The sequence below is a fragment of the Sinohyriopsis cumingii genome, chromosome 9 (genome assembly GCF_028554795.1).
Source record: "Sinohyriopsis cumingii isolate HCF-2022 chromosome 9, ASM2855479v2, whole genome shotgun sequence".
Classification (NCBI taxonomy): domain Eukaryota; kingdom Metazoa; phylum Mollusca; class Bivalvia; order Unionida; family Unionidae; genus Sinohyriopsis; species Sinohyriopsis cumingii.
In genome coordinates, this window is record NC_142969.1 from 103,152,542 (window position 1) to 103,296,720 (window position 144,179).

General features: G+C 35.6%; 1 protein-coding gene across 6 annotated transcripts; it reads left to right on the forward strand.

The window, feature by feature from the left end:
- The first annotated feature begins 42,316 nt into the window (after positions 1 to 42,316).
- Positions 42,317 to 95,968, forward strand: LOC149792370 (uncharacterized). 6 transcript variants are annotated; one of them, XM_089970939.1, is made up of 16 exons: positions 42,317 to 42,636; positions 48,320 to 48,681; positions 49,573 to 49,799; positions 56,559 to 56,768; positions 58,078 to 58,221; positions 63,604 to 63,792; positions 66,912 to 67,049; positions 68,267 to 68,395; positions 72,169 to 72,366; positions 75,561 to 75,705; positions 77,725 to 77,811; positions 78,157 to 78,419; positions 79,364 to 79,438; positions 82,645 to 83,248; positions 89,891 to 89,984; positions 92,123 to 95,968. In XM_089970939.1, the coding sequence occupies exons 1-16, from the start codon at positions 42,626 to 42,628 to the stop codon at positions 92,334 to 92,336; spliced, it is 3,090 nt and encodes a 1,029-aa protein (XP_089827065.1). In that variant the 5' UTR covers positions 42,317 to 42,625; the 3' UTR covers positions 92,337 to 95,968. The 6 variants fall into 6 exon arrangements, with proteins under 6 accessions (XP_089827065.1, XP_089827066.1, XP_089827069.1 ...); XM_089970940.1 differs by having other exon boundaries at positions 89,894 to 89,984; XM_089970943.1 differs by having other exon boundaries at positions 82,645 to 82,723.
- Positions 95,969 to 144,179: the final 48,211 nt, after the last annotated feature.

Genomic DNA, 144,179 nt, shown 5'->3' on the forward strand with positions numbered 1-144,179 from the left:
GCAAACTGATGTTTCCCTTGTGCCGTACATGTGCCGAAACGTGCAACCAAGATTAACCTTGTCAGCACACCCAGAAAGAACGCGCCTTGAAGGGAACGTGGGTCAGCGTAGAATTGTTTAAAGCTCTGGACATGGGATACCAACTGTTAGAAGTGTACGAAATTTACCACTTTCCCAAGACAGAACAATACCACAAGGGTGACCCCACTCAGAAATGAATTTTCGCAGACTACGTGGATGGCTTTTTGAAACTGAAGCAAGAAGCCAGCGGTTATCCTTCCTGGTGTCACATTCCCGAAGACCAAAAGACCTTCAAACAGAAATACTGGGAACAAAAAGGCATCATTTTGGACCACATCGAGAAAAACGAAGGCAGGCGATCGTTTGCCAAAGTGATGTTAAATTGTTTGTGGGGCAAAATGGCACAACGACCGTGTTTACCCAAGGCGGAATATTTGACAAAACCTTCCCGCTACTTCCAGATGATTCACGACAAAAGCAAATTCATGAAACACGTGGACATCGTTCGTGAGGATTTGATCTTAGTCAATTACGAAGAAGATCTGGACTTCGTACAAGCCGATGCATTTGGAAATGTCATCATTGCCGCTTACGTGACAGCCCATGCTCGCTTAAAATTGTACGAAGCTTTAGAACTGTTAGGGGATCGCGTCCTGTACTTTGACACGGACAGTTGCATCTACATCGATCGACCGGGTCAGCAGCACCCTAACATCGAAGGGGACCGTTTAGGAGTCTGGACAGACGAACATCCTGACGACAAGATTCTAAGTTTCGCTAGTGGCGGTCATAAAAATTACGGCTACGAATACCGAGACCCACAAGGAGAAGCACACAGGGAGTGTAAAGTGAAAGGACTGACTCTAAATTATCGTACCAGTCGAGTGGTGAACTTTGGGGTATTGAAAGAAGCCTTGCAGTCTGGAGAAGAGGAAACTTTAAAGTGACCACTCATCAACCCATGAAGATTGTACGTTTACCCACTCACCACATCGTTAGTCGACCCTTGGAAAAGCTGTATCAAATCGTGTACCAGAAGCGAGTGCGACTTCCCAAACACTTTACTTTGCCGTACGGTCACATTGACATTGATCAATATATAAAAAGGGACCATATGCAAGATCGATAGTGTATTGGGACTACCAAGACAAAGCGAACAAAAATGAATAGTTTCAAAGAAACGCAAAAAAAGTTCAGACAGGTACAATTCAAGTTAGGGGATTCTCAAGTGGAGTGCGATGCTGAGCCCTGCGATGTGAGCGATGCTGTACATTGTGACATCAGTGATGCAGTAAAGCATCATGGGAACTTCAGTATCACTACCCCTATCATGGAAAGTGATGCTGTGCGTGTCAAACCTGATGAATGCGAAAGCGATGCCACTCGTTATCGTGGACACTTTACTGGGTTTCCTTGTCAATGTGGATGTCAAACTTCACGTCTAAAACCCCACGGATGTCATCCAGCCCTGAGCAAACTCCTTTCCATGTCACCCTACCCTCAACGAGATCCTGTGAAAGACGAATATTCGTTCCCTGTGCATTTGCCTGAATACCGCAATTTTGAAAATCGTCTTCAATCGTTCAAAGGAAAATGGCCTAAGTATCTGAAAGGACCGACCCCCGAAGAATTAGCCAGAGCCGGATTTTTCTACTTGGGCGAAGGGGATAAAGTCAAGTGCTTCAGTTGCGGTGTGTCACTTCACCAATGGGAACCACAAGATTCGGCAAACCTGGAACATGTTCGATGGTCTCCCAATTGTCACTATTTACCTTTAGTGGGACGATATCAATAATCCCTGAATGGATACTTTACAAGAGAACATTCGTGGTTTCCATGTGGATCCAACATTTCAACGTCCAAGGAAAAAAGTCACTTTTCAGCCTGTGTTAGTGACAGTGCCAGAAGAACCTGTCACCGAGAACATGACTGTCGTGGACATTCCTGAAAGACCCTTTCGGGAGGATACTTGTGTGACATTACCCCTTGTAGAACTTGTCAGAACATTACCCATAACATGTTGTACAGAAACTTGTTTTTATTCCACGTTGATCGTTTTCATGTGTCTTTTATCGTTGTACATAACTATTTGGCTTTGATGCATTTTTGTCTTTCGTGTTCATTTTTAAACTTCAATAAACGTGTCCTGAAAAAGTATATAAACTCTTGTCTTGTCTGTTTTCGTGTCACAAGTGACATTCCTAACACTATGGCTACCTCTGCTGTCTCTGCTCCCTCTTCCTCCACTTTCAAAGTCATCGACGAACACTTAGATCGTGCCATTTGGGAAGCTTTGTATCTTCGCCATCCCTTTAACATGCTCATTGCTGGACCTAACGGTTCAGGCAAAACCGAATTCGTCAAACGTTTGATCGAACATAAACATCATTTGATCGATCATCCACCTCAACGAATCGTGTGGTGTTACAAAGAGTGGCAATCGGTGTACAGCCTCTTGCGAGAAAGTCAAGGTGATTCCATCATGTTTTTGGAAGGCATTCCTAAAGAAGACGACGGAATCGAGTCTGACCGTCGTCAAACCCATTTGGTCATTTTCGACGACATGTTAGGAGAAGACGAAGAAGAAATTGAACTGTTGTTTACACGCAAAGGGCATCATCGTAATGCCAGTGTCGTTTACATCACCCAAAATTTGTTTCAACAAAGTAAAGCCCATCGTACCATCAGTCTCAATGCGCATTACGCGGTCTTGTTTAAAATCCCTCGAGATAAATCGCAAGTGCAAGTCTTAGCCAAATAGTTAGGAACGCCTTGGCTCACTCAGGCGTACGACGATGCCACTCAAACTCCACGTGCCTATTTACTCGTCGATTTGAAACCCACTAACCCCGATGATTTGCGATTGCGTACCCATTTGTTTCACCACTGGTATCAAGATGGAAAGCCTGTTCTCTACACGTCCCGTCCTCGACTTAACCCAAAAAAATTCTATAAAAACCTCGGACACTTTTTGTCAGTCTCACACAGCGTCAACATGACGTCCCTTCAGTCTCATCTTCCCGTCAAATTGATTCGTGCCTTGTATGGCATCAGTCGCGAGAAAAATCCACAAAAACGTGCTCGTGTCTTAGAAGCCAGTCTCAGAGAAGTTTTACGATGGTTTACGGTGACAGCATGTCAATTACTGCAAGGCATCATTCAGATTCCTCATCAAACCAAATGCTTTTTTGATAGAAACAAAGTCGCTTTGACCCAACTGGCCGATCCCCGCATCGACACTCAAACCAAAAATCAAATCATTTTGAAACCTGGAGGGAGCGGTACTCTAGGAAGGGTCATCATTCGCTCCCTCTTAAGATGGGATCCTAATGCTCCCAAAGTTCTCCCCAAGAAAAAAGCCAAACGAAGCCCCAAGAAGAAAAAGAATAACGGTGTCAAGACCAGGTCACCACCCCTGAAAAAGAGAAGCCCACGGAAAACACGCAAGAGAGGCACTTCAGCTAGGACGCAACCATACATTCGCAAACCACGACCTGCAAAGACAGTGACCGCGTCTCCGGTAGCATCAGGTTCATCCACATCTCCGTTGATGACACCACGGAAGCCCGTGTCTCCAAGAACTTCTCCTCCAGGGGTGACACCCTCCTCCTCTTTCTTAGTGCCAGTGGCCGCTGCTCACAAAGTACCTGCTCCCAAAATCAAAGTCCAAGAGAGATCGGGCATGTTACAGAGTTTACTGGATTTGTCCAAGCCAGAACTGACTCGATTTAGTCCGTTGCGAACCCCTCCACGACGTGTGATGCCTGTCCTCAAGTTGATACGAAGTAAAGACAATCAGTGGCGACGCGTTCCAGTATAAAAATGATCTGAGACAAAGCCTGGGTATCAGTGTTTTTGTGCTCCTGAACTCCCAAAAGATGTAACCTCAAAGCAGTGCACACTGTCACCATCGTCATTCTCCTGTCCAAAAAAGAAAGAGACAAAGACAGTCTCCTCATCCGACAAAGTGCTTAGCCAGGCATCGTCGTTACCACAAGAAAAGACACCGTACTCCAAAGAAAACAAGGAGTCATCAAAGGGGGGGATTCTTTGGCAATTTTGGAAAACACATTGTCACTTCTTTGACGAAGCGATAGTCCAAAAAAAAGATAAAAGGACGCTTGCTTAGTCATCGACGTCAGTGTATTTTTGGTGTGTGTCCCGGAACCCACAAGCAAAGATGTCACCCTCCAGAAAATATACCTCTTCTAAATCCCAAGGAAAGATAAGGAAAGGACTACCTCCTCGTTTAGTCAAACATGGGGACATGTTGTCTGTCCTGTCCAAAGCTTCTCCACCCCTGCGAAAAAAAAAAAACATTCAATCAGCCTCCAAAGATGTCATCGATACCGTGTGCGAATGTTGTTTGAACGTCTTGAAAGGCACGATCCCTTTGTCCAAACACCAGAAACAATGCTTAGGCAAACATCGTCACGTTCTTCGCCAAATGGTTCAAAAGAAAATCCCCATTCGTCAAAAGAAGAAGATGTTGGTGCAACGTGGAGGAATTTTGCCACTCTTGTGAGGCCCATTACTGACAGGAGTCTTGGGAACCATGTTGGGAGGACTGGTGGGAGCAAGATAAAAAGGCCCTCTGGGGTCCTACGATCTCAGAATTGACCCTTAACATCGAATGGAAGGACGAAAACTAGCTTTAGTGCCTTACAAACAATGGATGGAATACCATCGTTGGCAAGAACAACGAACCCCGCATTTGCCTCCCAATCCCAATTTGAACGAGATGTCCCAGTTACAACACGAATTGCAGTCATTGATGGATCGCCACGATTTGTCCGAAACAGAAAAATCGCAAAAATACGGTCAACTCTTGCAACGACTTGCAACTCTTTCACCAGAAAGCTTTAGACGAAACAGCTCTACCCACTCTGAAAGATTTTAAGACCTTGATGAAAAGTCCATCCCCCACGCCACTACCACCAATACCACCACCATCCCCAGGAATCGTGAGAGACGCTACAGCACGAAAGCCTCAGGAAGAAGAGATACGAGAAGTTTTTCAAACACCATCAGCAGCTCCCATTTCTAGTAAGATTGCAGCGTCCTTGTTGACCCCATCCCCCACACTCCAACGATAAGACATGAAAGCCTGGGTTAAAAAGATGATGCCCACTCCTCCTTCGACAGAAGTTAAAAACAAAGAATGGAAACCAGAAGTAAAAAAAGAAAAGGAGGCCAAAGCCATTCCATTACCACCTCCACCACTACCTTCGAATTCTCGGACACGTAACTCCGTTTCCAAACCACCCTTTCGTCCCGTCCAAAGTAGCATCACCGAAGAGTGGCTGACTTATTAACACACAAACAAAAATATGGAGAAGGTGTTAGCCAGCATTTACTACGATCCATCCCATCCTGCAGGTTACGGAGGAGTTCAGAAATTGTATCGTGCCGCCAAAACTCGACTGAAAAGTCTCCGTTTACCTGAAGTGCAACGAAGGTTACAAGAACAAGCTACCTACACTTTACACAAACTCATTCGACGCAAGTTTTCCCGAAATCGCACCCGAGTGGAAGGCATCGATCATCAATGGCAAGCCGATTTAGCCGATGTCTCTCATTTGGTCACCTACAATCGTGGCTACAAATATTTGTTTTGTGTCATCGATGTCTTTTCCAAATTTGCCTGGGTCGTGCCATTGACTTCCAAATCGAACAGCGAGTTAGTGCAAGCCCTGCAACGGGTGTTGAAACAAAGCGTTCTCACCTTCTTCGATGGCAAACGGACAAAGGCACCGAATTTCTGAACCAAGCATTCAAAAAAGAATTAAAGAAACGTGACATTCTTTTTTTTTGCCACCGAGAATCCCGAAACCAAGGCCAGCATCGTGGAACGTTTTCAACGCACTTTGAAAGAATTCAAGTAGAAATATTTTACGCATCACCACACTCTCAAGTACATCGACATCTTACCGCACTTGGTGCAAGAGTACAACCAATCTTACCATCGAAGCATTGGACGTTCCCCACAACAGGTGACTCCCGACAACGAAGTGCTGGTTTCTGAGCGCCTGTCTGGTACGTCCCCGACAGTGGCTGTCCCTAAGAAAGGTGAAGTGTTGACCGTAGGAGATTGGGTGCACATTGGCAAAACAAACGCACTTTCGACACAGGTTACTTACCAAACTGGACCACTGAATTGTTTCGTGTCACTGGACGAGTGCATGGCCGTCATCCTACCGTCTATAAATTGGAAGACATGAACGGAGAAGTGCTCAAAGGAACCTTTTACTTGCCCGAGTTACAACGTGTCACCAGATAAGAAAAGGACGTGTACGACATCGAAAGCAATCTCGAACGCAGAACCCGTAAAGTGGGCCAACGACGTGTCAAAGAAGTCAAAGTACGTTGGAAAGGATATCTACCCAGTTTTGATTCTTGGATCGAAGCTTCGCAAGTCATCGACTATAAAAAGAAGTGCCCATCATGCCCTTTCACACAGACTCAGCTACCGCTACCATTGCAACGACCAGTCCTTCACCCAGTTCTTCTCTGTCAGATTTACAAAAGCAACCCTTGTGGGTTTGGTGTGGAGAACGTGTGCCTAAAACGCAACTCGTCTTTTTCTGTCAAATCTTTGTAGTGTATTGTGTCATCGGTGCAGCCATTGCCAATTTGGGTTTGCAACAGGGAGACAAACAATTGTGGACCATTTTATTGAGCAGTTGCATCGGTTACCTGATGCCCAATCCCTCCCAGAAATTCTCTTCCAACGGCAACAACGGGAATCTTGTGTCCATTGCCAGTGCCAGTCACCACTCCAACAACAATAACAATCCCATTTTGGGCGGAGACACGCCTCTGACTTCCAGTAACCCCTCGGACAGCCACATAACTCTGGAATTATGAACAATAACAACCAATTTTACTTAACCTTACCCAGTGACATTCCATGGAGGTGTTTCCCAATAACACTTTGTGCTGTTACACGGCCAAATTACCTCAGGCCATCCAATTAAATCACGAAGCCCGTTGGGAAGTGGCTTTAGTGGAAATCATTTATCCGACCCAAGTCCTAAATGTCCTTCCCAATGAAAATTATTTTATGGTCGAAGTTCATGACGAGCAAATGCAAAAGTACTAGAATACTTTAAAATATGACAATAAAACCTATCATGAACAAACTCAAAAGTGGACATACCACTTGTTTATTGCCCCAGGCTATTATTTTAGTGGTCAACATTTGGTCAGAACCATGGCATCAAGGTTTAATGTCCTGTTTCTTAAAGCTTTGGACAGTGTCAGAAAAAGTGTCACCCTGGAGTACCACAAAGTAGCTCGTCGCTTCCTGGTGAAATTTGAGGGAGGTAAAACGATGTCTATTTTATTTTGTCCTGAATTGTTTGTCATGTTGGGCGGGGACATGGAGATGAGAAAGAAAGTTGAGCAAAAAGGTGAATTAGCAGTCATTTCCGACAACGATTCTTTTAGCAAGTTATTTCGTTCCCCGGTAGAAATGAACCAAGGTCTGAATTTGATCTTTGTGTACTCCGATGTGGTGGAGTACAATGTGGTGGGACACACCTCCGTACCGTTACTGTGTGTCATTCCTTTCAAAGTGGATTCTGCCACGAACGCTGACGAGAAAGGTGAAAACACCTATCACATTCACCGCGAATTTGTACATCCTCATTATTTGCCGGTCAGTAAGTCGTATTTGGACACTGTCAACATTGCTATAACAGGAGATAGGGACAAAATATTCCATTCACCAAAGGAAAAGTCACGGTGAAACTTCATTTTCGAAAACGGTTCTCTAACGAGTTGTAAGTCATGTATCCAGTGTACCGAGGGGTTGCTCGACAACGAGGACACGGTTTAGGAGATATGTTAAAATCAGCCTTTCGTTCGGTGGCTCCCGTCTTGAAACCGATGGTGACACGAGGATTGCACGCCTTGAAAGATGCCGCACTGACGCAAGGCAAAGAATTTCTCCAAAATGTCATCATCGACAAACAAAACCCAAAAGAAGCATTCTTGAGGGCAGGCAAAAATGTCTTGCTGCAAACGGGTAAAGACATTTTGGGTCGACGAGAAACACCTATAAATGCCCTGAACGCTACCGAGTCAGGCATTCCCGCTTCCCTGACTCAACAGCAAGGACACGGCAGAAAAAGGCAACGAAGAAAACACCCTGTCACCAGTCTTCACACTTCTAAAGCTAGAAAGACAAATCGGAACTAGATCTGTTTGCCATGCCACCCACCATGATGACGATGCAAGAATCCCAGTGGGTTGAATTTCATCCCGTCTACTCTTTGACAGAATCAGCTCCCATCGAGTTTGATATCAAAGGTCAGCCCGAAGATTACATCGATCTGAATAGCAGTTACCTATACTTGAAAGTCAAAGTGATAAAAACGGACAACACCAATCCAGGTGCCGATGCTAGAGTAGCTTCTGTCAACAATTTCATGCATTCCTTGTTCAGCGAAGTGGACTTGTACTTGAATAACAAACTGGTCAGCAGCAGCATGGATACTTACCCTTATCGAGCCTACCTGGAAAATCTCTTGACGTACGGAAAAGAAGTCAAGAATACTGATCTGGATGCTTGTGTGGTATTGAAACCTTACACAGCGAGTGAGAACACGTTTATCGACACAGTCCTGACAGCAGGTGACGATCCTTACAATGTGGGGTTTAATGACCGCCGTAAGAAAATTCTGCAAGGTAGTAGTTTAGAACTGTTGGATGGTTTGCATTTGGACATGTGGTTACAAGAAAAGTATTTGCTGAACTGCGTGGATGTCCGCCTGAGACTGAATCATAGCAGTACCGCTTTCCATTTGATGGCTCATGCCAACGAATACAAAACTATCATCCAAGAAGCCAGGCTCTACGTGCGTCATGTGGAAGTGATACCTGAAGTGGGAAACGACATCAGATACACTTTGAGCAGAACCACCGCCAAGAATCCAATACGAAGAGTGGAAGTGAAAACGTTCACTATTCCTACTGGACAACGATCCATGATCGAAGATCATCTCTTCCAAGGACAGTTACCCAAGCGTTTAATCGTTGGTATCGTAAGCAATGCAGCCTTCAACGGGCCCACAACGAAAATCCTTTCCAGTTTCAACATTACAACGTAGCCACAATCAAAGTCAGTCGCGATGGCAAGACCCTGTATACCAGACCCGTGAGCCTAAGTTTGGTGACAGAAATTATTTGAGATCGTACTTGTTCCTGTACGAAGCCACCGGACAGTTAGGGACCAACACCAGTCACGGTATTTCGTACGACAATTATGCAGGAGGCTATGCTTTGTGGGCTTTTGATTTTACTCCTGACCAAGGCAGCGACGAGGGACATTTTCACCCTATAAAATCCGGCCAGATTCGTGTGGAACTTCAGTTTGCTAATGCTCTACCTGCGACAGTGAACGTCATCCTGTATGCAGAATTCGATAATGCCCTAGAAATAAACAGTTTGAGAGAAGTCATTCTAGACTATTAGAAGCCATGGAAGACTGTTCTCCCGCTTTAACTAGTGGAGAAACTTTGGAGATGGAATGTGAGGAGACCATGAAAGAAGAATCCCAAGACAAAGACGAAAAGGACATCGTGTTCAAGTCGAGATGGCCAGAACAAGAACAGCAATTGGTCTCCTACTGTGCTACATACCTGGCAGACAAGTTACAGTATGGATGAAGCATGATTACTATGGATGGCAAAACATCAGTCAAGAAGAAAAATTCAACGAATATCTGGACGAAGCTTGGAGTCTGTTTGAAAAAGACGTTTTTACGTTGGTGGTATGAAGACTTGCGTGAACATTCCCGTCCTCAATTAACGACTCAAGAGGTTCATTACATCGAAACCCTCTTGAATAAGAGGGGGAAGACAAAGCGAAGAAACGGTTACTTGGACAAATTTGACAAATTCAAAGAGAAAGTCCGGATCGAATTGATCACTTATTATGACCAAAAGAACATTTAGTGACTTATTTTGATCGTCATTCGTCTGGAAACGATGACAAAGTAGATCGATGGTTTTGTGACCATTATACTTACCTTTTGTCTTTTAGCTAGGAAACGTAGGTCCATTCAGGACTCAATGACTTGCAACAGTGGAAATCTCAGTTTCATTCACCATGTTGTTAATCTTGTCTAAAAAAGAGTGAGTTGAAAAAAATGTTTGTTATTGAATTGAATTTTTATGGTTGAAAAATTTGTGAATTGTTAGTGTTAAGTGATTTTGACTAAAAATGATGGGTTTTGAAAAAAAATGCCTTTGTCGTTTGTTTTGCTATGGGTATCATGATTCATGCTCTTTGACTTCTCTCTCTATGCCTCCCATGTTACTAATTTAGCTTTCCGACTCGATATGTTGCTGCAAAAGGAAATATCTAGAGCAAACTACTTACGTTTGTTCAGTTTTTTTATTTCAAGCCCTACAAGAGGATACAAGTTTGTCTTGAAAGAGGATTGAAACTCGAAGTTACACGGACGTGAAGGAAAACACCCCCTTGTTCCTACAGTTAGCTGCCGATGTGTTCATTCTAATCATGCTTGCCGTATATCTTTGTGTTTTAGAGGTCATATTTCTTCTTAAGTAAATACACTCATCAATAGACCGACAGCTTTGGTCATCATCCTTGAGGTTCACTGTACTTTAGTTTATTTACTTCATAAAACCCCCAGAGCCACAATTTAAAAACAAAAAAAAACAAAAAACAAAAAACCACGCCACTCAGTACTGTAACACTTCTGACTACCTATGTGAGTGTGTATGTCAAAATGTTTAAGTGAGGTAAAAAGAAATTGACAGTTTCAGAACGTGAACCAGTACTGTGACCTTTCAGTAGTTGATACGGTTAGAAGAAATGGTACAATACACAACAGTCTGTCTGCACTGCAATGGTAACAATGCAAGAGCGTAGGCATTATTTTGCCTCACTAACTTCGAACAAAACAATGCATCGCTCATCATAAACGATTTCATTGGCTAGACTTATTTTCTGACCGCGTTCACTACGAATTGACTTCAGTAGCTCTTCACACCGTGTTGAGATAAGTCGTGTCTCACTGCTAGGCGATTTATAAAATAATTTTAAAAAAGTAAAACTAGCACAAGAACAATCGTACCCTGGGCGATCCCACAGAAATTATATCAGTTTTATAGTCAAATACATCACAGCATATTATGGATGAACTATTCTGTGAGAACTTTATATCCACGTTATCAAAAAAGGAGGGAAGTTTAGTTGCCTAAATCTGCAGTTCACTCTGGTGATATTTAATAATGGTGAAATTTTTCTATGGCTGTGATTATCTGAGTGGAATGAGTGTTTCTTTGAATCTTTCTTCAGGAAAATCTACTGTAGAAACAAACGTAAGTGTCTTGATATGTTCTACAGTAGGAATAACCCTCTCTCTCTCTCTCTCTCTCTCTCCGTCATAGTAGTGTTGATTGAAATCTTAAGAGGATCTCTTCCCGTGTGAAGATACCTCTCCAAAATTGTGATCAGTAGTCACCCTATTTTACCGCTCTGGTGGCCTAATGGTTAGATCGTCCGCCTTGGATGCGGGAGGTCGTGGATTCGATCCCCGACCGAGTCATACCAGAGACTTACAAAAATGGTACTAACAGCTGCCTCGCTTGGCGTTCAGCATTAAGAGGTTAGTGTTAGGACTGGTTGGCCTGGTGTCAGGATAATGTGACTGGGTGGGACATCATGCTACATGTTTGCAGCATGATGCCCCAGTGCTAGACATCACTATAAACTGGCACATTGCAGACATCGTAGCGATATGACTGAAAAATTGTTAAAGCTACGTTAAAAATCAAAATCAAATCACATCCATGTTAAATTCCCGATGTTCAATTCCCATTGTCCCTAGACAACCCCACCATGTTCAAATCCCATTGTCCCTAGACAACCCCACCATGTTCAAGTCCCATTGTCCCCAGAACGACTTGATGGAGTAACCAGTGAGTGTTAGCACAGGAGTCTGACGTTTTATCAATAAAGTACGGCGAAATCTCTGACAATATGAAATCCCCTTATCGGTAATATAAATAAACACAAGGAATGCAAGCGTGACCACAACCCTTCGCTCGATTCGACTTTTTTTTTTACAGTCACCCAGTTTGATACAAATTGGATTGTTACATCATTTATTTCTTGTTTCCAACATTTCAACTAGCTAACACTTTTTATATGAACCACTTTTGACATGTCAAAACCTATTAATCTTTGAATTTCAATAAATGTCAAAACTCATTAATGTTATTAATTTAAATGTTGAAACTATCCAAGTTATATTTATTCCAAATGTCAGACATAATGTAGTTTTAAGTTCAGCTATGGCAATTATAAAATTAAAATTATAAAAACAGATCACAGGTTGAAGTTTTCATGCTCACATTTGTGATTCTAACAAATGAAAGGATGATGCCAATTAATACAGCAATATACTGATTAAAAACTATCAACACTGAATTATCATGTAAAAACTTGCAATTGAAACTAGTTTCTCACTGGAAAAATATTTTAATATAAATTCAGGAACAATCCCTCACTTTTTATTTGCGTTTTCAAAACAGGTGAATTGGAAGATCAAAAATGCACCTTTTCCTACTTGGATATACAAAAGATAAATTCATAGTGCAGCATGCATTTCAGTTATGTGTTTTTATATAAGTATTTTCTCTCTTGCTGGGAGTATACTATGCAAAAATAAGAGCAACTCCTGAGTAACGTCTAGTTTTCATGCACAAAATTCATTGTCATATTCCAGAAAATAACAACAACAACAGCAATCTCTCAACTATAACAACAAATACTACTTTTACTACAATATAAATAACAAAAGTCCCTAGAATGGATTGATGCTTTTCCGAGTGAGAAGAATTTCCAGGAATTTAATACAATACCATTTTTTCGGTTACGACTAAGTAGACTGTTATGTATACTATATTAAATTTTTTAATGATTATACATTGTTATGGGTCATTTTGTAAAGAACATATTAAGTAGTAATTTTGATTTTGTCCTTTATTGTGGGCCTGTACTTTAAGATAATGTAATTTTTTTGGGTAAACATGTTAACTTGGATGTAAATTCAGGACATTGGTATTCCCCTCAGAAAAACATGATCTACCTGCCCTTTTATTAACAGCTTGCTAATATTTATGTAAACAGACCTGAACTTTTTTTATTTTTTTAATACAAATTTGATGTAAATTCTACTAAGATGACAGACTATTTCCAGAAAATGGTTTATTGCAACATAGGTCAAGAAGGAAGGCATATACGTCATACATGTAATATTTAAATCAGAATTACTATTCCTATCTTAACATCTGTAGTGGAATAGGTCTTTTAGAAGTGTTCAATTATTATCTGATGAGATTTATTTATTTTAATTGCCAGTATTCATTGGAATTACAAAGTTTTCATTGACTTTAGGATAAAATCACTCTGTGTGAATTTATTCAAGGACATTTTCTAGATTACATCAATTTGAAACAGCAAGACCATTTGCAAATTCAAGACCATTTACACATCAGAACATGCAAGATTGGAATTTATTTGGAACACCACTGGAATTCTTTTGGAATATTACACTTTTGGAAATGTGATAGAATTTTTAGGACTATTTGGGATTTAATTCACAATACATGTACTGTTAAGCTCCTTTCATTCAAAGGGAATAAATTATCTGTTGAACTGTACAAAACTTGATGATTTTTTTATCTTTTCTTTTACTTAGTTGAAGACTATAGAGTTGTAACAAGACAACATTAAAAGTCTTTTAGTGAAATCCCAATGACAATATAACTTTCCATGCTGGGGGGGGGGGTAGTGGCAGCAAAATTTTCAAGACAGACAATGTAACATCAATATTGGATTGAATCTACCAATGGCAACATTTGCACTTAAAAACAGCTAGGTATCATAAGAAGTCTGTTGGTGAAAACCCTATATTGATATAGCCATCCGTTTAGGAGGAGCAGAGATAACAACACTTTCAACATGGCCAGCATGGTGGTTATAATGTAGGTCAGTTTGCATTGTTTTCATTCAGGACTAACTAGACATCAGAAGAACTCTTCTGACGAATACCCATCTCAAAATAACTTTCCATTGAAGAGTAGAGCAAGAATTTTCAAATGACCATTTGGATGGTCAGTTTAGCATCATTGTCATTTTTTATGACCAACTAGACATCACAACAAGTCTTTCAGTTAAAACATCATGCTGATATGACCATTAAAATGGTCACTGTGGTGGCCTGAGTGGCACCATTATAATTAGACACCTTAAGTTTTTAGTAAAATCCCCATGTTAATAAGAAATCTGTTTAGCACGAGAAGTGATGACAAAATTCTCAAAATTGCCACTATGATAGCCATATTGGATTTGTGAACAGCACCATTGTCACAAAACTATCTGCTATGGAGGAGTAATGATAAAAAGCTTTTAAGATCGATCAAGGCTGTGACAGCTATAATGGAACTCAGATCAGTGACAGCTATAATGGAACTCATATCAGCATCCTTTTCATTTAAGACCAACTAGACATGAGAAGTCTTTTAGTTGAAACATTATAATACCATCCATTGAGAAGAAATGACAAGAGTTTCAAGTGGACCTGTGTGTTAAGACTTCTGGTGAAAACTCTGCTTCATATTGGATGTCTGAGTAGCAGCGTCTTCATTTAGGACCAACGAGACCATGAGATGAATGCGTGTATAAGAAAAGGTTCACTGCCATCCTCAATGCAGTTTAGGAGATTTGATAACAAATTAGCAGTAACAGACAAATGGATGGATAACAAATGATGCATGATAGACAATCATATAACCTCTTCTGTTCTATGACAAGTAGAGCTAATAACAAGTTTTATTAGTGCCTAAAGTAGTGTAAACCATGCCAAACCCACCCCCATCACCAATTTGTAACTAAGCAGCTCTAAACAAAAAATTTGCAGTATAGAAAATTTACCATGTGATCCACTGATTTTCACAGAAGTAAATGAAATCTCCCATTCACTAATGAAAACTGTCTTTTCTTTCTTATGATCTTTCTTCAGGTAATTTCCACTATCTGATTGGGAATCACCAATGTTTGATCATCAATGACAGATCTAGATGGGGCTAGCTGGGTAATTTTATGCTTGTTCTGAAGGTGCAGTGTTTATTTTTCAGAATGATCATTTATCATTTGTTTAATTTGAAAATATGTGTCACATGTTATGAGTTCATAATGGAAATCACTGAAATATATAACACACGATACGAGTGGACTCCATTATGGCAGGCTAATCATGTGACTATGTCTGTGCAAATCCAAACACAAAGGTCATGCACCAGAATCCTGGTCAAGGCAGGTACAAAAATACATGTAGTGGCCGAGTGAGCCAGTAATTATCCTGGATTATATTAATAATCACACATATATAAAAAAAAAAGAACAGGTGTTATTTGAATGATGGGGTTTTAGCATTTGGTGATAGGGTGTTTAATTAACTGAGTACATTTTAATGGATGTCAGGAAACATTAAAGTATAATACAGTGGGTTCTAAAAGTGTCACATGGATAAAATGATAGTGCGGTGGGAAAGCTACCATAAATTTGGGCCCAATGAGAATACACACCACTTTCAACTGTTAAATGTATCAAGCAAATAAATTTACTGCACTTTTCCAATGATAAGTCCGGCTGTGATGGACATTTTGGTCATCAGATTAGCACAGCTTTCATTTAAGACCAAATGTACATCATATAAAGGCATATGGTGAAAACCCCAATTCATTATTACTTTCCATTTAAGTAGAGATGTGATAACAAAAGTTTTAAGATGGCTGCCATGATGGCTATATTGGATGTCAGATCGGAACCATTTTTATTTAGGATCAGCTAGACATCTTAAGTAGTCTTTTGGTGAATACCCCATGTTGACACAACCATCCATAATGGATGAGTAGAAATAACAATATTTTAAAAATTGCCACTGTAGTGGCCATACTGAACTTATTATCATTGCCAGTCATTTAAGCCCAACAGGTTTTTTAGTTAAAGTTCCATGCTGATATGACCATCCATTCAGAAGTAGCGATGACAAGACTTTCAAGATGTCTAATGTAGTGGCCATATTGGATATCAAATCAGCACCATTTTAATTAGGACCAACTAGGCATTATACAAAGTCTCTTAGGTGGCGCTCACCAGATAATAAGTACTTTTGAGAGAGTGACGTATGTAAGGTGAAGTAGTTCGCATTTAAAACATGCACAGTGGAGAGAATGTTTGCATACCTCTATGCTACATTAATGTAATGTGGATGATATTTCTTTTGGATATTGTACTTTTGGAAATTTTACATGATTTAAGCACACTGCTAACTAAAATGACTGCTCCCTTGTGTTAAAAAATCAGTCTGAATTAGTCTAAAGTACACTATACATAGCAGCTATTAAAATAGGGAAAATGAATTTTGCCAGACTAGACAATACCAGCTTCTGAAAGTGCAATGAATGAATTACCAAATATATAAAATGTAAAAAAAGTTATCGGCTCTTTTTTATACAAATGACCTCTGAAGTTCAGGAAGTGAAAATGACCAAGTAGAGCTAGCACTTTTTTGAAAGGTGCACATTTGAAGTAAGGCCAAGCTGTATACTCTATAACCCATAGTACACCCATCAATCATACACCAAAATAAAGGGAATTAAAGGTTCTTTGCATTATACCTAAGATATACAAGGTCTTTTTTAAATAGCCAGTATAACCAGTGAGGAAAGCCGGGGACATTCTTTTTCTTTAAATTCCTAACCCTATGCAAAATGCGAAACTGTATAGCGCCACCTTAGTGAAAACCCCGTGTTGATATGGACATCCAGTCAGAAGAAGTAGCAATGACAAGATTTCCATGATGGCTGTCATTTGGGCCATACCGGAAGTCAGACTGGCACCATTTTACCAAGAACCAACTTGCCAGCAGCAGAATTCTTTTAGTGAAAACCAAATGTTGATATGACCATTCATTCAGGAGAAGTAACAGTAACAAGAATTTCAAGATGGTCAGTGGCAGCCATATTGGTGGTACCATTTTCATTAGGGACCAGCTAGACGTCATGTGAAAACAGAATGGTGATATGACCATCCATTTAGGAATAGTGATAACAATATTTTTAAGATGGCCACTGTGGTTGCCATATTGGATGTCAGAGCAGCACCATTTTTTAGACCCTGGGGTGAATGTGATTGTAAAGTTTTAGGTAAATCCTATAAGTAGTTTAGGAGAAGCAGCAACAACAAACTTGTATTGACCCTTTATCTCATACAAGCGCCTTTGGACACCTCTACTCCATTCGCATGGAAGCTCCTTTTGACGTCTACTCCATTCGCATGGGAGCGCCTTTTGACGTCTGCTGTAAACATCAGCCATTTTAAGCCGGGTTTTCGTAGCGCCACCTTCGGGGAAAACAACCTATTAAATACTACATTCATTTCTGCGAATGACCATTACGTCAGATCACATGGTCACTGTTTATGCTCTGGTCGATATCTGCTATTTAAAGCAACTGGTTCATAATCTCCACTCTCCAAAATGGAGGTCGCGGATTTCATTCAGTACTTACGAAGTTTTCACAATTAGAATCACAACTTTGAAAGCTTCAATAACTTAGGTAAAGGTTCTGATAATGATGTAGGCAGCAATTAGTTTTTATAAATTATCAAATTCAGATGACTTAGACACGGACAAAAAACTTGTAAATTTCGAGTATGAGAAATGGCAGCTACGGTTGGTCACGCGGTCTCACTGACTAAACGGTGAACGAGTTCTCTCAAGATTTTAAAGCACATAAAAAATTCTTCCATGAAAAATAATTACACAGTTATAACAATCGGACTTTACTCTTAAATTTTTCCACACATAATAGATGTGTACCAAAAATGTAAAATGGTTAAATTGCTGTTAAACGTAACATACACGGCATTGCTTAACACATTAACCCCTAACGACGACTTAACGGGGCAGGAGGTAGTAGCCTACTGCCGAGCTCTGTAGCGTCATGGTCATGCATGATACACTAAAGTAGGTGGTATTATAGAAAGGTAGACAGATGTAGCTCTACAATGATACCAAATAATCTGGAATATCTAGTTGCACTACAAAATACAGATAAAAAAATCCTCATTGTTTGGACCCGACTTTTTTAACCCAAAATTTGCGCGTGGTCGGAATCCGATTTTGTGTCGGATTTTAGACTTTTTGATCTCAGATCTAAGGCAAACCGGTACGAACTGCAAACAGACAGATAAGTAGGATAAGATGGACATTTGGAATAAAGAGTGGTCTCCATACAAAAATAATGGCTCCGTTTAGCAAAAAAAAAAAAAAAAAAGAAAAGAAAAAAGAACTCCAACTTTTACCCTTCTGTTCATGCGCGAGTCAAATAGCCAATGAAAAACGATGTTTCTAAAAAAACTCCAGGAGTTAATGTGTTAACAGTTAACAGGCAGGCCTATGCGTATGGAGTCGAATAGGTAACGGGTGTTCTATTTATAGGGCGCTGCACTGGGTAATTATGCTTTATGAAGTAAAGGGTTAACACACACAAACAATAGACTACTGAAGACAGTCAACAGACCATCCAAAATCACTTCTGGTATATGACCAGTAGAGCTATAAAAAAAACAAAAAACAACAGCATAATACATGTATGTGTTAGTTTAAAAACAAATTTAGTTATTTTAAAAACAAATTTATCCTGAGTTAAAAGAAAACAAAAATCCTATTGAAAGCGCCCTCCCCCCACTACTGGCTGGTTCCTTGCTGGACTTTAAGTTCAAAGATGGTCCCAAATATTCAACAGCCAAGCCATACCATCTTTTATGTAACAAACTGAAATTGTGCATCAACATTTTTATAACATATGCGATCATTACTTTGTAAAGAAAAAGTTCAATTAAAAACAGTAATAATCAAAGGTTAAAAGCCTGAAGATATGCATGTAAACAACATAGAAAAAAAGGGGGGGGGGGCAGTCAGTATGTGCATATAGTGGGAATTTTTTTTAATTTTAAATTTTTGTAATTGCAGGTACTTATAATTCCTCCTGAACATCCATCATATATGATATCATCAATTTTGCATTTCATCTGAAATGTCTACTATTATGCAAGCTTAGTTGTGAAATGGGTATCTCAGGTAGATACGATTGTATTTTTGTTATTGACAGAATAAACAAGCAACATTCACATTCAGTCAAACTGAATGATCAACCAACATCTTCCATCCTTTGGAATATGCTTCCAACTGGCTACACTGCTAGATCCCTGTTACGTCTATAAATCCCTGCATTACATTTGCAATAATTACAATGCGTTTTCTGTACGGCAACTGCAAACTCGGGATTATTTTTGAAAATATCGAGACAGCTTTTCCGGAAGCTGACTAGGCCACTATATAAGCATGTGCATCATGCTCGAAGGTATTACTTTGGAGGTTAAACCTAGAGGTGGGCAAAATATCTAGCTAATATGTGGGGCTATGGTATTTCATTATCTATCAATCAGGGAACATGCTACTCAACACTGCTTATTTTGTAAGAAAGACCCATACAACATCATTATCAGGGTGCACACCTTACATTGTATTATTGGGAACAAGTGTAAAAAAATTCCCACTACTTACAACTAAAATTTTACTGCCATGTTTCTGACATGTGAGAAACCTTATCATTTCTGGCACCATAGACACATATTCGTTGCTTACAAGATACCGATAAATTATATTTAATAACCCATATGTTATTGGGTGTAGGATAAAATCCCCACAAAGAAATGAAGGATAGGACATAATCCCATCTGCCAGAGCAAGTTTTAACATTTTAAACAGTAAGAAATATACTAGCCTATTTTAAGATGGGATGGGGGGAAAAAAAGAAATCAGAAATAATAATATTTAATTTAATTATGGATATTCATGTTTATACAATAATATTATGGCTTAGGTTTTAAGTAATTCACAAAATAATAGTCAAATACAGTACACTCGATTTTTAGTCTATCTCTATGCTAGGAATGCTCTATTTCCAATGGATATGGTATTCTTTAACAATGCAAGTGTTAAAGAACAGCTGAAGGATTTAATGCAATGGATTAAAAATGTGTGTGATGATGCTTATAAAAGTGAGGTGAAAAACGTGTGTGCAATAAGTCATTATATCAACAGGCATCTTAATCTCCTTATCTGTTACAGTTATGATCTAATATCTAATAGGCACAATTTCATTTATCTACTCAAAGGAGGCCCACACTAAGCTTCAGAATCAAATGGTCCATGGTGACACAAAAAGATGTATATTCGTGTTGGTTAAAAAAAAAGTTTAAAAGGGGATAAACTTATACTGGGGGAGGGAATTATGTCCTGTCTTTTATCTTTAAGGGGTGGGAGGTGGGTGTTGTCCTGAGGTATTTTATCTGTACCCGATATTATTTATAGGTAATCGTTGTACATGTCCTGACGGGCGAAAACGACGTAAATCCAAATAGTCAGTCATTTATAGGTAACCTACCCTAAGCAACGATACTAGACACACCCCACCCCTATAATGGTGTGTCATTTTATAGTATCTCCAGCACCTAAATTGCATGCAGATTAATCAAAAGCCAATCTTTAATCTACAGTATGCACTATATCTAAGAATGATGCAAGTAACTGTGAGCTATTTTGGCCCAGTTTGCAACAGGATTTATTGACGGAATAAACAAGCAACAGTCACATTCAGTCAAATTGCATGATCAACCAACCTCTTCCATACTTTGGAATATTCTTCCTACTGGCTAACTGCTAGATCCCTGTTACGTCTACAAATCCCTGCATTACATTTGCAGTAATTACAAAAATATATTTTGGGTGGGGGCACCAGACAGATGTCCCCCCACCTGTCCAAAAAAAGAAAGGGTGTTTTATGTGTTTTTGTATCCCCCAAAGGTGTGTTGTTTGTTTAATTTTATAAAAAGAATTTTGAATGAAGGGTTTATTTTAGAAATATATTGGTTGGGGCATTTCTAAAGTTCCTTAGTGTTTCTATCGGATTGTTCATCCGAGATAGGTTTTAATAACCTTTCTCGGAATTCCTTCCCTAGTTATGTAGTTGACCTTTGCTAGAGGTCGCCTATGTCCCATGTATGATATATGTGTATGCTATAGTGTGTGTATGCTAAATCGTTATCATGTGGGGACAGCATCAATTAATCAAATTCAAAATCCCAGTTGTCCTATTATATGATTATTGGATGTAGTCTCCAATGATTTACTTTAAACGTAATTTCAATTTTGAATTTTGGCGAGTAAACGGTGTAAATATTTGAATAAAAAAGGGCCTAGTGTCTAATGTGTGTGACCATTCGTGTCGTTTCTCGCATAAATTAGAATAAGACCGACTGTGCTCGAGCTAGGGTCCATATTTAATTTATTTGTATATATTTCTCCTCGCTCGAGCAGGCCGAGTCTACTTTATTTAGGAAACAAAATGTCCGAAATTGCTTTTATTGGAGTCAAACCCGCAAGGGGCGTTCGAGACAATACAGTGGGAGCTGCATAGCCTAGAAAGCATAGTATAGTGAAAGTAAGTAATAGTCCTATTAACCTATATTTATAACACCCCTTTATTTCGGTGTGTATGCATAGTTTCCTATATGGGGTGTATTTCCAAGCTCTTCCATGGGCCTGTACACTTCGCGTAGCGCCTTGTGACTTAGCCCCATGGCGTCCTCGACTCGTACTTCCCCCTATAGGTCCCCTGTCCCTTCCCTCTATTTATATATATATTTTTCATTTATTTTTGTTAATAGTTATCATTCTTAATAGAATTTACTTAACGCATTTTATGAGATTGGATTCTTATTTCCGAGTACTAAGGTCTAAGCCGGTGGGTGAGTTGGGGTGCCAAGGTCCGTTTCCGGTATCCACCCTTAAGGGGTGGTATACCACGGCCGCCCTCCCCTCCCCCAGCACTCAGTCTCTTCCAATCACAATGATTTGTCCGCATTCTTTCATTGTCTCAATTATGTAATCTGTAATCAAATAGAGTGTTTTCTTGGCAAATTTGCCGTCTAAATACAAGATGTTCTGTATTTTATATGTATCTTTTTTTACTTATTTCAGCTAGTATTCTTAGTCTTTGTAATTTCCTTGTTTCACATTGGATTATTGTATGGTGTTTACTAAGTGGCTTTTTTGCACAGCGGACATTGGGGCGGTACTCTGACCATACGCCGTCTCACTGCAACCATGCATTATGCATGTATTTGAAGCAGAGGCTTTGGATTTTTAGGGAGCCTAGTTTGACCCAGTGCTCCATCCTCTGTCCCAGTTTACATGAATATTCTCTAGCTCTATCTTGCATTTAATTTTACTGGTTATTACCTCTCTTATCCATTTATAGGTTAGTTTTTCATTTGTGTCCCATAATCCGTTGTTGACCCTATATTTCTGTAAACGTTCTTTGATACTACTGAATTTCCTAGGTACCTCTAATCTTTTTGTTAATCTATTGTTCTGATAAATTTCCTTCTTATTCCTCATGAAAATCCCGAACCAATAAATGTATAGCCCTTCTCTTGGTATTTTCGGCTCTGCGTGCAATCTTTTAAATCTGTTTAGTATGTTTTCACATTTAATTAGTATGGGGCTCGGTATTGCTAGTCCCCCTCTCTCCCTAGCTCTATATGTAGTTTCTTTATTAACATAATGGGTTTTAAAGTCCCATATGTAGTTGATGATTTCGCTATCAGTTTTGTGAAGTATTTCATTTTTTATATCAATTGATTTTAAAATGTAGTTAATGTTTGCGTACATGTATGTTTTGGCCACTTGGGCCCGTTCCATGAGGCATAATAGCGTAAGCGCCCAGATTTTCACATTCTCATTTATTTTTATTTTCATTTGTTTGCAGTTTTCCTTTTCTTCATCCTTCCCAAAGTATATACCTAATGCTTTAACTCTGTCTTTGATTTGCTGTGGTGGTAACTCAGGATAATTCCCCCACCAGTTTCTATCTTTAAAATTTCCGTTTTGTCATGGTTTATTTTGGATCCTGAAGCTTTCCCAAAATTTTTGAAATTCCTTCTCAAGATGTTTAAAGGAATTAGGATCTTTAATAAAGTTTGTGCAATCGTCTGCATGTTGTAGCATTTTTTCCTCATCTTTAATATTTGGAACTTTAATGCCTTCTGTCTTTTTATTTAGTCGTATTTTTATACTTAGAATTTCTATTGCTATTACATATTATAGCATAGATAGTGGGCAGCCTTGCCTCACTGATCTTTTAATGTCAAATTGTCCTGTGCTTGCTCCATTTACCTATACTCTTGAGGTTATTTTATTATACAGGATTTTAGTCCACTTTTGGAAATTGTTTCCAAACCCACATTTCTCTAGAACTTTCTGTATATAGTTGTGTTCTAATCTATCAAAGGCTTTTTCCTGGTCAAAAAGTACCATAGCACCTTTAGAATATTGTTCTGTATATCCCTCCCTTTTGACCCACATGTTTGATTTATATTGATAATTTTGTCCATTCGATGCCTAATTCTTTCTGCTAAAATCTTCCTTAGAATTTTGTAATCTATGTTTAGGAGGGAGATGGGCCTCCAGTCTTTTAAATCATCCCTGTCTCCCTTCCCTTTATATATTAGTGTAATTAAACCTTCCCTCATACTGTTGGACATTGTACTATTCCTTAGTAATATATTGTTATATAACCATTCAAGTATTGGCGTCAACTCACCGCAGAACTTTTTATACAATTCCGCGGTGAGTCCATCTCTACCTGTAATTACAACGCGCTTTCTGTAAGGCAACTGCAAACCCAAGATTATTTTAGAAAATATCGAGACGGCTTTTCCGGAAGCTGACTAGGCCAATATATAAGCATGCGCATCACGCTCGAAGATATCACTTCGGAGGTTAAACCTAGAAGTGGGCAAAATATTCAGCTAATATGTGGGGCTATGGTATTTCATTATATATGCTAACCGTGCGATACGAAAAAACGATGATGATCAAAAATAAACTTAAAATCTATTTTAGTGATATAAACAAACACGTTACCAACAAAGATATACATAATATACATGATGTCGCAGAAAAGTTGCACCGTGAATATATATATAAAAAAATAAAATTTAAACATCTATGCATCCTTTTTAAAAAGAGTTGACTTAAAAATAAGTTTTAACCTTATTACTATCTCATTTATATATATCAAGTGACTAATACAGTTTTATTTTCACAGAAACAGTAGCAAATATTGTCTGACTTTTGGGCGACACTAGATATATCCTTTAGGCGACCGCGTTCGGCTAAAGCTTACTCGTATGTCGACCAAAGGTCGCATTTGGGCTAATATACATATATTTGCCTTATTTATAATATGGATAAGTTATTATCGGAGATTAAAATTAAACTTTCTGAATATAAATTCCATCTTGATTAAAGAACCTTTGACAAACGAAGATGAGCTCTGGTTCATCCGACGAAAACTCTGATAAAAAGTATACGTAATGCTAAAAAGAATTTCGTATAGACGGCGCAACTCATGTGTGGTCAACGCTACAACGAACGACCAACGAGCAGCGACGATTATTCATAATCTCAAAATTCAAAGTTCATTAAGAAAGTATATGGTATTTGGATTATCAGTGACAAACGTGACTCTGTCCTACGTAATGAAAAATTCGCCGTATTAAATAAAAATTCCAAACCAGGAATGTTGACTGGTATTGACAAACCGTATTATGAAAGAGCGTATCCTTTGACCGCGGTCATTTCCGGAATGTATCCGATATGATAAACCCAGCGTTCATGATCTAAAACCAATGAATAACGGAACATTGTACAAACGCGATACGTGGAAATGGTATAACAGATAAAAGACATAAAATAATAAACGAGTGGAGAGAAATAGTTAAAGACACCGGAGCGTCTGTCAAAGACATCGCTGAGTTAGGAAAGAAATTAAAATGGCCAATAAAGTAAAAACGATAACCGGGGAGATTTTATACGAATCAAAGTATAACTCTAAAGGAGCTTCGATTGAAATTATTGATCATAATGCACATGTGTGGAATAAAGCAGTAACAATATTTCAACGAAATCGAAGTCTTAAATTTTATCAAGCAGATATTTTTGATTTTATTAACAAAATAAGTATGAATGATCCTGTATCGCAATGGTCATTTCATCGTTCCGATGATGGAAACTATGATTAGTTTGTACGGCCTAATGGAGATATTTATCGCACAGAATCTCTCCATGACGAAATGAAAATTCTTGCCATGAAATATATCCATGACGATGCTGAACAATTAGTGAGCAACTGTTTTACCATTCCGTCAGTTGCTGCTCATTTTTCTAGAGAGAAAAAGTCAAGGAAATCAACAAGATTGGATTTATTTTGAAGAAATACAACGCAGTTGTGTCGAATACGGACACGGTGGATTATGGAATACGAAATACGATTATAGAGATGGTATTTTGGTTGATATGGTTGCATGTTATCCGGGAAGTTTTCTTGGAATGGGAGAGTGTTCTAAGTATTTTGAGCGATTTGGACATCTAATACACGAGATGACCATAGTATCGGCTAAATGGACCATTACCCGATTTTGACCTGACTGGATTCGCTTGTATTGAGTTATTTAAGTTTGCTGAAGATCTTTATTCTATTTATTAGGTCTGGTTTGGCAAACATTTTTCAAAAAAAAATGTGGGTGCCAACAGTATTATTACGGTATATGCTCGATGTAAAATTACTAATATTGTTAGCAGTAAGTGAAGCAATTATATCGTATCTTCCGCAGAAAGAAGTTTGTTTACCACAACAAAAGAAATATTCTGATGATAAAAATCCTGATATAACTGATTTTGATAATAAAATCGCAAAAGACTTTGGCATAAAAATAATCGGTAAATTCACCCAAGGAGGATTATCTGATCATAAGCGACATTGTACAAGATTAATTATATATGATGCTGAACTCGATTTTATAATTGCTGATACAACGAATAGAATCACTTATATAAGTCGAAGTAATATTAATTTATCAGACGGAACTAAATTAGATACAATTGTGAGTTATAATGGTGGTGAGTCACCGCAGTTTACTCATTTAAGATCTTCAATGCTCGCATACGTTTTGATACATCCATTATCGATGATCAATAGAGTTTCTGAGTTTGCTGTCAGAATCACTACGGATTCATTCTATATCAATACAAAATACAGGATTGCTAGAGTAACTACATATCGGCACTTATGCATTATGGGGTGAATGGAGAATAAAACAATAAAATATACTTAATTATTCTGAATCAGCCGACGTTGAAATTAAGGACATTTATTACGAAACAAATCAAATATCAAAATTGTCATCAGCACCATCGGTATATGATTCTGTAGCTAGACATAAAACAGTTTATCTCAATTGTCCTGGAGGTTTTAGTAAAACAACTCGTGTGATCGAGTTATTCTTGAACAGTTGTTCAGAAATAGTTATATTAACACCTACACACAGCATACTCGCAAGAGAAATGAGAGATAGAACTATTATATCATGCACTAATCATAAATTCTTTCCATGGAAGAGAGGTAAATGGCCTCCTGAACGATTGGAAGAGAAATATATTCCAAGGATTATTGTTTGGGATGAAATATGCACCATTTCATTAGAAATGTTAAAAATTATTTCTTGATTGGTTATTGACAAAAATTACTGCTGTAATAATATGCGGCGATCATTGTCAACCACCGCCTTTTGTTTGATTGTCTCCACATAAAAGGCTGACGAATTTTGTGGATTATTATGAAGAAATAACTGATGATCAAAGAGCGCTTGGTCCAGAATTAAGAGAGTTTAAGAATTTAAGAATTTAATCAGACTACAACCGAATAACATTGAATGTGAAATAATGCGTGAAATAATTTCAGAAAGTCCTACTGACAATTTTGGGAATTTATGTAGACCAAATGATTTTATAGTTTTAAGGAGAAAGATAGTTCGTGATACACTTCAACAACAATTATTTATGTTACATAAAGAAAAGATTTTAAATCTACCCGTACCATTATGTTATCGACCAGCAGATATGCGACGACAGAATATCGACGTTGATATACCAGGATCGTCAGAAAAACAAAATCTTGTATTAAATGATATTGTTTTAGTTCCTGTCAATGTTGTTGAGAGCGCGTAAACTATGGATAAAACTCCATGGACGATAGGATACGCAATGACGATTCATTCATCACAAGGATTAACCATCTCTGATACAAATGTTTGGATCGTCGATGATCGTATCGAATGGTCAAATGAAGTTTATCTTGCAGTGTCTTGATTCAAAAGAAAATCTCAGCTACGGAAAATTATCATAGACTTCACAGGAAAGAATGATCAAATTCGGCAAAACCATTGCTGGCAATGGTGATGATATAGTAAGAAAAAAATTACTTAATTATAAACAGTGTGACAATAAAATAAAAAATAAGCGCGACTTTGATCTCAATGTTGAATTTATCATGACATTAAAACAACAACAGAATAAGCATTGTGCGAGCTGTAACACAGTAATGTTGTGGCAATATTCAAAAAATAATCCAAGATAATTTACCGTAGATAGAAGTAATAGTAGTCTTGGTCATACACGCGAAAATATAATGCTGACCTGTCTTGATTTTAATCGACGTCGATGTGCTAGTTTAGAAAAGTGAATGATGTGGCAATTGTGTGTCTTCAGGAATTATTTGTAATTGTTCGCGTCCTAATCCACGTTGAGGAGCAGTTGAATCTAACCTGTAGATTGCAGGTCTACCGTGGATCTTACCACGCTAGAAATTGTATGTGTCGTAATGCTCCAAATAGGATCAGTCGCTCTTTCTTTACTACCTTCAAGTTCACCAGGTTCATATAAATACCTGACAGTCACATTACCTAATACTGGTTGTTTTGAACATTCAAGTCGCTGTATTGGTATGTGTTTTGTTGTAATTGCGTTAATAGGTTTCATGGCAGTTGTTCGAGTAATTTCATTAATTAACGCAGCTATCACACTTGGTAATCTTGCAACCCATTAGCGAGATCTCATATCTTTCTGAATTATTTCCTTTGCATATTTATATAGAAATAACCGCTCAGAAAGTGTTATATTAAATCGTTCAACAATTGCCTGATCACGATGAATTGCAGTATGTCCTCGTCTGATTTTGATGTTATGTTTCTTCATCAGAGATGACATTGCACCTAGAAATTCCTTGCCAGAATCAACCTGTAGTAAATGTGGGCATCGCAAGGTCCTCGTTGATAAATTTATTCAAAAGCAGAAGAAACTTCAGTTGCTGCTTTAGTTGATAACGGTTCTGCTTCCTTATATCTACTTGCAACATCAACGACAGCTAACCAGTATGCGTATGTACGTGACTCACGTCTACCAATTTTAATAGTATCGTGTGGTAAAAATAAAATATCTTCTTGGTGAACTTCATTAGGATTGCTGACATCAAAATGTGCGTGCTGAATTTATTTAGATGGTGGTAGGTAAATTTGCCATATTGCCTGTCGTGCTAACCAATTTGCAGCAACAGAACGTGTAACATTTGCTGCATCAACGAGTCTACTAATCAACGCTCTACCCCTCCCATATCCTCTTGGGCTATAATAAATAGATTCCATTATTTTAATAATCGGTTGATTAATTACCGGCTCTTAATACTAGTTTACCTTTCATCGCAGATCTTATCAACCAATTAGCAAATGATTCTCTAAAAGATTTATTTTTTATGAAATTTAACGAGTGAATCAACTTCATATCTGCAATATGTCGTTGCTAAGCTACATCATGAGCATGACATGCTTGATCAATAGCATTTATTGGATACTCTCCAGGTCTTGGTTGATCTCGCTCGTTAAGTCGGATATAAAGTCGGGTTCCGGGACCACAATAATTATATCATGCAAGATGTTTTTCTCCTGGATATTTAGCCCATGGAGTTACTGGTAATTTTCCTAATGAAGTAGCGATATCACCACCAATTTTATTATTAGAAATAAATTTATATTTATTTGTAACACATTTAACATATTTATCTGTAAGTGCACGCTTTTTATTTATTTTTTATTATTATTGTTGTTAATCCACTTGTCGGGGTGGATGCCCTGCATCGAACACAATATAAATCCATATTATTTACTATATTTGTACAACATAGATGTCACTGATTTCTCAGTGACACGAAACAAGAACCAGTGAAACTTATTTCAGCATTACCAAATTCCATCAGAATGATAATAATAGGTCCATCCGGATCGGGTAAAACACAATTGCTGCTTAATTTGATAATGAGATGGCTCAAGAGGGATAAGTTATATTTAGTAGCTCCGTCAGTTGATGATCACAGATGGTACGGTTAACTTAAAGATTTTAATGAAAATGCAAAATTGTTGGATGAAGATGGTAATGATATTATCAATTTTACCATCGATAATAATGATGCCCCATCTGTAGATGACCTCGATGGATTTATTAATAATTTAGTAGTATACGATGATGTAATGCTGGACAAACAATTAAATCCAGCTAGAATATTTTCCGAGGCAGACATTAAAATACTGATGTGATTTATGTTACTCAGCGATATACACAAATCAGAGATAACTGCAATAGTTTAGTTGTGTTTAATGGAGTCGATACACATACTCTGCGAAATAGTCATCAGACTTGGTGTAGAGGGGATATGGATATGATTAGGTTCAAAAACTTCTTTTCAAAAGAACAATCTGCTCCACACGGATTTATAATAATAAATTTACATGATCCTAGATCACTATATCGTATAGGTCTTGATAAAATATTTGGTTGAGAGATTGATTTAATTACTCATACATTTATAGCAGCAGTGGAGGTGTGAACTCAGTGAAACGTCCGACGGGTAAACAAACGCATTTACAAATTTAGAAAAAAACACGAAAGAGAACGATAAAGTAACAAAAAAAAAAAACTAACCCAATTAGAGAAACTCTCGGTAAATTAGAGGCTTTGGTTTGACGTTATTGACCTTATATTTTTTATATTTGTCGTATGAAGTTTTATTTTTCATAAATGAGGTTTCAGCAAAAGGTATGTTTACCTCCTCTGTTGCTACCCGTAAAACGTAATAGCTAACCAGTACATGTCCCCCCGCGAAAATAATTCTGCGGGCGCCCCAGAGCACTGGGTCGGACGACATTACAAGGTAACACGAGGCAGAATCACAACATACCGATAAGATCATAATGCGCATGAGATGCGCATTATGCGCATTTCAACAAAAACAATGAAGGCAGGACCCAGTTAATGTGTGCGAGTACGGTGGACGAAGATTTAGATGATCCATTGGTCAAAGCAGCCTGAAGGCAGCTATATATTTTGGCATATTATTTTAGGAACTTGACTAGTCTCTGTTGTTGGCGGTGGGAGTTGGTTCCAAACTAGACATTAGTTACAAGCCTATAATATTGTTTTGTGAATCGAGGCCGATACACATATATGGTATTTCCAAGGTGTTTCTTCTAATCATTGCTTTTTTTGCATCAGTGACTGAAAAGCATGATGGGGTTTCTATTGATTTCAAGGTCGCGTGCAACATGCCGGCATAGACCCATTATGTAAAACTAGGATTAGGACTGAAATGCGGATTTGGGTGCACAACTCAGCATCAGTGGTGTTATTGTTGTTGTTGTTGTTATTGGTGGTGGTGTGAGTTTAATGCCATTTTTAGTGTTTTCATCTACAACATCCAGCATCAGAGTTCATACATCTCAATGAAGTTAAATTGCAATTTCTATATACAATAATAAGCATAGCCCCACCCCCACCCTGCTCACAAATATCAGCTTTCAACTAAAGTTGTCATACCCAACAGCATAATTGTACCTGTTTTCTGTTCATATCAGTTCAGTTTTAATAAATTTCTCAAAAACGTAAAAGCTTTCCTCAGAAGAGATTTTGCATTTTCTTACTGATTACATATGTGTGCCCCTTTATTTGTGAAAAATGAGCTGACGAAATTCGCAATAATTTGTTTAAAAAATTTAAAAATATTTTTTATATTTTTTGTTTCTCGGAGAAGAAATCAGACTAATTTCAGGAAATGAAAGATGTTATGATTATATTTCCAAAATAAGCAACCACAAGTTGAGAAGAAATTTTTGGATGTTTATTGAAATCGCAACCAGTATACACACTCAAACCGTTACAAAAGTAATCGTCATCTTTCCCTGCATTTAACATTTTCCTGTGACAGAATATGGTGTTTTATAGTATAGGCCTATGGCTCAGTTTAACCCAAAACTACGTAATACTGTGTATATACGCTTTCCGGAACTGTTGCATATTACTTGAATAAAGCATGAACCACCAGAATCGTTGCTGACATACACAACATGTTTTGGGTTACACCGCCAAGAAAGAAAAAATTCTGAATTTCAAATATCTGCACATATGCCAATAACTTGTGCCTAAACCATAGTACGAGAACACAAAACTAAGACTGAACGTTTGCATGTCAGATGTTTGCACCCATGTCGAATGTTTGTCCATTAATTTAGTATTTCGGAAACCCATAATACGAGAACACAAAACCAAGACTGCGCATTATTGGATCACTACAACAAAAAGCATTTTGGTTAATCTTCACACAATTATGTCATGTGCCAAAGGGATCATTCCATGGATTCTTTACTCCTCTTATTTACATTTCGAAATGTATCAGGGGATAAAGCATAATTAGGGATTTTGTTTTTTTTAGTAATAATTCAGAATACAAATATACATTTCAAATAATTTGCGAATAATGGTGTTGAAGATATAAAATGCCGTAAAATAATGCACAATACATGTAGTAACACGTCAATGACAAATGATACGGATTCTTTGCCACGACGATAGTTTCAACTGTCAAACTCTTTTTTTTAACAAACATTTCAAACTTGCTTTCAAATATTTTTAAAAAAATTCAAATGTTTTGAAACATTTAGAAGTAGTTCTCTGCAAATAAATGTAGAAATTTAGACAAGTGTGAGAATGTTGTTGTTGATTTTTTTTTTGTTGTTCTTTTTTTGTTAACAAGAATCGTGTAATTTTGAGAGAAAATTCAAGACGAGAAAGAAAATCATAGTTGTTTGCAAACAAATAACTGTGTAATGAAATTCTGATTTTAATTAGGAAATTGCACATAGTTTATGCTAGTCTCCATTTGTACATTGTAACATAAACAAGTCTGATAAAATGCTTTCTCGGTTACTGTATCTTTGTCCACCGGAATTATAATAGTGTGTCTCGAGTGCAATGATTCAATGGTTGTACAAACGTATCTAACAGCATCCAGTTAGTTCATACAATTAACATTTTCCTTGTTATATTTTTGCTTTATATTTTTTTCTTCGGTTATAAATTACATACTGCTAATTTTTATACCGTTTTCTGTTAAAATGCATGCATATTGTAAGTAAAAATTACTTTTTATATTTGTATTGTATTTGTCGCAAGTGGAAGAACTCTTAACTGCAATATGTGTTTGGCTGTATTCAATATCACGTGCTACTTGCCCTGCTTTCCCTTAGAGATGAAATGTTTTTGAGATTATTTTCTAAACGTGCTGAATTTGAAGACCCTAAAGCCTTTATTGGTAACCTGAACCACCGATCAAAATACAGTAGTATTTACAAAGACAAAATACATTAATTGAAGCACACATATACACGTTGTTCAAATACTAAATGTTGTATTATTTACTATTTTACACAGCAGATCTGTGAATAACAAAAGGGTTTTGTGTTAATATGAAGCCATTAAATTTTACCAGAGACAGATGAGTATGCCAGGGGGTTTGTCTAAATACTTTCCTGCATTATCTTGATAATGTGTATACATTTGAATCTTGAGAGCCGTAAGGACGTAAAATGGCAATCCTATGGAAAGATACTTCACAATATTCGGTAGTGTTTTATAAATTTGATAGTACCTACATTTTGAAGACTACATAATATCATTTTTATCCGTTTGATAATTTAAGACCACTATCGTGCATCTGTGATAGTGTGTACGTCTCAAATCAAAAACCTGAAAACTGAATGTTAGGTTACTAGACTTGTTGACAATTACGTCACTAATGTATGTTTTTTTTTATGTTGTTATTTTGTTTTACTGTTCATTGAATAATTTTTAAGTGGGTTCCTCAAACTGTAACTTCGTTTAGAAACCATGTTTGGCAGACCTTCTATGATCACCCAAATTTTTTCTACTGCGGAGCTGTATATTTTTCAGGTCAACTTTCTCTGCTCATTTTACACAGTGTCAAACACATGTTTAACTCATTCTGGGATCATTATGTCTGATGTCAGTTAAATTGCATTGGTTGAAAAGTCGATGATTCTCTCCATAGTTATACAGAAGTAGATGCAATCGATTCAGTTTATGTATTTATTATTGCGCACATCAGATGTAAATCTACCGTACTATAAATAGATGTTTTCCAGTTCATAGTTTTACTTTTTATCAGTTGAGCTACATTTGCAAGTGTAACGTTAAAAGTTGCACAATGATCTGTTAATTTCTCAAGTTATATTCAAAGCATTTTCCCATAAACTATAAAGTGTATAGCTTTTGGACCTTCATTATGCACATTACCAACCCCTAATCTCAACTTTCTCAATCTTTTCTACGTTAATGTCTTGTTAAATCTTTTTTGTTCCCATAGAAACAGGAAACCACAAATCTGTATATGCCATAAAATTATTGTGGTCATTTAGACTGAAGAAATCACCTGCTTTCCGTCTGTTATGGTGATTGGATTTGCAAGCGTTTTACCAAAATTGTTTGCCACTGTATTGTTAGAAGGCCATTTCCCTTTCATATCCAAACAAGCGTTTTACCAAAATTGTTTGCCACTGTATTGTTAGAAGGCCATTTCCCTTTCATATCCAAACAAGTTACAAGGAGCAATTCCTATTTTAAGAATAAGCTTTGATATTGCTACTTGCAAAGTTTGTTTTGGTTGAATGCTGTTCCGGGTACACGTGACACAATATTGTATTTAATAGTCGTCGTTGCTCCGCGGTAAGGGTTGTATCATACGGATCATGCCGTAGTCATGCTTCGCTATTTATTCTGAATGTACCTTTCATTAGTACTCTGTTCGGTGGCTTGTAATTTATTAACGTTCTCTCATATTCGTGATATGTTTTAAATTCTTGTCGTCATGAGTCTCTCGTAATTGTGATTTTAATTGTTTTGCATAATTTTTATATTAGCCACGTCATTTCGTTATACTAGATCGAATGGATTGATAATGTACGTATTGCTGATGTGTACCTCACTCTGGGTTCTTTTACCCATTGTCGTATTCGTTTTATCTGTATTTGTGTTAATGCAAAACTGAAGCTAAAGTTTACAGAAACTCCAAAAAGAGAACCAGTTTTGCCTCCTAGAGATATTCCTGTATTTAATCTGTACATGATGTACACTTTTAACTTTACATAGAAATATACGTTACAAACATATCGTGAAACTCTACAGTTACAGACGTATCGTGAGGCGCTACAGTTACAGATATATCGTGAGGCTTTACAGTTACAGACATGTCACGAAGCTCTACAGTTACAGACATATCGTGAAGCACTACAGTCACAAACTTATCGTGAAGCACTACAGTTATAAACTTATCGTGAGGCTCTACAGTTACAGACATATCGTGAAGCTCTACAGTTACAGGCATATCACGAAGCTAAAATAGTTACAGACATATCGTGAAGCACTACAGTCACAAACTTATCGTGAAGCACTACAGTTACAGATATATCGTGCAGCTCTATAGCTACACATATATCATGCAACTCTACAGCTACAGACATATCGTGAAACTATACAGTTAAAGACATATCGTGAAGCACTACAGTTACAAATATATCGTGAAGCACTACAGTTACAGATATATCGTGAAACACTACAGTTACAGATATATCGTGAAGCTCTGTAGTTACAGATACATCGTGAAACTCTACAATTTCCCATCTTCACTTCACCTCTGATGCTGATATGAATCTTTAATTCTTTGTAACGACCATCAACACTGCATGTTGTTGTTGTTGTTGTTGTAGGGTTTAACGCCATTTTTCAACACACGATAGGCTATACATGGCGGCCAGTATTAATGGTGGAGGAAGAACCCGAGAAAACCCCGGAAAGAACCACCGACCCACGAGAAGCTACTGGCAAGCTTTCTCACATACCCACATTAGCCGAATCCGAGACTCGAACCCACGCATACAGGGGTGAGATGGCAGTGATCCGTAACGGAAAGCGCTTTAGACCAATAGGGGTCCCCAACACTTCCTGTAACAATGTATATGTAAAACAAGTGTTGACTTTAGTAAGCAAGACAAATAACCAATAAGAGTAAGTTTGGTTACCATTGATTTGGTAGAGGAAAATATATAGCTTGTTTGGTTTTCAAAACCCCGCAAATTGTTTCAGAGCCAGCAGATACCTTTATGGTTCTCTGGCTATTGAATCCTAACAATTTGGTTTGTAGATGATTGTGTATATTGTGGTATTGGAGCTTTAGAGTTGTGTCAAACAATCGACATCAATACATTCTTCATTGTCACCTTTTTGTAGCGACTTTATTCATACACATTTCAGGTTTATAACAACCATCAGGAATAAAAACAGCCCTTGTCATGAATTAAGTTTTACAAATTGTTTTTGAGTTCACTGGAACTATTGTAGTAACCACCACCACATTCTATAATCATCGTGCCAGTTCTCTTATAAATTATATTGTTAAAATACATTTCGTTTCAGGGACACCACTGATGTTAACAGAGCTCTCAAAGGCTTGCCGTTTGTTTATTTTGCGAGAAGGATTACCTGGAGACAATTACAATCTGTGTACGTTCACTTGTAAGAAACATGGTAATAGTAAAACTTGGTGAAGACTCTAACCGTTATAGTTTGTTCCTTTCTCGATTGCTACATTGTAAGTGTCTCCAAAATTATTGTCTCTTGGTTATGCATCTATTTGAATTTTTGATTGTTTATATATATATATATATATATATATATATATATATATATATATATATATATATATATATATATATATATCTTTGTATATGTTATACTCTTCAGTAATGTTAATAAACTCTTAATGGTTGCTCTCGGCTGTACTTATAACTTTGTTTATCATGTCATCAGTATTCTGTTTAATTTCCTGATGACAGATGTAGCTATTTCATTATATCTGGAAACACGGATAATTATCTTTGTCAGTAAAATTCTATAAAAGATTCATATATGTCAGGTGTATAAAACTCAAACAACCATGACGGCCGCATGGGGGCGTTTTCCATGGCCTAAGGGCCACACCACTTTTGTTATCTCTCATGATACCTTGTGACGCCAGTCGTTCTGATGGCTACAGGATATGGCTTCTGATGGCTACAGGATATGGCTTGGCGGACCGCATGCGGTCCGCGGGCCGCGTGATTGAGACCTTTGCATATGTTGTACGTAATTCGATGAATTTTATTGGAACAAATATACCACCACATATTACCGATAAACTGAATTCAGATGAAGATAACGGCTACACCCGTTTCCATTGTTTCCATACCTGCCTCAAGCTAATTAAAAACTTTGCCTGTTATTACGTATTTTTTTCTCGCGCCGTTATATTATTATATCTCCTTGGTCAAATAAGGTTCAGTGTCTTTAACGTTTGCAGGCATTGTTCTTTTGTTGTTCTGGATGGACAGTCCGTCGTTATTCTATGTCCCATCCCTTAAAATAACGAAAATGACGGTGAATTTGATGACTTTAAACTAATGTATCTAACAAAACAAGCTGCGCAATTTATTCAATAACAGTTTTGTTAGGTAAACGTCCATTTTCTTTCATGTAATCGATCAAGAACTTACTTAAAGAAAATGGGATCATCAACTTTACACCTCCAATATCTATTGTTGGTGGACTAATTGTAAACCTCGATAGACTTTCAAGAGCATGATGTCAGCAACAACAACGAAAGAACTTAATGTCGCATGGTAAATTGCGTAGATACTGTTTTTGTCTTGTGCTATGCATCCTGCTACTTTTCTAGTAAGAAAGGTTTGACACCTTGTGTTTTGTCCTGCAACTCAAATGTATGTAAAGTTCTACTTGTTGTTGTTGAGTTTAATTATAGTAGCGTTCGCACAATTGTGCATGTGCCACTTTTTTCTGACTGCACCGCAGCCTGCTAGTTGTTCCTGGGGAAGGGATGGTGCCACCTCCCCCAGGCTTTTATGGATTCAAGGAACCCTGATAGTTTGGCCTCAATCTGTGGGTCCATAAAGGTCCCTACAGTTGAATGGTTGGCTGTCATTAGTGGGAAGGAGAGCTCGGGAACGGTCCTGCTTGCTTTACATCGCTGGTTTCTTGTTGCATTTGCCTTTTTTTTTTTTTCGAGATTTTTTTTTTTTTTCTCTTCAAAATGTTCTAAAAGGAGGGGGGATGTTCTATGCTGTTTATAGAGGTTCTTAGTAGATATCATGTATGAAGAGAGATTTTCAAGATTATTATGGTATTACTAGTCGAGGTGTTTAGGGTGTGTTTCCTACGTTATGTTATTTATAAGTTTTTAGATATTACCTCTTTAAGTTATTTATTAATTGATGTTTTTAGAGATTGAATGTTATTTATACTTTATTTAGCAAGAGACCGGAGTCCTAGCCGATTACACGGTTCGTTAAGGACATCTAGGACAGGAATCCTAGCTGATTACTCGGTTCGTTAAGGACATCTAGGGCATCCGATTTTGCGGTTTCCTTACTTTTTTATAGGTGCTTCGTAAGTGAATTATTTATTAATACTTTTATAAAATTGAATGATATGTTACGGTTTTTTATGTGGTGGCTTCTACATTTATTTAGCTAGTTACTGGGTCTTTTGGTTTTGTGGGGATAGTAATTATATTTTGTTCCTAAGTCCTGCTGAGTCTATGAATTGATTTATATTTTTATATGCTGATTGTTTATTTTTATTAGAGTCCATAAGTAACTCTGGGTATGTGTGTGGTAATCCAATCTCTTTTTGGTTTTTGATAAATATTTTCCGAGCGAGTTGATATTTTGGGCATATATTGAATACGTGGTGTAGATCTTCGGTGGTGTGGCAGTTAAAGCAGTTAATGGTTGCTGGTTTGGGTCCTATAAACCTTCTACTAAAGCGTTTCTGGTATAAGGTTTGTAAAACACTATTATAGTTGGATTTTGTTGCTTTGGTTCATTTTACTGATAATTGTTCATTTCAAATTATTTTACAAAAGTACGTTGAAGACCCTGTTCTTCAACTAACTTTCCTTTCTGACCAAATAAGTAAGATGCCTAAGACAGGTACACCACTACCTATTAAATAACAGATCGTGTTCTTTGCAGTTATTTCATTCCTTTCATGCAGTGTGGTTACAGCATCTTGTAGAAAACATTATTTACATAGTGGTAAACATTTTGAATCCACTTATTTTTTTCTTTAAACGTTCGGTTTTGTTTTCTTCGTTTGTAACGTAATGTGCACATTTTTCCTCGTTGTCTTCCAAGGTCATCTATACGTGAATCATTTGACTTTAATGATGTTACTATTTCAGGTTTTTATTTTTGTTAACCTTGTTTTCATCTTGCTTTTTGTCTTCTTCACCTTCCATATATTTGGCAAGGAAATGTGGAAAGTTGAACTAATAAACCGAGAAGCAACAAAGACGAGTTGCAAAACGACTTATCTGTTAATCGAAGTAATCGAGCTAGGTTTGACAAGATATGGTAATATGTAGTTATTTCATGCTGGTGTTATGTAACAAGGCCGGTGTTATTTAACAAGGCTGCATCATCAATAATACCAAACCTAAACTGTGCAGCATATATGAAATATATTATCCATTATTTTTAACAGTGTTTGATACAGTCAAAACTGACTGTTTAAAAGATGTTCTGCGTACTTATGTAACTCAACACAAAAATGTGAGCTAATGCGTTGATTCAGCATTGAATTACCTTTCTCTTTCAGGACATCACTATCTTCCAGAAGGTAATATGTCCAATCTGATGGCATGTTGTTGGCGGTGCCAGCAAGGTGTAACGTTGGTGTATCATTTTTGACTTCATTTCAGATGACGGTGTGATCCATTATTCAACGGTGTCTGCACGGGTGTTATATTTACGATTGTAGATTTTAAAGGAACATGTTTAAGCTTCACAACGATTTGGACATAAATAATATTGAAATGTCAATAGATATTGGGCACCTGAAAAATCGTTTAACTTACGATCGAATGATTTACGCTGTGAAGATAGAAGGTAAGGGTAATTATATAGTGGATTTTAAAAAACATGAGACAACAAATCAACAACGATAACAAAGTATACAAACAATAGATAACGAGACAAAACTACTCCCACATAACGTATCATCCTAATGACGCTGAAGGGCGGCGTGAGCAGGTAAATGTATCTGCTAATTAGACAATTATTGACAATTCTGGTACACTCGTACAATATTTATTTGAAGGTGTTTATAAGCGGAATTTTATAACGTGATTTGAGGGTGCCGTGGAGTTGAATAAATGTGTCAGTTCCGGTTATATATTGAAAGTGTGAGCGCACTTGTAAATATTTTCTGGCTATGCATGTGACAGTCCTCGTCCACTTGTAATTATTTACATATTACGGTCCTTTCGGAGTTGGTAAAAAATATAATATTTTCAATTGATAATTTAGAATTCAAGCCCTGTCAAAAGCAAATCAAAGTGTTGTATCTGGTGCTATGCTTGTTCAAGCCCACTTGTAAATTTAAACTCGGCTTATCACCTCATCGTATCAGGGATACGAAATGATTCATGGCCTCCTCGCAAATTTAAATTTTGTGTATTAACATTTTGTGTAGGGGATACGAGACGTAGTATGGTCTATTTGTAAATCTAAGCTGTATATATCGTCATCCCGTGTGAAGATATAGAGAAGATTTATGACACACCTGTAAATTGAAAAGCACTATGATCTCGAACAATGTTTAATAAATGAATATACCGAAACAGGTTAACCTGCTCTAAAATCTAGTGAGTTAAAACATTGAACTGCACAGACAGAGCAAAGTGTTCTGTGGCATTCGGACATAGAGTGTGAGGCACAACAACAAAAAAGGCGACATTTTGAAGTACAACATAAATAATGGTAATGAAGAGCTCAATATATTAGTGTGGTGGTTATGCTTTTATGAGTAACTTCCCTTGCTGTTAGTGTATGAATGTTACTTATCATTGCACCTCACAATATGTAGAAAGAGTCGAGTATTTAGCAAAATTTTATGACAAACGCTAAATATTTTTTGCTCCAACCTGTTTAAAAATATCGATCATCAAGGCTTCGCGGAACCGCGGTAGTCCAGCTGGTGGAGCTGAACCGGTGTCTCGTAATCCGTTGGTAGAGCTGATCCGGCAACTAGTAATGGTCGCCTTTTCAACACCTGCACGGGCCAGCACGAGTCTACGATGGCCCATTTCCTCGGCTAAAGAGCAAACTAAAGTGCTGACAGTGCTTTCAAAAACCAATCAATCAACGTCGATACTCAATGCGCCAAAGGTAAGAAGAGCTTACGCGTCTTATTATAGATTTTAGCCCCCTTACAATTACTACGACTCTATGGTCTTAAACTAATTAAAAGAAAAGAGTGAAAACCAACGAGTTTTGTAAAATCCAACAGATACTTTATTTATTTTGAATACAAAGTGAAAATTTAAAAAGGACATACGGTATTACGAGCTAAATCACACATATTCAACAAACATAAAAAAGGTTATATCACCAATCCCAACGAATAAAGTTCTAATTATGTTGTAGTGGTGTTCGAAATTAGATCCAACGCTGAAGGTGTTAATGTGCATGTAGTCTTGACTGTACTAATGTACCAGTGGCCTGAAGTGTAATAATGCTCTAACAGTCTTTTGATGAATCGCATTAATATAATCCAAGATGTCCTTGTTTTAATTAACTATAATTTCAAGTTATAGTCTCTGTCCAAGAATATTGCTGAAGATCTCTTTGCATTTTCAGTGAATAATAATTTTGATAAATAAATAAATCCAAATCAAAACTGAACACAGCAATACAATTATGCATCAAGATCTTACATCAAGAATTAGTAATTTCTCAAATAAACAACATTAAACAAAAATAATAAGACACATAATTGGAACTATGATGAGGGTAAAAAATTCATTTCTAGAAAATTCTAAGTGGTCAACAGGATAAAATATGTTACTAAAAGTAAATAAAGAACATGGTAAGCATAATATCCGTGACTCAGACAAAGATAATGATTCTAATATTTGACCCACACTCCTTATGAAATGTTAATCATGTATTTGTTTGCAAAATAAAAACAGTATCAGTATCTCTAGTGAGAAACAACACGAACTTGATTTTGGACAAGGTAAAGTCCAAAATACAGGAAAACATAACTTTTAATAATGGAAAAATAGCTAACAAACAGTATGAAGTAAATATACATAACAACAAGATTACCTTCAACAAAATCACCGCCTAAGTGGTTAGAGCGTCCGTCTCGGATGCGGGAGGTCGCGTGTTCGAACCCCGGCCGAGCCATCACAAAGACTCATAAAAACGGTACTAGCAGCTGTCTCGCTTGGCGATCAGCATTAAGAGGCTAATGTTAGGATTGGTCTTCATGGTGTCAGGATAATGTTACTGGTTGGGACATCATGCTACATGCTTGCGGCATGATGCCTCAGTGCCACGTGGGTCAGACTACAAGAGTTGGTATTCCTGTATATTCGTATATTTGTATTGGATGTGTGGCACGTACTTTCATAAACGTTAAGCAGATGTTGCACAAAGATAGAAGATGCTTCAGTTTAAATTATGAATACATCAAACGATTTAAATTGCAATATTTACTGCTGGGGGGGGGGGTAGGATCCAGTAACAGTTGTTGTAGATTTTTAGATCCATTTGCACTGATTAAAGTTGGATTTCTCTAAAACAGTTGGGAAGAGGATAAAGAATAATTTATTCAATGTGCGGATGTAAAACTTTAGAAACCTTTCTCTTATTATTTATTTATTTATTTATTTATTTATTTTCTTTCTTCCGGTATATTAAGCCAGGTTCGGGTTCGGTTTTTAGCTTGGGATTACACACACGACATCCTCCAGATACGTCATGGGTAATAATAATAAAACAGGAAGTTCACGATTGTCGTCGCAATATCTTACGAAGCCCATATTTTGTCAAGAAAATCCTTTTGCGTCAGATACAAGAATAGGGATCGCATACATATGATAAAATTGCCATAACTTGACTTGTTAGTCATCACTATTTGGACCTAGAAGGATTGCTAATTGAGATTTACAGTGTGAAAAGATCACTCAGTTTTGCTTTGTTTACATTTTTGCACAGCTGTTTATTGATTTGCTTGCGTGTCCCACGTGATAGGACCATTGGGACTGATGTCATAGTAATATTTGGAATCTCCGTAATGAAAGTGAGGTAACACTTTATATTATATTAACGTTCTTAGATAGATTCCGAGGATATTAGAAGTTAAAAGCAGGATTATTTTTTTCATATTAGTATCATTTGGAGGCCATAGTGAGGAATAGGACAAATCATGGTAAATTTAGCGATATTGATATCTCCATTTGTAATGGTTTTTGTAAAGGGGTAGTCCTACAGTGTAAGACACATGTTGTTTTTGTTTTAGTGCTATGTCTTACTATCCAAATAACGGCCTTGTATAGCGTGTTCTGATGTCGGTTGACATCAGAATAAGTAGTCAAAGTTTCAGGAATATCTCACACTTGGGAGCCTATATCAACACTCTTCCACTAATTTATGTGTAATTAATATACTTACTGTACTGTCTTTATCCTGGCGGAATGAAAATATGACACAAGCAAATGGACACATTTTCATGTTCCGTTGACATACATTTGAACTTGTTGCGATGTTAGTCTAGGTATGCCAAAGTATGTTTAAGTTGGTTCATGTGGGATATAATTCTTGAACGAAACAAAACATTGCTTACAGTTCCAATAGGTATAATATATTTTTATTCGTTTCGTTGAAGAATAATATTTAACCTTCTGTTTTCATCACTTTCCAGCCAGTTGAAATGTAGGCCAACAAAACTTGAAAATAGGTCCATTTCTTTTGTGAGAATTTGAATTTATTAGAGAAAAGATTGGGTAAATATTGTCGGACAAAAACGTTATAACTTTACTTTGTAGAAAAGTGTTGTTGTTGGTTGCCAGTTGTGTGTGATATTCTGAAAATTTGACTTTCATTACACTGTTAGTCGACAACAAAACACACTACACAGCACCATCAGTTAGGCCGTAAGACCCATCCCCATCCCCCCGAACAAAAATATACATTGTAGTACTAGTAAAGGGAGTGAGAGTTGGCACCAGCAAGGCAAAATGTACAGAAGATTGACTCTGTATGTTACCCAGAAAACAAAAGTATCCCAGTGAACAAAATGCCATGTGATATGAATTATTATCAGAAAAGTATCACATTTGGGTATTATCATTATAGATATTGTTTTCCCCAGATATGACAAGACTCTTACTCCGTAATATAATAGAGGAAATTTATATCATGAAAAGGTTTTTTTAATTGGAATGTTCAAAATTTTGTCTCTTCCACTTTCCCATGACAATGGAATTTGGAGAAGAGACAAAATTTTTGCTTGTTCCGTTAGTCATCATCATACTTTCCTTCATTTCCTTTTAATCTCATGTCATATGTGAACATACAAAGGGTACATTTTATTATCTGAGTATAACTGTTATCTTAATTGTTGCACTCTAGCTTATAGACTGTAATCTAATGTAAGGGGTTCCATGAGTATTTCAGCTGTTGTAGTACAGGACATCCATGGATGGAGATGTACTATAATACCTAAAACCTGGAAGTCCCATAATAATGCTTTGTATAAATTTAACGAAATTTATGTGATGTGTGTGTAAAAAAATATTTCAGCACCATATTGGCACAAACAGAAGTCAGTACAGGTCTTTACACTCTTGTGACACAGTTTGAATAGAACCAGTTGGAAGTGTTGTTGTTGTAGTAGGGTTTAACATTTTTATTCAGCACAAGGTGGGCTATACTTGGCGGCTAGTATCAATGGTGGAGGAAGAACTTGCAAAGAACCACCTATCCATGAGAAGCTACTGGCAGGCTTTCTCACACACCCACATTGACTTCTTTATATGGTTATATTATGTGAAAGTGATTAACTTGCTGCTGTTAATGCTGCAGTGGTTATACATGTCGGTGGCTTAGTTTAATTTATTGCTCGTTTGTTTTTGTGGTTTTTAACACCATTTTTCAGTGCATGATAGGCTGATAAGGAAAGCCTTGCTACTATAACATTATGACTGTAGTGCACAGACTGCCATCATGTAATACACCATATTTTGCCATAGGCAAAGAAACTGAAGAAAATATTGCATGTGTATCCTTTTAGCTATGCAGAATGTCTGTCTCTGTGTATGCGTGTGTGTGTTTGTCTGTGTGCAAAGCGATGACTTCATTTATGTTGTGATGTTTGGTAGCATTTTAAACAAAAATTACTTAAAACAGTTATTGCATATTTAATATTAAATTTTGTTGGGGTGGGCAGAGAAACTGTTTTTGGGTATGGTAATATTAATTGATAAATAAAAGATGGCAACTTGAGTGCAAATAGAGTATGTGTGCTCAGTAGTGAGAAGCCAATCTTGTATCCATAATAGTAATTCCATCAAAAATATACACAAAGAAGCATTATTTGTACAGATTATCAGCTAGATCAATTTGAATGCAACTGCTTCATTTCTTGCTAGTACGCTCACGCTAAATTGTATTTCCAAAACACTCATATTGCTGGAAATGTCCAAATGGCCTGGTAAATGCATAAATCAGACATGGTAGTTAATAAAAAGAAACATATTTTAGGCTTGTAAAATTCTTTAACTGAAAATTCATACATGAGGTCAAAGGAATTGACCTTGTAATGTACTTTAGAATAATACATAAACAGTTGTTTATAATTGCCTGGACCTAGTACCAGAGTAAACCATTCATTTACATGGCTAAAGAGTGATCTCTGAAAAGACAGTGGAAGAAATGAATAAAATTAATGCAATAATACTTTAAAATTATGTTTGTAACATCAACTTTAAAAGATCAGAACTCATTATTTAATGTTGGCATGATTTAAAACAACAATTCAACATACACTTTAATGAGCTTTTTACTGGCGTTAAATGAAACAAGTCATTAAAAGAATCATGATTTTGCAAGACATACAAACTGCATATTACGGATATAATTGGACAAAACATAGCACATAACTTAAAACTTCAGCAAGCAAAGCATTTTTAAAAGGTAGTTGTTACAAGTGAATTTAGTAACTGGATAAATTAAAATCACAATTTAGGATAATTTTTAAAAAAAATAGCTGCTAAAAACTGAAATTTAAATGTAGTTCTAAGCACCAAATTAGGAATTTAAAATAAATGCTGCACTACTGCATTTAAAAAATGGAGTGTGTGATTATAGTAGTAAATCCCACCACCCCTGCAACTTAAATAGTTTGTTCCATTCATTGGTCCAAAACAGTACAAGCTATATGTATGTAACTCTGCCTTTAGAGTAGGTTGTTTTAATGAGTGATTTGGGTGTTTACATTTCTGATTCTAAAATAAAAAGGAATGAGATGGGTGGGGACTGACAAAAACTGTTCCTGACAATTCAGGCAACAAATTTATTTTAACAGGTGTGTAAGATGGTTGATTTAAGAGGCATTGGTGGCCTGTTGTTTCTTTTAAATATTTGGGTAAACTTGGGTAAGAACTTTTAAGACCTCTGCATTGTTTTGTGCTTGGCTGAGTTTTCTAGATCACTAAGCAAACATGTATTGGCTACTGTTTACGTTGGACTTTGCTAAAATGTATAGAAGATGCCTTGAAGACAAACACAAAGAAGACTTAATGGCTTTATTGTTGATGGTTCAACAGTAATTAGATTAACAATTATTAGCTTGTTAAGGAGCTAACCTTTTTTAAAAAATAAGCCAGAAGATATTTTTTCCTTCAGTAATACAAGACATCTACTGAAGTGGCACAAAGGCTTTGTAATACTTCAAGAAATAGGTAATATTATTGCAAAGTTTGATACTATCTAAATTTGTGCTATAATGAGTTATGTTGTGATGGGGTTTCACTGTATTTGTAATTGGGGGGTGGGCGTGGCCACAAATGAAACACATTTAATTGAACAGGGCCTCATTGATAGGGAACTGGGTTTTTTTAAGGAACATTTGGATCAGCTGCGGAATGGGTCTGTGATACGGAATGTATTAGTGCTGTTAATGAGACTAGATGGCTTTAATCAATTTGTAAATTCAAACAGAAAATGACAGTATTGTTAGTACTATCCATTAGTATCCAATTTCCACTGAATTTATTTCTGGACTCGCAGTTAGCACTGGTCCGTTAGTCCAAGTTAATTAGTTTCCTATTAGACTAGTATTTTTCATAATTCCAACTTGAAGTTTCAGTTGTCACCATCATTGTTTGTAAGAGGGTCAAGTAAAGATGCAACAGGATTAGTAAATTTCTCAGTCTACTAGTACTTGTGGCCACAGAAATTTACCTTAAATTCTAGACCTGCATGCACCGCTGAAATGGTTAGAGCATCCGCCTTGGGTGCGGGAGGTGGTGGGTTCGTATCCCTGGATGAGTCATACCAAAGACTTATAAAAATGGTTCTAACAGCTGCCTTGCGAAGTGCTCAGCATTAAGAGGTTAGCGTTAGGACTGGTCGGCCTGGTGTCAGGATAATGTGACTGGATGGAACATCATGCTACATGTCTTAGGCATAATAGCCCAGTGCTAGACATCACTAAATTGTCACACTGCAGACGTCATAGCAATATGATGAGGAGTTGTTAAAGCTACATTAAAAATCAAAACACACAAAACACAACAGACCTTTATTAGTAACTAAAGAATGATAAAACTTTGGACTGTTGCAGTACAGAATGTTGAAAATTAATATAAATAAGCAATAGCAATTGATAGCATTGGAGTACCACTACAAAAGAAAGCAATCTGATAGCCGATAATATCCCTTTTAAATGAAATTATTATCAAGAAAAACAAGTAGCTTGGAAAAGATATTGCAGATATGTGCACTTAATTTTGAAAATTTATTAAAGCAATAGAACGATCGGCAGGTGCCCTGAGTGGCCGTATGGTCTAGACTAAAGCGCTCACCGTTATGGATCACTGCCATCTCACCTCTGTCTGCGTGGGTTCGAGTCTCTGGCTCCTCCATTGTGGGTACATGAGAACGCTTGCCAGTAGCTATTGTGGGTCGGTGGTTCTTCCTAGGATTTTCCCGGGTTCTTCCTCCACCATTTATACTGGCCACCATGTATAGTCTATCATGTGCTGAAAAATGGTCTTAAACCCTATAACAAAACAACAACAACAGAACCATTGTCAGTTTTCTGTTCAGCAGAAATATAAAAAATGCAGTGAGAGACCTAATTTTACATAAGATGTCCTTAACATCATAGCAAGCTGAGTTATTGAAGGAATCAAACTAATGAAGTTGTAGTACTTATCATTTCAGAAATTACGATTCTTTAATATCTGGTATTGTTGAAGTTACAATACTGATTGAGCTATAGTAGTTTGCAGAAATACTCGTGCAGCATTGGCTAATATGATTTTAACACAAACCAGGTAGGGGCCCTGAGTGGCCGAGTGGTCTAAAGTGCTTACCATTAGGGATCACTGCCATCTCACCTTTGTCTGCGTGGGTTCGAGTCTTGGGTTCGGCCAGTGTGGGTATGTGAGAAAGCTTGCTAGTAGCTTCTCATGGGTCAGTGGTTCTTTCCAGGGTTTTCCTGAGTTCTTCCTCCACCACTGATACCAGCTGCCATGTATAGCCTATCTTGTGTTGGAAAATGGTGTTAAACCCTACATCAACAACACAAACTGGGTGTTGACAATATTGGTTACATTGATTTTAATACAAATTTGGTGTTCCAGTACTGGAGAATGTAGTATATTCAGTTACAATACTGATTTTTTATTGTTGTCTCATTGACTGACATTGTTGTAATTTTGCAAAGTTCCTCATTCATACTTTGATGCTTCTTTTTTTCCAGTGTATCTGAAGCCGGCGAAGTAATCATGACTGACAGCAAAAACCAAACAAAATCTCTTGAACCAGATCCAATTGTTGAGGAGATTGTCACCTTCAATCCCATGGAGTTAGAGGCCAGGTATGATCGAGCTGAGTTCGCTGCAGTTGTGTTCCAAAACATTTCTGAGGTATACCCAATAGAAGCCCACATAGAGTGCAAGTACACAATCACAGCCGACATTGTGCCAACCAGCAGGGACTGGGTTGCTCTCTACAAAGTTGGATGGATGAACCCAACCAAGGACTATGTCTACTACGAATGGGCACCAATGCCGAAAGGTTACGAGATTGGGAAAGAAAGTGAAGCTAGCATATTATTTCCAGGTGAGTAGATATGTAATGGAATGTGCTTGCTTAATGTATCTTTCAGTTGTATGTTTTAAATTGGACCAGGCTTCTATATGTGCAGCAGACTTAAAAACAGAATATTGGACTTAAAAAATGTATTAAAAAAATTGCTAATGCATTTGAATAATGAAAATTAATGAGAATTTTTTTAAAAGCGTTTAGTCCAGGGATATCGGTGTATTGATCCAACCATAAGCTCAAATCATGTTTATGAGGGTGTGTTTGATGAGTATATATAAACATTGTTTTGCATTCATGCTCTTGGTTTTCCATGCATGTTAAATTGATAGTACTTGAATAGAACCATACAATCAGATGTTCTCTGAATTAGTCTTGGTTATTAAGCCACTTGATGCATTCACAAACTTTATGATGAGCAATTTGATGATTAAGACTGAACCTGATATCACAAGTTTGTGTTGTGTGGTGTTCACAAAATATCCAATGGAATTTTTTAAAAATATAATTAATTTCAAACTAGTGAGTAGGGTACCCAATTTATTTAGATTCATATTTTGAGTTTGGCAATCCTAAAGCATCTATTCAGATGTGGGATAATCCCAGCAAATCCATTTGTTGGGAATTGGTCATTATTGACAGATGTAGGAAGTGAATATCATTTTCAATCAGCCTTAATTTCTGTGACAACAGTAGTTTTCTTTCTCTCACATAAACCTCAACATGTTGTTGACTGTATTTCAAGGAATTTGTCATTTTAAGTTACATGAATGAGAGTATATTCAATACTAATAAATAATATTCTAAAGCAAAACATTTATCATCCAAAAGCCAGTTATGGATATCTGCCAGAAAAGCATTTTTTTCTGTATTATATCTTAATAAACTGCCATATTATTTTGATTGCAGCTCACAGGTTGCCTGGTGATGATGGAGAATTTTACCAGTTTTGTTATGTGTCAAGCACAGGGCAGATTCGTGGAGCAAGCACTCCATTCCAGTTCCGAAAACCTAGTGCAGCTGATTATGTTGAGGTAGATGACCCTGATACAAATATGCTGGTTATCCAGTCACGCTCGGTGTACCTTCAGGAAAATCTACAGGCTGCAGAGAGCCAGAAGAACATGTTATTACAGGTAGGAAAAATAACAGAAAATATGGAAACAATATTCATGAATTCCAGAGACAGCTAAACTTGTCTTTTTTGTAATACGATCATACTTTGTGAATATGTAATGAAGAGAAGAGCATCATAAATCTTTTTATGCTGCTGAAATAAATGTAGCCACACAATATATTAATGAGGGAATTGGAAGATAACAGTCTTGTATTTGATGGTATTGGGTAATATGTATGATTCCTTTGGTTTGTTCCCATAGTATGTAATATTGGAGGATGAACACTGCAGCTATTGCCAAGGCCATTTGTCTGTCTGTCTCTTTCTTTCCATAAACATTTTCATTTCTGGAATATAATTCATAAACTGGTCAAGGTATTCCTGTGACACAGGGTATTCCTTGCTACACATTGCAGACCTGTCAACTCTTACGATTTTGCTGTAAGTCTTACAAAAGTTACCCTTAAAATATGAACTTATGGCATACTAACAAAAATTACAGGAAAATGATAATTGCCAAAAAATGCAGATAATTGGTTCATTCATGTTTTATTTGGATCTAGGTTTCATCTTAGAATTAGTGAAATTAGCCAGACTAACTTTACAGTGGCACCACAGATGCTTTAAACTGCTCCTATTTGTTCATGCGAAGCATCTGCGTGATTAAACTGTTGATTATAGAATTTTTAAAAATGGCATCCAGAAAGTGATGCATGTTTAAGACGAGAGGGAAAATAAGCTTCTAGAAAAGTGTCAATGATCAACACACAAGAATAAAAAGGAGTATTCAGATTTTTGTGAATGAAAGCAGGAAAGGACACAATTATGTTTATTGGACGTCACATGCCTGTTTGAGTATGACTTGCGTGGGAGATATGATTGCCGTCATCATGTGAAATGGAAAAGAATTTCCAAGAATTGTGTCAAGTTGAGAGATAGCAACAGCGTCAAACTTTTAATTAGATTTTCCAGCTTTACAGTAGCATTTATTGATATTTTGTTACACCTTGCTGAAAACTGGTCAATCTTACACAAAAAAAATTAACTGCCTTACTGGGATAGACCTGTCAGGGTTGGCGGGTCTGACATTGGACTAGCCATCTAGATGTGCCTTTCACTATTCATAATTCCGTAGTATAAGTATTTTTTGTCCGTTTCAGTCCATCCATGATCCACATTTTCTTTTCCAGATTATAAATTTTACTGTTTAAAAATTTCTGTTTGAAACTTGGTAAACATATTGGTCTAGTGGTCTGTAAGTGCCTGTTGATATTCACCATGCTTTGGTTTGAATATTATTTTGTCACTTTTTCCCCAATGCATAGAATGAGGAATGGCATCATATATACCTTGAGCATGGGCATTGTTATGACGGATAGCTTCCCCTAATCTCATGAGCTCCTATGTGATTTCCATCTAGCTCAGCAACATATCATCCAGACAAACTAACCTCAATGCTTGTCGGACTTGAAAATGATCTCCAGATGAAAACGACATGCACTTAGAATCAGTAGCCATGAAAAAGAAAGAAGCAAAAGTCAACTGTAACTGTGGATCTAACTTTAATGAAAAATGGAGAAAAATAATCCCTTGACTGGATTATGGCACATCTGTTGGGATTACCAGTATGACTCCTGATCTTGTATTGCTAAGACGGTAATAATAAACAATTCTTTCATGACAGGATTTAAGAATTTTCAAAAATCTGCTCTTGTTTATGACAAGATATCCGGAGAGCACATTATCACCCAAGGCATTCTTTCACAACATAGAAGTCAGTAAGCTTGCATAGACAGGTGAATTATTTGGGTTGTAAAGTGTGGGGGTCATTGTAGGCTATGTTGGGTTGTAACTTTGCTGCAATAAATGAAAGATTTAAATGTTTAAGTGCGACTTGCTTAAAAGAAGATGAAGTGCAATAAAATGGATGAAAGTTCACATTTTATGACAGGTAGTAAATTAATTGCCATTTGGGTTTCTGTATTGGCTTATGTTTTATGTAATGTATTGGTTTATAATATTGCTACAACAAAATGAAGGAGACTTAAAAGTATGACTATGAACTAAAAGGAAAATGAAGTAATAAAATCACTCTTTGAATGAACAATGCATTTGTTTCTTAATTGTGTGTTTATTTATATTTTTGAGAGAGAGAGAATGTAGTGCAAGTTGCAGTTTCCTGTTTCAAACAGAAAAAGTACTGGTCAGCTGAAAATTTGAGGTCAGGGTCATGTCAAGGAAAAAATGTAAGTCTATGATTTAAATCATTGTCTGTAGTATAATTTGGAAACAAATGAAGGTAATTTAATGAAACTAAAGTCAGTTATATACAGTATGTGTTGCATACATGGTGTGTTTCGTACCATAGCCATTTTCTTTTCTTCGGTGTCAAGGTCATAGCATTGAAAAATGTAATTCTGTGACTTGTCTCATTGTCTGGAGTATAGGTTTTCATCATTGAAGATATTTTGATGAATCTTTAGCCACGTAATGTATAGCATTTAAAAACAGGGTGTATTGCAGACCCTTCCACAAGGTCATGGTCATGACAAAGGAAATATGGAATTCTTTGATTTGTATTCTTGTCTCATGAAAACATTAGTTATTTATTATGTGTAAACATGGTGTGATCAACCAATAGCCACAATCTCCCTCAAGGGCAAGGTCACATCAAGTGAGAATATTAATCACTTTTATTCCATGTACAGGGTGGAACTTTGGAACCAACAAATGTGCTTTAGTAAAGCATTGATCTGTAATATAACTTGACTTGACAGATTCTTGTGTATTCAAAGTTATAACCCAGGTAATTAAGTCACAATAAAGAATAATGTAAGCCAGTATGTCACCTTTTAATCTCATATTTTTTTAAAATGCAATTTAATCAGTTCCACATTTTAGCAAACATTAGTCAAGCCCATAGTTCTGAGATAAAGTTCATTATATGTGGGGAAAAGTCATAAGACAGCCATATTTTGTGCCATTTGTAGTACATGTTACATCCATCCATTGTTTACACTTTTGTTTTGTATCATATGTAAAAATTTTGTTCTGGTCATAACTCTCAGACAGTTCTCCATGATATCTCCATGAAACTTGGCACACATGTTGGACTAGTGATCCATATGAGCTTTTTAGTATTTATTGTTCTTTGTTTGATTATGATTGTTTTTGTCCAGGGGCCCCGAGTGGTCTAAAGCGCTATCCATTACAGATCACTGCCATCTCACCTCTGTCTGTGTCGGTTTGAGTCTCAAATTCAGCTAATGTGGGTATGTGAGAAAGCTTGCCAGGAGCTTCTCATGGGTCGGTGGTTCTTTCCAGTATTTTCCTGGGTTCTTCCTCCTCCATTAATACTGGCTGCCATGTATAGCCTATTGTGTACTGAAGAATGGTGTTAAACCCAACAACAACAATTCATCCATTATCCACACTTACAATTCCAGGGCAAACCCCAAAAACCATTTGAGATATCACTTTGAAATTTGGTACACACAACGGAAGGAGTGTTTATGGGATGCCATGTTGTACGTTGTTTGTTGCTGTTTGTCTGTCTGTTAGCATAAGTTTGTGATTGTTACTCCCCGCAGAGTACATGGAGGATTGTCAAAAAACTTAATCCTTACGTTCATGAAATGGTTGCCAGTGTTTTATCCATTATGGCTGCCAAGACGTCTTTCTTTAAAATCTTGTCACTGCTTCTGAATGGATGGCCATGCTGATATGCAGTTTTCACCAGAAGACTTCTTATGATGTTTTCCTGGCTATAAAAGATTATGGTGTCAATTTGAAAGCCAGTAAGTCCACCACAGCAGCTGATTTGAAAATCTTTGTCACTGAAGAATATCAGAATTGATTCAAAATTCAGCAGTTAAAGAAATGGTTTTATTTTGAATTACTGGAAATTCTTTACGGGCAGCGAAGTACCGGTCTCTTCATAGGACTTTTGTTTATCTAACTCCTCCCCTCCCCTGGTATATATTACAGTTGGGATGTGTAGCAGTTGTTATGACCATCTGTCTGTCTGTTCATACACATTTTAATTCCAAAGCATAACTTTAAAACCATTGTAAAGGCAAGTTCTGTTTAGGTGTCTTTTGATATCTCAAATTTTCTGCACTTAGTAATTACTTTTTTGTTACCATGGAAATAAAGTGTAACAGAAGTGGTATACCAATTTTGAGGCCATCATCACCATAGGTGAGCACATGTAAAAGTAGTATTAAAAAAATATAAGAATTCGTGATCATGAGTTACTTTCAGTAGGAATCAGCAGGAAATCCGAAATTGTGAGTGATATGTCATCTCTAAATGACTTGAGTAATTCTCACCCTAATGAAGATGATTCATCATGGATTCACCAGTTGTATCCAAATTGGCTTCAGTAAAGACCAGTCTATAACTTCCTTAACAGTAAATTTCCTTGATCAGTGATAGCATGTCACAGTCAATCTATTAGGTGACTAGCTTATCATAAATGGAGTGCATTGTACATATTGATATTGTGCTGGCTTAATTCTATACAGGACAGAACATGAGGTACATGTATCAGTCTTCTGTTTTTCATGACCCTCAGAAAGCTATTAATTTATGTATAATTTACCTATCTTACCTACAGCTCTAGCCTTCTGTTTTTAATATTCTGGCCTTGTAACTGGATGTAATTGTAGGGTTTGCAAGGAAAGTTACCGAAAAATTATTAATTTAAAGTAAAATTAAATGTAAGCATACTAGTGGTTCATGAAGTGAGAGCTTATAATATTTCCATTATATACATTGACAGAAAGTGTATCACTAATTCAAGATTGTATGCCACTACATTATAGACTCTGCCAAAACTCATTGTGCTCTCAGTATTGCTGTAACTCGGCTTGTCGACACAATTTCAGTTTGATGCATGTTGTTTCCAGTTGATATACCAGTTTTTTTTGAGTTTGTGACCCCTGTGACATGCCTTAAAATTTGACCCTGTATGTTGTAAATTCTACATTGTCAGCTAATTAACTGCTGTGTGCACTGACTGAAAAGTCAAAGTAAACGTCACTCTATCTTAATGGGCAAACCCAATAAAACTTCAGTGGAGTATTAACCACTCTGTATGAATCTGCAACTTTAATCAATTTGTTAAATTTCAGACTTAATGCTGTGGAGCAATTCAGGTTGAATTGTCACCCTTGGTTTTGTCTTTTTTCTATGATATAATGAGAATTCAACGTTTACTCCTGCCTTAAATCTTTTCTAACCCCTGCCCATTCTATTTGGTAGAAATCTTACACTAGTTAATAGTTACATGTCTTTGTATCAGCTTGAGTGCTGATTCAGTGACTAATTATCTAGCATTGTGTGTTATAATGAGGTAGTACTGTATGTGTTGAAAAATACTTAGTCACATGCATGACATACAAACATATACATACTGCATACATAAAGAGTAATCAGTAGATAATATTTTGTGGAAATTAGGTGTTTTATGTTTTAAGAATAAAATACAATAATGCATTTTTATTTAGCTTCAACCACTCTGTGGTATCTGGCATGTTATTCAGCTTCATCCATTCTGGAATCAGGCATGTTATTTTATTTAGCTTCATCCACTCTTTGGTATCAGGCGTGTTATTTTATTTAGCTTCATCCACTCTTTGGTATCAGGCATGTTATTTTATTTAGCTTCATCCACTCTTTGGTATCAAGCATGTTATTTTATTTAGCTTCATCCACTCTTTGGTATCAGGCATGTTATTTTATTTAGCTTCATCCACTCTTTGGTATCAAGCATGTTATTTTATTTAGCTTCATCCACTCTTTGGTATCAGGCATGTTATTTTATTTAGCTTCATCCACTCTTTGGTATCAAGCATGTTATTTTATTTAGCTTCATCCACTCTTTGGTATCAGGCATGTTATTTTATTTAGCTTCATCCACTCTTTGGTATCGGGCATGCTATTTAACTTAAGCCACTGTGGTCTTGGGTATGTAGAATAGGCTTGATTTGCCTTCCTGCTTGTCATAAGAGGTGAATAATGGTTGCAAACTATTTGCCCAGGGATGTGTTCTGTGATGATGTTCCATCTGAGATCTTCAGCTTTTTCTATAGTGTGTGGTTTATATAGAGAATATTGTGTTTTAAGGATTTTACCCCATTTTGCTTTATCATTGTGTTGTGTTGTTGGGGCCCCGAGTGGCCAAGTGGTCTAAAGCGCTCTCCGTTACGGATCATTGCCATCTTACCTCTAACTGCGTGGGTTCGAGTCTCCGATTCAGCCAATGTGGGTATGTGAGTAAGCTTGCCAGTAGCTTTTCATGGGTCGGTGGTTCTTTCTGGGGGGTTTTCCCGGGTTCTTCCTCCACCATTAATACTGGCCGCCATGAATAGCCTATCATGTGCTGAAAAATGGCGTTAAACCCTACAACAACAATTTATCATTGTGTTGGAATCATTTTCTGGGATACTTAAACTTTCTTGGCACTATATACCTATTTTCATGTTTCAACTCCCAAAATTTAAAGTTTGATGACTCTTCATATATAGACCTTTGGGTCTCTTCACCCCCATCCTGAATTGCTGTTGAGAGCACTGTAATCATGACTTCACTATGATCAAGTAGAACCAATGAGATTATCGAGTTCTTTAGAACCATTGAGATTATCGAGTTTTTTATTTGAGAAGAAGACATAGCTGACCCTTGCAAGAACCTGCAACCTTTTGATCCAGAAATGCAGTTCCTCTCACTAGGCCATAAATTTAGATTTTTGCTGAATTGAAAATCCTCATTTCAGGAGCAGGAGAAGTTGTTAAAAGAACATGGTCATCTGGCAAATCAGCTGAAAGAGACCCAAGAGAAGCTTAGTGCTCTCCAATCTCAGAATGCTGATCTGAAAAGCAAGTTGAAGCAGGAGCAGGCTCATATTGCGACACTGAACAAAGAAGCTAGCGACATGAACCTGATACAGGAGGAACAGAGAGTCAAGATAGAAAATCTGATTGAGGTAAGGAAAAAAGTTAACTGATAATTTCCAAGTGTTTTTGATTTGGGTCCACTGTCGAGATTTGGGAGCTATATTGTCAACACCTTTTCAGTCCATCTGTTCACACTTCCTGTAACCAGTGTAGGTCTGAAACCATTGCACATATTTGGATGTCATTTGGTAAGTGAAGTGCATGTTCCTTTTAAAGATGTCCTTTTAGGTTTATTACACCTTACTGACATGATGTCTTGTTAGGGTAAGCATATCTGACATTGACTCATAGATTTTATGTGCCACTTATGGATTGTTTGTTGTTTAGAAGAATTATGCTCCCCACCCCACCAATTCCCATTGCTCCATGTCCTAACTTTGCTTTCTGTAATTGACTTCATCAAAAAACATTTTCCATTTCAAATAGCTTTGGCATGTAGTTTCATATTGATGAAATATTGAGTAAGTTTAATTTCCAGTATTCCATAATGTAATTTGTCGGAATTATGACCTCTAATTGCCAGTTCTTTAGACTTCTCAGGATAACTTTACTAAGCTTTATTGTTTCAACCAAATTGGCATGTAATTTTATATTGACAGGACCATGAACTAATTTGATTTCCAGCATTCCACAGCATCATATACAAATATCATGGTCCCAGATTGCCTGTCCTTCTAATTTTTGAGGATATCATGATAGCGCAGTTGGTAGAATATTGGACTCACAAGCCTCGGTAGCTGTGTATCCTTGTGAAGGCACTTAGCTCCCTTGTCCTCAGCATGAAAATGGCCAGTAATGTGTTGAAAGTGCAGTCGGCCAAAAAAAAAAATCTTGACTTTAATACATACAGCCATGCATGACAGCCAAATATGGCATATGACTTCATATTGATCAGATACGGAATTAAATTGATTTTTGAGCATTCCATAACATCAGTTACAGGAGTTGTAAGCAAATCATCATCTGAAATTATGTCCCTTAAAGCCTGTCCTAATATCTTTGCATTCATCAGCATCTTTTGATTTATGGCCCTTTGAATGCCCATCTTCCACATTTGTTGGTTGAAAAATTAAGCTGTCCTGACATCATATTGATCTCTAATATATTTATAGTTTTTTGTTATCCATGTGAAAAGTTTTTGTACAATTTTGTTGCATTTATTTATGATTCTTTCAGATGACTCGTAAGTTATAATTTAGGTCAAACATATTTGAAAGTCGGAATTGGTTCATTTTATTGATATGTAATGAACAGTCTTTGATATATTATCATGCCATTGATAATACTTTATGTTGTAAGAGTTACATCCCTTTATTAATCTGACATACCTGTTTGCAGGAGAAAAAGTTTCTTGAGGAAAAAATTGGAAATGTAAATGGAGAACTAATGGCTTTGACATCCAGTTTGAAGAAACTTCAAGCAGACAAGGATGATTTGGAGGGTGAGAAGAAAAGTTTGGAGGAACAAGTCAACATGTACAAGGTATCATCAACTTTCCTATGGAACATTAGTCTGCCATCTGTAATCATAAGTCACTGTCAGTGCCAGATCAAACCAAAATGGTGGTGATAAAATTCTTGGTCTAATAGCCTGCAGTGAGTTTAAAATTTGTATGGGTAGTACTTGCCAGAAATTAACTTACGATCATGAAGCAAGATACTAACAAGTCCATAGTACCCAGGAAAGGCACTATTTACTCTGGTGACTCACAAAGTTCATAAGAAAATTTAAACAGTTATGATATTCCACATTAAAAGTGCCTTTTTTTAACTGGATTAGTGCTGATTATAACTTTGATCAATGTAATGAAATTGTTAATTCAGGCAGAGTAGAAAGTTCTGACATTTTTCAGGGCTATTTTCTTTTATGTAACTTTCTTATGTCTGTGACTTTTAGTTCATGGATGATTACGGATAAAGAGCTATGTAATTGTGTGATTTTTCTCTCCGTGCCTTAAAATTGATGCAAAACATCCTCGGTAATCCCGTTTTTGCTAGTGGATGTGCATAATCTTTTATTGACTGGTTGGCTTTAGTACATAAAGGTCATGGTTTCATTTACAGCGTGTGATTTAGATCACGAGGCCAGGATTTTTCTTTTTGTTTGGAATACGATCTAAAGTGCATACAAGTGCAACGTCCTCCGGGGCTGGAAAACGATTATTAAATATGCCTGTATGATATAAATGTAATAGACTTAAAATTGGGTGTGGCCTTTTGGCTATCAGTTGCACCTGCCTGATGGAGAGCAAGATTTCCAAGACCAACATGCATTATGCAAAATATTCAACTGGATATGTCTTCATTGTATTGTTTTGTTAAGGTCTCTCTCAGTTTAAGCCTTTCAGTCTTCATGTTTGTGAAACTGCATTTACACACATTACATTTGAAGGCATATGTATACAGTCAACTAGAGATATTATAATACCAAAGGGATGACCAGAATTTTTTTATCATGTCTGAACAGAATTTCTAGATAAGGAATAGTGGACTCTTAGATCACAGAACTTGAGAGTCCCTATTATTTTTTTTTAGACCATCCCAGACTACAGTTTTCAATTTGTCAATGCTTTTTTGTAAACTTTTGCAAAAGATTATTTTTGTATTTCCTTATTCCTAATTTAGGAAAATAGATGGATAAATAATTATGTAGAGGAATTCTTGAGAGGTCAGTTGCACACAAGTATATGCACACACTTTTGATATTTTAAGAGCTCTAACGACAAACACTTCAATCAGTATTCTCACTAAGACAGATATATGGTACACTGCTGTAAGTGTGATCTCAGCAGGATTTGTCGATCAATAATGCATAGAAAATTATCTGGACATAATTTTGCATTTCCTTAAAAACAATTGTTGATATATAAATAATGCTAAAATTCAAGGTTAACTACAGTTCACTGTTATAGATAAACCATATATTTACACATTTTATGCAAACAAATTGACCTGAGTTGTATAAAAAAGGTAATTACTGTGTTAAAACTATGCAGAAACAATTTAATTTAAAGCAGTAAATTCAAAATTACAAGCAAGATGCTTTTGTTCTATGTAAGTATTTTTTTATGTTGGCACCTTGAGTCAGTATAAACTTGCAGGCTAAATAGATTAAATTCACGTTAACATGTGAAATAATAGTACTTGATCGTTTTAGAATGCTTACTTATATACAGTCGTATTATGAAAAGACACTGATCACTAAGCCATTGAATGCTTTCTAAAAGGCATTGACTTTACACTTTCCGACATGGTCCTGTATCATGGAGTTTTTTTCAACATTGTTTACCAAATATTGGAACAAATAGGTTATAAATGCAGTTTTGTTCCAACTGTTAGTCAGATGCGCTATTTACTAAATTCTTATTTACAGCTCTGATAGACTTTTTTCCTCTGTTGATCATAGACCAGAAGAGCTTATGGGATGGCCTGTTCTGTCTTTGTTAGCACAAGTTTTTTTTTTATCTCTACTACTCCTATGCAACTGAAAGTGTTGCCTTGGACGTCCAAGTGGTGCACTGTTCCTTTATGACCATTGTCTAAATGGAATGAATATGTGATGTTACTAGAAGTCTTGCATTGAAACCCCATGTCAGTGTGATTTTATGTTCAGGAGATGCGATAACAAGATTTTCAGAATGAAGATGGTGACAGTTTGACATAAGGCAGTCATTTTAAAATTGTATCATTGCTAATCTTACTCTTGTGTCACATTGAAATGGGGTTTTCTTTGGAAAACATCTCATGGAGTTTTGTTGATCCTAAATGAAAATGGTATTGATGTGGTTTCCAGTATGACCACAGCAGTTATCACTCCTCCTAGATGGAAATTCATATTGATGTTGAGTTTTCACCAAAAGACTTCTAGTGATCTAAATATCCAGTTTGGCCACTATGGCAGCCCTTTTGAAAATCTTGTTATTGCTACACCTAATAAATGGAAAATTTCTCTAAAACAGAGGATTTTGCCAGAAGATTTTCTATGGTGTTGAGCTCGTTCTGAATTAAAAATAATGCTTGTGGCTACTATGTTTGCCATTGTGAAAATCTTGTTATTGCTACTTATACTAAATTGATGGCCATATTGATATGAGGTTTTCGTCAAAAGATTGCTTATGATGTCTGTTTGATCCTAATTGCTCACCACTGTCTGCGTGAGTTCGAGTCTCGGATTCGGCCAATGTGGGTATGTGAGAAAGCTTGCTAATAGATTCTCGTGGGTCAGTGGTTCTTTCTGGGGTTTTCATGGGTTCTTCCTCCACCATTAATACTGGTCGCCATGTATAGCCTATCATGTGCTGAAAACTGGCATTAAACCCTACAACATCAACATAGATCCTAAATTAAAATGGTACCAGTCTTATATCAAATACGGCTGGCATGATGGCCATCTTGAAATCTTGTCATTTCCACTCCTCAGTTGATGGTCATGTCGTCATGGGGTTTTAACCAGGAGACTTCTGATGAAGTTTGGTTGGTCTTAAAGGAACGATCTTTCATCAGGTATGGCTACCACAGCAGCCAATTAGAAATTTTTGTTATTGCTGAAGAATATTGGATATGGTATCAAAGCTCAAGCAATAATGACGAGAGAATAAATGGCCTTATCCTGAAGTCTTCGAATTTCTCTTTGAACAGTAGATCTTCAGCCCCTTTGAGAGACTTTTGTTGTATTATAATATCAGAGCTTAATTACAGAGAAAATGAAAATAATATACTAGTACAATTAAAGTTATGTGTCAGAGCTCAGAGGTGCTTTATAAACACAAGTACTAGTTTAAAAACCACAAATAACATAAGGTAGATAATATCAGACGTATAATTGATACTGTTAAATGGAGATTGCTTGCTTCTTTAGATCTGTTGACAAGTGCCATCAGTATACATGACTATATGTAGATGAAGCCCATCTTGAATGTGTTTTAACAATGTCTCATTCATTGCATTTACACAGCAGTGTCCTTATGACAGGATAGTTCACCGACCACTGAAGAGAAATATCAGTCAGTTCATTTTGGTATGGATTAAGTCACACTGGCTGCATGTTTGTTTGCACCAACTTTAATGATATTCTGCATTAAAAATTCAATTTTCAGAAGTGGTGCATCATGAGAAATTTAGGTGAATGCCAAGATAAAACTTGGGCATCTTTAAATTTCAAGCGTGTCGAATGCAGAACCTTGGATTCTTGAGAGCTCTGGTAAATGTTGTCATTATAAATGATATTATACATATCTTAAGTAATAAATACTGTCAATTCATTTATTTTTTTAGTGAATCAGTTTTCATTTTATTGCAATAAAATAACACTTTCATTGGTACTGTATATATTTTTAAGTCAATTCCAACAGCAAATTGCACAGCCCAAGATCTGCAGTTGCATAATACACCTGTCCAGCAGAGCAGGGTCTGTGCAGTTTGCTTCGATTATTCTATAGAACAAACAACATCGACCTGGAGCCATCCATTATGTTACAGCAGATCAGAGGCTGTGTTGTTTGCATTTGGACTCTGTACACAAGTGTATATGGTACTTCAGTTCATGGATTCAGGAATGAATCATATTGTTTCCATTGATGGATCATTGTTTGCTTGGACTTTAAATATGTGCTTCATATTAACCATTAAATCCACAAAATTTGGTACTGAATAAAAGAAATAGCGAATTCACAGTACTCTAATTGTATGTATCATACAGTACCAGTGTACTTAAATTGCTGCCAATTCATTGGTCCAATGTCAGCTGTTTTATTGACAACGGGGGCTAAAAATAAGCAAGTAGTGTATCTGGGCATCTGGATTTTTAAGAATACTGAGTAAATGTAATTTACAGTTTGTATATTTTATGATGCTAAAAGACATAATTGATACCAGGTGAAAATTAAATGTTGTGAACTGTTTCTGATGACTACCCATGAATCTGAACAAGATGAGAAAATAAAAAAAATGCATGTAGTCTATGTGCAATAGACGTTTTAACTCCAACATATGTCTTATGACACATGCAACTTCCTATTCCTGTAGTAGTATTTAGTTGTCTCAGTCACAGGAGGTTAATATCTAAAGACAGACAAGGAAAACAGTACTATTAATAAAGACTACGATACTTTCAAATGAAAGCAATATTTTTAAAATGATGGGTTTATGAAATTAATGTGGAACATGAAAAAAGGATGCATGTAATGGCCATGACAATGCTATTAAATATTCAACTGATGTGGATGTATTTGATCCAGTAAGAGCAGTCCACTGCTGGAGCCCATCTTTCTGCTGATGTAATCTTATGGACAGCTGATACCAGAGTCTTCTCTTTGGAGTCTTGGTCTAGTCGGTGGATGAGGATCTTGCTTTGTATTGTGACTGTGATTCAGATAGCTCATTAATGACAGAAACAGATTCTAGTGCCCATTGTCTAGATGATTTATGTTTGAGTCTGGTTCAACTGAGAAGTATGCAGCATTGTCCTGGTTAGTAAACAGGGACCATGTTAAGCAGAATCCAATAAATTCATTAAATGCATCCCTGTTATATAAACATCTTTCTATGACTTTTTTCTTTATGCTTCATTATACTGAATTGTCATTCTAAAGGCTGATGTTCATATCTGCCTGTATTTACCATTGAGACATTGACTACAGTTTGTTTTGTTTCAGCATTTCTAGGTTTCTGGTCTTGTAGCTTGCAGGATCTTTTGGCGAGTTTCAGACATTATATAATACTTAAGTTGCATATATCATACATTACTCCAGTTGAATTTATCTTATCATTTGTATTATAGGGTAATGGAGAATATTTGCTCTATGTTGATATTGTAAGAATTTGCATCAGCATATGTTATTGTATTTATACAAATTTCCCTACTCAGGAACATTTCATGTCATCAGAAAGTGCCGCTCAGCTGTATGGCAGACAGTTACAGGAACTTCAGTCTATGATTGCGGATAAAGAGGAAGTCGTGAAACATCTTCAAGAAAATATTGGCAAACTCACACGAGAACTGCAGATGGAGAGGGAAAGTTTCGACTCTCAGGCTCTTCAATATGTCAAGAGTACAGTATGTATGAACGGCTAATGAAGTAGTTTAGTATTATTACTAGTATAGCCTGTTTTGAAGCACATGCCCACCCACACAGACACACTTTAATCTGGAATCCATCCATTAATACTCGCTTATTTCCTTGCAATAGTGCATTTGTGCTTAAGACTGCATTGGAAAAGACATCTTCTGAATACCAGAGGAAATGTACTTGAAATTACATAAAGTTTACTAGTTTTGTCTGTCCAAGAAATACAGAAATGAATTTTCATTGTGTAGGCATCACTAGTCCAGAAAGTGCACTTATGAAAGTATACTAATGAAATTGTAATATCTCAACAAACTTTTAAAAAAATTGTTATCTGATTGTTTTTTTTTTTTATAAGGGCTGTTCCATTTAAACATGCATGGTACCCAGGGAAGGTATTCTTGGAAAATATATGCCAGGGTAATCTGATTTTGCTGAGGTCGCATTAAAATGATAAGAAAATTCTAAATTGCATGTATGGGTGAGTACCCCACATTAAAAGTGCCTTCCCTGGTTCCAAGTTATGTTTTACTGGAACAGCCCTAGGTGAAAATAGCCATGTAGCGCTAGCACTCTTCAAGAGATGCATATCAAAATTAGGCCAATATGTGAACTCTCGAACCCAAATCAAGCCACATTGTTAAGATATCTAAATAAAGAAAATTGCAGGATTTTTAAAGATCTCAAGGACACAGATTTTTGTTTTAATAATCAGGATTACAAGTGAGGAAAAGCAGTTGAATACCTTTCATGTTAATTTTTAACCCTTGAAAAAAATATAAATTCCAGAGCAGAGCCCTAAGAAAACTTGAACATTAATGATGTTCCTTTTCTTTCATTTATATGATAATATAAGATTTTATGAATAAAATGATGTGTTATTAGTCCTAAATCAAAATGACATCCCTTAGATTTCCAATGTGGCTATTAAAATGGTTATCATGGAAATCTTGGTATTACCGCTACTCTTTCTTGGATGATCATATCTGAATGAGTTTTCACTCAAAGACTTGCCGTGATGTCTGGTTGTTGTTGTTGTTTTTAGGGTTCAATGCCATTTTTCAGCACGCGATAGGCTATACATGGCAGCCAGTATTAATAGTGGAGGAAGAACCCGGGAAAACCCCGGAAAGAACCACCGACCCACGAGAAGCTACTGGCAAGCTTTCTCACATACCCACATTAGCCGAATCCGAGACTCAAACCTACGCAGAGAGGGGTAAGATGGCAGTGATCCGTAGCGGAGAGCGCTTTAGACCACTCGGCGCCGTGATGTCTGGTTGGTCCGAAATGAAAATTGTGCTTATCTAACATCTAATCACTATTCGTCTTGAGCAAAAGGCAGTATCAACGTTTGGTTTTGCACTAAAGATAATGTCTAGCTGGTTCTAAATATTTCACAAGGAGTGATGCGATGTGTAGGCAGCTAAAGTGCCTTTAGATCTTTTGTAAAATGTGCACTTTCTTCCAAAAAAATAAGAGAATTGGATTTAAAAAAGTGCATGGTATACACACTAAAATACAGTATTCTGTTTACAGTAATGGTGACAATGACATGAAGTTTCTACTTTAACAAAAAATGTTTTTGGATTTGATATTTTTTACCTTCATATTTATTTATATTCTTGTTAGAGAATTTTAACACCTTTTTTTTTATTTTAAAATATTTAATGTTTACATTTATTTGAAGGTTTTATGTTTTGAGGTTTTTCTTCAAACTTTTGTATATTTGCATTTTAGACCATTATTGTGCAGACATGCCTTGAACCCTAATATTGAGACATTTTAATGTATCGGCACAATTCTGAAGGAATTTTGGAATCAGTGGACTTTGGTTGCATTTGTGTACTTTAATGAAATGAGCTTATGAATACAGTGATATTTACATATACAACTGAATTGTGACTAGAGTTCCCATTTATTTGAATTCCATTGAAGAAGCTGAAAGTCAGCACTGGTGGGTTTTAAAGCGAAAGGTCTTAATTTTTTGTTGTTAGCTTGTGAACATGATAACAGAGACAATCTTTATCAAAAGCAGATCATGGATATATTAGATTACTTTGAGTGGTGCCAATTTAAAAAACCAAAATTTAAAACAAAATATTAATTACAGATTTAACCAGACTTAGCAGGTGAGTATATCTTGACATTGAGATGAATAATTTTGCATTGTACTTGCAGACGTTTTGTGAACATGTTAATTCAGACAAAAAAAATATCTTTGTTATCGAGTCTGCCATGTTGGAGTTTCTCAGATTTTATATGTGGTTTCAGTACTCAGTAGTTAACACATTAACCTCTAGCGAAGACTTTACGTAGCAGGAGGTAGTAGCCTACTGCCGAGCTCTGTAGCGTCATGGTCATGCATGATACACTAAAGTGGGTGGTATTATAGAAAGATAGACAGATGTAGCTCTACAATGATACCAAATAATCTGGAATATCTAGTTGCACTACAAAATACAGATAGAAAAACCTCATTTTTTTGGACCCGACTTTTTTTTAACCCAAAATTCGTCTGTGGTCAGAATCCGATTTTGTGTCTGGATTTTAGACTTTTTGGTCTCAGACCTAAGGCAAACCAGTATGAACTGCAAACAGACAGATGAGCCTTTGCAAAAAGTAGGATAAGATGGGCATTTGGAATAAAGAGTGGCCTCCATATAAAAATAATGGCTCCGTTTAGCAACAAAAAAAAGAAGAAAAAAAAGAACTCCAACTTTTACCCTTCTGCTCATGCGCGAGTAAAATAGCCAACGAAAAACGATGTTTCTAACACAACTAGGCAGTATGTTATTGAAAGATGACCAGGGATTTAGTGCTTTTTAGTCTATTCAGAAATAGCTTTCAAAATGTGATTCCTACTCGATTTTCAGGCAAAAATGACAAAAATCTCCAGGGGTTAATGTGTTAAAAAGAATACAAAGACAGAAGAAATAGACTTTGTGTATTTCCAGAAAAATAATTGTATTCAGTAGAATGTCCTATTTATGAACCTCCTACATGGTAGTACTAAGTATAAAAAAGCTTTCTCATGTCCACATGAAAGTTTGTCGGGCATATTTATTAAATGATTCTAATTATTTTGAAATATTTTTTGAATTTTTAGGAGAAAATTGAGATGTTGGAAGAAAAGCTGAGAAACACAGAGGACAAACTTTCAGCTGCGGAAGAAAGTCGTGGTTTGGCTGCAAAGGAACTAGAGGCATACAAGGAGATTCATGCACAACTGACTGCAGATATCGAGGTATACATTTCTCCAACATGTGGAGCTTGTATATTGATTGCACTTGCTTTTGCTACATGTAAATATTTGCACTTGCAAGAATCTGTGTGTGAAGGTTTAGACATTTTTTTTGGACATTGTGACTCAAAGATGAAGAATGCTAAGTTTCATAGCCAAACTTTGAGGAAGACTTGCACTTAGAGTCATAAAGAAACTTATAGATTTGGTGGTCTAAAGGTCATGATCATGGTAAATCTAATGAAATTATAATGGCTTGTGCACAGCAAGTTTAATTCAAAGACACTTATCTTACTCAAAAGTCATGGCACACTTGTTGACAGTTCAGAACTAGATTTAAATGGATAAAAAATGAGAAGTCTGGCTTTAAAATATGATACTGTCACTTTCTGCACCGATAGAGAATTTTTATTTTGGATCATTTAATGTGATTAAAGTCTGAGTTTTGGTAGTTTCCACCACACAGATTCGACCTCAAACCGACATTATATATGTCAGAAAGTAAATCATTGCCTTGGGGTAGTCTAAAAATGCAAAACTAGTCACTTTGATTAAATGCCTAGTTTTAGAAAGCAAGTTTTTAAGTTTAAGTAGAAATCAATAAAGGTTTACTTGGTCTATTTTACTCAAATTTTGTCGGCACATCAAATTTTTTAGCATCTTGTTCATAAGATGGATTTAAACGGGTGCAGAAATAGTCTGACTTTAAAATATGATTACCTGCTACACTGAAAGAAAATTTAATTTTAGGTCATTATGAGGAGAGAAAAGTTCCCATTTTTGTTAGTTTTCACTCAAGAGATTGAACCTCAACCAACTGCTACGTGTCTGAAAGTAAAGGCTGTGGAGCATAACCTTAAATTATCATATAAAGTTAATAAAAAAGGCACTATGCTATTAAGTATATTAGTTGCAGTAGTTCACAAAAATATTTATGATATGAAGCAGCAGAATTTACTGAATTTCAGTTGTATCGTTGCCAGAATATCCAAATTCACTGCACTTATATTAAAGCGGTAGAAAATCAGTTCATTGCTAAAAATGTGTTTTAAAAGAAATGATACTTTTTAAGGAGAAAACGGGTGCAGGAAGAAAAGCTATGAAATACAGAGGACATACTGTCAGCAAAATATTTAGAGATGGCAAGAAGGGAAGAACACAATATAAATGAATTTTTGAAGAACATGTAAATGAACAAATGTTTTTATTTTCTCCTGCAGAAGACAAAGACCGACAACCACTGCTTGAAGTCGAAGGTTAGTGACATGGAAAAAGACTTTCAGCAGAGAGCTGCCATCATGAAAGTAGAACTCGAGGCAACTCAACAAGACCTAAGAGGTGTTCTACAGGTAAGTAGTTGGCAATATTTTTCTAGTGATACAAGTGACTGTTGTTTGGAATGATCAGGATGAGCAGTTATTCAGAGTCTATTTTTGAGTACTTTTATAGAGTGATCGATATGGGTGTTTTCTAGATTGATCCAAGTATTATCTTTATAAAGTGATCAATAGGGGTGTTTTCTAGATTGATCCAAGTATTATCTTTATAGAGTGATCAATAGGGGTATTTCTAGATTGATCCAAGTATTTATTGAGTGATCAGTAGGGGTATTTTCTAGATTGATCCAAGTATTATGTTGATAAAGTGATCAATAGGTGTCTTTTCTAGATTGATTCAATTATTATCTTTATAGAGTGATCAATAGGGGTGTTTTCTAGATTGATCCAAGTATTATCTTTATTGAGTGATCATTAGGGCTATTTTCTAGGTTGATCCAAGTATTATCTTTATTGAGTGATCAATAGGGCTATTTTCTAGGTTGATCCAAGTATTATCTTTATTGAGTGATCAATAGGACTATTTTCTAGATTGATCCAAGTATTATCTTTATAGAGTGATCAATAGGGCTATTTTCTAGATTGATCCAAGTATCATCTTTATAAAGTGATCAATAGGGATGTTTACTGGGTTGATCCAAGTATTATTTTTATAGAGTGATCAATTGGGCTGTTTTCTAGATTGATCCAAGTATTATCTTTATTGAGTGATCATTAGGGCTATTTTCTAGGTTGATCCAAGTATTATCTTTATTGAGTGATCAATAGGGCTATTTTCTAGGTTGATCCAAGTATTATCTTTATTGAGTGATCAATAGGACTATTTTCTAGATTGATCCAAGTATTATCTTTATAGAGTGATCAATAGGGCTGTTTTCTAGATTAATCCAAGTATTATCTTTATAAAGTGATCAATAGGGATGTTTACTGGGTTGAGCCAAGTATTATTTTTATAGAGTGATTAATTGGGCTGTTTTCTAGATTGATCCAAGTATTATCTTTATAGAGTGATCAAGAGTGGTATTTTTTAAACTGATCAAGAAGAATAATTTATGAAGTGATCCAGTTGAGTATTTTATGGAGAGATCCAGTTGAGAATTTTATGGAGAGATCCAGTTGATCATTTTATGAAGTGATCCAGTAGAGTATTTTATGGAGAGATCCAGTTGAGAATTTTATGGAGAGATCCAGTTGAGAATTTTATGGAGAGATCCAGTTGAGTATTTTATGGAGAGATCCAGCTGAGAATTTATGGAGAGATCCAGTTGAGTATTTTATGGAGAGATCCTGAAATAATTTTTTCTATCATAAACCAGATGAATATTTTCTGGAATAATTCAAATTTGTATTTTTCTGGAGGTGATGCATATTATTATATATTGGAGTGATCCAGAAAAAGCATTATCTGCAGTGGCCATGATGAGTAATCTTTTTAGAGTGGTCCATGTTAATATTACATGGAGTGAGTAGGGACTCCAGGTTAACTTTTGTTTGGCAAGCACATATCTCTTTTTTGTCACCCATCTGACAGAGGAATATAGCTGTTTTGCTAACCTTACTTTTCTTATCTCAGTCTAGTCATCTCAGACCAGTCACCTCAGTCAAGGTGTCCACGTGCTCAGAACTACTTTTAAAAAAAGAAACCCTTGCTGTCTTCTGTGCCTGAAGTAGTTATTCTAAAATCGAACAACAACAACAAAAAATATATTTTTAAAAAAAAATAGTAACTTAAGGTCAATCCATCCTTGAGAACACACCATACAAAAACATTTTGAGAGAGACAAAGACGCACATGCATACAGTGTCAAGCTTTTTGGTATTATGCTAGTTTGTTCCACACAGCATGGTCAGTTTTATCCATTATGCAGGCTTAACTCGATACATTTTCAGGTCAGCATCATTAAATGTAGTTAAAGCTACTTATTACTAGTTTTAAATACTTTGTGTGAAACAAATTATATACTGTTAGCTACATTTACTGATGCTGTCCTGAAAAAATGGGTTAAAATTCTCAGTGCTGTGTGAAATGATATATGACAGAAAACACTGATCCGTGTACACAGACTATATACCTATACATTTCTCAGCCTCTCAACTCTCTTAACAACTACTGAAAACTTAGTAACAGCCAGAAAATGTGTTATGTCAAACATGTTTTAATCTAATATTGTTAAGCATCTTTATTTTGCCCCAGTTGAATCAAAAACATACCTATACTATTTAATGACAAATAATGCACTTAGCAGGCAGAAGGAATCATTTATCTGTCAATACATTAATCCATAAACAAATTTCACTGTAACACTTTTCATATTTCCAAGACAGAAAAATAAATTTTCAAAGAATCCGTAACTTGAAAGTTTAGCACATGGCTATCCGTCAGGGTCCATATATAATTAGGGAATTTCAAATAGGATCTGAACATTAAATGTTGGACATATGACAATACTGGAAGGAAAGTATGCATCATGGATTGAATAATATCATTTCTTAGAGAAATTCATTCAGCGGTGATAAAAATTAAGGTTGGAATTAGTGGGTTCGTAAAAGGTTTTAGTTTAGATAGCTTCAGTGTCAATATATGTCTCACCCATGTTATTTATATATAAAAAATTTAACATTGATCCATGTAAGTAGTATCTAATGTGAATCAGGATTCTGGATTTTTTGTATAGAAAATGTCTTCATACATGTTCTTTCAGGTAATGTACTAGTTTTTTGTCATATTTCTTTGCAAGGAAACCTAAGAATTTTTTTTGCATTTAGTCAGTCATACATATTTGAGAATGTTTGATGTTAAATTATAGGAAATTGTTTGAATTCCAGACCTGCCAGCCCTTGTGATTTGACAGCAAGTCTTATTGAAAAGTCCCTTAAATTAAGAGCTTTTTGAATAATAGGAATAATCATGAAAATACAATTGTTGCTGTCAAATCCAGACATTGACTTGTTTGGATTAGATCTGGATCCATATTTCATATTAGATTCATTACTATTAGTACCATTCTAAATTTGAAGGAGAAGCTGAGATGCTTTTTTCTGCCGATGTATTTCATTTAAAATGCCTGCATGATGAAGCTGTTTGTGAAAGCATTTTCTTGAAATGTCATGCACTTAATGGAAATATATTAAAGGCAAAAGGGACAAGCAGTTGGCACAGAAGTTTGAAAAGGAATTTCATATCTTGAAAACAAACTTGAAAGGCAACAATTATGTGTTTTGGTCGTCATATGGTAACTTGAGTAAGTTTCTTGGCAAGAGAGACAATTGCTGTTTCAACATGAAATTAAATAGAAATAAAATTTAATTTTACATCCATTTGAAAGATCTAGCAAGAAGCCGTTGAGCTCCATGGGGCTTGAAACTGCAGTTTCTGAAACTGTTTTAAGAGGTAATCAAGTTTTAAGTGTACAATACAGACAGTTGAGATGAGTGAGTATAATGTGTGCCATTGCTACATCAGGTCAAACTTCTGAATTTTTCAAATGCATGTTTTCAAAGTTGACAAAAGCAGTACATGGCATTTAGTTACACCTTTATGAAAAATTGATCTAACTTCCAGAAAAATATTGACTGTGTTACTGAGAAGATCACATTAAGGTTGTCTGGTCTGTAATTCTGAGAAAATTTTGTACGGTTAAGACAGTTAACGGAATTATAAATTTTATAAGTCATACAGTAGCAGAAAATACTTTTTGGATTGAAAGATGAAAGGGAACTTTGTTTTACATTATGGGCATCAGTAAGTTTTCTGATTGTCTACATATCCATGGTGTTTTTTTCAGGAAAAGGAGCATGCCCAGATGCAGAAGTCACAGCTACAGGAGCGCCTGGAAACAGCCTCCATGAATTCTTCAATGTCTGAATTTTCCATGAATTCCTCCATGTCTGCCATGAAACTGGCTCTATCCCAGCTTAAGGAACGCCTGGAGAAGAAAGAGAAACAAACCCGTATCTTGGAGAAAACCCTCAGTTTGAGAGAGGTACTGTTTACATAGTCTTTTTTTGTTGATTTTACTTTCATATTTCTGTCATGCCACTTTATGCTGTACAAAATGGGAATGATTTCATTGCTCTTCTCATACATTATGCAGACCTGCCAACTCTTACGATTTTGCCATCTTACGAAAATTACCCTTAAAATAGGAACTTACAGCATACTAGCAAAAACTATTGAAAACTGATCATTGCCAAAAAAATCTGGATAATTGGTTCATCCGTGTTTTACTTGGATCCTGGTTTCATCTTAGAATTAGTGAAATTAGTCAGGGAACCAGACTAACTTTACAGCAGCACTCCAGATGCTATAAACTGCATCTATTTGTTCATGTGAAGCTTCTTCATGATCAGACTATTGATTACAGAATTTTTAAAAATGACGTCCAGAAAGTGATGCTTGTTTAAGACGACGGGAAAATAAGCTTCTAGAAAAGTGTTAAATAAACAACACAGAAGAATAAAAAGTATTCACATTCTTGTGAATAAAGGCTAGAAAGGACACCATTATGTTTATTGGACATCATGTGCAAATTTGAATATGTGCCGTGGCGGGAGATATGATTGCTGTTGTCATGTGAAACAGAAAAGAATTTCCAAGAATTATGTCAAGTTGAGAGATAGCAATGAGCCACTGAGCTGCATAGGGTTAGGAACTAGAGTTTGTGCAACTGTACTAGTGGTAAATAAAGTCTATGTGTACTTTACAAACTTTTCAGTTGAACATAATGTTTATCGTCGATGCGTCAAACTTTTAATTGCGTTTTCCAGCTTTACAATAGCAGTTATTGATATTTTGTTACACCTTACTGAAAACTGGTCAATCTTACGGAAATAATCGACTGCCTTACTGAGATGGACTTGTCAGGGTTGGCAGGTCTGCATTATGTACCAAGCTGCAATCAGCAATGACCTGTATTGTATGTTGTGTAATTTATTGAAGGATTAGAACCTAAATCCATTTCTGTAATTTATTGAAGGATTAAGACCTTGATTGCCTGGTATGTAATTTGATGCAGGATTAGGTCCAATATTGGCTGTTGTGATAATTTATTGAATAATTAGGAAAATTGGCTGTTGTATAATTTTATTGAAGGATTTGAGCCAAAATTGGCTGTTATGTAATTTTTTATGCAGGATTAGGCCCGATATTGGCTGTTGTTTAATTTATTGAAGGATTAAGATCAAGATTGGCTGTTGTGTTATTCATTGCTGAATTAGGACATAATTTGGCTGTTGTGTTATTCATCGCTGGATTAGGACATAAATTGGCTGTTGTGTTCTTCATCGTCCACAGATAGGACCAAGATTGGCTGTGTTATTCATCGACACATTAGGTCATAGATTTTTCTGTTGTGTTATTTATTGACACATTATGACCTATATTTGCTGTTGTTTTGTTCATTGAAGCATTAGGACCTAGATTAGCAATTTTGTAATTCATCAACGCATTAGGACCTAGAGCAACTGTTGTGTAATTCATCAAATGATACAATGGATGCTATGTAATATATTCAAGGATTGGTGTCTGCACTTTTTTTGTTTTTAATGAAGAGCATGGACCCTAATCTGCTGATGTATCTGAACAGTATATTAGGGGCCTTTACTGTTTTCAGTCGGGTATGCTTTATATTATATGTATCATATACATTTGTGTAAAAGGCAAGTCCATTCACAAACAGAATAGACCCTGATTTTGTTGTCACATAATGCACAGGCAGATCAGAGTCTATATTGTTTGTTCAACCAATTATTATTAACAAACTGCACAGTCTCCTATCCGCTGGAGCATTATGTAACAGCCGATATGGCTATGTACAGTTCACACTTGGACTTGACTTGCAAGAATTAGCTGCAAATGCAGTGTTAAAAGCCATTCAGACTTTAAATTGTTTATCCAACAGTAGGGCTTAGATGCATGGGCTTAAAAATGTTAACTCTTATACCTGCGCTTGATCTAGCTGGATTCAGTGTGAATAGGAAACACAAGGGTTAGTCTCAAGAAGTTATAATACTGCTTTTACGGCAGTAAAACTTCGACAAAGTATGGTGGACATCCATTCAAAGCTAGGGTACCCCAGTTTGAGGCTTGACCAGTCATGGTAAATTTGTGTACAATGCAATGTCTACATTGATGGTATCACAGGGTTCATATGGTTCTTGAAGGTCTTTGACAGTTTGGGAAAAATGAGGTAGCATTTCAAGGCCTTGAAAGTTTCGGAAAATTGAGCAGATTATCCTGAGATCTTTAAAAGTCTTTGAAAATTGAAATAAACCCAAACATTTTAATTTCTTTCCATAATCGTAAATAAAATTGTCCAAGGCAAGGTTATTAGATTCAGATGTAGATGAGTTTTCCTGATTTCCTTCTGTTGATGACGCCTTCAGTTTCATTTCATCATTAAACAGTATTATAGTATTTTGCATTCATTGTTTTCTCATATAACATAACTTTTATACAAAATGATAGCAAAAATAGGTCTTGGAAATCTATGTTTGTGGTCTTTGAAAGTTTGTGAAAAGTTTTTGAATTTATCATTCAGAATTCTGTATGAACCCTGTATCATTTTAGTGTTTGAGGTTTTTTTTGCCAGTGACTATGTTTGAACATTTTTGGCAACAATTGGCAGTTCAAATGTACATGGGGTAAAATGTTTTTTTAATGATTTTATGTAACCACCACTTTTTGAACACTGTATTATGCTCTTTGAGGATAATGTTGATTTTTTTTCTTCTCACTTGATGACCGTGGTACAACCAGTGCAAGAATTTTGTCGAAGTATATCACTTAACTGCCCTCCTCAACACCCTATACCAGTAATAATATAGTATGGGCAAAATATATTCAGCTTAAGACTGATTTAATATGTAGAGTTTGCATAGTGCCTAAACTTTGACTTTAATACCAACTGATATTTTGTCATACTTTTTATATGAATGTTGTATTGAAGAAGTTATCTCCCTGTTTGTTTTCTGGTGAAAGTCACCTGTGTACAAAGTCCAGTTTTCCTTCTTCCCTTAGGTGGCTGTGTTTGACTGTACAAATTTTATCTTCATAAAGTTATCTTCTGGTCTGTTTTCTGTGCACAACATCCAGTTTTGCATTTCTTCCATGGGTAGCAGCATTGACTTTATCTGAATTTTATGTTGAAGAAGTTTTCTCCTAATATGTTTTTTGCAGAAGGAGTTTGCACGGTGTGAAAATGATCTGAAGCGTGAGATTGAGGACTTGAAGGAAAAAATCTACATGTGTGGAGAGGAATACAAGGCGCTTCTTATTGAAAAGACCAAAGCACAGAGAAAACTGGAGAAAGTCACAGAGAAGAGTAAGTACCCTGGAGGTATAAATAGCATCTTGTATGCTTGATATGAATCTTAGTCTGGAAAGTGACAATACTTTGGTACATTTAGACGCAAAATTGTATCGACGATAAAAGTTGCATATATTTCGTTTTTGGTCTGAGGACATGTGGGCATTAAAATAAAATAGCTTCATAAATTATAAGTTAAAATCTTTGTTTCTAGCCTGAGGTAAATCTGTATAATAATACATAGTCTTGCATAGGATTTCCGATCAGATTTGCTTTAGAATGTAATAAATGCACAAAACATGCATTAAAACAGTCCCATGGCGTAAAATCCGAACTATTCATCAGAGATTTAATTTTATTTTTTCATGGGTGGGTAAGTCCACCCAAAAAATAATTTCATAATTTCCTGGCAATGGTTGTTATGATAAGCAGTATGATCTTAAATAATTTTATCCATGCAGTTATTTAAGCTTTTGTTTACTGCTTTTTTGCCACCCACCTCCAATTGATAAACATAGACAAATTTAATTTTGCTTGCGTTTGTATTCACATTTAGAAGACCTTATTAAATTTTCAGACCATTGGCGCAATTTTCTTTTCCATTTTTGAATGTTTGGAACTTGGACTTTTTGGACAAAAAACTTGTTAGCACATTTAAGTAAAAACTACTTAAGGTGGACAAATGAATATTGGCAAGCGTATTCTTGTTTAGATGTAGACAACCTGATTAGATTTTTAAGCCAAATTATTTATATCTTTATACACAATTTTGAACTTTCTCAACTTAGACATTTATGGATAAATACCTTGTGAGTATTATTCAGCACAAAAAAAAACACCTGAGTAAACAAACTTAGGTATGCATTTTTGTAAGTATTTGTAAATGAAAAGAAATGCAGATTTTTAAATTTTCATAACTGTTACTCTGTAAATCAAGTCCAAGAAGTTAAAAAATGTATGAAAATGTAAAAATCGGCTTTTCATGTCATTTACAAGTGCTTACAAATGCCTTTTTTTAACAAGGTGGATAAAGGCATTTTTCAAGCCACTTTCAGGCTGGTTTGCTTTATAGTCACCACATCTTTATTATTAGATTTGGCTTCTCTGATGATCTTCATGCCTATGGAGAAATCTGGCAGTGAACCTGCATGGAATTCAATGGCTAGGAAAGCTAAGGTGACCAACCAGGCAGCCCACCATTTCATGGGGGCCCACCATTTCATGGGGAATGCTTTGATTGCTTCTACCAGCCTTGACCTTGTACAATGGAATGCATGCATACAAAACGCATGCTTACAATCTACCTTGCTAAAGTCACACCATACCAAGACCCTGCAAACCACTCCATTCGGTTCACATTTGCTGATAGGTGGCAAGGTAGAGGACATGTGGAGGCATGCAGCTTAAGAACTGCTACTACATCTAGACATGCAGCCAACATTGCCTTATAGACCCACTCTTTAGGACACAGTTCTCCACATCAGTATCTTGGAGATGAAAGTAGTCATCAAGGCCTTTCATTTCTGGAGAGACCATTTTTAGGGCAAGGTCATACTCATCATGTCCAAGAAGTCAGGGACATACCTCCTCAAACCAAATCATTTCCCAACTGAGCTCTCTAGTCTGGGAGTCAATGTTGTTTATGTATACATTGCAACTTAAACGTCCAGATCAGACATATTCCTGGCAGAACTCTTTGGCCGATTCTCTGTACAAGATGAGCCAGATTCTCCAAACAGAATGTTCACTCCATCTCTGTTATTCATCAGATTTGCCTGCTATAGTAACATCCAATGATTGAAATTTTTTGGACCAGGTGCAACCACCAGGTCCGCCTGCGTCTTACAGTGCTGGATCACTGGGCTTGAGCCATCGATGCCCTTTCTGTCAGTTGGGAGGGTTTGTGGACCTTTTCCTACCATGCCAATGGTCTTAGTACCAAGAATTATGTAGAAATTCATGACCCCTAATTGATTACTTGTAAAATCATTACATTAGGAAATTTGTATACAGAGTTTGCATATTTCATTTCAGAAAAATCAAAAATGCAGAGGGCTAAATCAGAAGAAGTTCAGACTGAAATACATCAGACAAGTCCAGTTGCATCCATCATCACAATGGGTAGGGAATTTGTGTTTCTTAAGCTTTCTGCCCACCTCATACTTTACTGTAGCTAAATAATTTGATGGTTTCGAAAGTGAGATAAATTTAATTGTTACGAATCGATTGACTTTGATGTGACTATTCAAACAAAAATTATTGTCTAACATTTCCTTTACCTAAAGATCAAGCAGAGATAAAGTTAAGAAACTGAATTTGAAATTTCAAAGATTTTTTTTTTTTAATTAATCGTGCAATTTCAGCTGATTCCCAGTTCTAATGAGAACACAAGTGTCTGGGTTAAAGTACTCTACTGTGTATTTACATCAATAATTGATTTTCTATTCTACATCCATTTTGTTACAGTCAAGCCTTCCAGTATGAAAGAAGAGGATGCTCAGGGTGGTATCAGTAATGATGAAATACAGCAACACATGGATGAATTGGAACATGAGATGAATTTGCATGTTGAGAAAAGAGAGAAATACAAGAAGTTGTATTACGAAGAGAAAGTAAGAAACAAAGAGATGACAGAGCAGCTGAAAGAGAAGGAGTCTGAAATTCTGCGACTTCGCAAGAGAATTCAAGACATGTCATCAGATTGGGACTACAAGTTACGATCCCTTGAGGTAAGTTATTGTAACTGTGCTACTCTAGGAGTAGTCCTTCCATTACATGAGTTGTAAATCATAAATTGTAATGGGCATGATACAATACTCCAACAGTCTAACACCACTGATAGTAGCCATTATATCACTATTATCAGACAGGTTTTCATTGCCCCCTCAATATAACAATGCTCATAGAAGACAGATCTACAGTGCTTCTTTGGTATAACATTGTTCATAGAATCCATTATAGTACTATATTATAAGGCACATCTACAATGCTCCAGTGGCATAACACTGATCAAATGATCATTGCTGTACATTTTACTGGTCAGTCAGATTTGTAATTGATGCTCATCAGCCAGTAACTTAACATGAAACAAAATAAGTAAAAGTTATAAAATTAAAGGAAGCAAGTTATTAGATCCATGCCGGAACCCACTGTATTATACGAGGGGTACTGTTCTGAAGGGGTTTACAGTAAGGGACTTTGCATTTATGCAAATTTTGTTTAATATCTCACACAACTACTTGCCTTTGAAACTCTTTACCACTGATAAGATTTTATAAGTATTAAAAAAAGTTACTAGAAAATAAGGCAAGAACATGATGTTATTCATTGAAGGAATCTTCCATGTTTGTATTTCAGGCCTTCAAAATTCCCACTGCCCATTTCTCCAGGGCAAATGAATTTTACATGGGCAAGCAAAGGTCCAGCTGCAGATCTTCTGTCAAGGAGAGCTTAAATCTCATATTACTGAAAGTAAATAAAAATATAAATTGTCCAGTCAAAGAGTAGAATTCTCATGCATGTAAATGGGCAAAAACCTTTCAAAAATCTAGGAGGCCTGAATATGTATTAAATGGACCATTTGATGAAATTACAGCAGAATAAAAAAACAGTTGTTTTAAACGTTGATTTTTTTTATTATGCAAATGTTCATGGTTGTTTTTGCATCTTTCAGAAATGTGTTGCAGAGAAAGAGTCTGATATTGAAATGTTGAATCAGAAACTAAGAGACAGTGTCAAAGAGAAGGAAGTAAGTCGTTTGTTAGATGTTCAAAGCGTTTATTAAATTTAATGGGAAAAGTCCAAGATCTTTTACCATTTTCCTTACAGAAATTATTTATGAAAATTATGTATAAATGTTTTTATCTCCGCAATTTCAGAAACTTGTAAATATTGTTATACAATCCATTCAACAGTACATGTCAGATTTTGTTAACTCCCACTCCTGCTGGGTTGACAGGTAACCCTTAAATTTGTTTGCCTTCAGTGTTTGAAAATTAAAATCTATAACCCAAGTGTCAACACATATCAGACTAGGACCACTGGATTGTGTGCTGTGGTCTTTTCCTACTTATGAAAACTACAGAGATTACCACTATGTAACGATACACTTACTGGACGTGGAAATTTATGTATGCAGCTCATTATTGACCCTGGGGTCCATCGCTACCCCAATGAATTATCCCCTTGGTTATACCTTAAAAACTGCAGAGATTCACACTTAATAACTATACAAACTTTTACTGGGCATGAAGGGTTGGTTGTTTGTTTGGTTTTAATGTCATTTTTGCACTTTATTGGCTATATCATGCTTAGGAAGGGACAACCAAGTGCCTTTCCAAAGACATGCAGAAACAGTCAACCTGGGCTGTTGTCTAACCCACATCTCTTAGATTACAATAATGGCACCCTGGCATGAAAAGGGAAGATTTGTACATGCTGCTAATATTTACCTAGGGTTCCATCTTCAGCCACTTTTTCCACAACCACATAACTGTGTCCCTGGATCATATGAAAACTATTTAGATTCCCGCAATATATGCACCCTTGCACCTTTGAAATGTACATCCGAATGGAACAGGGCACCTGTTCAGAAGATCCAAGAGTGCAACTTTGACATTAAATAATTAAGGTACTGTCCTACTTTACTGAAGGCTCTAAATGATGTAAATAACTAAATATGCATTAACATTTTAAGACCAGTATTTGTTCCTGAAAATCAGTATTTTTGTCTTAAGCAATCAGTATTTTTGTACTAGGGATGGGGGTGGTGGTGTGGGTGGCAGCCATGTTGCATTGTGATGTTGGCTGTCTGTTACCAATTTCATTTCTGCACCATAAGGCTAGGCCTTCTCCAACAGCATATCAACAGTTACTAGCTGTTGTGGATAGCTTGCACTTGGGGTAAGAAAGAATGAGCTTCAATTGGGGGTTAAAGGGTCAAAGGTCAAGGTCAGTGACTAAAACTAGAAAATGGTTCCTGCACAGAATTTTTATTTATTGGGGTTCCTGTGGGTCTGGGAATCAAGGAAAAGTTTTGGAAATTAAACAAAATTAATTTCAATGGCCTTGAAAAGATATGCAATTTTTCAAAACCTTGCAAAGGTTTAAAAAAAATCATAGATGGAATTTCTGACAGTGGAGTAAAAATAAAGCATGATAACTGCTAATTTCATAGAGCGACGAGTTGTTTTGAACATGACTTAATTACAATTGATAATGCATGACAGTGTGACCCATGAGGTTTGAGATATGGCTATGGATAAAGATTGGAAAAGTCGAGAATTTGTTTTTGTTAAGTCTGCAAGAATCTTGATTTATCCACTTAGATGACTGTTCAACAGGGGTTAGGTATATTGTACCATTCATGGTATTCTTTTTCTTTTCTTTCTAAAACCCCTCTTTCTATTGGATCTTTCTCTCAGCCATTGAAACATGGGAACTGCATGTGCTACTTTAGTGCAGGATTTTCCATGTTAATATAAATTCTTTTGTATTTTGTTGAGCTTGTCTGTCTATAGTCCATCCACACTCTGCATTAAGCTTAGTGTTACATTTTTATTTCTGGCCTCTACTGGTTGAGGTGTTTAATAATCATGTTCATCCGTCTTTCCTTCTGTCCATCTGTTAGGACAGCTATTTCCACAGCGTTTGATGGGTTGCTATGAAACTTGGCAAATATTATGGTCATCACCATGTCGTCTGTCAGCAGGTTACTTTGCTTGCTGCACAATTTTTGTTATTGGCTTTTTTTAAATTGTGTATGACAGTCTTCTTAGCCAGACTAATCATCCATTTATTGTTGTTTCTTTTTGTAGTGCCAGGAAGCTTGGTAAATGCGGTCATCACCTAAAGATGCACACACATACCAAGCACTTTGATTCTGCAATTTTTATAGACTTTGTTGGCCTTTTTGCTTGAGACAGTGCAGTCCAGCAGTGTTTGATGGTTTACCTTGAAATTTCTTAAGTCTCATGGTTGTCAACTCATGGATGTGCATTCTGACAAACCCCTTTGCTCTTGCAACTATTGTAGTTATTTTACCATTTTATATTGTAGCTTAAGCTGTCTATGACACAGTCATGTTAGTGCAACTAGTCACAAAGTTTGTCTCGCAGTTTTTTATGGATTGTCATGAAATTTGTACAAACAGTGGTTTGTGTTGTGGTGTTATATGTTGATATTTTCAGTTACACTTTCCCTTCTTCACAATAACTGTAGAGCTGTTTGAGATGAATTAATAAAAATTAGTAATGCTGGGTTTTACTTATTTATTTTATTTATTTATTTATTTTCGCATGAAGATATGTTTCATTGAACATTTGAGGTCTTATTCTGAAGGTTAAGGTCACAGGTCAGTATGTAAAGGTTTCTTTTGTTTCTGCTTTTATATCATAAAAGTTATTTGAGGTACAGGGATGTATCATGGTACACATATGCTTCTCTCTTTGATGTCATCTCATGTATCCCATTCAAAGTTTTAATCTTCAAGGTCAGGGTCACATATCAAGGTGTTTATTTATAAAACCCCTTTTTTCTGCACTTTTCCACTAGTACCCTTTGAGAAAAGGGCAACACAGCTACGTGTCTGCTTAGTAACTTCACAGCACTGTCCTAAAGGCCATAGTGTTCATGACTGTGACATCATCATGGTAGACAGGAAAACAAAAATTCACTGACTTTGCTTGTTCCAAGATGGTAAATGATCACGTTAATAAAGTGGTAATACACACCTGACTTTGCATGAACATTTGCTGAGCACTTGAAACAGACCTGGAACTACATTTCCTCAACTTTCTGTCATCTTCCAAGGAACATTGTAGAGTTTGTATGATCCCTTTAGTTACTGATAGTGACTTCATGTTTGAAGACAGGAAAGCCTGTGTGATCATAGTGTCTTCAGTGACTGCCATGGTGCTAGTGATAACATTTAAATATATTCATGTTTAATTTTAGGCTCTAAAGGCTTCTGCAAGTTCCACTTCAAAAGTGGCTGCTGCTTCATCAGGTTCACCAGACCCCAGTGGAACTGACTGCAAGTATCCCTTTTATAACTTTCACTACCCTGCTTCTGCTTTACTTTTTTACACACCACCCCCTTATCCATACTCACCTCAGCAATCAGCACAGTTACAACCACTGAAGTATCCAGATCATGGGACAACCAGTGGGTCTCCTTTGGGAGTGCCACTACCACCACTAAGATACCCTGACCACAGTTCTACTACAGAGGCACATAAAGAACAAGCAAAGACACAGTTGGATACTCCACAATCCCCACATGCTACTTCTCCAGTCATGACTCCAATTGTATACCCAGGACAGCCTTTAAAGATGGATGCTACTTATCCAGTCATGACTCCAATTGTATATCCAGGACAGCCTTTGAAGTTGAATCTAGCCTCAGCAAAACCTATGGAAGATAAGACCCTTGACACTTCCCAGGATGATGAGGAGGCTTATTGTGACACCGTCTTGAAGCCCCTTCCGCCTCCATTGCAACCAGAAGTTCTGCCCATGGCCAGAGTTCTAGCTGTCACAGCTGCAATCAGTAACAATGGTAAGTTGAGAGCAGCAAGATGACAGGCTTTGGGTAAATAGATTTCTCGTACGAAGAAGCAGTGCAGCATCTCCGTCCACCTACCCACCCCATGACATGCAGTGTTTTAATGAGGTTTACATGCAGGACATAGTCTTCTTAGACCTAAATATATTTGGGAAAGGATGAACCATAACCATCTGTCCTTGTGTTTTGAAAACAGTTTTCAGCATGCCTTAAAATCTCAGAATGCCCAGATTAGGAGTTGCTCAACTTCAGAGCTTTTTACAGAGTATATAAAGCAACTGAAAAATAAATTTCCAATATTATCATTTCTTTACAGATTAAAGTGATAAAAAAAATTAAGAATTAAATTACAAACCTTTTATATATAAATTGAATAGGAATGATAAAGTACAAAGCCATTTATCTCCACCTATTGGAGACAGTGATCCATTGATTTGAATCAGATGTGAAGCAAAATGTTTTGCTTGGATATAAGTGGAAGCCAGTACAAAGGCAGAAACTTGAATAGTGTGCAGGGAGATATAGTGGAATTAGTATAAATTTTAGAATTTATTTACTTTGCTGGGAGATACAGACTTAGTACAAGTGTTGGAATCTAAATATTTTTTGGGAGACGTGGCGCAAGTCAGTTCAAGTGTGGGAAACTCTAGATTTTCTTGGAGACATGGTATTATTAAGCACGTGTGGAAATCTAAATGTTTTGCCGGGGATTTGATTGGAATCATTGCAAGTGTGTGAATGTAAATATTTTTCTGAGAGACTTGGTAAGAGTCCTTGCAAGTGTGGGAATCAAAATATTTTTGCTGGGACATAATGGGACCCCTTACAAGTATGGGTGTCCAAATACTGCTGTCCCACATAATGTTACAGTAGTAGATGTGCTCCATAACTGCTGACAACATGAAAATGGTATACCAGACTGCAGTATAGTGAAAATGATTGAAAGCGTGTGTTTTTGGGGGGTAATCAAAATGCTCATAAAGCATATAGTAATTATTGTAATAATTTTTATTTATGTAAATTTAATATATTTTTTTTCACTACTTGGTCTTTGTGCACTAATTTGTGTCTAATAATAATTTTTAGGGATGGAAATAATGCTTCGTGTTCTCTTCTTTCAACCCATATTTGTCATTTGTTTGAGTATTTAAAGTATAATATGGTTTCAGTGTAAATCTGTTTGCTAATGAATGTTGAAATCCTAAATTTTCTGTATTTTGTTTCTTTTTAAATTTGTATAGTTATGGTCACAGGTCTGTATTTTTTTTTTGCTGAGGACATAGTAGGAAAAATCTATATATTCCTGAGATTTGGTACGAGTTGGTCCAAGTGTAGGAATGTTAACAATTTTCTGGGAGATGTTGTTAGACAGAACAGGAGTAGGAATCTAAATATATTGAATGGTGAGCCAGTCAGTACACGTGTGACCGCTCCTGTGGCCTAAATGGTTAGAGCGTCCACTTTGGATGCTGTTGGTCACAGGTTCAAACACTGGTTGAGACATACCAAAGATTTATAAAAATAGTACTAACAACTGCATTGCTAGGTGCTCAGCATTAAGAGGTTAGTGTTAGGACGGGACAGCCTGATGTCAGGATAACATGACTGGATGGGACATGATACACTAATCTCTGCCAGGATGCCCCAGTGCTAGACATCACTAGAAACTGCCACACTGCAGACATTGTAGCAATATGACTGAAAAATTGTTCAGTCTGCAATAAAAACCCAAAACAGACATCCAGTTCAAGTGTGGTAATCTGATAGTTTGCTACAAGTGTGGTAATCTAAAGTTTGCATGGAGATGTAGTTGTCCATAAAAGTGTTGCAACTGGTAATTTTCTTGGTGACATGATGGGAATTAGTACTAGCATCAGATCAAACTGTTTTGCATAAGTCAAGGTCAGTGGTTATTATTAGTGTGGAGTCCAGATATTTTACATAGAGATGGTCATTAAAAGTGCTGAAATCTCTCTACTTGACAAGCAGACTTGATGTGAGTCAGTACTAATGTTTGAATCTAAATATTGTGATGGTGGCATCTGTGAGTCGGTACATTTGGAAATTTAGATATGTTGCTCAGAACATTGTTTGAGTTGATGCAAGTGTGGGAATTTATATCAGTTGATATGAGACATGATGGTGGCCAGTACCAGTGGGGAATCTAAATATTTTGCTGCAAGATATCAAGGGGGTCAGTACATATGGAAATCTTTATTGAGACATGATGATGCAAGTGTGGGAATCAAAATATTTTTCTGGGTGATGTCGAGGGAATAAGTACACTTGCGGAATCTGTATATATTGCTGGAAGATCTGGTGTGATCAGTACCAGTGTGGAAGTCGAAATAATTTGCATGGAGGTGTGGGAATATAAATATTTTGCTGAGAATATCGAGGGAATAAATACACTTGTGGAATCTGTATATATTGCTAGAAGATCTGATTAGATCAGTACAAGTGTGGGAGTCTAAATATATTGGGCAGAACTTCTGATTGCAATGGAAGCAAAAGGCACTTCAAGGGGGAGTCAGAACAAGTGTGAGAATCTAAATACTTTTCATGGAGGCATGGTGGAAGTCAGTCCTGGTGTGGGCTTCTAAATATTTGGCATGGTTGGAATCAATACAGGTGTTGGGAATTGGTATATTTATCGTGGAGACAAGGTGGTTGTCAGGACAAGTGTACAGCAGTGGTATGTTATCCCAAGACATAAGATTAATATTAGGAGTCCAGCAAAAGACATTAAGTAATAAATGGTAAATGCATGTACAAAGAGAGACAGTCCTAATAATTCCCAGGTAAATACGATTTTTCTGAGCATAGTGAGTAAAAGGTAAATGGCATGTACAAAGACAGTCATAATCACTCCTTAGTAAAAATAGTTTTTCCTGAACAGAGAAGATGAAAAATAATAAAAATGTTGTCACAGATCCATCAGCTAGAACTCACTACTTTTTCAGAAATGAAATAAAATGGCAAACATTTTTTCACAACAGTGGCCTTCAGCAATGAACTTCAGATAGAAATGATCCTTTCTTTTGCAAATGGATTTGTTGCTAACAAAACACATACAAAATGTGTAGATCTATCCACAGAATTCAAGATATTGTATGGAAATGAAATTCAAAGACAAAACCAATTCTAAGCAAGTGTGACTTTAACATTTGCTATGAAAAGAACACACCAACCAGATCTGTTCACTAGAACTTGTGCAGAAAGTAAACTGGACAGTAGAAAATTGGAATCTGTATATTAAATCTAAATATGTTCTGTACTATGGCTGCCTTCTTGTCATGATAAATAATATCACTTACATTGTCAGGTTCCTTGCCATTGCTGTCTTCTTGTCATGATAAATAATGATATCACTTTCATTGTCAGGTTCCTTGCCATTACTGTCTTCTTGTCTTGATAAATAATGATATCACTTACATTGTCAGGTTCCTTGCCATTGCTGTCTTCTTGTCATGATATAAGTCATGATCAGATATGTGGCATGCCATGCCATTCCTGTAATCATGTCTTGAAATGGTGTAGATGTATTGTGTTAAACCTTGTTAGCATGGTTATGCAATTTTAGGTAAACCCTTGTTAAAACACTCATGCAGAAACTGATACCCACAAGTGAAATTTGGTAGGTATGTACTAGTAGTATATATTTGACTTGATTAGATGTGCACACCATTCAAGAAGTTTTAATTCAGGACAATTTTTCTTTATTTAGCTAAACACACACAAAAAATTAAATTATTCAAGTTGTTAACAGGTTTATGCAGTAACTGTCAGATATAAATGACATTTATTATGCATGTTAATATTCACATTTGCAGTATACACTTGCTTATAAGTAGAGTCCAGATGTAAACTGCAAAGACCCAGATGTGCTATTGCATGATGCACTGGCATATCTATGTCCATGCAGTTTGTTATGAGTAATAATTGGAACAAAGAAAATAAACCCAAAGACCCTGATCTGACAATGCATTATGCGACGGATTGCTTGGGCTTGACTTATTAGCAAGTATATATGGTACACAATGCGAGTTGATTATTCTGCCTTTAAAGCAGTTTATTAATGCAAATTTTGTCATTGTTTGGACTTTCTGTCTTACACAATTTTATGGCTGCATTAGTGTGAATGTTGGTGATTTACAAACACATTTAGTTTTTTGCCATTGTGTGATACCAGTGTTTCATTGCATTTATCCATGGCTCACTGCTTCTTCTACGCATGCAGTGTTTTTGTATTTGTATATCCATTTAAACATTCATTTTTAATTTTGTATGATGTTGAATTGTGTTTTCATTGCACGTCATGTTAACCACTAACAGGTTCCAGAGAAAATTAAACCTTTAACATTTTGATATTGTAGTGTTCATTATCAGTCTCAGACTTCCTTGTAAGCTTATTTTATTTATTTATATGGGCATTTTATAGCACATAATAAGACTTTTTTAATGTATGTGGACTTTATTGTCATACAAGAGTTATTATAAATTTTGTCTCTAAATTCCCTTAACATATGCCCATTTTTTGTTAGGGTTCATTCCATGGCAAGTCACCCAGAGGTCTCTGGGTGACTATCTCCTTGTTCTGCGACATTTTCTAGGTGTATATATATGTAAGTGGTAGCTGCATGCAAACTTGCAGTATGAAAATCCAATTACTTTTGAAATTATAGCCGATTGAAGTGGGGTCAGGTTCCATAGATTTTTCACTTGCAAATTGATACATTTAGAATACAGGGTTTTCAGATGCTAGTAACTCTTTATTATACAGATATCAGGCTGAAATTTGTTGTACTACATAAGTTTAATCAGGGAACTCTGATTTTCAATATTTTTGATATTTCCAGATATATGCATTTTGAAGTTGGTCTTTTGTTCATTACAGATTCTTTTTTTTCCAATTTTAAGGTAGCACTACTACATGGTCATCAATCACACCAATATACTCTTCTTATTTAAAAACTATACCTGTACCAAACTAATCTCATCTGAGTTCGTTGTTAAGTTGAATCTACTGCTCAAACTGTGGCCACATAACAGATGTGACTTGACCATGTGGGCATTTACCTAGCATAAAGAAATTTTTATAGGATTAAGATACATACTTTAGCTGTATTTGTGCCACATTTCAACTATATGTCTTGGGGCTTTCACCCTTAAATCATTTTGTATTTTTGCCCCACCCCCTCCCCATTCCAAGTCTGCTGAAACACCAAAAGATTAATAATAAACACCAAACTTGAGCAGCAGCAGTTTTTATATTGGAAAATTGTTAAAAGAACTAAATTACAGATGTAAGCAATAAATGCAGACATAAATATTGAAATTATATGAGCAATCTTATTTACATATTATTGAAAGAATTGCTGGCAATTTTCCACATTCTTTATACCACTGACATAGCTCTTGTTTGACCATTAGAGTGAGATTGAATTTTGCCAATTCAAGGAAAGATCTTATTTCAGACATCTTGTACTGTCTTACAGCTGACTACTATCCCATCCAATATATCAGTTATAGCAACTTGAGTGCTCTTCTGAATCTCATTACAATCTTTGTCCAGTTTCCGTTTAACCCCAAAATGCTTATCCAGATTTGCAAACATAATGTCTCGACATTATGTCTTGATTTCGAGGTCAAATGCACTCCTTATTTGGCTACACTCAGAAATGAACACAATACTGAAAGCTCAAGTTGTTCACTTAATGTACTCATATAATGACCATATGTATATCTCTGGGTCTTTCTGCCTCTGAATTCAGTCATCGTCGTAAATATCAGTACATTTCCCACTCAGCAAGTCTTTGAACTTGCCACCCAGCTATTTCGTCATGTTCTTTTGATGTACTCTTACAATGAGAATATGTACATATCGTAGTCGTTCAGCCACTGAATTCTGTCCTTGTAAGTATCAGCACAGCTAAACTGATCAGTTGATCAACACATTTTCCCACTCAGCAGGTGGTTGAAGCAGGACTGGCAAGCCTTTAAATTTGCTGCCAAGATATTGTGTGCATATGGAGGACTCAGCATGCTAGTGATTTTAAAAAATTGTGTTCAATACATGTGATGAAGCATTTGCAAGATCTCTGTATATGCTGTTTTATAGCACTGACATTAGCTCTGTATGAGGGGTACAAACAAAAAAATGATTTACGATGCAAGCGCTGCAACACAAAACAAATACAGCTAAAATATGTTTGTTGATCATGTAAAATAAAATCATTATGGTAGGTAATTGCCCACATGGTCAAACCACTTCTTTTATGAGACTTGGAATGCCAAGTCATATTTGTAAAAAGAATGACCTTACAATGCTTTGAAGTTGCATGTAGCTTTCTTACTTCATACATGTATATATACTTTTCACAAATATAGTCCCCCACTGGAATGCCACTCATAAAATTTTACTGGCCCAGTGCAGAAGGGGTGTTCATACAAGAGAGGGACTATGGTACTGTCTTTAAGAAAGGTACAGTCTTTCTCACACATAGTATTTTAAATAAAATATTTGCAATGATATTTTGAATATAATAAAAAATGTAATTTTCACTGTTACATGTATTAATATTTTGGAATTTCAGACTACATAAGTTAATATATGCATAACTTTTCTTTCCTTAGCAGATATTGATGATGTCACAGATCGCATGGACCTGCTGAAGCTTGCAAACAGTGATTATGTCATGCCATCTGCTCCTCCTGTACATGAGGATAGGTAAGTCGAGTCATCACTGCCACCACTTTTCAGAGCTTTAAGAACTTGTCTACACATTGTCAGTATCATTGGGTGTAAAGATTTATGTATGGTAAATGTTAGTGTTACCAAGCCTGTATTATAGGGATCATTCAGTTTGCTGTGTGCAAAAACTATATATTTAATAAAACTTTCGATGAAACTTGATAAATACACTTATGTCATCCAGATATGTACTGAATGATTATGAGCAAGATCCATGCATATTTCATGAAGTGATCTTGTATTTGATTGGATGGGCTTGTCAGCACTTTAGCAAGTGTATTCTTATCAGAGTTCACTCAGAGTTTTTAAATAGTTGTATTATCAGTATTTAGCATGAGTTTGATTATGAGAAAAATCTGCACATATTTATAATGTAATTTTGTATTTGTTTGGCTTACCTTGTTGCTACTATAGAGACTGAATTTCAGTTTAAATCGAACTTTGATCCAGTTGTGATAAAACCAAGCTGAAATCATACTAGTCTTAGAGAGGTTCTGGAGTAAGTGAGATCTGCACCTAATAATGAGATGATCTGATTGGCTGAGGTTGCTACCATTCTTGATTTCAAAACTTTCTCCTTAGTTTCATTAAAAATTGGTAAGGTTAATATAATCAGGATCTTGGATGAATTTTATTAGGAGCATATTAACTATGCCTTTATCTTTGGAAATCATTTGTATCAGACTAAAAAGGTGGAATTGACAATATATACAGTTTGGGAGATGTTTACAATTCTACATATGACTGCATAGTGAAATGATCAGTTATTAGGAGGCTGTGTTAGCTAGGTGAGTTAAGATCAGGCCTGGTTGGGTCTTGGTCGTTTTGGGAGATGGGGTGTTGGTTGGGTGGGAATACAAATTTTTAAACCTTTTATACCTTTCCTTAAAGAAAACATTACAGCAACTCTTTTAAAGGCATATTTTAAATATTTTTTTACAAAACTATTTTTAGTACCATTTAAGACAAATCATGTGAGGTAAACAAATGAAACTTGGTGTTCATATTTATATGCATAAATAGATGACCTAATCAGATTTGAATGCCTAATTGCAACTTTTTCTGTGTTTCTAGTTTTTGGGACTTAAATGTTTCGGGTCTTCGGTGGGTGCACACAATTTACAAACCCATGTCTAATTTGTTGTTTTGATAGTATATAAATGTACATATTATGTTACATCTTGCATGCAAATTTTGTAAAGTGTTTTATCAAAAGCCTATGTGCACATTTTTCTGTGCAAATTTGGAATTGGTATTTTAGCTCATTATTTTTCCAGATTTATAGAATGTGTACTATTTGTTTGGCTAGCTTTCCATTTGGCCTATGTTAATTTCTGATACAGTTCAAAGAGTAAAAGCTCATGATTATGGATGAATGGAGGAAATTATTTGCAAGTAAAAGAAAGCAAAGCTGTTGATGCAGCATATTTACAGGTTCTTTGTTTTTTTAGTATTATTTTACCTGTCAGTACATGGATGTGTCCAGCATGGAATGATAAGCTTTTCATGCCATATGTAAGGAAAGTGGTGCCATACTTTTCATAATTTTACTGGCGGTCATATAGCAAAACGAAATTTACTCATATATTGAAGAGAGCAGCCTAAACAGAATCACAGATACACATAAAATATGCAATTTGTTTTCTGAAATTATACAAGTATAAAGTATGTAGAAATATAATTAGATACAATTATTAATGAAAGGATTATTATTTATACAGCTAACACAATCCATTCCAACCCACACCCAACATGGCAATGCTGCAGCATTGCCATGTTGGGTGTGGGTTGGAATGGATTGTGTTAGCTGTATCTCTTTATCCCATAGTGATGCATCATGCCTACTCCTGAATTCAATGTATATTCAATAAAGTGGGTAATGATTTTAAATCAGAGTCATTGTGAGGCTTTTTGTTAAAAAGACTTGGATCAGATTTGAGTTTGATGTTTTCTGACAAAATTTGACGGTGCTATCACTCATAATTATCTCTGAACTTTGCCCCTGAGTTTAGAAGAAAGCTTTCTTCATTGACACATTATGTGCATGGACATATGTGTTGTACTGACACATTTCTAGCTTGTGTTTGATTGCTAATTTATCTATTCATTCTCAGATTTCTGGATGCCCCTGGAGAGCCAATGAAGCTATGCCCAGTCTGCAACAAGAGTTTTCCAATGGATGTTGCAGATATGGATTTTGAGAATCATGTAATGGACCATGTTGAAGGCATCTGCCCCATCTGCCGCATGAGTAAAGGCGAGAACATGACTGATGATGCTTTCATGCAACATGTCAACCAACATTGTGAGGACAGTGATTTGAATTAAATGAAAACTGTCTAAATTACAACATTAAAAGATTTTTGTTAGAAACATAATCTCTGATAACTTTCTTAACAACATTTTAATCTTACGGACTTTGAAAAGTATCAGTAGTCAACGAGACAAATAATAACAGTTGTAAATTTGCATAAAATAACCTGATTATGGTAATTTTTGTACATATAATAATGTTCATTCCTTTCAATTGTAAATTTTGTTAGTTTGTCTTTTCTTTATTGTTTTCATCATGCATACTTTTTTGGGTATATTTATGAAAAGATTTAAGATAGATTTACAACTTTAAAATTCATCAGTTTTTTTTTCAGAGCTTTTATTTGTAAGTAACACATAGGTCATTGAAGTGAACTATGAGAGATGGGGCTACATTGTTACAGTTAGTGGATAATGGATTTCTTTTTGTTTTAAAAGCTTTGTAATCAGAAAAAAATGTTAATTTCAATCATTAAATTGTTTATGTATATTTCGAAAACACATTGAAAGCATGTGATCTATTTGCCAAGGAGGCATTTAATATGCAGAAAAGTGCATATTTTGGATAATATATATTCTTGTTTACACATTTCTGAGCTTTTTACCTAAATGTTCCAACATTTATATTCGTATCTTATTCAAGTTGAAGAAATCATCATTTTGGAATTGTTATGCTAAACATACAGTTGTAGTTAAATTTAATAGCTCCTCTGGTCATAAGTTGGAAATGAGCTTTCAAATTGATACATCTTATTATAATGAACCATCAAGTATGGCCACTGTTACTAAAGGCATAAAAGCACCTCTTTATAAAAACAAAACCATCAACAGAATTTGATCTCCTTTGACAGAATGCACAAAGGCATTTAGAGCTTTAAAACATAATGAGGAATGCAGATCCATCACAGACATGGCCACCATTACTAAAACAGGAAAAACATTTCGACAACTTTATCAGAAAAAAACAATGTGCAACAGATTTTTAAAAATAAATTTCAACTGGTCACTCTACAATGAAAACCATCCAGTATTGGAGAAATGTATCATTATGGATGAAGGTTTAAAAAAAGTAGAGAAACTGTGAAACAGTTATTTTCTTATAAAATGTTTGATAAACAATACTGAAAGAATGTTAGCAAAACGAATTCTGCTGACCTTGTTTCCTTGGACAACTGCTTATGCATTTTCATGCATTGGATTATCAGGCAGATGTCAGCCAAGTGAGTGAATTCAAATCTGCTCGGGCCTCGTTTTTTTATGTAACCAAGCAAATTCTTTAAACTCCAAGGTAAACAAATGAGAGAAAGAAAACAAATATGATGATTGGTGAAATAGGGTTTACTTTTACTATATGATAGCATGTTGGATACTGGGAAAACAAGTAGAATATATTATTGCAGTTTCTGACATTACAAAAAGTAAATATCAGTACTGTATTTTTTATATCATTAATGAAATTTGTTTTTTTCTCAGATGTACTGTCTTTACTGTAAATAACTTTTCAACCTAGTATTTATGATAGCTTTTGTTGGATTGTCCACAATTGGTTTATTTTGTTGCATCCTCTGTTTGAATAATTTGTAATATTTTATGCCCGCTATTTTCTTTATATATTTAGCTGTATTCAGGGCCCTGGATCTATTCTGGAACTGAAGGATTAGTGGAAAACTGATCCTTCCAGTTAAAAAAATTGGACATTTTTTTCTGAGTATATTAGAATTCATGCAGAAATAAAGGTAGGGCTGAAAGATAAATGCATGATTTTCAAAGATTGATTTTTCAGCGTGATTTATTAGAAATTAGTGTGATTTTTCAGCGTGATTTATTAGAAATTAATGTCAATTCCACAATAGCATAGATTAGAATAGACCCATGTCATGGGTGCCTTATTTTTCTTAAACCCATGAGATGAATTTTTACTTAATTGATTTTTATTAGTTTCTAATATAATGTCCACTAATGTTATTTTAGTGAACTGCCGTTTAATAGTATTTTTCATATGTTCATTGTTTGCATCAGTTATATCATCATTTGGCGTGGGGTTTAATTGTGTGCTGTGAAGTCAGTATAGATAAATCAGCTAAACAAGATAAGATTCACATTAAAAATGCATTGACCATATTTTTTCCGTAGCTGAAACCGAGCATCACAGTATGCCAAGTGTGAGATAACACATTAAGTGTTTTGAATGTATTTGATATATTTCTTCATATCCATCACTGAACTACACCCCATACAAAATTTTGTACATTTGTCCCATTTAACTTGTTATACCAAGTTGTATAAACACCCTTGTAAGTGTGATACATTGTAGAATACAATAAACCATAATCTTATTTAGGAAGACCTAATTTGTATCTCTCATCAGGCAGATTGTATATTTGTGTATCCACTCAAATATACCATGTTTAAGATATTGTTTCAAAACTTAAGAAAGTCATGTTGAACATTACCCTGTTACACTCCCCAGTATGTGACATGGTCTCTACACTTATTGCACATACCGTTACACTCCCTAGTATGTAAAATGGTCTCTACACTTAACGCATATATCTTGTTACACTCCCCAGTATGTAACATGGTCTCTACACTTGTTGCATATATCTTGTTACACTCCCCAGTATGTAACATGGTCTCTACACTTATTGCATATTCTTGGGCCACACCAAATTAAGTTAATTTCTCATTGATCATGAATTCAACTCCTAAAATATGCAAGACAAGAACAAAGATTTAAGGATTCAGCTTGTGAAATACACAAGATCAGAAGGAAACAATCCTGCCCTAAAAGATTTAAATGCAACTCATTCAAAAATGTGGCAGGCAAGCTGGAGATGTAACAAGAAAAAACATCACTAACACAGTAGTAATAACTGTGCCTTAGGAAATTATATTTAAAAAAAACTTCTTACATGGACGATATTTTCTCTAAGAATTTTGAAGAACTCCAGACTGGAATAGCTTGGACAGAATACTACAATTTCACGATTTTGGAATAACAGTCAGAATTTTTCTGGATTTTGTAAAACCAACCAATCAGAGATTCTTTGTGGCAACAATAGTTTATTACCCTCAAAAAAGTAATCTTTTTATGAAGCTGTAAAAAAACTTCAACCCCAAAAAAATAAATAAACTCACAATAATTATAAAATGATTAGTATAACATGGTATGTACACTTTGGTACATTCTCAGTGTAACATAGTATGTACACTTTAATGCATACTCTGTAATATGGTATGTACACTTGAATGCATACTCATGGAATATGGTATGTACATTTCAATGCAGATTTAGTCTAATATGGTGTGTGCATTTTGTACGTAATATGTGTGTTCACTTTGATGTATACTCAGTTTAATATAGTACAGTATTACACTTTGCTAATTCTTGGAAAGGAAGTGGTTTAGATCAAATACTTGTAAAATGAAAAAATGAAAAATAAAAGATTTACTGTTCTCAGGTAATGGGACTTTCTTTAGTGGTTATACTAGTCCAGTTGTTTTATTTCATGGAGAAATAAGTTATGTGACAGATACCTTGTGGAGTACAATTAGTTAAGCATGGGAAAATATTTACATACAGATTTACATTACATATAATAGTTTTTATTCTGTAGCATAAAATGATAATAAAAATGTTCATCATTGTTTCTTGTTTTCTTTTTTATATGTAGATACATAAAGGATATTTTCTTTTCAGATGATAATACTTGATATATTTAATCATGTGATCAAAAAAGTGATATTTAAAAAAAAAGGCAAAGCCACGAATTAAAAGTACATTTTTTGTACCACCCATTTAAATCTATCTAGGCTGGTACTGATGCAGGAATTTTTTAAATATTATTTACCAAACTTGCTTATGAACTGTGAGAAGAACATGCATTAATTGTCCGAATTTCATTTTTTTGTTGTTGTTGAAAGAACGTTAAATTTGTTTCTTGTGTAAATAGCCATAAAATTAAAAAGTTTCCTTAGCTTTCTGTTCTTGCCACTCAGTTTGCTTGACAAATAGTTTATTGTGCATGCTTATTTTTGATTTGTATAATGAAAGTAGATTTCATTGAATGTATTCAGTAAGACCTCAGATTTCAAAATGAACATATATCTATAGCATGTCATTTATAAGTTCAGATTATGTTGTTGATATTTATTCGAGTTCAATCAGAATCATTCTATGCTGGCCTATAATTCAGCCGCCGCAACAACCAATACCGGTAGAACCTAAAAAATTTGATTATACTACAGACAGTCAATCTTATCATGAAATTAAACCAAATTATGTACAATATTTAGTTGATACAAAAATTTATAATGTAGGAGCTGATTTTATATTTAGAAAGAAAGACGATATGATATGGATGTTTTAAGGTACAGAAAGACGACTCGGACGACAACTACGTATACTCGGAACGGAAATACAAATCAAACTGAATATTGAACTAAGTCATGTTATTGAGTATTTTAAAGAAATTCATCAGAAACATAAAGAACAATTAAATTTATTAAAGAATTATTTTCGTTAGTGTATTTTAAACATATCAAGTTCATGCAGCGAGATCATCAAACACATAGAAATAATGAATAAACTTACATCCGACATGGAAAATATGAACGCATTATTAATTAATGAAATAATAAGAACAGAATCGAAATCAGTAAATGAGGCACAAAATAAATTATAATTACTCAACAAGCAAATTTTTTTAACCGCATATTCGCTAACTGAAGCAACACTGGTAAATTTTAAGTTTCCCGGTTATAACGTAGATGTACTAAAAAAATCCGTCACTTACACCATTGATGAGTTATTTTCTGAATTACATACCACATGGAGAAAATCATTACCACCAGCATCTATTCTTAAGCGCGATAACGCCCAAGATGGCACCGGCTGGCATATCTCGCCGGAAATCGTAAATATAACAATTGTTGTTGCAGTTAATCTTGGTTGTGACATCGTCGAAAACAGCTACAGCATAGACGCGTCAGTGTCAAATCAAGCTCGACAAGGTTTTGTTCTTTATACGTTTTCACCGAAAGAACCACCTGGATTTTTAATCATGCAAGAACCAATTAATCCGGTTTACCTGCAATGTCATAATAATTTATTATCAAGTCTAAAATTTTTCACTGACAGATCAGTCTGGGAACCTGCTTGATTTACGTGGGGAAACTCAGAGCGTAAATTTACTTATAAAATCATAGTTGTATACGTAAAAAAAAAAAAAGATAAAAACCTGGCAAATTATTATTTTTTTAGTTGTCTTAAAAATGAATTTATACTTACTGCTTCTCATTATTTAGCATTTTTTTTAGTTGTACACGAGTACTAATTATTTTTTTAGCTTCATATTCATGAGACAGCTCTGATCAGATCTTTCTCAACGGCGTTAGCTAGCGGAGCGAATTCTTTTACTGCTGACTCATCGTTGTCAGCCAACGATTTATACATCGGTAACAATGTTTGATTTTATTTACCAAATAAGTAAATCCGATCTTGTATCGGTTTGGTTATTTTCCAGTGATACACGATACGATCAGTTTGTACGACCTAACGGAGACATGTATAGAAGTGAATTATTACATAACTCAATGAAAGAAATAGCAGAAAAATATTCGATAAATTCTGAGCAATTATTGATTAACTGTTTTACTGTTCCATCCGTTGTTGCTCACGCAGCAAGAGAAAAAAATTCGTGGAAACCGACGCGGCGAGAGTTTCTCAAGGATGTTCAAGCGAGTTGTATCGAGTACGGCCACGGCGGATTATGGAATACAGAATATAATTGCGATAATATGATTTCATTTGACATGATTGCGTGTTATCCAGGAAGTTTTTTAGGATTAGGTGAGTGCGCTAAATACTTTGCGCAGTTTGGTCATCCATGCGATGAGATGACTCCTGTAGCAATTAATGGTCCGTTGCCAGATTTGCCTTTGACGGGTTTAGCTCGTGTTATTTCGTATAAATTTACTGATAATTTACATAAAATATGTTATGTCTGGTTTGGTCGGCATTTTTCAGAAAAAAGATGGGTTCCAATAGTGCTGCTGCGATATATGCTGGATTCTGTTATGTTAACGTCGTTGACGATCAGCGAAGCAATTATTTCATATAAAAAACAAAAACAAATTTGGTTGCCAACAGAACACGACGACGCAAAAGATTTAGATAGAAAAATAATTGGTAAATTTACTCAGGGTGGCGCGTATGATCATCAGCGACATCATTGTAGATTAATTATGGATGAAGCCGAATTAGATTTTATAATCGCTGGTACCGCCGAGAAAGGCATATTTTGTAACCGAGAAAGTATTTATCTCGCCGACGGAACAAAATTAGGTACCGTGATTAGTTACATTGAAGGAGAATCACCGCAGTATACTCATTTGAGATCATCGATGTTGGCATATGTAAGTATAAATTTACTTTCTATGATAAATAAATTCCCCAATGACGCAGTTAGAGCAGCTACTGATTCGTTTTATACTGATAGAAAACATTTATTGGCGTTAACGAAATTGACCGGCAATGGTTCATGGGGCACGTGGAGAATAAAATATGAAAATATTCTTAATTATTGTGAACAAGCTGATGTTGCAGTCGAAGATAAATATTACTCCGATAGTATTTTAGAAATTTCATCAGAACCATCCGTGCATGATCCCTTCGCGAGATATAAAACCGTCTACGTGAACGGGTCAGGTGGATCCGGAAAAACAACAAGAATGATAGAATTATTTAAAAACTCTGACGTCGTTGTGTTAACGCCAACACATCGATTAGCGCGAGAAATGATGCAGAGTGGTGTTAATTCGTGCACTTATCATAGTTATTTCAAATATAGCGGTGGTATATGGGATTGCTCGCGAATGGGTGATAAATACATCAATAAAGTTATTATTTGGGATGAAATTTGTACTGTTTTATTTGATACATTAAAGGTGTTTCTCGACTGGTTATCAACGAACATTACCGCAGTAATAATGTGTGGCGATCACGGTCAACCAAATCCAATTGATGGAGAATCTCCTCATGAACGATTGAAGAATTTTGTTGATTATTATGAAGAAGTTAACACCGATTATAGATCTCTTGATGAACAATTAAGTGAATTTAAAAAATTAGTTCGATTACAATCGAATAAAACTCAGTGCGGAATAATGAGAGAAATAATTCCAGAAACATCAATGAAAGATTTTTTATCATCATGGACGCCATCTGATTTAATAGTTGCTAGCAGAAAAATTGTTCGTGATTCTCTTCAGGAGGAAGTATTTAAATTACATCAAGAAAAATTCCCATTGTTGCCGGTACCATTATGTTATCGACCAACAGATACTCGACGACAAAATATTGACGTTGATATTCCAGGAAAAGAAAAACAAAATCTTGTACTTAATGATATTGTTGTTGTTGATATTAATTTCGTTGAGACAGCAATTAACGCAACAAAATCACATTGGACGCTGGGTTATGCTATGACTATTCATTCTTCGCAAGGATTAACTATAACTGATACTCGTGTTTGGATTGTTGATGATCGCATAGAATGGTCCAATTTAGTTTATTTAGCCGTATCTAGGGTTAGAAAAATATCACAATTAGCGCGAATTGTTCTAGATGAATCAGTAGCTGGCGACGACAACGATTATATGATAAAAAAAATTATTCAGTTGTAAACAATTTGATAAAAAAAAATAATTATGAATTTGATTTGAGCGTTGACGATATAATCTTACTTCGAGAACAACAAAATAATCATTGTTGTGGTTGTAATTGTATTATGACGTGGAATTATAAAAAATATGATTCAAGACAATTTACCGTGGATAGAAAAAATAATAATTACGGTCAGGATCGTAATAATGTTACTCTGGCGTGTTTAGAATGTAACCGACGTGGAATTGATTACCTAAGTGATTGAGGAGGTAATTGAGTATCAGCAGGAATTACTTGTAATTGTTCACTAGTAAAACCTCGTTGAGGAGCAAGTGAATCAAGTATATAAATTGCTGGTCTTCCTGACGATCTTGTCACGGTAGAAATTTTGTGTGTTGTTGTACTCCAAATAGGATCTGTTGCTCTTTTTCTGCCGCCCTCAGCCTCACCTGGTTTATATAAATATCGTACAATAATGCAACCTAAAACTGGTCGAGTTGAAAAATCACGTCATTTTATTGGTATAATTGTTTTTGTGATCACGATTGCTGGTTTCAATGATATTACTCGTGTTGGTTCGTTATTTATTGCTGATACAACACTCGGTAATCTTATAACCCATTCTTGAGATCGCTTATCCTGAATAAACTGCATCGCATACTGATAACCAAATAATCTTTCAGCTAGTGTTTTATTAAATCGTTCAACAATAGCTTGATCGTTGTGGATGTTAATTTTTCCTCGTCGTACATTAACATTATTTTGTTTCATTAAAAAAGATACAGCACCAAGAAATTCTCTACCAGGATCAACCTGAAGTAAATTTGGCCACGTTAAAGGTCCTCGTTGATAAATTTTTCTAAATACGTTAGCAACTTAAGTAGCTGTTTTAGTTATTAACGGTTCTGCTTCTTTGTATCTGCTTGCGATATCTATTATCGTTAACACGTACTTATAAGTGACGTCATTAACGGTATCATGCGGTAAAAACATAATATCGGCCTGATGAACCTCATTAGGAACACTAACATCAAAATGTGCGTATTCAATTCGTTTAGGTGGTGGTAAATAAGTTTGCCAAACGGCCTGTTTAGATAACCACGCAGCAGCTATTGACGGTTTTACTCGGGCAGCACTTGCAAGTTCTTTAATAGCTGTTTTACCTTTCCAAAATCCAGCAGGAGAATAATAAATTGCTTCCATAATAATCAAACACCTAAAACTAATTTACTTTTCATCGCAGATTTCACCAACCAACTAGCTAATTTTTCTTTGATCGATTTATTTTTTATAGAATTTAATGAATGAATTAGTTTTACATCAGCAAGATGTCGTTGTTGAAGATCATCACTTCGATAAGCTATATCGTGAGCTAGACACGCCTGATCGATTAAATTTATCGGATTTTCGCCAGGATTTGGTTGATCCTGATTATTTAATCTGATATCGAGTCGTGTTCCTGGTCCACAGTAATTATATCCGGGAAGATGTTTTTCTCCACGATATTTAGCCCAAAATAATCCTGGCAACGATGTTAACTTTTCCGCAATATCACCTCCGTAAGTTTTTTTTCTGATTGTTTTTACTTTAGCTGGCTTTTGACCGGATGAGGTAAATCTAAATTTCTTTATACCACATTTTTCACATACTCCTGTAGCGGCCGATCTATTGTTGCGTGTAACAACCGTAGTTAGGTCCGCTGTTGGCGTGCGTGTTTTACATTTTACACAATATAAATCCATAATATAATTATATCATGAATGTAATTGATTTTTCTGCCACAAAAAAACATGATCCAGTTGAACATCATGCGGCGTTACCAAATTCTATAAGAATGATAATAATAGGTCCATCTGGGTCGGGTAAAACACAGTTATTGTTGAATTTGATAATGAGATGGTTAAAATGGGATAAATTATATTTGGTTGCACCATCTGTTGATGATCAGCGATGCTATAAGGTATTAAATGATTTTAACGAGAACGCATCATTGTTACGTGATGGTGATATTATTATAGATTTTGTTACCGATATCGAAGAAGCCCCATCAGTTGATGATTTAGACGGATCAATTAACAATTTAGTTGTTTACGATGACGTAATGTTGGATAAACAAGTGAATCCTGCAAGAATATTTTCTCATGGTCGACATAAAAATACTGATATTATTTATGTAACTCAGCGGTATTCACAGATACCAAAAGTAATTAGAGATCACTGCAATATTTTGGCGGTTTTTAATGGCGTAGATACGCATACGCTAAGAAATATTCATCAAACATGGTGCAGCGGTGACATGGATATTAATAAATTTAGAAATTTCTTTAGTCATGCTCAAGCAACACCGCACGGATTTGTAACTGTAAATTTACACGATCCTCGAACACGATATCGAGTTGGCCTTGATAAAATATTTGGCTAGAAATTCGATCACTACGACAGCAGCAGGGAGGGCCTGACCTAAAAGTGTTTCCAGATTTTATGATGATTTTTAATCGTCGTAGAAGCGTTTATTTTGGTAAATCAGCCCTTGGTAGAACAAAGTTTTTTGTAGAGCTTTTTATACGGAAAACGAGCTAGGTCTGCTCGCCCTCCCTGCTGCTTTCATACAGAGTAAATCGGAGACATGGGGGCACTTACATTAGCAGTTTAACACAACCATATAAATTAAATCACAGAATTAAGCAAACTTGATTAAATATTAAAATTAAATAAGCGTGGTTGACAACGTTGCATTTGTCTTTAGACTGTAGATATTTACCTTTCAGATGTTGTTTACAATGTAACTCGTCTCATAACATTGATTTAAGCATACATCCCAAATGGGATCAAAATTAGTTAGAAAAACAGACACTTTGAAGTTAATAAGCACAGTCACTTTAAACTAGACCACTATTTTAATAAGTCCAATGTTGCTTACATTGTAATAATCTCGAGGTGTTCACGACAAAATGACTTCCTAAATTTCCATTAAAACTTTTAAGAATGGCTGCTACCGGAATCATATACTATATTGCTCAAAATATAGTACATTGAGTATCATGATAATTGAAGCCAACATACCAAGTCTGATCAGAAATAATGCCTCAAGAGTAGTCGCAAGCTCAGTCAACTGATGTCAAAAGTGCTTCATTAATATGCAGAGATGCATGTATTATTGGAACTCCTTTGTGAACTTGATACCTGCTCACATGCACAGTTTGATCAAAATATGAACAGAAGTAAGGTCACATGAGTGGTGGCATGGAACATCTTGATATAACCATGAGTGGTGCACTCAGAGCCACATTTTATACAGGCTTAAGGCCAGAGAGCTTGTACTCTCAAAATGTTTTGATCATGAAACAAGCTCAAGCTTAAAGTGAGGAAACTTGTATCTTATGTAATTTTCATTAAAACTAAGTTGAGAGTCATAGACCATTCATAATTTTCAGAACTAGTTTATCACCATGTTAAATTTAAATATGGGTGATATACTGCAAGTACAATATCCAAACTCTTGGTTTTCAGCTTAAACCTGTGATTATTACTCAAAACATTTTGAGAACTCGGAATCATTTGTGCAGAACCGAGTCAAAGCAAAGAGAATCTCTGGATGCCTGATATTCCCACATTCCCAGCAAATGAAAGGACAAATTTATAGAAGTATAAAGTGGTTTGGTGTTTATGGCACAACACCTTGATTGTTATATCAAGCCCAGTCAAGTAGGGTAAAGTGTTTTGACCAAGGATTCATTATCATAGTTGATCCAGATTGATCTGAGTAAGGGAATCAAACCCACGCCCTTCTGGCTGAAGTCAAATGCATGAACAGTTGAGTCATTGTCTCACTACTGCAAGAGTTATCACAATAGTGGTTTTTGTCTCCCCTTGGGATAGATAATGACTTCAAGTGTTGATACATGCCCAAATAAGTCAAAAGCAAAAGATGTTTAGGCGTTACCATGCATGCAACCTAATGAATCCTAGGTCCTGTTGACCAATCCAGATCAAAGATGCCCGTTTCTCGCCCGTAGGGAAAGCCTTTTGCTTCTGATTCATCCTGCATAAAGGCACTTCGTAAATGCCTGACTATCAATTTTCCCACAATGTAGAAGAAGGTCATACAAGGGAGGAAATATCGAGACATGTCCTGTATTTATAATTTAATTTTTGATGGCTTGATATTAGCAGAATGTGAAAAATACTGAAAATCTTTTTTCTGTGATAGACCTTCAGAGACGCACAATGTCCCCGCGCATTATCGGCTGTATCTCGAAATTTAGCAATTATACATTCCAAGTTTCATCTTACACTTTTTGTGAGACAACGGCAATATGCACCCCAGTAAACTATTTTCAATCACTGAACTGAATTAACAGTAGGTTGTTGAGGGTTCATTGATGGTTTTAATGGCCAGAGTGGGCATAGTTGCCATTGATGGTGTGTAAACTGCTTTTTTGGTGTTCGAGTCGTAGTTGTACAGTTGTATTGTTAAGGTCTAATAAGTGTCCATCATGGTCTACAATGATGGAACGATCGTGTGCCAACCGACCATCATGACATGGAAAATACACGGGCGCTGTGAGGAATCAAATCACCCGTGTCCACCATTGGTAAAAGCCTAAACAATATCTAATGTGCAGTTACGCTTTCAGTAGCTCCGCTTTCGTAACATCCGATGATGGTATCACAGGTTACATTGATCTGAATCGTCTGGGTAATCCTGACGATTTTTTCGCAATATGGTATCAAAAACCCAGATCTTGCAGAATTTGTTTATTTTTTTAAATATCTTTCGGCCAATCGAGAAATGTTCTCAACGACGATAGTCTAATGCTAAGCATATATTGATGTAGAAACGTCACATAAAACTCTACTGTCGTTGATAAAATCACAATCATGGAGGTGAAACTCGGAGTTGTATTTTACTACGATATCGTAACATCGAATTAGCGAAGAATTGTCTCAGAATTGATCATTGGTTGGAATCATCGATGTCTTCCGCAAGTTCAGGTATCAACGCGCTATAGGTCTCTGGGTCCATGATGTAATTGGTGAGCAACCGCTGACAATTCGATGTGGCCTCGTTAATAAATTCTGGTGGGTTGTTAGACTCGTGAACCGTCCCCCCCCCCCCACTTCCCACGAGTGTTTCCAGCCGATTCACGAGTTGGTCTATAGAGACACAACCTCCAATCCTGTCTCTATTTTTTGGCGATCTTTGTTTATCAACAGACTTTCCATGTATTAACAGTACTACTAGTGTCTCTGGCTTTAATTTTCCAACGGCGGCTTCAAAAGCTCTCCACTTCCAGCTATTTGTATTTTGCATTCCCGTATCCTCCCAGAATATCGGTTTGGTGCATTCTATCACGTTTCTGTTTCTTTTTCGAGACCAGGGGTGTGTGTGTCTTAGAATAGCACTATGTATGGGACTTTTAAAAATTACCTCTCGAGCTTCATCACTGAATACTTGTGACGGTCTCTCGAGCTTGGAAACATATCTGGGCTCTTATGATATTGTCTAGAGTCTTTCTTCTGACTGCTAAGTTATCGTGGTAGTTGATTCGTGTGAAGTGTCTAGTTCAGTCGTGATTCGGGTTTCTTTAGCTCAGATTATTTTTTCTGTTGTGACTTAGTATGACCGCAAGCTTTAGCTTTTTTTTTTTTACCACGTGGCTTTTGCAAGTTTTAAACTTCTTCCTTTGTTTCCATAGCAGCCGCTCAGTTAAGTTCGGTTTCCTCTGCGATTTTTGCTTCCACGGTTGCAATCTCTTTTGTTGTTTTCATGGCGGTGCAATGTTCGTTGAAAACCCTCATTGAAATAATCTGCCATGACCGTAACATATGTTTGACACGGTTTCGGCAGCATATAACATTACCGATCGGTTCCAGGTAGCAGGTAATGATATGTATTTGTCTGGTTTTTTTGTGGCGTTTAACGTCAGTTTTCAGCACAAGACAGGCCATACATGGCGGCCAGTATTAATGGTGGAGGAAGAACCCGGGAACACCCCGGAAAGAAGCACCGACCCATGAAAAGCTACTGGCAAGCTTTCTCACATACCCACGTGTGAGACGAACCCGAGACTCGAACCCACGCATATAGAGGTGAGATGGCAGTGATCCGTAACGGCCAGCGCTTTAGACCACTCGGGGCCCCTGATATTAAATTTAACATGGTATATAAATTGCCACGTCCAGACCCGAGCAATACTTGCGTGACCCGCCAGTCAAGTCAATAATGAGAAAAATATGTGATACTGAGTGACCACCGCGAACATATTTCAAAACTCATACAATGGGTAGTCATCAGTACACCAGATCTATTGAATGTTTGCTATACCATGTGCATTAATACCACAGACATATCAACATGTTACAATTGTTTTGGATTAATTTAGGAACGTGTGCGTATCGTTGTTTCACATATATCACATTGGTGCTTTTGTGTAGACCTTGGGGAACGTATTCTTGGGGGATTGTATCACGTCGTCGTACACTCCAAGAGTATCCTCATTTAAATCAAGGTCATCGATGGCATGCTTTTCATCAATCGTAGTAAAGAAATCAACAGTGGAAGATTTTCTTCTTGGCGACGACAGAAGTACATCAAAACAGGGATGATCTTTAGCCGACAATGCAGTTATATGCAACCGAACTTCGTTAACCATCTCAGAATAATATCCACAGTTGTGTTGTCCCTGATCCGGCCGAATCAATGATCAACTCACGAACTAAGTTTGGAAACATGTCACTGTGCTTGGATAGTTTGGGCTTTGCCTGCGCAGAGAACTCAATAACAGTAAAACGCGCTTTTCTTTTTTCGTTATGTCCTGTTAACTATCGGAGCTGTATAATACAAATAATACAATCATGTCATTATAACATGCACAATGCCGCACAAAAACTCGTACTACAAATCCAATGCTGGTTCAAACACGCTGTGGTAGAGTTGTGACTCGAAATTTGTGTTCAATGTGGAACAAAGAAGTTCACGTTTATCGGACTTTTGAGGTCCATCGGTAAACGCAGGTAACACAATAACTTTGTGGCGGTAATGTCGCTGCTGCGTTAGGGAAGCTTCCAGGAGTACCATGGAGTAAACATCCTGATGAAAAGTGCATCTCTGGATACAGATATTACGGTCTTGGTACACGGTTATATTTACGACTTGATTATAACAACCAACTGAAGCCCGGAGAAGCACCAATAGATCATGTCGATGCTGCATGTTACCGACATGACCAAGCATCAAGTAATATCTTTGTGCACCAACGTGCCGATGTAGATTCATCCGTGACTTGAACACGATCAATCATACAATCGGAGAAAGAATTTCCAGATGGATCGTCAGAGCACATTAATAAACACAAAAAGCATAGTTTCATTATGCAAACTCTACTACAGTTTCCGCGGTTATTGGAAAGGTGAAGTTTCTATTAAAAGTTCACGAAGAGACTGCTCCAGAGTGGTTGGCAGGCAAAGAAAACAATTGTACCTACCCATGCCAAGAAAGATTTCCCGTGGATGGTTTGATGTCAAAACACATCACGACGTTCATTATGCTGATATTATGTTTCAACTTAAAATACGTTCCCCAATCACATTACATTAGGATATAAGCTTAATACCTCACGAATCCAGCCCTTCTAAAAAGACGAAAATCGCAATTTTCATCCTAGTCATATACAAAGGGCAATAACTCTTTCCCATTACCTCCCCATGTGAACGCCGGTATCGCCATTTGTAAAGCTTTGCTCGTCCAAGTAAAATCAACGAATTTAACTCCCAATATCCAAGCCAATACTCTACGCTTTACCAGCAACGTCTGCCGAATTTGGAAGTAATGTGTCTCTTGGTCATTATCACGCAGGTCGTGTACATTAATTTTATATTTTCGCCAGTATTTGTGATGACTTTGACATTTACGGACTTTTATACTAACCACACCAGGAATGGCGACCATGCTATCGTCATCCATGTGCTATTGACTTAGCATACCAACACTTTCACTCTCATTGGATCACCATTTTACTCATGAAGATTACGTGATCCAAGTCGTTTCGGAAGGGCTTCAGATTTCATTTATTGAACGCCCTTCTGCTTGTTCTTCTTTCCTTCTCACACACAATATCGTCAGACCGGGTGAAAGATGAATATTTGCAACGGAAGATAAGGTTACTTTCGCCTAACAGGATATGGATATTGTGCACAACCATAATCTCAGGGTTTTTATGCTATATTTTTTTTCTCATTTCGGATGCGAATAAGAAAATGAGACAGATCATCCATCTACCTGTGTCGTATCAATCAAAGAATTATACCAACAAAATTCAAGATGGAGACTACGATATCAATTCTCCTCTCCGTCAGAAAGGATGAGTATGCCGTCAGTTAAGAGCTGACCGACGCATATCTTTACGTCCCTATCCACGTAGTATCAAGGAAATTCCTTCTGTTTGCACACCTGGATAAGGCTTATCAGTTCAAAATCCTACCATTCCGACTCAATATCAACCCTTGGGCTTTCACCAAAATTATGGATTGCGTGGTCACCCTGATCCGGTCGGCTCCATCTGCATCGCCGGGAGTATTTGGACGACATCCTCCAATAGACATCATAAGTTAGATTCTACTCAACCGCTCTGGTGGCCTAGTGGTTAGAGCGTCCGCCTCAGATGCAGTAGGTCATAGGTTCGACCCCCTGCCGAGTCATACCAAAAACTTATAAAAATGGTACTAACAGAAACGCACCAAATGCTACTTAAATAACTAAGTTTATTTGCATCTTTTACATTTTGTTTTGTCTCAATAGTCACCAGTCACAAACGGCACACTTTAATATCTGTGTCGAAATAATTATAAGAATTAGATAAATGTTTTGATTAGGTGAATGAAAATATAATTTCCATATGAGTGATTATTTTGCTATGATGATGTAGTTTTGGTTTTGTTGTTGTTGTTGTTGTATGGTTTAACGCCATTTTTCAACACATTATAGGCTATAAATTACGCCAGTATTAATGATGGAGGAAGAACCCGGGAAATCGCCGGAAAGAACCATCGACCATCGAGAAGCTACTGGCAAGCTTTCCCATGTACCCACATTGGCCGAATCCGAGACTCGAACCCACGCAGACATTTGTGATATTTTCAGCGAGAAATTCATTTTCAGCAAAGTTTTATAAAACATATGCATTGCATATAGGAGTGTAAATTGCTTTTATTCTCTCTGTTCCTTACGAGTTGCACATATGTGATAGTGATCACCAATAGGGAAACAGGTTACATTTATCTCGTAGAATATGTGATAGTGATCACTAAAAGGGAAACAGGGTACATTTATATCGTAGAATATGTGATAGTGATCACTAATAGGGGAAACAGGGTACATTTATCTCGTAGAGATTGTCAGGATGGGTAGTGTAAATGTGGTCGATCAGAGCTGAAGTAGAAGCTGTTACTCTTGCTGGAGCATTTATTACCCGTGCAAGGTCGTGTAGTTATATCGTATGTAGCCATTTAGTGTTAATATCAGACAGGAAATCAATATATGTCTCCCATGATATTTACCTCATTGTTCGAAGATACAACAGCCTCTAGCTTGCATGAAGATTAGTCACTCCATTAGGAGATGCAGTTTGGAGGTCGGTAAACTGAGCAGATATAAATAGATTTACTATTGAGGAAACTTAACTCGATCCATATAGATTCTAGAGTACATACTTTGAAATATGTTCTTCTCTTACATGTCACATTATTTGTAACGTACATTATTGTCCCTCCTCCCATGCCTTTGAGTCGATCTTGTCTTTCCTAAAAAAAAGTTGCTAATAGAGATAGCACAGTCAGGTACATGGCAATCTAGAAATTTTTCTTGATGTCCAGTTACTGCAATGTTGGAATCATTTTGTATCGTAAGTCTAAATTCGTCGATTTGTGGTACGATGTGTCTTTCATTGAGGTTGATAAGTTGCAAACCTTTCATTTTTAGGGCCAAAAAATGAAAATTGTAAATTTTTCCCAGTCGTTGTAGAACCGAGGACAGATTCATTTGTTATTTCCGAGCTAGAGGAAGAGACTGTACAATCTTGGCACGTACAATAAGAATTAGTTCTCTGGACAGAAAGACAATCAGATCAAATATCACCCAAGACATGGTACCTATTTTTGATTGAAGTACATGGTTTATCAACATTGTACCCAGATTGATGTACCTAAAGTTTATTATTCTAGGTAGGTACGTCACATTCATGTACATACTGTTGTTTTATTGAAATGTCTCTTTTCCACGGCCTGATATTGCGATAGACTCTACCTTGATAAATATGTCATGTACTCTGTATATTTTGGTTCTTTTCCCACCCATTACGGGGTAGCATTTCAACTCTATGCCATTTACTCTGTGTATTGTGGTTCTTTACTCGCCTATTAAGGGCTTGCATTTCAATTCTATGCCATTTACTTTGTGTATTGTGGTTATTTTCTCACCTATTACGGGCTTGCATTTCAAATATATGCCATTTACTTCGGGTAGTGTGGTTCTTTACTCACCTATTACGGCCTTGCATTTGAACTCTATGCCATTTACTTTGTGTATTGTGGTTCTTTACTCACCTATTAAGGGCTTGCATTTCAAATCAATGCCATTTACTTTGGGTAGTGTGGTTCTTTACTCACCTATTACGGCCATACATTTCAACTCTATGCCATTTACTTTGTGTATTGTGGTACTTTTCTCACATATTAAGGGCTTGCATTTTAACTCTATGACATTTACGTTGTGTATTGTGGTTCTTTTCGCACCTATTACGGCTTGCATTTCATCTATATGCCATAGAAACAAGAAACATTCAAGTTAATTATGTATCAAAACTTGAGTTTGATGATCCAGTTTTTCTAGGATGAGATAGCGCTTATCTTTACATTAACTTTCATAGCAAAAAGCAGCAGGGAGGGTGAACAGACCAATTTTGGAGCAAGTCTTCTTTGAAAATAAAGCTTCATACGAAAAAAACAATACAGGGTCAATAATGTAAAACCCAAGCCTCTAAACGACAGAGATTTTCTCTAACTGGGTTAGCTCAGTTTGTTACTTTATCTTTTTCGCTCGTGTTTTCAAATTTGTATGTGTGTTTTGTTTACCTTTCGGACACTCATTGTTGGTCGTCACCCTCACTTCTGATGTAGTGTGTAAGTAATTAGATCATTATTATATCAATAATGGAATCTCATACAGCTAGATTAGCTCCAGGGCGACTAGAGGCAACTAAGAAATGTATCCCTGTTCATGATGCTGTCAAGCACAACTACAAGTGCGTCAGGAGTCTCAGGTGGAATTTACCGAAAGTACAGAACAGTTACTTAAACCAATTGTCGAACCAACAAAAATATTACAGCAACTGAGGCGGCTCAAAAAGATCTTGATACATTACCTGTTCTGTTTTCAAGCAGCTCAACCACCAGCCGGTCAACCTCCTCAACCACAAACTGAAGTTCATCCACAACCTCTGCCAGAAGTCAGAATTAACACTACAGATCAATTTACGCCTGAAGGTAATGCCGCTATCAGAACCCCAGACCAATTAATTAACATTGCCAAGTATGGACATCGTGATAGAGATAAGTATGTAAAACCCGAATATGTTAATACTCTAAAAGTTGAAGATTTGATTAGGGATGTATATCGCATCGCTACTAATACTCCGCAAATCAGATCTGGGGAAGATATTTATATTTTGGCCTCTTTAAACAGAAAGTATCTGAGTATGTTCAACAAGTAAAGCAAGGAAGGAGACAAAGATGCGAAGAAATGGAGCAGCAAGGAAACGAAAGGGGGAAAAATAAAGCTGAAACTTAAAGAAGTTGAACGAGCAAGGAAACAAAAAGAAGAAGATTTGGAATTTGAAGAAATTAGGCGATGGAAGGAATTACGTTCACCAAGTAAGAAAGAAGCAAAAGAAACAACTGGAAGTGGTCTTGTTACTCGAGGAAGTGGTCTTATTGCTCCATGTCCCAGCAACGTCCTTATGATGTTGAAAGACTAACAATTCTGATTGGCGGAAAACGAGCCGGTAATCATTCCCCAGAAATCATTAATGAAGCAGCTGATATTTTCTCAACGATTATTTGCAGGCGGTATCATGGACATTAATGTTTATCGGACTGTAATTGATGAAATCGTTGATGATTATCACAGTGACTGAGGGTATACAATTAGATACAATGACTAAAATAAGATGATTATACATAATGCTCAGCGTGGACCGATCATGGTCAGGGGGATAAATTCGTGATTACCAACATATAATGCGATCTACGGCGATGAACTCGGTGATGTTGTTCAGGGTCTATTTAGAAAGATAGCCCCGAAAGCAATACATATTGCAAAACAATTATCAATGAAAGCTATTGACATTGTTCGTGATAAAGGTATTGGTGACAGCAAAGCATTCAAAGCGATCAAGGATAGACTAGCACGATTACTATGACGAAAACCACATCCAGTAAAATTTCCAAGTACTGAAGTTATGCCTGCAAATGTTGGTAAAATAATAAATCAGGCTGCAAATAAAACAATAGCAGAATTGGCTGGTGTAATACTATCAGAAAAAGAAAAGAATATAAATACAAGTCTGATAGCAGGAATTGGTCTTCATTTTAGCCGATAATCAATATAATAAAATGTTAAACTTGTATCCATAACTTTTATTTTAACAATCCCTTTTAGTGACGTTTTGACTAATTTCCCTTTCACAATAACTACGGTAACTGGTGACAGCGCTTTCACTTTCACGATCTGACATAATTTTCCTCAATTGTCTTAATCGTGTATTCACAATCTTTTTTGTTTCGTATTCACGAGATAATACTGATCTAATTTTTACAATCGCTCGTGAGAGATAAACAAATTTGTCAATTTCTGTATCTTTCATGGTCGCCAATGATTGAAACATAGATTGTTGAATCAGCTTAATGAATTGGTATTCTGTTGATAGTGTATATCTATTTTCAATTTTTCGTTGTCGTAGTGATATAAAATCACCACACAAAACATTCAGGATTCAGTTGACCAGATATTTTCAATCCGTCATGCTTTAATTTTGTGAATTAATAGCATAAATATTAGCATTAATATTTTCAAAATTCATTATATAATACAAATAAAAAAAATGTATATAATACTAACTTAATTATGTAGACAGCACAACGCCGATATGAACTTCTAGATTGCCAAACAACATTCTAGCAAATTTAGAGGTTGATGCGAAATATTTACACAACACAACCCCCACTACCAAGCGATATTCGAGCAAGTTCAGGGGGCAATATATTTACAATCTTACATCTAAGAACGGCAAACCCCCTAAATAGCCAAACGACATTCTAGCAAATTCAGAGCGCGTTACGAAATATTTACAGCATATACAATCTTAGTTCTAAGCGCGGCACATTACATATAGTAGCATAGTTACAGTATATACAATCTTAGTTCTAAGGACGGAACAACACTAAATTATTCTGTACCTTAGTTTAAAAGACGGCACAATACACATACGAGGCCTTCTCTATTTCAACAGATTTCTGCACAACCTCGCAAAAAATCAACACCGGTGAGTGCAAAAGAGTACCCAGCACATGGAAACATGGTAGGAGGGTGTACATTTTCTGTTGAAGGTTGAGCAATGGGGGAGGACCCCAATGATAAGACGGGTTCGTTGCTATACAAGCTAACCAATTCTTAGAAATCCAAACGTAGCTCACGCAGTGAGAGTGGCTTATTCGCTGTTTATTTTTCTTAATTATTATTGCTGACAAAATCTAGAGGAAGCTACACACCTGACATATTCAGAAAAATAAGGACAATATTTCCTAAAAAGACACACACAAAAAAACATTATTCATCAGTAAATAAAAATTATTTATCCGATAGAGGCTCTACCTTTATCTGACAGAGTTTTATCCCTTGACTTACTCCAATGACAGCGTCATTTACGTTGAATTTCTCTCTTAAAATAAAGTCAATGACTTTATTGTAAGAGAGAAATTCAACGTAAATGATTATTTTGGCGTTTACTTCAGAGAATAACTCAATTATAAGACAGAGAAATTCAATATTTCTCTGTCTTATAATAGAGTTATTCTCTGAAGCAAGATAGCATTGTTTGTATGTCTTTGAAAATACCGATTTGATTATATTATTTGCAACACGATGGGAAAGAAAATTAACCAAAAAATAATAATTTACTTATAAGGTTATACTATTGCAAAAAATAGAGGCGAGAAAACTTTTTAATCGTTCTATCTTTTACTCGACAGAGCTACATTTCTTCATCCAGATTGTTGTATCTAACAATGGGAGATACTGAAATATTATCTTTTTGTTTATATGTCTTCGAAAATAGTGATCCGATAATATTATCCGCGACGTGTTGAACCGAAGGTATGCAAATATCAAAATATTAGCTAGCTGTATTCATTGACTGAAATATTCTTTCTTCACCAGTCTCCACATTCACAGATTTAGTAACCCTCCTTGCAATTATTTTGTGCATACCAGTTTCACTAAATTTGCACTTTTGACTTTGTGTAATGGCTCGACAATTACTCAATGATTTATCTTTCGGATCTGAATTAATGTGATCGATCACAAGACCATCTTGATTAATCCGTGAAAACATTTGTATACGAATTTATGACCAAAATAATGTTCCGTCCCTAATAATAGTAAATTTGAGATGACCAGTATTAATGACAAAACGGACTGTTTTATTTTAATTGACAGTTCCTGATGGTACGAGACACTTGATAATTTTTAATAATAGGATGTTTCATAAATTCATTTTGCTCCATTTATATAACAATATTTTTGTGTTTAAATAAGTTTTTTGAAAATCTGGCAATATATTCTTCAGCGTTTTTTTATGATCTTGTCATTGCCGGCATTATTTTTTGGTATCACAATATCGTTCACCTCTCTGTATTTTTTACCACCACATTGTACACACAAATACGTTTCGCCTCTAACTCCAACACCACACTTCAAACACGGCTTTTGTCCATGACTTCCGCAATGCACGCTTTGTAGTTTAAGTCCACATAATTCGTTTACGCAAGCTTTGTTACAGGGAGTTGTAGAACCTATCATTAGCAATTTACAGTTATTCTTTGTTTGAATCATTGTGTGTGTATATATATATATATATATATATATATATATATATATATATATATATATATATATATATATATATATATATATATAATTATATTTGAATTTAAATATATATTTTTCTTAATTATCTTATGGAAGAATTTGAGAGATTATCAACAATCGAACAATCGAACCATCGATCTTGACCGAAGAACCCTTGCCTTGTCGACAAGAGCTCTGGTAGATTCGACGAAAACTCTGATTAAAATTATTCTTGACGCCAAGAAAGAATTTCGCGATGATGGTGCATCTCATGTGTGGTCAACAATCAGAATTATGCGTAACACTAAAGGTGTTGTCGATACTACATTGAATGACCAACGAGTGGCGACGATTATTAATTATCTCAACAATCAAATATATTTGTTAGTATCACATTTATTGTAACAGTAGATACCTTGGAAGATGATACTTGGATTATCAATGAAAAACATGACCCTGTCCGTCTTCACAATGGAAATATAGTTACGTTAAATAAAAATTATAAACGAGGAATGTTGAATGGTATTAATAAACTATATTATGAACGAGCGTATCCTGTGACTGCAGTTATTTATGCAATATATCCGATAAGTAAAAAGCCTAACGTTCAAACCGATGAAATTTTTTGAAAATAAATTGTGTAGCCGAACGAGTTACGGAACACTTCACAAACGCGATACCTGGAAACAAACTAACATATCTACGACGTGAAAGAAATGAAGATATGGGCTGAATCAGTGAACGATAAAGGAACTACAAAAAATGATGTTGCTCAGTTAGAAAAAACACTGAAGTTCCCAATAATGGTACAAAAATAACAGGACAAGTATTACACGAGCCACAATATTTATCGAAATCAAAGCAAAAACATTAGGAGGTGACAACTTTGAGGAAGAAATCCTCAACCATTTAAATCTAAGCCAAAACTTTAGGAGGTAACAACTTTGAGGAAGAAACCCTCAAGCATTTAAATCCAAGCCAAAACATTAGGAGGTAACAACTTTGAGGTAAAAATCTTCAACAATTTAAATCGAAGCCAAAAGATTAAGAGATGACAAGAAACTATTTTTGTGCTGGCTGCAAGTTCAGTGACAACACCAACAAGAACTAGTGATTTTCAAGCTGTCACACCAACATCAATAGAATAAGCTCTTAATGATCTTTTGTAATCTTATAAGTTCAAACTAATTAAAAAGGACGAAAAAAATGTAAACCTGAAAACAGAAAGAGAATTAATATGGGGTTCTAGGAAAGACTACTAAAACAGAAATATAGTATTGAGAGACTTCTTCAATTAAAACGTTCCAGATACGGTGTATATGTTAAAGAATTACGGTTAAAAACAAGTGAAGAAAGACTCCAAGAAAGAGAAACGTTCATTTGCAGAGAAACACATATGTTGAGAAGTACACATGAAAAGTCAAAGACTGAGATTAAAGCCACACTTTTATTCAAAAAAGAAACAGTGACGCTTAAAAGACAGCTTAATCAACAAAATTAAAGAAACAATATTTTGGAAGTTAAGTTGGAGGAGTATGATACAAAGTTTGAAGAAATGCTGAAGAAAAACATAAGAATGTATGCCAAGACTTCATCTACACTTAGTCATTACTTAGTGAGAGTGATTAAGTCAACACTTGCGTGGGTTCGAGTCCAAGGCTCGGCTAGCGTGGGTACGTGGGAAAGCCTGCCAGTAGCTTCTCGTGGGTCGGTGGTTCTTCCTTGGGTTTTCCAGGGTTCTTCCTCCACCATTTATACTGGCCACCATGTATAGCCTATCTTGTGCTGAAAAATGGCGTTAAACCCTAGAACAACAACAACAACATAAGTCAACACTTTTGGCTCTAAAATAACTCATACTCCACAGACTCTAAAAGTTATGTACACTCCACAGGCTCTAAAAGTAATTCATAATCCACTGACTCTAAAAGTAACTTATAATCCACTGACTCTAAAAGTAATTCATACTCCACAGACTCTAAAAGAAATATATATTCCACTGACTCTAAAAGTAATGTGTAATCCACTGATTCTAAAAGTAATTCATACTCCACAGACTCTGAAAGTAATGTATACTCTACTGATTCTAAAATTAATTCATACTCCACAGACTCTAAAAGTAATATATAATCCACTGCCGCTAAACGTAATTCATACTCCACTGACACTAAAAGTAATGTATACTCCACATACTCTAAAAGTAATGTATAATCCACAGACTCTAAAAGTAATGTATACTCCACAGACTCTAAAAGTAATGTATACTCCACAGACTATAAAAGTAATGTATAATCCACAGACTCTAAAAGTAATTCATACTCCACAGACTCTAAAAGTAATGTATACTCCACTGATTCTAAAATTAATTCATACTCCACAGACTCTAAAAGTAATATATAATTCACTGCCGCTAAACGTAATTCATACTCCACTGACACTAAAAGTAATGTGTACTCCACTGGCTCTAAAAGTAATGTATACTCCACAGACTCTAAACGTAATTCACACTCCACTGACTCTAAAAAAATAATTCATACTCCACAGACTCTAAAAGTAATTCATATTCAACATATCTTCAGTTGCTTTTCATGAAGGTGTAGGAGTTCATCACGTAAATCACACGTTAGGAGAAAAGAATGAAAACCAACAAGTTTTGTAAAACTCAATAAATAATGTGACAATTTAAACAGAACTTGTAGCATTGTGAATTAAATGCCAAATAGTCTTAAATGTTATATCACCAGTCCAAACTTATGAAGTTCCAGTTGAATTCTGAAGGTGTTCCAAATAAATGGCAGTACTTAATGTGTTGATATGCCATTAGTCTTAATTGTGCTATTCAAATAAACATGTTTACCTCCAGTATTAATGATCTGAATATTTAATATGTAATCATAGACAAATATTAGCTATGTATTATGTTATTTACAAAATAATTGTCCCTGGTCGGGTAGACAATTAAATCAATTTTGAACTAAGGTCAATTGCAAAATGTTCAAGTCCATAAGAAAATCGTGGACAAAATCGAACGTTTAGTACAAATTAAATATACATAACAGCATATAGAAACAGTACAAATTAGATATACATAATTAAATATACATAACTGCATATAGAAACGGTACAAAATAAAAATACATAACAGTCTATAGAACTAAAGCTATACAGTGTTGTGACCTGCCATCAATGACCACCTCTCTTGAAAGAACATTACTTTTCGACAGAATGGTGGTCTTTCAAGACAGATTCTACTGTATTAGTCACCAGATGAGAAAAGATCAATAAGCATTATGGTAATGGGATGATGTTAACCAATGAAATAGAGGAGAAAACCCCCAGAACGTCTTACTAGGAAACAATGATTGGAAACAAGATGAAAATAAGACTAGATATAGATTTAGACAACGGATTATTCTGGGCACGTTTTATTAAAATCACTGGAAAGAGCAATAAAAGGGTGTATCATACAACAAAGTATTTTGATGTAAACACGAATTGCTGTTTAAAAGCTGTCAATAAATATTGGTTCAATACTAAACTTCAGATATTCCTGATATCAAAAAAGATAAAAAGATATTATGTTATTAGAAGTACAGTTTAATTAATTTGTGTGAAATAGGTAAATCCTAAATGACTTTAACAATAACAAACTGTGATGCACAAAATTATAAACAAATGGAGTAAAACCCTTAACGGTGTACAAATAATGTATTGTGTTGAAAATATGTTGCAAGTAGACAAATTTATGAAAAATAATATATAAATAATTAATGTATTCTCCCACTTGCAATGATGTTGCTACAGACATGGTAACATGACCCATCCTCCCTGTGAATTTGACCTCTGACATTTTTACTAACTCCTCCATTATTTTGTTTAGTACAAAAAGTGACAAACAAGAAGCAATATTTACCCTGTGTCGTGTGCAAACATTTGGTGGAGAACAAAGAAAGAGTTTGATTAGAAGAGTTCAGTGTTTCCATAGTGATCAAGTGAACGCTTGTTGGAGTTTACGGTAACACTTTGATCCGAAGAGTTTGAAGTCCTTCATAAGCGGTGCAGTGAGATCACAGTCATTCTCTAGTAATCCAGTGAATCTTTGCCGGAGCACAAACTGATCACAGGATTTAACAGTTTTTTCTTTGTAATCCAGAGAATCTTTACTTGAGCAAAAATTGATCACAGGAGTTCAGTGTTTTTTGTAATCCAGAGAATCTTAGCTTGATAACAAAATAAAGAGTTTGATGCTGAGAGTTCGTAATCATTCTCAAATTGATCCAGTGAATATTTACACATTGTATAAGATAATTATTTTGACTTTATTCATTACTAAGAATATAGACTACATTCCAAATACTATAACAAAAATTCGACAGGATATACAGTATAGTTCTAATGTTTGAGTGTAGCTAAAGTAAAAGTAAACTCAAGTCAAACCAGGTTAAACAGCCTGATGATGTAAGATGCAACATTACTGTTCTGTAATCTGGAGTTTGAAATGACCTAAACTGCATGACAATGACAGGGAAAAATGAGAGTGACAGAGAAAAACATGGAAAACAGAAGGATTGCAATGGAATTTTGTTTATTCTCAAAACGAGAAAAAATTTGAATGATAAGAATACATATTGCTATTTTGTTCTAATTATTATGACGTGTAAATCGATGACAATATCACTTTTCTTATTAGGTTCAGTGATACAACCGTCTTGTGTGCTTCGATAGGCAAGAAAACATTGGTGGGGAAAATATACCGTCGTCCCAGAACTAGCTGAATATTTAATTCGGTGAATAAACTGTTACCTAGCTAAAGTTCTACAAATAACAACAAGGAAAAATTCATATTTTATCTGTAGATTATCAGAACTTTTTATATTGAAAGAGTAGAAAATTTATTTGCTTTTCGAGTTCTAAAAAGTCAGTAATTTAAGTCTTCAGATTTACCCTAGACATGCTATCACGAATTCACAAAGGAACCACTTTATGTGTATTACAAGCTTGCTACATATATGTTTGGGAGGAAATCGGAACTAAATGTCTTTTGCAGAGACACACTAAGGCAGCCGATACATGCAGAATCAATGTAAAACTGCAAAATTGTTAAAATTACGTTAAAATTCCAAATCACACTCACACACACATGCAGAAGCAGTGAATGGTTGTCATAGGATCTCTTTCCAAAATGTCTTTTTTTAAAACAAAAAATATGAACCTTCGGAAATATATACATTCTTTCTAAAATTATGTTTATTACTATATTCATGGTCTTTAACAGTAAATAAAGTAAATAAACTTCATTTCATCAATTCCAAAATTGCCTGATCACTTGTATAATCATTACATTAAGAAGTCTGCATATTTTATTTCAGAGATTAAGTTAAAAATTTAAACTTTTAAGAAAGTTTTGAAAGAAGTTGTTTCATCATAACAGTTTTGCTGATTTCCAATGAGAACACAACGACCTGAGTTAAGCATCTGGATTAAAGTTCTTTTGCTGTGTATTTATTGCAATAATTGATATTCTACTCAACATCCATTTTCTGCAGCCAGGCATTCCACTTCAGAAGTAAAGCATGCTATGGGCAGTACAAGTAATGATAAAATAGAGAAACACATGGATGACTTGGAAACGAGATAAAGTTGCACGTTGAAAAAAAAGAGAAATACAGGAAGTTGTATAATGAAGCGCAAGTGAGTAACAGAGAACTGCAGTAAGAGATGGCAGAGCAGCTGAAAGAGCATGGTTCTGACATTCTGCAACTTCGCAAAAGAATTAAAGACATACCATTAGAATGGGACTACAAGTTACGATTCCTTGACTTAGATCATTGTAACTGTTGTACTCTAGGAGTATACATTATATTACATTAATTATAATTTATAAATCGTAAAGGACACGATACAAAGTGGCAAAGTCCAAACCAAGCTGGTCCCTTAGCAAACAAATTGTGATTGTTTGTTTTGAACAAGAAGAACAAAAATCTTAGATTAACATATGTCAGGCTGAAAGAAGGGTGCTTTAATTTTTTGTTGTTGTGCACACCATCAGTTAGTCACAAACATATGCAGCCGGCCTATGTCTTTGACATTTTCAGGCATCGTTTTGACAGCAACTACAGGTGATAAAACTGGCCTTTTTACTCTCTTATATGTTAAGCTGCAGCAGCAATTCGATACTGCGTTTCAGTTATTTAATAACCGTGGGAATTCAAGACGTAAGTGTAAGTTGTCTGTTTCAATAGACGAGGAAGGTATAATTATACCATATGTATCGTAATACCTAACTCAACAAAAGATAATACTAGGCATTATGTATTAATCTGACCTAATTTGACAAACCATAGTACTGGACACTATTTAGAACTGCACTCCCTTAAAAATAATAATAATGATGATAATAAAGAAAAATTGAAACAAAGTTAGAAAAACAATTTGCGGTTCACTACATTGTATTGCCTTTATCGTAATTTGAATGGAGTTTTGCATGCACAATCATTGTCCATGCACTATATCACGATTATTTTATGTTAAATGTTGGGGTGTCACCGTAAGAGATGATGTTTGATTTTCTAGACTTTAGCATTTTCTTTCTCCTCATTTTATCTTTCACCAAAAACATCTACCATGTGTGAATTGTTTCTTCCATTCCTGAACATTAACGCCCACCCACCCACCATCGTTTAGGTTGCCGTCTGCATCCTCTTATGAATTTGTACTATGTGTTTTATACCAAGTATGAGTATAAAACGTTTTACTGGTCCTACTAATGTAACACTAGTTGTCATGAGTATCAATGAATTTGTCTAGGTTTTTGTCGAATGGAATCATCTCTACAAGTCCCGGGAGATCAACAAAAAGTGTGAAGAAGTTTGCATGTTAGCGATTATTGTACCCTATTCATTTCCACGTTGGACCATACGTGTGTCGTGCTGAAATTTCTCATGAATAGTTTAGGAAATGAATTATCTTACCTTCTATGATTTTGGAATATCAAAGCCAGAAATATGATGTTAGTCCATAAATCAGTGACCTCAGCAACCCGTGGAATTTTGCTACCGAAACATGTGAGTTGCGGGATAGTGATGGGATCAATATGCCCAGCTAAAGAATCACATTTGTTTTGTTGGACTTTTGTTTGAACGAAAAGTTAGAACTAATGTTAATGTTCATTATTGAAAGTTCTTGGATGTGTAGAACATGTTATTTTACTTTAATTTGCAAAATAGTATGCATTTGATAGGAACTCTTTCAAACCATATTACAGCTCACTGCATCACCAGTACTCACTCTTATTCGATAGACATCGACATTTACGTGTCCGTTTTGTTCAGCTCTGCTGAATCTGTACAGATGATACACAGATAAAATTAAGAGTAAAAATGCACACAACGGACATTGAGAGGACAACTTGATTCTGTCTACATTTTGTGTTCAAAGGCATATTCCCATGCTGTTTGAACAGTTGACTTGGTTACCACCTTGCCTAGCAGTGACAAGGACAAACATTGATTGTCTAACTAAGGTCATGTGAAGTGAATAGGAGTCTATAAATATGAGTGCAATCAGCGCAGACCAAATTATTAACATCTAAGTAGAAAAGAATTTCAGCCATTTATTACAAATTCCAATCTAGAATCAACAATTCTTTTTCACATAACCGATAATAACTTTAACACTGCAACATTCTAAAACTAAATCATATTGTTATGAGAAATTGTAAGTAGATTTCGTACATGATTGCCTTGGAATTCAAACATGATTTCTATTGAATGAAATGTAGTTATTCTTTATAAAGCCGCTGCTATCTCCCACGACACAGCTCAAGTACACTAGAACTATAATTCATTTTTCATTGAGAGATCACGCTACTATGTCAGAATGTGTTACAGTCAATCTAATAAATTAGCTGTTATTATGCATATCAATTAAATATTATAATTAATTTCACCATAATATATCGTCGTCTTTTGGAGTTCTTCGCTCTAGTTCTACTGTTAGGGTCCATGACTCACTGCTGTATTGAACCAACATAGTAGTGTAGTATATGACAGATCTAAAGTACTCCAACAATAAAAATGCTCATAAGAGCCATTCTGGTACTGAATTATACGACAGGTCCAGATTGCTCCCTCAATAAAACACTGATGTATACATTGTTACGTACATATGATTTAATTCATATTTATTGTAATTTAATTGTTTGTCAGTTTTAAATTTTTATTCTATTATATGCTATTATAATGGAAATTTATTCACTAGAGATGACATCTTTTTCAGGAAATAGTTTGACCGTAAATGTTAATTTGTAAACACCAGGTGTCGATCTAAATTCTGACCTTGTTTCAGAATTTGTAGCAACCTTCATGAACAAGTTCTATTTTATTTTAAATCGATTGGTTGTTTCCAAGGTCATGATGGTATATTGTCTTTAAGATATAAACAAACAAAATCAAAGTATTTCTTAGAGTAAAAATGATTGGTAACACTGGGTGGACGTGATAGTTGACATCTGTTTGGCTTCCAGAGCCTTACAGAAGACGATCAAGTTACCCTTGTTTACGTTCACAAGACCATATAGCCCATGTTTTGGAGAATGATTTTCAGTAGAAGCTGGGCTGTTAAAGTGTTCGTTGTATGTTGTGCTCTTTGGAGTTATTTAAAATTACTTGGTTTGGAATTACTGCAAATTACTTGGATTCAGAAGATTAATTCCATTATTTTTCTGGAAAATACATCTGCTCATGTAATATTGTGGAACAAGAACTGTTTTTTTATACAGATTTATTCAGCTATCAGAAACCGGAGTGATGATTCTTATTTCTACAAGCAACTGTAGACTTCAACACTATAGATGCAGCATACGTCATCGTCTTCCATCTTGAATTTTTCGTCGAAAATCGAACTTTAAATCAGAACATTTTTTTTATTAGGACTACTAAAATTTTATTTTCGGATTATTCTTGGAATATATTTGGATTTGATTCTATAAAACCGTAAGTTCATATATTTTTTTCTCTTCATTTTCACAGAAATTTTCCAGGGAAATAAATTATTGTATTTTTCAAAGCTAGTCGTTTTCACTCTTTCTTGTCTTACTGTTTATTCGAGCCTAAACACGTAACGTAAGAACATCCATTATATTGTTTTTGCAATGTGCAGAAATATGTGACATAGAATGGGGCTTATAATGAAATGTTGAAACAGAAGGTTACCAACAAGAGAAAGAAGTTTTAAAAAGCCAATTTTTAGGTACTTGCCCAAACCCACAGTATTATGCGAGATCCGGTGTTGCTCTTAGTGGATTTACGGTAAGGGACTATCCCTGAAGCCCATAGATCTCAAAATCCACTCAACAGTAACACATGTTTACATGAAGTAAGCCAGATTGCAATCAAGGTGGAGGAAACTCCAGGACCCTTGTTTATGATAGGTGCAACAAATTCCTATAAGTTCCATGGAGTCCATAACCAGACTTGCATCTCCATATAGTGCTTAGTTATGATAGGTAATATCCAGGCTGAAGTAGAAAGGTTAGAACATGAACTCGTTGCCATAAAATAAAAGAGTCTACACAACGTTCAAATGGATAAACAAGGTACAAAAAGTGTGCCAGGAAACCCAGACAATACAATACACAAACATGTCAAAGGACTATTAGGAAAAAATCATTATAAACACAAACAGATGCAACCACACCAATTAAACAAGATGAGTCTCTTCTACAGGAATTAGATGGGCAGAGCCAAAAATCAGTTAAAGCACATACTGTAAACACTGATCATCGTGTGTCTCACTCAACATCAAATCGACGTACAGAAGGAACTACTCAAAAGACAACCTTTAATTATCCACAGAATGAAGCTAAATTAAATACAAATACTAAATACAGCAGTCACCAAACTCTAAGTCAGTCTAGTCACTGAAAACAAGAAGTCCAAGCAATGCATCTGAATCCCCAACTTGTCAAAATCAGCAACATAGTTAAAGACAGATCTCTTCTCATAGGATCATCAATAATCAAAGGCGTGAGAACAAGAAAATTATATAAAACTGCTGTAAAATCCCACAATGGTGCAACTATTAATGATATTGCAGAAAAAAGTTTAAAAATGGATATGTCACCATATCATACTGTAATTCTTCTCATTGGTGGCAATACTTACAGTAATGGCCAATCTTTAAATGGCATTGATGATGATTATGAAAGCTTGTTGTATCCCAAAAGGTCCAAAAGCACAGAGTGTAAAAGTTATGTACCTATGACTTCCCTAAATGCTACCCTAAGTACACTGTGTGAAAATTTCCAAATACTGTTTGTTCCGCAATACATGACCTTCTTCAAAGACAACCCAGTGAACCAACAATTATACCAGCAAAAAAGAGGTCTGCAAATAATCAACCTAAATATTCAACACATCCTCCATAAACTGAATGAGATAAAGTTAATATTAAAGCAAACTAGATCAGTCAATATTCTAGGTCTATGTGAAACCTTTCTTTCTGATGATACTGATGATTTGGCTCTCCAAATACAGAGGTTCAACTTTGAAAGAAAAGATAGGAAATCCATGGTGGGGTAGGGTAATCTTCTCTATGTAGACAATTCCATTAGTTATAACAGACATGTTGATCTAGAGTCTATTGGGGTAGAGAGTATCTGGATCGAAGTAACCCTTGCCCAATCAGAGCCAATACTCCTATGTTTAGTTTACAGGTCACCTAGTTCCACAGCTGATTGGATCGATAGATTTGAGGTACAAATTCGAAAAGCATTGCTACAGGAAGATTTAGAAACTATCATATTAGGTGATTTTAACGTTGACTATATGAAAACTCCGCCATTAACATGGATAAGTAACTTTGAAACTAACAACTTTACTCAATTAATTAACACCCCAACAGAGTAACAGATAAAAGTGCTACTATCATTGATTATGTATATACTAATACACCTGAAAACATAGTGAAATTAATGCGCCAGTGTATTCACTGATTGATCATTACCCAATCTGTATAAATATACATGTTCTGAAGTAATCTAAAAATGGTCAACACATTAAAATACAATACAGAGACTTTAAACAGTTTGATGAAGAAAAGTTCTTAAATGATTTAGTTTGCAAACCCTTCGAGTCAGTCTGCAATACAGCTGATGTTAACACTGCATTAGACAAATGGTATATGATGTTCAATGCAGCCTTAGACAATCATGCTGCAATTTAAAAAAAGGGTTAAACACCAAATTACACCCAAGTAGATTACCCCTAAGTTCAATGAGGCTAGCCACCTAAGAGATAATTTTCACACGAAAATGGACATGAAAAGCTATAGAAAGTGGAGGAATAAAACTAAGCACCTGATAGATAAGGCAAAAGAGAACTACTATAAACAACCTATGGATGAAAGTAAGAGTACCAAGACAGTTTGGAAGCATCTAAAACAGCTGAATCCACCCAAGAACAGTTGTATTCCCCAAGACTTAAGCAAAATGATGATATAGCAAAATCTGTACAAGACATTGTGGGAGGTAGTGGGCGTAATCCCCAAACATGTCAAAAACAAAGACTTATAAAAATGGTACTAACAGCTGCCTCGCTTGACGCTCAGCATTAAGAGTTTAGTGTTAGGACTGGTAGGACTGGTATAAAGATAATGTGACTGGATGGGATATCATGCTACATGTCTGCGGCATGATGCCCCAATGCTAGACATCACTAATAACTGCATCGCTGCAGACATCTTAGTGATATGACTGAAAAATTGTTAAAGCTACGTTAAAAACCCTAATCACACACACACACACACACACACACACACACACAAGACATTGTGGAAATGTTCAATAATTTCTTCATAAGCTTCTAATGTAACAGTATTCAGAACCAGACTAATATTCCATTTGAACATGATACTCTTCTTTTATTTATAAGAGCTAAAATACCTGACGATAATTATTTTTCAATAGCTAATGTTAGTGAAACTGATGTTTTTTATATGCTAATATATGTGAATATTAATAAATCCTCTGGATTGGATGGTATTGGTCCACGAATTCTTAAGATTGCTGCACCAGTAATAACAAGGTCACTAATGCATATCATAAACTTAAGTATAATGAGTGGTAATTTTCCAGAAACATTGAAATATGCAAATGTTACACCTATCTTTAAGAAAGGAGAAAAGGGGGATCCAGGAAATTACCGACCAATATCAATTATACCTGCATTGTCAAAATTGTTTGAAAAGCATGTAGCCATTCAGGTCTATAAATGTTTTGAAACATACTCTCTGTTTCATAAAGAACAATCAAGATTTAGAAAGTACCACTCTTACCAAACAGAACGTATCAAATTAATTGATCTTTGGCTGAAGGAAATGAATAATGGACATATGACTGGGATTGTTTTCCTTAACTTGAAGAAAGCCTTTGATCTTGTTGATCATGAAATTCTGCTGCAAAAGTTGAACTGTTACAGGTTCGACAATCCTTCTTTAAACTGGTTTACATCATGCCTAAAAATAGGGCTCAGCAAGTAAGCATTGGCAATATTAGCTCTCAAACTCCCACTATTCGTTCAGGGGTCCCCCAAGGCTCAGTTTTAGGCCCTCTCTTCTTCCTTATCTATCTCAATGATCTGACATTGAATAATGAATCCATAAATATAGATTTGTTTGTAGACGATGCGACCTTGTATACATCTAGTTCTAATACTGAGGTTATCCAAATGAGATTAAAATCATACTTATTATAGTCCAAAACCGGACACAACAAAATAGGATAGTAATTAATGAAGGTAAAACAAAATGTATTATTTTGGGGACCTCACAAAAGCTAAACAGTCTGGGAGCCCAGAACTATCTCCTGCAATAAATAATCATCCGTTCGAAAAGGTCAAGCATGAAAAGCTTGTAGGTGTGTCCGTAGATAATAATGTATTATGGAATCACCATATTGATAAGCTTTATAAAACACTGTCATCCAAAATTGCTCTACTAGGCAGAATCAAGAAATATTTACCTATGGAAACTCACAATCTATGCTACAAGTCATACATTCTTCCAACAATGGATTATTGTTCAAATGTGTTGGGAAACTGCTAAATCTGAGCTTAAGAGGATTTATAAACTTCAGAAACGAGCAGCACACGTAATTTTAAATGCATCTATTGATCATCCCTCAAAAGCATTATTTACAGAACTCAAATGGTTCACAATATATGACAGTATAGATTTTCACAAGGCAGTTCTTTTATATAAATGTCTACATGGAACTGCGCCAGAGTATCTTCAGAACTTATTTAGGCCTCTTTCAACACAATACCAGTTGAGATCGATATCACATGGAAACCTTCTACCACCAAAACCAAGAACAGAACAATTTAAAAAGAGCTTCCAATTCTCTGGTATAGTTATGTTTAACAAGCTTCCACTACATGTAAAATCTGCTGAAAATATTGGAGTATTTAACAAGAGATATCATAAGCATGTATGTGTTTCTAATAGATAATGGAATTTTGTATTTTAATACCAAACATGTTAAAATAAACAGTAATTATTGTTATCTTCATATAATGTGCATTGTTATATCCTCGCTAAGAGGGTCTCAAGGCAGAATAGTCCTTGACTAATGAATCACCTTCTATAAATAAAGCATTGTTATTATTATTATTATTATTATTATTATTGCATCTGTGCATTATTTCCCTTAACATCTCACATACCTACTTGTCTTTGAAATCATTTACTACTGAAAATAAGGCAAAACCCAGATGATTTTCAAGTTGGAATCCTCTATGTCCACATTTAAGGCCTGATCACTTCTCGAGGAAAGCTGAAATCTGATTTTACCCACAGCAAATCAAAACTGAAATCTGATTTTACCCACAGCATATACTGAACTATAAGCAAGGGCGCAAGTTACCGATGGACCTCAAAACGTTAAAGATGATAATGCCATCCCTGCTGGGACATTGAGAAAACCCAGTGCTGTGGTGTGGGGAATAGTGAACCTGTTTAATATTTGAGGACACATTGTATAACCGCATTACAAATGCATTAATTGTCAGTAAGGGACTTTCTCTAATTAAATTTGTTTCAGCTTTTATTTTCAAGATATTCAGTCTGTGAGACTAGTAACAGCATTGCTCCATAAAGTGTCAATAACCATAAAGTGTAGTTAAGAACACTGTGTATTATGTCACTGTTTTCACTCTTTATTTATTCACAACAAAACAATATTTCTTTTTTCCCTTTTTACATGAAACATCTGTCAATGTCAAAACTTTATTTCTTTTATTGATTTATCAGTAAAATACCAATGCTGTAATTTCTTTGCAAGTAATATGTGAGCTTCTTTTCATCTTGATTTGCTAACTAAAGGAGTGGCCCATGCACGTCAGTCTTCAGTACATGAGATCCATAGTAAATGTCTTTCAATGATGGCATGGGAATCTCTCTGCAAACACCATAGTGATTGTTTCAACACCTTACTGTTAGTTGTCATCAATTATCTTTGAAATCCTCAGATATGTGCCTTCTTCTTAGGACTTTTCAATTGTTTCGTTGACAAAGTCCAAATTCCGTTTTGCCACGTCGTTGGCTGACTCAACGTTTCCAGCAGACTCGCTATCCAGATAGAATCAGTTGATTCACAAAAGATGGTTCATCCAATCCTCCATCTTCATTTGAAATGCTCTTGGTAAAGTCTACCACTTTTGGACTTATTTTCCCAACCCCTCTGATGCTCTAGATCATCCAGATAATAAGACTGATCCTGTTCACTTACCTCAAACAGGAAGACATGTTAAAGAGATGATCCAGTATCTTCACATCTGCATAATTATCCAAACATTCATGGCTTTCAACCCAAGCCAGAAATGCTGAATCTGCACATTTGGATCATTATCAATGAAACCCATAGAAAGAAACATTTCAGCGAATAGATAGATGGCGGACAGGATTACCAGGACTCAGACAAGAAGGCCGTCTACTCGAAAAGCTTATGAGGCTTACTCTCATTCATAAAAGCCCTCTGTTCTATAAATCACTTGCATGCTCCTTTAAATTTGAAACAGAAACTGTATCCCTAATTACGGTCAAGGATGACTATTTTATTTCTAATGCACTGCACCATCTTAGTAGGGAGGACCTTTTAGGCAATTTTGACATGTCATAATGAGTTGGACCTTTGTCAGATAGGTAAGTTGCCCTTTGTTTTGATGTATTTAAAATAGTCATGTTTTGAAACACTATCTAAGACCTTGCTGACTCACCTTCTTCATAATGCCTGCTTACTAGTTACACTAGCTTCAGAAACTGTGAAATTCATGACTTGTTGGTCAGTCTGAACTTATTTCAATTCTGTCACAATAACCAAGATTCTCTGTTATCATTGTTCCCAGTTTCGTTGCCAAGAACATATAGTCTTTCATGGTCATTATTTGAGATGTGGAACAATTTGGGGGAATATTAAAAAAATACTGTAATTAAAAGATCGAAGGTTATTGATTGCATGTAATTAACGAAGTGTGCACAGTTATTTAAGATTTCTCTGTACTCATAATAAACAGGAACAACGAAAGTTTCTCATAGTCGTACACAGTACACATTATCCATCATATAGAAAGTGTCACACAAGTCCGATACATGGTTATTTAATATATTTGATATCAGCAAATAAAAGATACCCATAACCAGAAACGCATCCATATTTTATGTTCATTTATGTTTTACACTATTACAGGAACTAATTTTAAGCATTAATCTGTTACTATAAAATTTGGTCTCTTGTCTAAATAGTCAGGTAACGTGGAAGTCTGATTTATATAGTAGCCACTGTCAGAATAATGTCCACCAATGACCATCATTGCTTTACTGAAAAAGTGCTTCATGGGTAATCTTTGTGTCACACCGAAGATATAAGAAAACACCACAAAATATAGTTTTGTTGATTCAAGCCTATTAAGTCTGTAAAGTGACAATCTACAATGCTTTGTCAAAAGTTTTTTAGTTTGATTAACAGAAAAGTTAAGAAATTAACTAATTATGCATAAGTAATTAATTAATGCTTCAGTTGCTTTCCAAGACTAATACAATTAATGATAATTTGATCCTTACATTTGATGTAAATCTAATTGTATTTATTATTCATTAAATAAAATGCATATCCTGTATATCATATTTCATACAGAATAGAATCACGTTACTCATCCTCAACAGTTTGAGTCATGCTATCTGTAATAATTCTTTGTACAGTTGATTTATTAATTGACTGTGTATTGTTCTGATCTGATAAAAGACAAACATTCATGACTCGTTTTGCTCGAAGGATGGACTTTCAAGGTTTCGTAGCATGGAGAGTGATTACTTAATAAGACAATGGGTAACCTACACCTATGAATTAGTGTGGTCTCTTAACGATATTGACCGCTCAAATTAACTTGTGGTTATAGTGTCTAACTCGGATGCGGAAGGTCGCAGGTTTGAACTCTGGCTGAGTCATACCAAAGACTTATAAACATGATACTAGAAGCTGCCTCGTTTACCACTCAGCATTAAGAGGTTTGTGTTAGGACTTGTCGGCTGGTGTCAGGATAATGTGACTGGGTGGGACATGATGCTACTTGTCTGTGGCATGATGCCCCAGTGCTAGACATTTATGTAAGCTGTCACACTACATACATCGCAGAGATATGACTGAAACATTGTTAAAGCTATATTACAAATCCAACACACACACACACACACACACACACATACACACACACATGCTCTTAATGATAGTAATCACCTAAATTTCAACTACGGATTATGAAGAGATCATTCAGGCACTATGCTGCAGGTACCCTTAATGACTTACTTAACAGTCAGATCCATACAAAAATCATAATCAAACAATTTCCATTTTTATTGCCTTGTTGCCCATCAACTTTCCAGGACTTGGGATGTCCCATTACCAGACACTTATCAATATTTCGTGGTTATCTGACTTTTGTATCATTATGTGATTATTATCATTAATCCAATTCAGTAATATTAGTCCAATCTCTGAAGTGTAAGGTATTGTAGCATTTCCATGTGACATTGTTACTGGCCAACTCCATAAATTAATATAGTATGCAATAACTATCGTGATCGGTCAGTGAGAAAGTATTCTTATAAATCATAGGCAATCTATGTAATGCTGAAAATAAAAGACACCACTACCATATGTTATCATGTTTTCAAATGACAAGCATTCTCCCGTCTTGTATTTTTAAGGAAGATCAGTAAGGGTTTGGTGTTACAGGGTGTGATGAATGAATCTGATGAGTAAACGACACATATATTAATGTGGCCTCTTCCCGAACATCTCACATAACTACTTGTCTTTGAAATCATTTACCACTGATGATATTCTGTAATTATATAATGAATAAGGTTTTAGAAAATAAAGGGAGAGTTTGAAGATTTTTTTGTGAGGAATCTATCATGCTTGCACATCTCATTTGCCCTCTACCCAATGCCTCACATGGGCAAGTAAAATGTCCAGATACAGATTGCTTGCCAGGCCTTCATGGAAAGTAAAAGTAGACACTGGCAAGTAAAAGAGTAAATTTCTTCCTTGCCTGTACATGGGCAAAAGATCTGTCAAAAAATGAAGAAAAGCAGTACAGTAGACACTCTTTAATTTGCCGATCGATGATTGGCGGCGCTGGGTAATCGGTGGTCTCTCGTACCTCGTATTTTGATATGATATTTACGTTACACTTACATACTGTACTCTTAAATATGCATAAACTGGTGTTACTACATTAATATTTTAATGATCGCTGATAATCTGCCGATTTTGCTAATTGGCGGAACCTTCAGTCCCGAGAGCTGCCAATAATCGAGAGTCTACTGTATATGGTCTGTATTTGTTGAATAGGCCATTGAATAGATTCCTGTAATAAAGGCTTGTCTTTCTACATGCAAACATTGATTGTCGTTTTTATTAGTTGCAGAAATGTGTGGCAGAGAAAGCGGCTGAGACTGAAACGTTGTTGTAGCAGCTTAAAGATAGTGCTGAAGAGAAAAAAAGTAAGTCATTTGTTTTGATGTTCAACTTTGAATGATGTCATTGTTTAATATTTTTAATACAAAATAATTATTAGCTAAATAAGATCTAATTTAAATAAACCATTTGATTGCTTGTTAAGTTTTACCATACAATCGTTAATGTTAACGACACTGTTTGTTCCCCCCACTTATTCAGTGTATTTAAGACAAAGGGTTCGAGAACTTGTACCCTCCTCCTAAGAGCAATTTATTTATGAAAATTATATTATGTTTAAATGTTTTTATCTCATAACAGAGATACATAAAATATTCCCCTGGCAACTGAGTCAAAGAGCAACACTGATATATATATATATATATATATATATATATATATATATATATATATATATATATATATATATATATATATATATATTTATATATATATATCCTTACAGGTTATGAAAAGAAAGACAAATGTACATATCTTACTGACATTCATCTGTGCTATTGGGCAGTTCTTACATTGGGCACATGTGAGACGGACTTCAACTTCAAAATGGAAGTCAGGACAAGAGAATACAAGGGTATGTTTTTCAAGGACAGAATTATAGTGATTTCTTTTATATTTGTGATTATCAGTGTTTACATACATTTTCCAGGGATGTATTTAAAGTCTGAGACACACTGTTTCATAAGAAGTTGGATTTCATGATGACGAAGAAGAAATGAAGTGTTTTGTACTCATTGATACAGTACACACTATGTACAATCATCCATGCTCAAACATTGGAATGTACTACTTTATTACAGGTTCTTTTGTGTCAGTATATACACTATAACATTTTTGTAGTGATTTGTGTGACTCACATGCTCAAAGATTTGATTTACATGTACTATTTTAGCATGTCATATTGGTTCAACTGGTCATAGACCACAGGAGCTTACGTGATAGTGCATTGTCTGTCATTTGTCCCTCCATTAGCGCAAGAATGTTATCATTATTTCTCCTGAACTACTCAGAGGATTACTTTGAAGATTCAAAAAACACATTCATCCCATGATCTACGTGGTCTTCAGTGGAAATGGCACTGCTTGTACATCCAGTATGGCCACTCCTGGAAAAATGAATTATCTATCAGAAGAAACCAATTTATGGGCAAGGTTTTACCCGGTTGGTATCTCAGACCTACATAAATTTATAGCATATTGCTGTCACCACACATATACTCCTAGATCTGAATGGAAAGATCTGAATTGGCCAGATTGTGATAGTGGTCACCTACAAAGAGACTTTTTCTCAAACACCAGTTGCATAACATATCATGTAAAAATTTACTCTTGGATAAATAATGCATAAGATGTGTGTTCAGCCAGTACAACTACACAACCTTAGTAATTTTGCAGAACATTAATATTACAGTCCATGTCAATTGTAAGTGTCATGTCTGCTTACAAATGCACCCAGCTCATTTAATGACTTGAGGAGTTTTTCTGTTTTTTTAAAACTAATTTCCTATGTAAAGATATCAGAACACTTAGAGTTGTCTGTCATAATTCCTTTTGTTGTTTTCGTAATTCCTTTTGTTATCTGTCGTAATTCATATTGTTGTCTGTCGTAATTCATATTGTTGTCTGTCATTATTCCTCACGCTTAGGATGTACACCATAAATTAATATAGGAACGAAAGTGCTTTGTTTGCTATATATAAAGAAGCTTCAGTGGAAATTGTATTATTTTGTTGAAACTTTGATCAGTTTATCGCTGAAACTAATAATTATAATTTAAAACAAATTCCTATAGATCTTCAAAGTGGTAATTGTCAGGCATCTATGCTTTGGTTTTTGAAGAAAACTGCCATTTGTGGTTAATCATTACTATGAATGTAAAATTTGATTCATTTCACTGACATATAATTATTTGTGAGTTCTTAACGAAACTATGCATGCTCAAATATTAAATAATATATTTAAAGAATTGATGTCACTGATTGGCAGGAAATGATTTGTCTTTTACACTGGCTCTTTTGTCCTTGATTAATTGATGTTTTTTATTCTACCAACAAAGAATTATAGCACAATTACCCGAAAATGTATAATGGATGTGGTCTCGTGGGGTCAGGGCAGTTGATATCAGACTGTAATATTCGATTGAAATTGCCCTCAGACCAATATTATTCAAGCCATGGGATAGAGATCTTATGCAACCCTTTCCCAATTTCTAAATGAGGGACCTTCCCTATATGAAGGCCTGATTTAATTTTGTCAGCAGATTGATAATGTGTTAATAATAATATTGATAAAACAAAAGTCAAATCAATTGCAGCATTGCTTTATCTGTTTTTACAGTTGAATTGGTGTTATTACATCATTCTTAACCAGCAATTGTGATGATATTGATTTACTAAAAATATCATCACAATTTTAATTTTTTAAAATTTTAATATTAATATTAACACATTATGAAGATGCTGACAAATTAAATCAAACTTTTAGATAGGGAAAGTCTCTCAGTTAAAAATTGTGCAAATTATGCCATTAAAATGTGTTTTATAAGTGAATATAAAGTACATTGTGAATATGGTATTGTATAAATAATGTTTAGTCTGAGTTTAAATTCATCAATGTGCAGTGCTATATGCATTTGTATGCCTCGCCACAAAATTGTTTTGCACATAGTTAATTTCATGTAATGTGGTGGCGAATCTAAAAAGACTGATCCTGGTCACTTCCCTCAAACAGGAAGACATGTTGAAGAGATGATCATCAATCTTCACATCTGCTAAATTATCCCAACATTCATGGTTTTCATACCAAGCCAGAAATGCTGAATCTGCACATTTGGATCATTATCAACGAAACCCATAGAAAAAAAAACATTTCAGCGAACAGACGGTGGACAGGATTACCAGTACTCAGACAAGAAGGCCGACTACTCGGAAAACTTATGAGGCTTACTCTCACTCATAAAAGCCATCTGTTCTATAAATCACTTGCATGCTCCTTTAAATTTGAAACCGAAACTGTATCCCTAATTACGGTTAAAGATGGCTATTCTATTTCTAATGCACTGTATCATCCTTGAAGAGAGGACCTTTGAGCCAATTTTGACATGTCATTATGAGTTGGACCTTTGTCAGATAGGTAAGTTGCCTTTTTTGTTCTGATGTATTTAAAATAGTCATGCTTTGAAACACTAAAACCTTGCTGACTCGCCTTTATAATGCCTGCTTACTAGTTATACTAGGTTCAGAATCTGTGAAATTCGTGACTTGTTGGTCAGTCTGAACTTGCTGCAATTCTGTCACAATAACCAAGTTTCTCTGTCATGATTGTTCCCGGTTTCTTTGCCAAGAACATATACTCTTTCATGGTCATTATGTGAGATGTGGAACCATGTGGTGGAATATTAAATACTATAATTAAAAGAATGAAGGTTATTGATTGCATGTAAATAATTAAGTCTGCACATTTATTTATTTACGATTTTCTCTGTACTTATAATAAACAGGAACAACGAAAGTTTCTCATAGTTGTACACATTACGCATTATCCGTCCTATAGAAAGTGTCACACAAGACTGCAACATGCTTATTTAATATCACACAAGACTGCTACATGCTTATTTAATGTCACACAAGACTGCTACATGCTTATTTAATGTCACACAAGACTGCAACATGCTTATTTAATATCACACAAGACTGCAACATGCTTATTTGATATCACACAAGACTGCAACATGCTTATTTAATATCACACACGCCTGCAACATGCTTTTTTAATATCACACAAAGCTGCAACATGCTTATTTAATATATTTGATATCAGCAAATACAAGATACCCCTAACCAGAAACGTATCAATATTTTATGTTTATTTATGTTTTACACTATTACAGGAGTTAATTGTAAGCATTAATATGTTACTATACAATTTTGTCTCATGTCTAAATAGTCAGGTAAAGTGGAAGTCTGAGTTATATAGTAGCCACTATAGTGGAAGTCTGAGTTTGATCCTGAGTAGCCAGAATAGTGTCCAACAATGATCTTCATTGCTTTACTGAAAATGTGCATCATGGGTAATCTGTATGTCACACCGAAGATAAAAGAAACCACTACCATACATAGTTGTGTTGATTCAAGCCTATTATGTCTGTAAAGTGACAATCTACAATGCTTTGTCTAAAGTTTTTTTAGTTTGCATAACATAAAACTAATTGTGCATAAGTAATTAATTAATGCTTCGGTTGCTTTCCAAGACTAATACAATTAATGATAATTTGATCCTTACATTTGATGTAAATCTAATTGTATTTATTATTCATTAAATAAAATGCATATCCTGTATATCATATTTCACGCAGAATAGAATCACGTTACTCATCCTCAACAGTTTGAGTCATGCTATCTGTAATAATTATTTTTGCAGTTGACTTATTAATTGACTGTGTACTGTTCTGATCTGATAAAAGACAAACATTCATGGCTCTTTTTGCTTGAAGGATGTACTTTCAAGGTTTCTTAGCATGGAGAGGGATTACTTAATAAGACAATGAGTACCCTACACCTATGAATTAGTGTGGTCTCTTAACGATATTGACCGCTCAAATGGACTTGTGGTTATAGTGTCTAACTCGGATGCAGAAGGTCGCAGGTTTGAACTCTGGCTGAGTCATACCAAAGACTTATAAACATGATACTAGAAGCTGCCTCGTTTACCACTCAGCATTAAGAGGTTAGTGTTAGGACTTGTCGGCCTGGTGTCAGGATAATGTGACTGGGTGGGACATGATGCTACTTGTCTGTGGCATGATTCCCCAGTACTAGACATTCATGTAAGCTGTCACACTGCATACATCGCAGAGATATGACTGAAAAATTGTTAAAGCTATATTACAAATCCAACACACACACACGCGCGCGCTCTTAATGATATTAATTGAAGAAAATTTCAACTACGGATTATGTGGAGATCATTCAGGCACTATGCTGCAGGTACCCTTAATGACTTACTTAACAGTCAGATCCATAAAAAACCATAATCAAACAATTTCCATTTTTATTATGTCTTGTTGCCCGTCGACTTTTCAGGACCTGGGATGTCCCATTACCAGACACTTATCAATATTTCGTGGTTATCTGACTTTTGTATCATTATATGATTATTATCATCAATACAATTCAGTAATCTTTGTCCAATCTCTGAAGTGTAAGGTATTGTAGCATTTCCATGTGACATATTTACTGGCCAACTCCATAAATTAATATAGTATGCAACAATTATCGTGATCGGTTCAGTGAGAAAGTATTCTTATACATCATAGGCAATTTATGTAATGCTGAAAATAAAAGACACCACTACCATATGTTATCATGTTTTCAAATGACAAGCATTCTCCCGTCTTGTATTTTTAAGGAAGATCAGTAAGGGTTTGGTGTTACAGGGTGTGATGAATGAATCTGATGAGTAAACGGCACATGTATTAATGTGGCCTCTTACCGAACATCTCACATAACTACTTGTCTTTGAAATCATTTACCACTGCTGATGATATTCTGTAATTATATAAAGAATAAGGTTTTGGAAAATAGAGGGAGAGTTTGAAGATTTTTTTGGGAGGAATCTATCATGCTTACATTTCATTTGCCCTCTACCCAATGCCTCACATGGGCAAGTAAAATGTCCAGATACAGATTGCTTGCCAGGTCTTCATGGAAAGTACAAAATAGACACTGGCAAGTAAAAGAGTAAATTTCTTCCTTGCTTGTACATGGGCAAGAGATCTGTCAATAATGAAGAAAAGCAGTACAGTAGACACTCTTTAATTTGCTGATCGATGGTTGGCGGCGCTGGGTAATCGGTGGTCTCTCTAACTTCGTATTTTGATATGATATTTACGTTACACTTACATACTGTACTCATAAATATGCATAAACTGGTGTTACTACATTAATATTTTAATGATCGCTGATAATCTGCCGATTTTGTTAATTGGCGGAATCTTCAGTCCCGAGGGCTGCCAATTATCGAGAGTCTACTGTATATGGTCTGTATTTGTTGAATAGGCCATTGAATAGATTCCTGTAATAAAGGCTTGTCTTTCTACTTGCAAACATTCATTGACGTTTTTATTACTTGCAGAAATGTGTGGCAGAGAAAGCGGCTGAGACTGAAATGTTGAGGTAGCAGCTTAAAGATAGTGCTGAAGAGAAAAAAGTAAGTCATTTGTTTGATGTTCAGCTTTGAATAATATGATTTTACAATATTTTTAATACAAAATAATTATTGGCTAAATAAGATCTAATTTAAATAAACCATTTGATTGCTTGTAAAGTTTTACCGTACAATCGTTAATTTTAACGACACTGTTTGTTCCCCCAACTTATTCAGTGTATTTAAAACAAATGGTTCAAGAACTTGTACCCTCCTCCTAAAAGCAATTTATTTATGAAAATTATATTATGTTGAAATGTTTTTATCTCATAACAGAGATACATAAAATATTCCCTTGGCAACTGAGTCAAAGAGCAACACTGATATATATATATATATATATATATATATATATATATATATATATATATATATATATATATATATATATATATATACTTACTGGTGAAAAAAAGAAAGACAAATGCACATATCTTATTGGCATTTATCTGTGCCATGGGGCAATTCTTACATTGGGCACATGTGAGACAGACTTCAATTTCAAAATGGAAGTCAGAACAGGAGAACACAGGGGTATGTTTTTCAAGGACAGATTTCTAGTGATTTCTTTTATATTTGTCATTATCAGTGTTTACATACATTTTCAAGGGATGTATGTAGAGTCTGAGACACAATGTTTCTTTAGAAGTTGGATTTCATGACGACAAGAAATGAAGTACTACTGGTAGTTCTTTTGCACTCATTGATACAGTACACGCTATGTACAATCATCCATGCTCAAACATTGGAATGTACTACTTTATTACAGGTTCTTTTGTGCCATTATATACACTATAACATTTTGTAGTGATTTGTGTGATATGAATCATGCTCAAACATTTGAGTTACATTTACTATTTTAGCATGTCATATTGGTTCAACTGGTCATAGACCACATGAGGTTACGTGATAGTGCATTGTCTGTCATTTGTCCCTCCATTTGCGCAAGCATGTTATCATTGTTTCTCCTGAACTACTCAGAGGATTACATTGAAGATTCAAAACACACATTCATCCCATGATCTACGTGGTCTTCAGTGGAAATGGCACTACTTGTACATCCAATATGGCCACTCCTGGAAAAAATGAATTATCTATCAGAAAGAGCCAATTTATGGGCAAGGTTTTACCCGGTTGGTATCTCAGACCTAAAGAAATTTACATTATATTGCTATCACCACACAGATACTCTTAGATCTGAATGGAAAGATCTGAATTCACCAGATTGTGATAGTGGTCACCTACAAAGAGACTTTTTCAGCCAGTACAAGCTTGGTAATTTTGCAGAACATTAGCATTACAGTCCATGTCAATTGTAAGTGTCATGTCTGCCTACAACTGCACCCAGCTAGCTCATTTAATGACTTTAGGAGTTTTTGTGTTTTTTAACTTATATTCTATGTAAAGATATCAGGATTCCTTTTGTTGTTGGTCGTAATTCCTTTTGTTATCTGTCGTAATTTATAGTGTTGTCTGTCGTAATTCATATTGTTGTCTTTCGTAATTCATAGTTTTGTCTGTCGTAATTCATATTGTTGTCTGTCGTAATTCCTCACGCTTAGGATGTACACCATAAATTAACATAGGAACTAAAGTGCTTTGTTTGCTATATATAAAGAAGCTTCAGTGGAAATTGTATTATTTTTTTGAAAATTTGATCAGTTTATAGCTAAAATTAATATTTATAATTTAAAAGAAATTCCTATAGATCTTGGTTTTTGAAGAAAACTGCCATTTTTGGTTAATAATTACTATGAATGTAAAATTTGATTTCGTTTCACAGACATAATTATTTGTAAGTTATTAACGAAGCTATGCATGATCGAATATTAAATAATACATTTAAAGAATTGATGTCACTGATTGGCAGGAAATGATTTGTCTTTCACACTGGCTTTGTTGTCCTTGATTAATTGGTGTTTTTTAATCTACCAACAAAGAATTATAGCACAATTACCCGAAAATGTATAATGGATTTGGTCTCGTGGGGTCAGGGCAGTTGCTATCAATCTGTAATATTCGATTGAAATTGCCCTCAGACCAATATTATTCAAGCCATGGGATAGAGATCTTATGCAAACCTTTCCCAATTTCTAAATGAGGGACCTTCCCTATATGAAGGCCTGATTTAATTTTGTCAGCAGATTGATAATGTGTTAATAATAATATTGATAAAACAAAAGTCAAATCAATTGCAGTATTGCTTTATCTGTTTTTACAGTTGAATTGGTGTTATTACGTCATTATCTGTTTTTACAGTTGAATTGGTGTTATTACGTCATTATCTGTTTTTACAGTTGAACTGGTGTTATTACATCATTTTTCACCAGTAATTGTGATGATATTGATTTACTAAACATATCATCACAATTTTTTTTAAATTTTAATATTAACATTAACACATTATGAAGATGCTGACAAAATTAAATCAAGCCTTCATATAGGGAAAGTCTCTCAGTTAAAAATTGTGCAAATTATTCCATTTAAAATGTATTTTATGAGCGAATATAAAGTACATCGTGAATATGGCATTGTATACAAAATGTTTAGTCTGAGTTTAAATTCATAAATGCGCAGTGCTATATGCATTTGTATGCCTCGCCACAAAATTGTTTTGCACATAGTTAATTTCATGTAATGTGGTGGCGAATCTACGTTCTATAATACTAGTAATAATGATAATAATAATGTGGATTTAGCACAGTACAGTCTTTAGAAGCTGTAAATATTTTGCAATATTAGATAACACATAAAAAATAAACAATATTACAAAAATAAACATCATGAAATTTCAAAACAAAAAGATCCTGACAATAATTAAGGAAATAAATATTAGGTCTTTAAGCCTGTTCTTGTAGCCAGATTAGGTGAGTTTCCAGAGCACTCATGAATGAGGTCACGGTGCCCTTGTGTCTAAAATGTATGGACAATTCGTTCCACATAGCTGGGCCCTGGTATGCAAAAGAACATTGTCTGTATGACTTAATTTAACAGTGGAAGCAGTGACAATACGTGTCTGAAGAGGAATGTAAGTTTCTAGTTGGGTTGTACATATGACTGAAGTCAGATAGCTATCTGGACTGGAGCCAGGTAAAGAAATGAACGCTTAAGTTTATTAATAATCTTTACTTAAATTATTAAAAAGTACTGAAGTAAATTTAAAACAAAAAGAAATGTTGAACGGTCTGAACAATTTCTTTCCAGATAATTCTCAAAGTAATTACGATTGTTACCATTATTCCCAGAGAGAAAAAAGAGCTCCTTCCAGCCCTCAAAAATGAATGCAATGTGGAAAATGTATCAACTGCTAAGAACTAGATTGTGGAAAATGTCAAGATTGTCAAGATATGGCAATGTTTGGAGAACCTGGTATACCAAAGCAGTCATGGTTTGAGAGACTTTGTCCTGTGAGAACCTTTCCAGTTCTTGCACCTTTACCTCGACAAATTTTGTGAATGATCTAGGCCAGAACATATTATTTTGATGATGTCAGAATGTTGGATAAATAACTGAATACATTTTGCCAGCACGTTTGTTTTCATTACAAACCGATCCGGTGACTAGTGGTTAGAGTATCGGCCTCGGATGCGGGAGGTCGGGGGTTTTGAACCCTGGCCAAGTCATACCAAAGACTTATATAAAGGGTACTAACAGCTGCCTCACATTGCGCTCAGCATGAAGAAGTTAGTGTTAGGAATGGTCAGGCTGGTGTCATGATAATGTAACTGGGTGGGACATCATGCTACATGTTTGCGACATGATGCCCCAGTGCTAGACATCACTATAAACTGCCACACTACATACATCATAGCGATAAGACTGAAAACTTTTTAAAGCTATATTAAAAATCCAAATCACACACACATACACCTTTTCAGGACACTTTTGAAAAACTGCCACAAAGTACACTTTAGCTTCTCCAAAAGGTTTTACCTGCAAGTAACAAGATATCCGTGTGTTGTATTTATGTTGACTATCTGCATAAAGTACTTTTAATTTTCGAAAGGTCAGTATTATGCTGAGAGTCCAAATTATCCACAGTGACCATCTTGCAAATCTGACTGCTGCTCTCCCTGAATGGATAGTTACATCAACCAATGGTTTTCGGTTAAAGATATCTCATGCTGTCCTACGTGAGAATGGTGCCAATCTGATATCCAATATGGCTGCCACATCTTAATGATCTTAATATCACTGAACAGAAAGTAATACAGATATGGGATTCTTACCAAAAAGACTACTTATGATGTCTACTTGGTTCTAAATTTGCTGTTTGCAGATCCAATATGGCCACCATATCTGCCATCTTGAAAATCTTATTTATCGTCTTCTCTCCTCCCATATGAATACGGGTTTTTATTTAACTGCTTCTTTTAACAGACAAGGTTATTATGTGGATATTATTCCCATCATGTTGATCAATATCATTATTTCCTTGTAAAGGTCTAATTTTCTGTTCTTTATCTTGTAAACATTAAGAATTTAGTTGTGGAAAAGTCATGGGAGGAAAATCAGATCTTTGTAAGTACTATGTTTTTATTTATAGTTACTGGAATCAGTAGTTACAAGAAGACGTATTGCATTGAATATTTCAATTCTTATGCTCAAAGTGAAAATCACGGGTCAGTATTGAAAGGTGTCGTCTGCATTTGCTTTATGTCATAACTGTCTGAGGCACAGTTATCGAGTATGGTAAATTGAGGCTGCTCGGTTGGTGGCTTCTCATATTATCTAATTCAACTTTTGTAGCGTCAAGGTTATTTATAATTTGTTT

Excerpts from the sequence above, each read along its gene's own strand:
- LOC149792370 (XM_089970939.1), top strand. Across the intron at positions 75,706-77,724 it reads GGAGAAAGTCACAGAGAAGA|AAAAATCAAAAATGCAGAGG; the intron begins GTAAGTACCCTG and ends ATTTCATTTCAG. Across the intron at positions 89,985-92,122 it reads CCTCCTGTACATGAGGATAG|ATTTCTGGATGCCCCTGGAG; the intron begins GTAAGTCGAGTC and ends ATTCATTCTCAG.